This window comes from Heloderma suspectum, chromosome 8 (assembly GCF_057233095.1).
Source record: "Heloderma suspectum isolate Gila_16-S chromosome 8, 16-S_ref, whole genome shotgun sequence".
Taxonomy (NCBI): domain Eukaryota; kingdom Metazoa; phylum Chordata; class Lepidosauria; order Squamata; family Helodermatidae; genus Heloderma; species Heloderma suspectum.
In genome coordinates, this window is record NC_139465.1 from 738,991 (window position 1) to 877,935 (window position 138,945).

Here is a 138,945-nt window from a genome sequence, read left to right on the forward strand (position 1 = left end):
CACCTGGTCCATTGTGAGGGTGACCCTCACTACCAGTTACGGTCCTCAAGCAAAGGTAGGCTCACCCAGACTGCCAGCGGGGGCACCAGGGGCAGAACCTGCCCTCCAGGTTCAGAATTGGACTCAAAGAGTACTTATCAATGGGACCTTCTCAAACTGGGGAGAGGTAAAGAGTGGGGTACCGCAGGGCTCAGTCCTGGGCCCAGTGCTCTTCAACATTATTATTAATGACTTGGAGGAGGAGGTGCAGGGAATGCTGATCCAATCTGCAGATGACACAAAATTGGGCGGGATAGCTAATACTTTGGGAGACAGAAACACAATTCAAAGTGATCTGGATAGACTGGAGCGCTGGGCAGAAAACAACAGAATGGCATTGAACAGGGAGAAATGCCAAGTTCTGCACCTAGGAAAAAGAAACCAAATGCACAGTTACAAGATGGGGGATACGTGGCTCAACAACACGACAAGTGAGAAGGATCTTGGAATTGTTGTCCATCACGAGCTGAATATGAGCCAACAATGTGATGTGGCTGCAAAAAAGGCCAATGCCATTTTGGGCTGCATTAATAGAAGCATTGCTCCTTGGGAGGAAAGCTATGGCAAACCTAGACAGCATAGTAAGAAGCAGAGACATCACCTTGCCGACAAAGGTCCATCTAATCAAAGCTATGGTTTTCCCAGTAGTAACGTATGGCTGTGAGAGCTGGACTATAAGGAAGGCTGAGCGCCGAAGAATTGATGCTTTCAAACTGTGGTGCTGGAGAAGACTCTTACGAGTCCCCTGGACTGCAAGGAGGTCAAATCAGTCCATCCTAAAGGAAATCAACCCTGAGTGCTCATTGGAAGGACAGATACTGAAGCTGAAGCTCAAATATTTTGGCCACCTAATGCGAAGAGAAAACTCCCTGGAAAAGACCCTGATGCTGGGAAAGACTGAAGGCAAAAGGAGAAGGGGATGACAGAGGATGAGATGGCTAGATAGCATCACCGATGCAATGAATATGAACTTGAGCACACTCCAGGAGAGAGTGCAGGACAGGAAGGCCTGGCGTGCTATGGTCCATGGGGTCACGAAGAGTCGGACACGACTGAACGACAACAATAGAAGCATAGCTTCCAAATCCCGGGAAGTACTAGTTCCCCTCTGCTCAGCACTGGATAGGCCTCATCTGGAGTACTGTGTCCAGTTCTGAGGACCACATTTTAAGAAGGATGCAGACAGGCTGGAGCGGGTTCAGAGAAGGGCAACAAAGATGATCAGGGGACTGGAAACAAAGCCCTATGAAGAGAGATGGAAAGAACTGGGCATGTTTAGCCTTGAGAAGACTGAGGGGAGATAGGATAGCGCTCTTCAAGGCCTTGAAAGGTTATCACAGAGAGGAAGGCCAGGATCTCTTCTTGATCATCCCAGAGTGCAGGACACGGAATAACGGGCTCAAGTTGCAGGAAGCCAGATCCCATCTGAACATCAGGAAAAACTTCCTGTTAGAGCAATATGACAATGGAACCAATTACTGAGGGAGGTGGTGGGCTCTCCCACAGTGGAGGCATTCAAGACGAGGCTGGACAGCCATTTGTCAGGGATGCTCTGACTTGGATTCCTGCATTGAGCAGGGGGTTGGACTTGATGGCCTTGTAGGCCCCTTCCAACCCTACTAGTTTATGATTCCACCACCCCCTCCCCCCAGAAGGGGAAAAGGCCTTTACCTTGTGCTCTGCTTGGGGGCATCACTCCAGTGGCATGCTGCTGGCTGGAGAACGCTGGGCCACCTTGACGGAGCTTTGCATGCGTACACATGATGTGATGGGGGGGGGGTGCGTGCACACAGAGGGCCCCTCTGCACCATCCAGAGCACTTCATGTTCCCCAGAAGTCAATGCCCTCAGTCCTTGCCTTAGTCCAGGAGTGGCAGGCACACCAGTCTCAATGGAAAGGGGGCGGCCTTGTGAGGCCCATGGCCAAACTCTGGCTCTTTGCAACTGACAGTTGCCTTTGGCTTTCAAGAAGCACAGGCAAACATATGTAAGCAATACCGGATATCACGGTTTATATCAAAAGGAGCCCTTTCCCATTCTGCTCCATCTACCGTGAGCATACACGTTTTGAAGTTGCGTTCTCCAAGCCTCATTTTTCTTTCCCCCTCCTGCATCAGCAAAGGAAAAAGACTCCAAAGCCAGGTGGTATTGCATGAGGCATCCATTGTTTTGGCATCCAGAGTCTGCTCAGTGCTTCCCCATCTTGAATGAAACCCTGCTCTCCGCCCCTCCTCAGGGGTCCTACCAGTGCGACTGGCAGCTGCAGCTCTGGCTGAACAAAGCAGGAGAGCCAGAACTTCCCATCTGTGTGCCACGTGAGGGGGGGAAGCAGGCGTGCGGAGGGAGCTCTGATGCAGGGTGCTGACTCGCTTCAGGGCTCCTTGGCCAAGCACCGCCACTGCACCAAAGGCGTGCAGAATGGCCCCCACAGGCTGGAGCAGAATGGGCTCAAGCGGGAGGTCGGGGTGCTTGTGGCCTGCTGTTGGCCACAGAATGCTGGACTGCCAAGGCTGTTGGCCTCATCCTGCTCTCATGTTCTTACACTCCAGCTGGGGAATGCGAGCTCTGGGACCAGGCTGGGGGAGAACACTGCTGGCTCAGGGGTCAGCTGGAGGCGCTTCCTCTGTTGCTGCCACCTCTCAGGGCAGGGCTCCCATTCGTGGCTGTTGCTTCCCCCCCCCCCCCCCGGTGTGTGGGAGACCAAAATCACCGGCCAGCCCCCTGCAGCACTTCACTGGGAGAACCATGGATGCCAAAAACAGCTTTCCATGGCAAGCCAAGTTGCTGCTCTGACACAGTCGCACCATGGGTGCCACATCGATCAGCAACCGATGGCTCTGGACCGCAGTGCTGATGCCCTGCCAGAGGAGATCCCGCCCACCCTGCAGCTTTCCTCAGGCAATGGACAGGCGGCTGGCCCTGTGGAGCGCTTCGTCCTGCACCCTGGCTCCTTGGGGGAGGTGGACCTGGCACTACTGTGCCTTCAGCACAAAGTTTCTTTTGGGGAGGCTGTGATGCCCACCTGCCTGCTCTGGAAGGACTACGTCAAACCAGGGTGTGTGGGCTTTATCTCTGGCAATGTCTTCCTTGCCATCCTGATCGCCTGCGCTGTGTGCAGCTGCCAGTGGCACACATTGCAAACTGTACTGCGCACTACGCCGCCCATAGGACTTACGATGTTCGGCCACTGCTGAGCAAGTTCACGTTCTGCGTGGGCACGCGTGACCTGCGGGAGGATACCTGCTACAGGGATGCAGGCGGGGCCACTGTAGTGCAGGACCCCAGAGGACACCTTGTGTGCCATTGGCATCCTCAGCTTTGACAAGACCTGCACTACTTCCAAGTACGGGATCTCTGTGGGTTTGTTCAGCCTGGTGGAGGCCACAGCTGCACCCTGAGCCAAGCTCTCTCCCTCTCGCTGCCTTGTCTGTGCCCTGGCGGCACGCTCGGCCAAACGGCAAAGGCCTTGCCCCTCCTGGGCCTCACACTGAAACAGGCTTTCTCCTGTGGGGCTCAGATCCTTCTGCTGCATTTCTCATCCACTTTGGTTATCAGTATCTGCCTTCGCATGCACTGTCAAGCCATTCACAGTCTGTTGGGCCAGTGACCGTCTGCCTGGTGTGGCTGGGGAAACAAGTGAAGGCCAACAGGCTATGTTGCATTATTCAGCAGAAACAATAAGGGGTCTTGTGGCATCTTAAAGATGAACTGTTTTGACAGCTCTGTGAGCTTCCAGGCATGGCCAGTCCCCCCTCGGAGGCAGGAAGTGCCTTCTCCTGAGACGCAAGGCCCCGTGTTCGCTCAGGGAATTGTGACCGGCGAGGCCGGAGGGAAATGGAACGCAGGAAGCGCCGGTGGCGCCAGCAGCCCAAGGAGCGGCGGGCCACCTTCTGCCCAGCCCGGCGCAGGGCTCCGGGGCCGGGGCCCGAAGCCCGCCGCTGCGGCAACGCGAGCCTCCCGGCCTTGGCCCGCTGAGGAGCGGGGCCGGGGGCCGGAGCGGAGCCTGCCTGGCCCGCGGTCGGCGCGCGGGGAGGGAGCGCCGGCCCGGCGCCGCCCGCGCCCTTCCTCCCGCCCAGCGCAGCCCTCCCGCCGGCGGGGCGCCGCCGAGCGGGAAGGAGGCCCCGCGGGCGCTGCGAGGATCGCCCGCAGCCTGCGGGACCTCCCGCGGCCCCCCTCCCCCGTCGCCGTGGCAACCGCCGCGCGAACGGGCGACGCGGCGGCACTCGGCTGCCCGCGCCCGGACAGCGTCGGAGGCGCGCAGCTGCGGGGACCCGCAGGCAGCGAAGACTGCGGCCGCCTGATGACGCCACACGCATCTCTATGCGTCCTCTGTCGTCACAGCAACGGGCGCCGCCTCCGCGGTGGGGAAAAGGCACGTGACCCGGCGGCGCTCCTAGAGATAGGAGGGCAGAGTCGCCCACGCTGCCCGGCCTGCGGAAGGAGACCGGGCAGCCCCACCCCGCCGCTCAGCGCGCCTCCCACTAGTGCCAGGAGCGGCCTGCAGGAGGAGGAGGGCGGAGAGGACGTCACTTTAACGCGCCTCCACCGGCGCCAATCAGAGCTCTGCGGCCGGCATGCAGGGTCTCCTTCCAGGAGCGGCTGTCACTTTGAGGCTCCGGCGGCCAGAGCCAATAGCAACCAGGAAGTCCCGCCTCCCCGCAAGGAAGCGATCTGTCTAGGATAGCTGCTATTCAAACGTCTATGGCGGCTCTATGGTGCAGGGAGAGGCTGCGCAGCCGCTGGCGCGGGGCATTGTGGGGCGGGCAATGGCGGCGCCCGGCGAGCCTCGGAAGGCCAGGCCTTGAGGCGGCGGCGGCGGCGGCGGCGGCCGAGGACGGGGACGGGGACGACGGTCGTGGCGAGGGGAAGGGACGAAGGGCGCGCTCGACGGAGGGAGGTTGGTTGGCTGGTGGCCGGGCGGTCTGCCGAGGGCCGCCCCCGCCCGCCCCCCGGAAGCGGGCCCGGAAGCGCCAGCGAGAAGGCGAAGTGAGGCGGACTCGTCCCTGGAGGAGCCCGGTTGGAACTCCGCCCGTCTTCCGCCCTCCCGCGGCTCTCCGTGGAGGCCGGTGTGGGCCGCGGGGGCGGCGGGCGGTTGCCCAGCGGGCCGGGCCCGAGCGACCTCCGCCCCGCTCGCGCTCTCGCGCACAGGCAGCGCCCCCGGCCCGGCAAGGCGTAGTGGGGCGTCGGGTGGCGGCTGCGGGGCGCTTGTGAAGCCTGTGCCTTCCCCGCCCCCCTGGCAGATATCCCAGGATGGGGGACACGCCTGAAGAGGCCTCGCTGCACCGCCTGGAGGCCCTGGCCCCGGAGACGCAGGTGGGTGGACTGCTCATCAAGAAGAAGAGCGCCACGGACGAGCAGCACGTCTTCAAGATCCCAGCGCCCCGCACCTCCCTGCTGGGCCTCGACCTCCTGGCTGCGCAGAAGCGCCGCGAGCGGGAGGACAAAGACAATGGCGCCGAGGAGCGGAAGAGGTCTCGGGTCTCCTCCTACAAGGACTGGGCAGAGGGCAAGGACGATGGGGCAGGGGGCGATGAAGAGGACAGCGATGCGGTGGGGCACAGCAGCCGCAAGGACAGGTGACGGAGGGGCTGCGGGCCTGGCAGAGCCTCATCCCTGGTTGTGGGGCGGGGGCTGGCCTCAGGGCGCAGGCGCTGCTCTCATCTTCATAGCAACGTCTGCTGGGGGGGGAGCAAGCACTGGAAGACTAGAGGTGAGCCAGGAGACCTCTGGAGCTGCAGGGTGAGCCTGCTGCTTTCTCTTCTCTCCTCGAAGGCATTATCGCTCAGCTCGGGTGGAGACCCCATCCCACACCGGAGGAGTCAGCGAGGAGTTCTGGGAGCGGAGCCGGCAGCGTGAGCGCGAGCGCCGCGAACAGGGGGTCTATGCCTCTTCAAAGGAGGAGAAAGAACGCAAGAAGGACCACAGCCGGGAGCACGACCATGATCACAAACGGGACCGAGGTAACCCCCTTTGTGGCTGTCCTGCTCCGTTTCCCTTTCTGTCTTATTCCTGGGCTGGAACATGTCTGATCAGAGACTGTCTCTGCAGAAGAGCGGGACCGAAGCCGGCGCAGCAGCAGCAGCCGGTCAGAAAGGGAGGGCTCCTCAGAGAGGAGTGGCGGCGGCGGCAGTAGCACCCGGCAGATTGAACCGGAGAGCCCTCGCCACCGGCCCAAAGGTGCGTGAGCCCTCCCCGCCCCAAGTGGAGGGTGAGGAGCGCCTGTCGGCTGTTCCTGTGTATCTGCGTGCGGGGCTGTGTGGACCCCTGTGGGGAGCTGTGGTGTGCCTTCACGCAGCCTTGGCCATTGCACCACGCCCCACCGTACGAAGAGGGCTGCGGGGGAGTCTAGCCCAGCTCGAATGGTGGGCTGTCTCTTCCCTGTGCCTAGGTGCAGCGACGCCTTCTCGCTCCAGCTGGGAGGAAGAAGACAGTGGCTACAGCAGCTCCCGGCGCTCCCAGTGGGAGTCCCCCTCCCCAACCCCTTCGTGTCGGGATTCCGAGCGAAGTCACCGGGGATCTGCTTCCCGTGATGGCGACAGGCGCGGCCGTGACCGGTGTGGAGGCGCACTTTGGTGTGGGGTTGCAGCGGGAGGCCTGTGCATGAGGATGAGCGTCCTTGGGGCAGGCCTGGCTGGAGTGTGACCGGGGTGTGGGTGGGCTGAGGTGGTGGCGGCGGCGGCAGCTGCTCAAGCATCCTGAGGCAGCACAAGCTGTCGGTGCCCTTGGGAGGGGCCTTGTCCTCACCGTCTCTCTGTGGGTTACTCCTTGCAGGTCTGTGAGAAGCAAATACCCAGAGGAGAGTCCCTTGCCAACCCCTTCATACAAATACAACGACTGGGCCGACAATCAAAGGCACTTGGGCACGACGCCTTGGCTGTCCCGAGGCAGAGGTAGGGACTGGCCATGCCGGTGGGCAGGGGTGGCTGGGGCTAGAGCTGGCCTTTCACAGCACTTTCCATTCCTAGGGAGGCGCGAGGATGGGGCAGACGGCATTGCTTTTGAAACGGAGGAGGAGCGGCAGCAGTGGGAAGACGACCAGCGGGTAAGTGAAGGCAGGGACTGTGCCTTTGAATGGCAGTTCAGAGGTGAGGTGAGGGGCGAGCTGAAGATCTGGAGCCTCAGTGGGGAGGGGAGGGCATATTCTGGATGGACAGGATTCGGGCTGATTCTCTTCTTCAGGTGTTACAGTGAGAGGCCTCTAGAGAAGCAGCTGCAAGGGGGCAGTCTGACCTGGTTGGGCCACCATGGGGGCCGTCAGCATGAGGTGTTTCAGGTCTAGGATTGGCACTAGTGGAATGACCCCGCTCCCCAGCTCCAGAAATTACAAGCTTTTGAGCCTTCTCCTTGGGGGCCTCAGCTTTTTGTGTGAGATGTGGTGCTGGTGGTTGGGGGAGAATCCCGCAGTTGAGAGGATGTGGCGGGGGTGTTTCTGGGATCCGAGGGTTTGGCCACCACACTGGTGATGGCTGTATTCTGCGGCGATTTGTTTCTTTCGGCTGTTTTCCCATTCTTTACTGTCGCTGCTTCTGGCTTCCCTTGCTGATTCCTCTTCCTGTCCGTCTCCCCAGCAAGCTGACCGGGACTGGTACATGATGGACGAGGGCTACGATGAGTTCCACAACCCGCTGGCCTCCTCGTCGGAGGAGTACGTGCGGAAGCGGGAGCAGCACCTGCAGAAGCAGAAGCAGAAGCGCATCTCGGCTCAGCGCAGGCAAATTAATGAGGTCGGAGAGTGCTGGGGGTGGGGCAGTTGGAAACTGAGCAGCAGTGGCAGCAGCTTGCTTGTGTTGCCCCTGCGCTCTTTGGCCGGGGGTGTGTGGCTCCCTCTGCTCCCTGCTGCAGCTGCCTCTGCCAAGGTGGGGAGGGACAGCTGGGTGACGCAGCCTCGCTTTCTGCTCGGTAGGACAATGAGCGCTGGGAGACGAACCGCATGCTGACGAGCGGCGTGGTGCACCGGCTGGAGGTGGACGAGGACTTTGAGGAGGACAACGCTGCCAAAGTCCACCTCCTGGTCCACAACCTGGTGCCCCCCTTCCTGGACGGGCGCATCGTCTTCACCAAGCAGGTGGGGGGGGCTTTAAGAGGGTGTCATGGGGGGAGGCGCGCGCTCTAAGGGCATCACCGGGGGCGGGGAGGATCCCTGGTCAGCTCGCCTTGCCTATTTCCTTTTCTCCCTCCAGCCTGAGCCCGTCATCCCCGTCAAGGATGCCACTTCGGACCTGGCCATCATCTCTCGCAAAGGCAGCCAGCTGGTGCGCAAGCACCGCGAGCAGAAGGAGCGCAAGAAGGTGTGTACCGGGGCCGGGCTTGGCCTATGGGGCTGGGCTGGGCTAGGCTGGGCTGGGCTAGGCTGGGCTCTGGCGGGCTGCTGGCCTCCTTTTGCCTGGAAGGCCTCCCTGTCTTCCAGGGGCGAATCTGCTTGTGGAGCAGAAACGTGGCTCCGGCACAGCTTGCAGGTGTCAGTGAGCTGCAGTGTGGTGAGAGGGGAGAAGGCTGGATCGAGGCGGGCTGGGAGTATTGTGCTGTGTGCGCGGGGGGCGACTTCAGCCACGCAGGTTGCTGGGCAGGAGGCGGTGGGGAGGCCGGGCCCAGGGCAGGCGCGGTTCCTCTGGAGCGGAGCAGAGGTGTGAGGGAGCAGCGAGCAGGCGGGCAGGCGGGGCGCTCAGGCCACTGTTCTTCCAGGCTCAGCGCAAGCACTGGGAGCTGGCAGGCACCAAACTGGGAAACATCATGGGCATCGAGAAGGAGGCAGAGGAGGCGGCGCCACGCCAGATCCTAGCTGAGGACGGCACCGTGGATTACAGGTGGGGCGGGCCTGCGGGCGGTGGGGTGGGGCTGTGGAGGGAGAGGTCCCCGCCAGCACACGGTGACCCCGTATGTCCCTTCTCAGGACAGAACAGAAGTTCGCCGGTCACATGAAAGAGAAGAGCGAAGCCAGCAGCGAGTTTGCCAAGAAGAAGTCGATTGTGGAGCAGAGACAGTATTTGCCCATCTTTGCTGTGCAACAGGAGCTGCTGACTGTCATTCGGTAAGTATGCCCTGCTGCTTTGGCCTAGCCTCAGCAGAGACCTCCCTTCTCTCAGTGGGCATGGGATATAGGGTGCTCCCAGACAAGGCTTTCCTGGAATTTTACGGGGACCCAGACGTCAACATCTTCCACTCACAAGCCTCCTGTGTTTTTCACCACTGCGTCTGTTTTTTTCCTTACTGCAGAAAATCCATTAAAGAGGAAAAGATGTAACAGTCGCACAGCATGTTCTGATGGGTAGTGCTAGGAGCCCTCCATCTGGAAGTGCTCCCAGTGTGGGCTTATGAGCGGGGGGCAGGAGGGTGTAGGGGCAAAGCAGGGAGTTGTTTATTTACAAGAATAGCGTGCCACCTTTCATCTTAGAGATTCCAGGGTGGTGGACAGCAAGTATAAAGAATACATGTAGCAATGCATAATATGTAAAATATAATATTAAAATACAGAATAAAACCATAACTTTAACAATGAAATGAAGGACCAAGTAAAAATGTACAGAGATTAAGGTATTTCTCAGATTAAAATGCCTGGAAAAATAAAAACATCTGGACTTGGTTCCCCACAAATTTTACCGTAGAGTTGTCTTTGAGGCATCGGTGATTCCTGTTCTCACAGGGACAACAGCATTGTGATTGTGGTGGGGGAGACGGGCAGTGGCAAAACAACGCAGCTGACGCAGTACCTCCACGAGGACAGCTACACGGACTACGGCATGATTGGCTGCACGCAGCCCCGGCGGGTGGCGGCCATGTCTGTGGCCAAGCGTGTCAGTGAGGAGATGAGCGTGAGCCTCGGTGAGGAGGTGAGCGCAGTGGGGCGGCTCTTTGCGACCCGTTGGAGAGTGGAGCTGGAAGCGGGCAGGGGAGGGGACCAGCAGGAGGCCTCTGTGTGGGCAGTGCTGGGGCTGGGGGGAATGGCTCCTCTTGGCTGGACGGCGGGTGGGATGGGCCGGGATGGCATCATGGTGCGCTCTGTCCTGCATGCTGCGCCAAGCGACCCATCGCCAAACTCCCCTTCGCCAAACTCCCCTTCGCCTGTCTCGCCCCAGGTGGGCTACGCCATCCGCTTTGAGGACTGCACGTCGGAGAACACTGTGATCAAATACATGACCGATGGGATCTTGCTGCGTGAGTCTCTGCGTGAAGCTGACCTCGACCACTACAGTGCGATCATCATGGACGAGGCGCATGAGCGCTCGCTGAACACCGACGTGTTGTTCGGCCTTCTGCGTGAGGTCAGTGCTCGCTCGCTCGCTCGGCAGGGGGCGTCCATTGCTTGCCTGCACCCAGGAGGCAGTTCCTGGAGCAAGTGGAAGAAGGCAAGTTTAGAGGTCTCAAGCATAACCACTTGAAAGGACCCAGGCTTACCTCCGTTTGGGGTTGGGGGAGCGGACTGGCAAATGCCCTGCACTGCTTCGCCACTGAGAAGGTGTTCTGGGATGACTGCTGTGTCCAGCAGCCAGAAGGGTGACTTGTGTCAGTAAGGTGCTCAGCCTAAAACATTTTAAAACCATCAAAACGAGTGCTCAGACTGGACTGATTTAAATCAAGGCTATTTAAATTATTTAAATTGGCAAGAAAAGTGGTTGATTTCAGTCAAGTTCCCCATTGAAACTTTTCCATCTATTTCCTCAACAATGGTGCACACCTGACCAGTAAGCCATGTTAATTTGCAGCCAGAGTTCTGTTTACACCAGTTCATTCTCGCAAGCAGCTTTGCATCTCTTTGTCTCGCTGAGTGATTTCTGTATGCTTTCCTTTTTCTGTCTACGGAGGGAACGTCTTTAAAATATTCCCATATGGGATCTTCTTTCTGATCAGCACGCATGACAGTCTGAGGTTAACAGTTCAATCCTGGGCAAGAGGTTATAGGATTGTAGCCTCTCACCACTCCCCCCATCTTTCTTCCAGTGTTGCTCCTTTCTGCTTCTCACTAACCAGGTTTGCATGATCACGGAGGGAAAATAAGCCGCCGCCCTCGCCGGGAATGGGTTGTGATACCTGCACCCGGCGAAGATGGTTGGCTGGGGTGGTTTACAAACCTCCATGAACCCTATGGCTTATTTTAGGGGTTTAGGGTGGTTTGTAAACCACCCCAGCCAGGTTTGGACGTCACAACAACTCATGCCTGGTGAGGGGAATTATGCGAATTGGGTGACTTGTGACCAGCACGCATGGGGAGGGAAAATAAACCATCCTGGCTTCTTGTCCCTGCGTGGTTGTATGAACCTGCCCTCCATTTTTGGCCCACCTTTTTTTGTCTGACAGGGTGGCATACATGGTCCTTCTCTGTTTTATCCTAAAGCATCACTTTTCATCTGTCCCGTTGTATTCCCCTTCCATCTTCACTGTCTCCTTTGCCTTGCTTGGCCCCAGCTCCCAACGCCACATAAGCCCAGAAAAACAATCCTATCTAGCCTGTGTCTTTGCACATGCGACTTTAGTCAGAGAAACTGAAAGCCCAGAACTTCCAAGAAGCAAGAGCTGTGAGTCAGGCTGGAGAGAAGTTTGAAATAGCTTTGGGGTTTGGAAAGATGTGGCAGCTCCACGCTTGTGCAGCTGCTGTTTCCTTGCTGGGGACTGTGCTTCCCTTGTGCCCCTGTGACCCTGGTGTGCTCACCCTTCCCCAGGTGGTGGCGCGGCGCTCAGACCTGAAGCTGATTGTGACCTCTGCCACCATGGATGCAGAGAAGTTTGCTGCATTTTTTGGGAACGTGCCCGTTTTCCACATCCCGGGCCGCACCTTCCCTGTCGATGTCCTCTTCAGCAAGGTATGGGGAGAGTGGAGGGTGTGGCTGCCGCTGCCCTGCCTTCTGGAGGGTGGCGCTTGCGGCTGGGCAGCTGTGTCAGTCTGCCTTCCCCCTTGCAGACCCCGCAAGAGGACTACGTGGAGGCCGCAGTGAAGCAGGCCCTGCAGGTGCATCTGTCCAGTGCCCCAGGGGACATCCTGATCTTCATGCCTGGCCAGGAGGACATTGAGGTGAGCCCTGTTGGAGGAGCCCTGAGCCTCAGTCCCGCCCTCCCCCCCACTCACACCCCCCTCATTGCAGGTCACCTCGGAGCAAATTGTGGAGCACCTGGAGGAGCTGGAGAACGCGCCTGCCCTGGCTGTGCTGCCCATCTACTCTCAGCTGCCCTCCGATCTGCAGGCCAAGATTTTCCAGAAGGTAGAGGCGCCTGGCTCCCCCCTCCGCGTGGCATGCCTGGCCAGTGCTGGAGAGCAGTGCCCTGGGATGGGGGAGACGCCAGCTGTCGCTGTGCTTACTGCTTTGTGTTTTGACTTCTGTAGGAGGTGCATCTTGGGAGGATTGTTTGGGAGCCCATGCTGTTCCTTGCTGCGGGGCTCAGCTGGTGGGTCCTCTGAGGGGTAGGAGAGGGGAGCTGTCGCAGGCGTTCTGTGCGCTGTTCTGTGGGGGAGTGCCTCTCCCCCCACCGTTCAGCAAGCTGCTAGCCCAAGGACTTTGTTTCGCAGCGTCAAGACTGTTACTGATATTACTACTAGCAATGTTTCCATACCGCTTCTCATTTGAAACACATCCAGTTTGTGTCCAAATCAGCCCAAGCGCACGTAGAGAGTTGCAAGGCAGAACTGTTGGTTTTCCTGGAGCAACATCCGGAGCAACTCAGCGGGACAAACTGGAGCAGGCTCTGACAGCAGCCAGCCAGCATCATAAACCGGGGCCAAAGCACAGGGGGAACCGGCATGCTGGCAGGCACAGCCAGAACCAGGCTCAGGGGGGAGATCGGTGGGGTGGCTAGGGTCAGGGAGGAGCAGCTCAAGGGGAGCAAGGTGCTGGACACGGGCCTGGAGGGAGGAAGCGGCAGAAGCCCCAGGCCTGGCCTGGCCTGGCCTGGCCTGGCCTGGCCACTGTTTCCTGAGCAGGGGCCATCAGTATCCTGGGCGACGAGCTACAGGAGGCTTGGGCACGGGGAGCTCGGCCCAAAGGCCTTCCGGGGGGCGTGCGGGGATGTCTCCAGCCAGGGCGCTCTACTTGGGGGAGGAGGATGAGTGCTAGTGTGGCCAGGGGGATCTTGAGCCCTCCTCCGTTCCTGGCAGGCCCCTGATGGCATCCGGAAGTGCATCGTGGCCACCAACATTGCGGAGACCTCGCTGACTGTGGACGGGATCATGTTTGTGATAGATTCTGGCTACTGCAAGCTGAAGGTGAGAGGTGTGAGGGAAGCAGCCCCGTGGGGCGTGGGGTCATGGCAAGGGGGGCCGCTCCTCATCCTGCCTCTGTCTTCGGCCCAGGTCTTCAACCCACGTATTGGCATGGATGCCTTGCAGATCTATCCAATAAGCCAGGCCAATGCCAACCAGCGTTCGGGCCGAGCTGGAAGGACGGGCCCAGGTCAGTGTTTCAGGTAGGAGCTGTGCGCGTGTGAGACACCTCCGGCACAGGGTGGGGGCGGTTAGGGGTGTATCTTGCCACTGAAATTGTAAGGGCAGGGGGCGCCGAGGGAGGTATTTTGGTGGCGGCCTCTCCCCCGGCCCCCCTTGTTTCTGGTTGCTCCAGCAAGGACGCCAGCCTTGCAGGGCTGCTGCGCTGAGCAGTTCCTGTCTCCTTGGGACAGGTTGTACACCCAGAGTGCGTACAAGAATGAGCTGCTGACAACCACTGTGCCAGAGATCCAGCGCACCAACTTGGCCAACGTTGTGCTGCTGCTCAAGTCTCTGGGCGTGCAGGACCTGCTGCAGTTCCACTTCATGGACCCCCCTCCTGAGGATAACATGCTCAACTCCATGTACCAGTTGTGGATCCTTGGGGCGCTAGACAACACCGGTAGGCGGGCACGACCTGGCGCGCGCGCGTCGCTGTGGGGTGGAGAAGGGGCAGAGCCATCGGGTGGTGGGTCTGTGGGGACGGCGGGGCTGGGGGCGCCCTCTCATTGGGGTTGCTTTGCCCTCAGGCGGGCTGACGTCAACAGGGCGCCTGATGGTGGAGTTCCCCCTCGATCCGGCCCTCTCCAAGATGCTGATCGTTTCCTGTGACATGGGCTGCAGCTCCGAGATCCTGCTGATCGTCTCCATGCTCTCTGTGCCGGCCATTTTTTACCGGCCCAAGGTATGTCTGATCGTGGAGCAGAGAGAGGCTGGGCTTCTGGAGACCTTTGCTGCCACTGGGCGTTGTCTGCCTCTCCACAGGGCCGGGAGGAAGAGAGTGACCAGGTGCGAGAGAAGTTTGCTGTCCCAGAGAGCGATCACTTGACCTACCTGAACGTTTACCTGCAGTGGAAGAACAACAGTTACTCCACGCTGTGGTGCAATGAGCACTTCATCCATGCCAAGGCTATGCGCAAGGTGCTTCCGGGGGAGGCGGAGAAGGGGCCTCGGGGCAGGCCAGTCTGGGCAAGGGTGCCGGTGGTGCCTGGCCCCTGCCTGACAGCTGCTGCATCCCTTCCAGGTGCGGGAGGTGCGAGCGCAACTGAAGGACATCATGGTGCAACAGCGCATGAGCCTGGCGTCATGTGGCACAGACTGGGACGTCGTTCGCAAGTGCATCTGTGCAGCTTACTTCCACCAGGCTGCCAAACTGAAGGTGAGGGAGAGCTGCTCGGGGCGTGTGTGTGCGGAGTAGGTGCCCCTTCCAGACACAAGGCTGTTGACCAGGGTCCTTTTTTTGTGGGGCCCTCTGTCCCCCTCTTGTCTGTTTGACTAGTGGCCAGTCTTTATGCAGCTCCAACACAATGTCCTCTGAGTGGTCCCAATCCACTCCTCTTTTTGGAGCTGGGTTTTTTGCATTGTCTGCATGAGGCTTTACGTGGAATTAGGCTTCCAAGAGTCTGTGTCTACAAGACTTGCCCTGGCTAGAGATGTGAAGGCTGGAAAAATTAGGAGAAAAACAAGGTTTTCCCATCTCTCCCCCCCCCCCCCCGCGACCATTTTCCCCTCCATAAAATTGGAAAATCCAAAAAATCTTTGGATTATGAAATATTTTCTTTTAGAATTTAGGAGAAGGTATTTATACATCACTACCAAGTCTCTACTCCCCCCCATGATTTCTAAAAACTATGTAATAAGACTCTTACAAAAATAATTAGATGTAAAATGTCTGAAAATAATGAAGCCACGGGGAAAAAGTTTTTAAATCCTCTCTGTAAGATTCTTAGCATAGTTATGTCTTCCATTCCTTATTAAAATTATTGATCTATGTATACTTTACTGATAGACATTTTGGGATGCTCCAAGTCCTGCTGTTTCCCAACATGCGATAAGAGTCAGCATATCATAACATGGAAGACAATGCACATTCTTGCCAGTTTTGAGTTTTGTTTTATAGAGTGCTCTGACTTGTCTTCCTCTGCCTCCAGTTCTCCGTTTCTTCTGACTTCTAGGATGATTCAGATGTTTCACTGAGTACTTGCTAAAGTTCCCTTTGGTCAGACATAAACTAGGCACCTAAATTATGTTATGTATAACTTGGTTTGCTCGTGAAATTATCATGCTGGTATATTAAATTTTAAAAATATAGTTTATTCAGACATTAATTACAAATTTACTGAGTTCACTTTTTAAAGTTTTCAAATATAATGATGTTACAAGGAAACCAATTATACATAATATAACTTCAGGAATGTAAAGGCTGCTTTACGTTCCTAAAGCAGCCTTCTTCAACCTGGTGCCCTACAGATGGTTTGGATGACAATGCCCAGCATTCCTGACCATTGGCCATCCTGCTTGAGGCTGATGGGAGCTGAAGTCCACAATATCTGGAGGGCACCAGGTTGGCAAAAGCTGTCCTAAAGCAGCAGAAGAGTGCTGTTAAATCTGTAAGAAGTGCTTCAAAAAATCAGCATTGCTTACTTCTGGTTTCCCCCAAATTTCCATTTTTTCCCATGGCTTCAAACTTTCTGGAAATTTTACTTGTATCCCTTGTCCTGCTCCTGCCCCTCTCCTGGTGGTTCTATGTATTGCTGGCCGACAGTCCAGACATCCTGGGGGCTCCCTGCTTCTTGCTCCCTGCCCTACAGTGGTTCTTCCCCTTTGAAAGGCTGCTTCTCGAGGGCTGTGAGGGGGCAGGAGCGCCACTAGTGCCTGGATTCTGCCTGGCAAGTGAGCAGGACCCTTCGGAGGCTGCAACCATGCGCCCTCCACAAAAGGCCTTTGGATGCCCGCCCGCCCCCGCTCCTCCACCAGAGCCCCTTTGTCCCTCCCTCCTCCTGGCTAGTCTGTGACCACTGGCCTCTGATCCAAAGTGTGTAGAATGCCTGGTGGGGATTGTGGGACCGCGATGGAGCTGCCGCCGGGCCAGTGCTGACCCCCCCCCCCCCCCGTTTCTCTCTGTGCTGCAGGGCATCGGGGAGTATGTCAACATCCGCACAGGGATGCCCTGCCACCTCCACCCCACCAGCTCGCTATTTGGCATGGGCTACACGCCCGACTACATCGTCTACCATGAGCTTGTGATGACCACCAAGGTGAGCGTGTGTGGCGGAGGGAGGGTGGTGCCAGCTGCGCTGGGGGTGTCCATCCCGCTGTGCACTCACCAGCCCTCTGGTCTGCCCCCTGCAGGAGTACATGCAGTGTGTCACGGCTGTGGACGGCGAGTGGCTGGCTGAACTGGGGCCCATGTTCTACAGCATCAAGCACGCGGGCAAGTCTCGTCAGGTGAGGGGCTGCGGCGCACTGGTGGGCCCCCCCCCAGTGCCTGCACGCTGCTGAGCAGCAGCAGATGGCACTCGCTGCAGTGCCTTCACATTCTCCCTCGCTGCCCAGTGGAGCAGCAGCCCCGCCCGGGGCCAGCCTGAAGTTGCAGCGAAGAGCTCGGTATGCTGGGAGTCTGAGCGGAGCCCAAGTGGAGCATGCCTGGCCAGGCTCGGTGGGCCCCTGCCCACTGCTCTGGCGCAAAGGAGCATGTATCCTCATCCAAGTGGGAAGCACTTTTTGGCCTACTTCTGAGTAGGCAAGCCAGGCTAGCTGTGCTGCGAGCGTGGGCCGCGTATTAAGAGAATGAGGGTGAGCTCTGCTCATAGACAATTGCTGTGCCCCAGGAGAGCCGCCGGCGGGCCAAGGAGGAAGCCTCTGCCATGGAAGAGGAGATGGCGCTGGCAGAAGAGCAGCTGCGCGCCCGCCGAGAGGAGCAGGAGCGCCGCAACCCGGTGGGCAGCGTGAGGTAGGCAGGCCTCTTGCCCAGGAGGGAGCACTGGGCTCGGGTCAGGCCTGGGTGCATGGTCCTCACTCCTCCCCCCCTCTCCCTCCCTGCAGGTCCACCAAGATCTACACGCCAGGGCGCAAGGAGCAAGGCCAGCCTGCCACCCCCCGCCACACCCCAGCTCGCTTTGGCCTGTAGCGGCTGCCTCCTCCTCGGCTCTGTACATAGGCCCCTGCTGTGCTCAGTTGGGCAGGGCCCATCTTGGACAGACACTGAGAAATAATTTTATTGTTTATATAAATGTTGCTGCTTCCTGACCCTACTTTGAGCGCTTGCTTTGACTCGGTCTCTTCCTGACATCCGCCCCACAGGGGCAGAGGTGGCAGCAAAACGTGAGTGGAGGACTTGTGGCCAACGGATGGCGCATCTGCCGTGTGGGGCCAGAGCTGTTGTTTGCAGTGGAGGCAGCGCTGTGGACCTCTGGGATGGGCCCAGGGCAGGGCAGCCTGTCCCAGTCTCCCTGTCGCTTGCCAACCAGCCCCGCCTCCTGCCCCCCCCCCCCCACAGTGCTCCTGCTGTTTGGGTTCCCAGGAGAAGTGGTTGAGCACATCCCCTTTATTGGCTTAGGCTCTACACAAGTTTTCCTTCTCAGTAGAAGTCACATGATTATCGTTGCGCTGCAGCCTCTGGCCCAAGTACCCTCCGCTGGCGCATTCACAGCAGATGCCCTGGCATGGTCCCTGCTGCGGCGGCCAGCGTCTGGAGACAGGGCTTGTGAAGAACCGAGGCCAGCAGCCATGGGGGAGCTAGGAGAGGTTCCATCTTGCGGCAAGCACCTTGCTTCGTCTCCAGGCCAAGCACTGCGAGCTGTGAGCAATAAGAAATGCAGAATGGGTCGGGGGGGAGGGATTTCACTTCCTTTCTGCCAGACGCAAAGGCTCTCTTGCTGCTTTCCCTGAGGGTCAACTAGTGGCAGGGTGGGGGCGTGCTGGAAATCAAGCAGCACCTCTCTGAAAAGCATTCTTCCCTTCAGGCAGCTTAGGAAAGGAGGTGGGGGTGGGGGATGTTCCCTACGGAATAAAAAGGTAAAGGTAAAGGTGTCCCCAACCAGTCGTGTCCGACTCTAGGGTGCGGTGCTCATCCCCGTTTCTAAGCCGAAGAGCCAGCGCTGTCTGAAGACGCTTCCGTGGTCATGTGGCCGGCATGACTGAACACCGAGGTGCACGGAACAGTTACCTTTCCCGCCGAAGCGGTGCCTATTTATCTACTTGCAATTTCTTGCTTTCGAACTGCTAGGTTGGCAGAAGCTGGGACTGAAGACGGGAGCTCACTCCGTCACGCAGCACTCGGGTCTCGACCTGCCAACCCTCCAGTCTGTAGTTCAGCGTCTTAACCACTAAGCCACCGCGGCCCCTACGGAATACTGGGGCACAATTACTTCGGGGGACTAGCAGTAGGGTTAGGACAGGCGAAAGGAGGTCCTTTACAGCTGCCGTTACGATCTGCAGCGAGGCATGGTGCTGGCTTGAAGGGAAGAGCCAACCACGTCAGGAGGGCAAAAATGGGGAATGCCGGGCACGTTGGCCTGGCAGCAATGGATGTCTCTTGAACTGCTCCCCCACCCCCGGCATCGCCCTGCACGAGAGGGTCGTAGGAGGCCTGGCTGCATGGCACTCTGCAGCCATCGCTGGGGCTTCTGTGGTGCATCCTGCTGCCCCAGCCTGTGGGTAGAAGTCAGCCTCTTCCTTTCATGCAGAACTCAAAAGACGCGCCTTCCCAAAGCACTGTGGCCTGCAAGCATGTGACCCACCCTCAATTGGCCGGGCCAGGCTGGGCCGGGCAGCCCTGGATGGGATGCAGCCTGTCAAGCTGAAGAGCAGGAAGGCAGCTGCTGGAGACCTCCCTGCCTTCGCCGCAGCAGGGAGGGCTTCTTGCTACCTGGGGGAGGAGCAGAAGCACTTACTCGTCTCCTGGGAGTGTGGGCCAAGGCGGGCGCAGTACAGCACAGGGGTCCAGATCACTGCTGTGGAGAGCCTGCAAGAAAGAAGGGCGGGGGGGCAGTGCTATGAAGAAGCTGTCTGGCAGAGCCCACTGGCCCTGGTGCCCATCCAAGCCCTGCCTTGCAGGGGCCTTCCCTGGGCAGGGTGCCAGTGGGCTGCCGCCATTGCTGCCATTCTGGGCAGGGTGCCAGAATCCTCTCTCAGCCCCCACATCAGTGCTGTTGCTACAGTGCTTACGAAGGAGCACCCTGCCCTGCCTTACACGGCAGCGGCTTGCTGTGGACTGGACTGCCATGGTCCCTGCAGCCCTTGGAGACACCCCCCGCTGCCCAGCGGAGCCCCTCCAGGACTGCACTGGCCCAGGTGGTGCTGGTGTGCCTGTGCATCCCGCCATGCCCGGAGCTTGACAGAGTGCCTGCAAAGCAGGCGCTGTCTGCCTGCTGCGGCCACAGGCCTCTGGCTGAGGTTCGGAGGGGGTGGGCTGAAGGGCCACTGGGCTGCCGGGAGGGCAGTTTGCCCAAGGCCCTGCAAAGCCCAGGGGCCCGCCCCGTTGGGCACTGGAGCCCCACACCCGCATGGGTCCTCGGCGGGTGTTGGGGCAGGGCCCCCAACCTTGCATCAGCCCCAGGCCCCCTTGGGCTGCCGCTCTCCAGCAGTCCGTGGTGTCACTGGCTTTCCCTCCTCGAGCAGGTTTCAGCTGGCCTAAGGCTGCTGCTCCCGCACATGCATCACCGCAGTCCTTCTGGAAGCCAGGCGCCTCAGCACTGTCCGCAGCGGAGCCAGGAATGGCGGGCAGAGCCAAGAGCGCCGAGCTGGGCCGAGGGGGCCTGTCCAGCCACAGCCCCTGCCATGGGGCTGGCCCTCGCGTCGCAGCAGGGGGCCGCCCTGGCTGGCCCATCCTGCAAGAATCCATTCATGGGCGTCTCCCCAGACCTGCCCCCGTCACGCACAGCCCTCCCCACACTCGCCTCGAGGCGCTCACACTCAATGCGCCGCTCAGCCACTTCTGTTTTCAGCCGCTTGTTCTCTTGCTGGAGTCTCTCCATCAAGCCATGGAGGTGGCTGTGGAGAGAAGCCACAGCCCTTGAAGGGAGGGCACGAGCGACAGAGTGGCGGGCTTTGGGCTCCCATGGGGGATCGCGCTTTGGCCATGGAGAGGAGGACGAGCTCCTCTACCGTCAGAGGCTTCTGGCTGCTGCGGCTGCCAGGGACATTGGAAGCTCCTTCTGCGTCAGAGCCTTGGTCCCACTAGCTCAGCCAGGTTGACGGTGCCAGGAAGTGATGGCTCTTCCTCCAGGGTGTCCGGTCCACATGCAAGGAAGCTGCTCTGCTGTTAATAACTGGAGGTGGGGGCGGCGGGGGGGGGGAGAGAAACTCCCACGGCCCCCCCGAGGGGCAGCAGAAGTGTGGGAGGCAGGAGCTCAGCATCAGGGTGGCGGGGGAAGATCCTGGGTCTCTCAGATGGCACCCTAAGGGGGGGCTCCCAAAGGCCAGGCTGCCACACTTACTCCCTCTCGCCTGTCAGCTGAGCAATGTGCTTGACCTGGTCTCGGATCTTGTGGCCCAGCTTCTCGTTCACCTGCCTGCAAATAAGGGAGGCACGTGCAGAAGGGGCAGGGCAGAAAGGCACCTTCCCTCCCTCCTTCCCTCCCTCCCAGAAGGAACCCGTGGCAAGGCGAGGCAGCAAGTGGCAACTGTGGGAGGCAAGGTCCCCCCGCCAGATCCCCCGAGCTGGGGCTGGGGCCAGCGCTTGCGCCAGTCCAGCCAGGCTGCAGAAACAGCCTCAACTGGGCAAAGCTCACTCACTTCTGCTCCTTTACCCACTGGCCAACGTTGGCTACCACCAACTCACTCTCGTGGTGCAGCCGGTGGCTGTCAGAGCGTGCTGTCTCCAGGGAGGACTGCAGGGATTCCACCTGCCAGAGGAGAAGAGGGCAGCGTGGCTGGGGCACCCTGGCGTGGCCCAGAGGGAGGAAGCCACCTCGGCCCTTTCCAGCACCAAATGCTCTGGAGAAAGGGCCAAAGCCCAGCCCAGCCCAGCCCCGTACAACTAGACAGCAGAGAAGAGCAAGAGGGGCGTCAGCCTGCTAAGTGGCTGTTCCAGGGCAACACAACAGGGGAGCCCTGTACCTGGACCAGGCCGCAGGGCTGCCTTGCCCAGCTTTCCAGGGTCCAAACCAGATGCTGTTGGGAAACCCACAAGCAGGGCCTGGAGGCCTCTGTCCTGCCCAGTTGCTGGCTCCCCAGGGACTGAGACCTGATGACTGCTGCTCCTCCTCCATCTCAACAGCAGCCCACACATCTTGGGACAGTGAGTTCAAGACGTGACTTATTCATTGTGGGCTGAATAACATCCTTGGGTCCTTCCTGAGTCTGTGGCCCATCAATTTCAGCAGGTGACCTCACCACAGCACCAGCAAAATCACAGCAGATGGTCAGTTGTGGACAGGACAGGTCACAACACAACCATTTTTTGAGGGCCAGACTGAAAGAGGATGCAGACAAGCTGAAGCCAATGCAACGGAGATCAGAAATGCAAAAGAAAAGGAAATGACCCACCGTATGTTCCTGTTCTCCAGACTCCCAGAGGATTCTGACCCTTTGTGCAGTAGGCTCTTCCTCTTGAATGGGGGCAGAGCCAACCATTGGGTTCACAGAATCATACACTCATAGAATACTAGGGCTGGAAGGGGCCTACAAGGCCATCGAGTCCAACCCCCTGCTCAATGCAGGAATCCAAGTCAGAGCATCCCTGACAGATGGCTCTCCAGCCTCGTCTTGAAGGCCTCCAGTGAGGGAGAGCCCACCGCCTCCCCAGGTAATTGGTTCCATTGTCGTATTGCTCTAACAGTCAGGAAGTTTTTCCTGATGCTCAGCCGGAATCTGGCTTCCTGTCACTTGAGCCCATTATTCCGTGTCCTGTACTCTGGGATGATCGAGAAGAGATCCTGGCCTTCCTCTCTGTGACAACCTTTCAAGTACTTGAAGAGCGCTATCCTATCTCCCCTCAGTCTTCTCTTCTCAAGGCTAAACATGCCCAGTTCTTTCTGTCTCTCTTTATAAGGCTTTGTTTCCAGTCCCCTGATCATCTTCGGTGCCCTCCTCTGAACCCTCTCCATTTTGTCTGCATCCTTCTTAAAGTGTGGTGCCCAGAACAGGACACAGTACTCCAGATGAGGCCTAACCAGTGCTGAGTAGAGGGGAACTAGTACTTCCTGGGATTTGGAAGCTATGCTTCTGTTAATGCAGCCCAAAAAAGCATTGGCCTTTTTTGCAGCCACATCACATTGTTGGCTCATATTCCGCTTGTGATCAACAACAATTCCAAGATCCTTCTCGCTTGTCGTGTGGTTGAGTCACGTATCCCCCATCTTGTAACTGTGCATTTGGTTTCTTTTTCCTAGGTGCAGAACTTGGCATTTATCCCTATTGTCATCGCTGTTGGTTAGGAGCAAGTCAAGGATAGCCGATCCTCTAGTTCCTTCCTCTACTTTCTGTAGGAGGAAGTTATCCGCCACACAAGTCAGGAATTTCCTGGAGGGGCCACGTTTGCAGAATTTGTCTCCCAACAAATATCGGGGAAATTGAAGTCCCCCATTACTACTACATTGTGCTTCCTTGAAACATTGGCTATTTGCTTTTCAAAAGTTTCATCCTCATCTTCTCCTTGACTGGGTGGCTGGTAGTAGACCCCGACCACCAGGTTCCTTTTATTCTTTGCTCCAGTTATTTTAACCCAGATGCTCTGGATGGGGCCACCAAGCTCCTCCTCCTGTATTTCTGTGCAGAGATATGTATTTTTCACATACAGTGCAACCCCTCCTCCCTTTCTGTTCCTCCTGTTATTTTTGAAGAAGTTATATCCTTCCATTGCTGTATTCCAGTCATGAGAGTCGTCCCACCAAGTCTCAGGTACACCTCTCAAGTCATAATTTCCCTCCTGTATTAATAGGCCAAGTCGCTCCAAGGAGGCGGGGTCCTCTATCTCCATGCCCCCAGGCAAGACTGGAAGAGCCCCTCGGCTCCTCACACCGTGATGCACATTCAGGCAACTGAAAGGAAAATGGAGCAGAAGGAAGGGCTGGGTAGAATAGAATAGTAGTAGGGTTGGAAGGGGCCTACAAGGCCATCGAGTCCAACCCCCTGCTCAAAGGGTAACAAAAGAAGTCACAGATCGGGAGGGGGCTCCTCCCACCACCCGGAGACCCGCCTAGCTACCCCTCACGAAGAATGCTGGCGGAAGCCCTCGGGCAACGGCAGTTGGCGGAATGCCCTTGGAGCGGCACGTTGCAAACAGGACTATGTGGGAAGCAATTTCCTTTTCTCCCGACTCTGGAGGGCATCCAGATACTTCAGGATTATTTTTTACAAAAGTGGGGTGTAACATACACGAAGGAGCAGCAATATGATTATTAAACTAGGATGATCATGGGGCGGCAAGGTTTTCTCCACCTCTTCTGATGAAGACAACGCATGAGTCTGCCCAGAGGACAGAAAGGGCTTCCTCGACTCTTTTGAGTACTGGCTGCTCAAACGCCCACCTCTCAGGCCCAGTATTCTCAGCAGGAGTACTACCAAATGAGGTGCAATGCCGGATGCTGCAGGAGCAGGTCCCTGCAACTGAGCCACCTCTACCAACTCTGTGCGGACGTGCTGATCGAGTCCGGGAACCAGGCCGCTTTGTGGTACTATTAGGATGACACCTGAAGCCAGTTCATCCTGTTTGCGAACAGCTGGGATCAGTTCAATGGGTGGGAATGCATACAAGAGCCCCCCTGGAGCAGCACTGCCAGGGGTGGGCAGAAGGTAGATCTCCAGATGTTTTGGATTTCATCTCCCACAAGCCTCTGCCAGCATGCCAATGGCCAGGAATGCTGGGAGGTGAAGTCAAAAACATGTATTTATTTATATTTATTACATTTCTATACTGCCCAATTGCTGAACCTCTCTGGGCAGTTCCCAACCTCTGGAGATCTAGTTTCTGTCCATCCCTGGTGTATGCTCCTCACCCCTGGGCGTGGGCATCTTGTCAAGGACCTGAGCATTTTCTGTGCTGGTGGAGAGATCCACCTCCAGGATCCCAGAGCGTTGTGTCACTGGCGGGAAGGTCTTCGGCTTGTGGGTCCACCCTGATTCCTGATGAGCCACTTTGCCGGGGGGTCAGTTACCTTCGTGGAGCAAAAGTGGCGGCGTACCCCGTCCATTACCAGCTGGATGCTGTGTGGAGCAGCGTCAGACACATTCCCCCTCGCCTGTTCACATACACTTTTGCTGACAGATTGTCTGTCCCGGTGAGGACATGGCAACCACTGCTAAGATCCTGGAATGCCAGCAATGCCTCTGAGTTCCAGCCAGTGGATGCTTCTCAGGGCTTCTTCCACCATCCATTGCCCTTGGACATGGTGGCTGTCTAGATGCCCCCCCCCCTTCCAAAAAGATTCACACCTGTGGAGATCAGGGCCCTGTCCAGAACTGTGAAGCTCACCCACCATGACAGACACTGTGGGTTCAACCACCAGTCCAGAGGGATGCACACATACTGTGGGATGCCTGGTGGTGGAGGTGCGCATGCTGCAGCCTGGTCCTGCGGTAGCCTTTAGAGGGCCCTTGAGTGAAGACTTGCCCACTCCATCAGATCCTGACATGATACCATCACTCCCAGAAGCTTTACAAAGGTAATTATGCGTCTTCTGCATGCAGCAGGCCATGTCCCACAGCTTCCACTGCCTGTCCAACAAGAGCAAAACTTGAAATGGGGTGGTGTCCAAGATGACCTTTCATGTTCCATATGAGACATGCAACGAACACACTCTTGGCAGTGCCAACCACAAAACCACCATGCTCCTCGAGACCCTCCCGAGTCATCTCCGTGTCCTTGACACCTGAGTCGGGAGGGTGTCTGAATTAGTAGGTGATCTGATATGGGGACAGATTAAAGCCCCTGTTGCCTCACATGATTCACCAATGCTAGGGGATCTTGGGGGGGACCCCGAGTGCCAACATTAAGACTGAGTGGGAGTGCCGTTTGAACAGAAACGAAGAAACATTTGTGGGATGTACAGACCCAGCGTGTGGCTGCTGAGAAAAAGGCAAATTCTATGTTGCGGGTTACTGAGAAAGGAATAAAAAATAAAACTGCCAAGATCATCCTGCCCTTACACAAATCTATGCTGTGACCACAGTTGGAATACTGTGTACAGCTCAGGTCACTGCACCTCAAAAAGGATATTGTAGATCAGGGAAAGGTACAGAAAAGGGCAACCAAAATGCTCAAGAGGCTGGAGCAACTCCCCTATGAGGAAAGGTTACAATATGTGGGGCTGTTTAGGTTGGGGGGAAAAGGCAAGGGGGGGACACATGATAGAGGTGTACAAAAGTATGCATAGCGTGGAGAAAATGGAGGGAAAGTTTTTCTCCACCTCTCATAACAGTAGCACCCAGGATCATCCTGTGAAGCTGAATGGTGGGTGATTCCGAACAGATAAAAGGAAGGACCTTTTCACAGTGCAGTTAAATTACAAAATTCGCCAACGCAAGATGTAGTGATGGCCATCAATTTACATAGCTTTAAAAGGGGATTGGGCAAATTCAGGGAGAATAAGACTATGAGGGATTTTCCCCTAAAAAGCAGCTTATACATGTTTAAATAAATTACCTACAGGATCAGAGGCAACTATGCCTCTGTCTGCCAGTTGTTGGGGAACACAACAGGGAGGGTGCTGTTGCAGTCATGTCCTGCTTATCAGCTTCTCATGAGCCATTTTGTTGGCCATTGTGGGAACAGAACGCTGGATTAGAGGTCTGTGGTCCAATTTGGTCCACTGCTCTTATGTTTATGCTTCTGTTTGGTCAATGGATGCCAGGAAGTCATCCCTCAAGATGGCTACCACAAGTGACCTCCCAAATTTCCATCAGCAACCTATTCAGCCACTTTAGATCTAGAATGGCCTAGGACTCCCCATTTTTCTCGGGAACCAAGAAAAAAATGGAAAGAACACCCATCTGCCTCTGGCCCCAAGGTACTGCCTCCAGTGCCCAAATGTTCAGGGGATGCTGGACAGCCTATAACAGGCTGTGTGTTTCTTGGGGTCCTTGGACTTTGACGGTGATACAAATTTGTCCCAAAGCCCATGGGCAAATTCCAGAACATAACCCTGTGAGACAATCTCCTGAACCCAGGCGTCTGGTATTGTGTCTTCTCAGATGCAAAATGATGGAAACACCCCATGATAAGGATGTGGCGTTGAGCCTATTGGCATCGATGGAGGCCCTCAGCATCTTTGGTCCCTTGAGAAATGATGAGGAAGACTGCTGTGCTCCACTCCCGGAAGGTTTTGGTCTGGACCACTTGGACTTGTGGGTCCCATACAATGTCTGTCCAGGACAAAAGGAGTGCTGTGCCTTTTGTTGGCCACCTGTCTCCAAAGGCAGTGCCACCTTTTCGCCCCTAGTTCTCACCAGGAGAGCCTCTGGTGGGTTTCCAAAAGGGGCGGGTGCTGGATGGGAAGCAGGCGGCACCTGCCAGGTGCTGAGGCAGGTGTTTCACCAGGCCACTGTGCTGGCAGCCGTCGCACGCTCCGGAGTTCAATGCTGAATTGCCAGGACTGCTGCTGGGGGGCTCTCTTCTGAAGCCCAGCCGACAGCGGCTGGCGCGATCCCATCTCGGTGGATTCCTGCACCACGTTCTGTGGCCCCTCTCTCAGGCAAGATCTGATGTGTGACGGGGAGCAGACCTCGGGGGGGGGGAGGAGCCACAGCCCACATTCGAGGAGCCACTGGTGTCAGGTCCGAGCCCACGGTAGCCCAGGCCTGCTCTTGGGCCTCCTTGGCAATGCCGGGTCTCCCCGTCTTCCTGCAAGACTTTTTTGATGAGGGAAGCAGATGGGAAGCAGCTTCCTCTGGGGCTCCCTCTCCCGTGTGCACAAAGCCCCTGCAACGTTGATCCAGTACCAGCTCTAACCCTTGGAAAAGGGTGACACTTAGGAGAAGAAGAACTAGACGCCACTCTGCACCAGTGGAAACGGAACCGATTCCAGGTACATGCGGATGAGACTGGAGGACAGCCTGCAGAGGAAGAATCACAGGGGAACCTGCATGAGAGCGAGCAAGAGGCTGAAGGTCAGTCAAACAGAGGCGATGAAACCCAGGCCTACAACAAGAAGAAGAGTGGTATCAGTGGGAGACTCCTTGCTGCGTGGGATCGAGACCCAAGTATGTCACAAAGACCCGTGGACTCGCCAGGTATGTTGTCTCCCGGGAGGATGGATTAGAGGCATGACTGAAAGGTTGCCTGTGCTCATAAAGCCCACTGACAGGTATCACTTTCTTCTCAGCCATGTGGGAACAAATGATACCGCCAAGCATAGCTACGAAGAAATCACATCAGGCTTTGAAGCTTTGGGAGGAAACTCAAAAACCTTGGGGCCCAAATAGTTTTCTCATCCATCCTTCCAGTAGTTAGAAGAGGGATAGAAAGGGGGGGGGGAATACTCCGGGTGAATGACTGGCTACAAAGGTGGTGCCGGCGTGAGAGATTTGGATTCTGGGACCACGGGCTATACTTCCTGGAAGATGGGCTGTTGGCAAGGGACGGGTTGCACCTCACAAAGGATGGGAAGAATGTGTTTGGCCACAGCATGAAGAACTTCATCAGGAGGGCTTTAAACTGAATCCTACGGGGAAGGGAGATGTAAAGTTGGGGTAACAATGGACGTAGGCGCATGCACTGCAACGGAGAGAACAGCTCTGATAGCGCCCAATAATAGTCTTCAGACACATGTAGGAAGGAAGCGAGACTATGAAGCACATGGTCTTCGATGTCTATATACTAATGCCCAGAGTATGGGGAACAAACAGAACGAACTTGAACTCTTAATACAGGAGGGAAATTAGGACTTGATAGGTGTACCTGAAACTTGGTGGGACGACTCTCATGACTGGAATACAGCAATGGAAGGATATAACTTGTTCAAAAAAAACAGGAGGAACAGAAAGGGAAGTGGGGTTGCACTGTATGTGAAAAATACGTATCTCTGCACAGAAATACAGGAGGAGGAGCTTGGTGGCCCCATCCAGAGCATCTGGATCAAAATAAATGGAGCAAAGAATAAAAGGAACCTGATGGTCAGAGTCTACTACCGGCCACCCAGTCAAGGAGAACACGAGGATGAAACTTTCAAAAAGCAAACAGTCAATGTTTCAAGGAAGCATGATGTAGTAGTAAAGGGGGACTTCAATTTCCCTGATATTTGTTGGGAGACAAATTCTGCAAACATGGCCCCTCCAGGAAATTCTTGGCTTGTGTGGTAGATAACTTCCTCCTACAGAAAGTAGAGGAAGGAACTAGAGGATCGGCTATCCTTGACTTGATCCTAACCAACAGAGATGACTCAGTGGATAAAGTAGCAGTTATAGGAACTCTGGAGGAAAGCGACCATGTTATACTTGAGTTCTTGGCTCTAAGGGAAGCAAAAGCCGAGGGTAGTCAAATGCGTACCCTGGATTTTTGGAAAGCTGATTTTAATAAACTCAGAACAATGATCTGTCAGGTCCCATGGCAAGCGACGCTAACGAGAAAAGGAGTCCAAGATGGGTGGGAGCCTTTAAAAAAGGAAATTCTCAAGGCACAATTACAAATCATTCCAACAAGAAAAAAAAATGGAAGACAACAGAAGAAGTCAATGTGGTTCACAAAAAGCTTAGAGATGACCTGAATACAAAAAAGGACACATATAGGAAGTGGAAGGAAGGCCAAGCAACAAAGGAAGAGTACAGGCAGGTAGCACAGAATTGCAGGGATGGCGTCAGGAAGGCTAAAGCTGAGAACGAGCTGAGGTTAGTGAGGGAGGCTAAAAGCAACAAAAAGGCTTTCTTCAGCTACATGCATAGTAAAAGACAGAGGAAAGAAAAGGTGGTTCAGCTTTTAAATAAGGATGGCAAAATGATAACAGATGACAAAGAAAAGGCAGAGGTGCTCAATTCCTACTTTGGCTCAGTCTTCTCCCAAAAGAGGGTCTATGACCCCCTGGCAAAGGCGAAGTACAGGCTGAAGGGGCAGGATTGCAGCTTGATCGATAGGCACATGGTCAAGGAACACCTCATTACTTTGAATGAGTTCAAATCTCTAGGGCCAGATGAACTGTATCCTAGAGTAATAAAGGAACTGGCAGAAGAACTCTCAGAGCCACTGTCTATTCTCTTTGAGAAATCATGGAGGACGGGGAAAGTGCCAGATGACTGGAGGAGGGCTAATGTTGTCCCTCTCTTCAAAAGGGTCAAAAGGAAGAACCTGGGAACTACAGCCCAGTCAGTCTGACATCAATCCCTGGGAAAATTCTGGAGCAGATGATAAAGCAATCCATCTGGAAGCACTTTGAAAACAATGCAGTGATTACTTGAAGCCAACATGGATTTGTCAAGAACAAATCCTGCCAGACAAATCTGATCTCATTTTTTGATCAGGTCACCTCCCTTGTGGACTGTGGGAATGCTGTGGACATAATATACCTCGACTTTAGCAAAGCTTTCGACAAAGTGCCCCATGATATCCTGATGAACAACCTAGCTCAAAGTGGGCTAGATGAAAGAATGCTCTGGTGGAGCCACAATTGGCTACAGAATGGACTCAAAGAGTGCTTATCAATGGGACCTTCTTGAACTGGGGAAAGGTAACGAGCAGGGTACCACAGGGCTCAGTTGTGCGCCCACTGCTCTTCAACATTGTTATTAATGACTTGGAGGAGGAGGTGCAAGGAATGCTGATCAAATTTGCAGATGACACAAAATTGGGTGGGATAGCTAATACTTTGGAAGACAGAAACAAAATTCAAAGTGATCTGGATAGACTGGAGTGCTGGGCAGAAAACAACAGAATGACATTGAATAGGGATAAATGCCAAGTTCTGCACCTAGAAAAAAGAAACCAAATGCACAGTTACAAGATGGGGGATACGTGGCTCAACCACACTACGAGCGAGAAGGATCTTGGAATTGTTGTCGATCACAAGCGGAATATGAGCCAACCATGTGATGTGGCCAATGCTCTTTTGGGCTGCATTAATAGAAGCATAGCTTCCAAATCCCGGGAAGTATTAGCTCCTCTCTACTCAGCACTGGTTAGGCCTCATCTGGAGTACTGTGTCCAGTTCTGGGCACCACACTTGAAGAAGGATGCAGACAAAATGGAGAGGGTTCAGAGATGGGCAACAAAGATGATCAGGGGACTGGAAACAAAGCCCTATGAAGAGAGATGGAAAGAACTGGGCATGTTTAGCCTTGAGAAGAGAAGAATGAGGGAAGATATGATAGCACTATTCAAGGATTTGAGAGGTTGTCACAGAGAGGAAGGCCAGGATCTCTTCTGGATCATCCCAGAGTGCAGGACACGGAATAATGGGCTCAAGTGACAGGAAGCCAGATTCCGGCTGAACATCAGGAAAAACTTCCTGACTGTTAGAGCAATACGACAATGGAACCAATTACCTGGGGAGGTGGTGGGCTCTCCCACACTGGAGGCGTTCAAGACGAGGCTGGACAGCCATCTGTCAGGGATGCTCTGACTTGGATTCCTGCATTGAGCAGGGGGTTGGACTCGATGGCCTTGTAGGCCCCTTCCAACCCTACTATTCTATGATTCTATGTGGGGAGGAGAGGAAAGGTGAAGGAAGAAAGACCGACTAAAACGCAAGCATGTTTTGAACGCCCGAGATCTCCGGTGCTCCACCGTGAAGCGGGGCTGGGCTGGGGCCATGGAGGGAGCCCCCTTCTGTAGCAAGTGAAGCTGATGGGCCTCACCGTTGCTCAAGAGGAGGCGCCTGCGCTGCAAAGGGCCGGAATGCCCTCTTGGCAAGTGGGGCTTCCGGAAAGGCTGGAGAGAGCAGCAGAAAGACAAGGGGGATGCACAGAGCGCGTGGGCAGCTAGAAGCAGCAGCCACAGGAAGAGAGATCGGCGGAGGCTCGGGCGAGCTGGGAGGCAGTCCGGGCATCTCTGTCTGGAGAGAGGAGCACTCCAGGGCTGGGGGCTGTTGGAGTCTCCACTGGCATTCTCGGGGTGCTGGGGAGGGGAGCAGAGGCTTGCACAACCTCTGGCAGAACTGCGGCAAGCCCGTGTCTTTGTGGGCTTGCTGCACCAGAACCTGGGGTCCTCCCACGAAGGTAATTGGTGGGAGATTCAGGACAGATAAAGGGAAGGGCCTCTTCACACAGCGCTTGTTAAACCACAAGACGCAGCGATGGCCACCCGTTTGGATGGCTTTAAAAGGGGGTTGGACAAATTTCTGGAGAAGGCTCTCGATGGCGACTAGTCCTGACGGCTACCTCCAGTACCCGAGGCAGGATGCCTACGTACGCCAGTTGCTGGGGAACATGGCCGGGGGGTGCTCTTCCGTTCGTCTCCTGCTTGTGGGTCCCTGGTCAGCAGCTCGTTCGCTGCTGTGTGAACAGAATGCTGGACTAGATGGACCATGGTCTGAGCCAGCAGGGCATATTGTGACAAAGGGGAGGCCAAGCCGGCATGTGGAAACTCTTCCGGTTCCTCAGCTCGGGTTGCTGGAGTTACTGCTGGCCACGGGGCGCCATCCGAACGCCAGAGGAGGCCCGCCGCACCCCTGATGTGGGGTTTGCCACCTTCCCCGGGGGCATCAGAGGCCGTCCCACCGGGAAGGGGAACCGTGCCCAGCAGTGTGTCCCACGGGGCGACTAGCGGGGAGCCTCTTTGCGCTGGAGGGCGCGGCTTTGCAGCATGCTCTGCAGCTTCCTTCAGCGCTGTGCTGAGGGGGGGTGCTGCGCGTGTGGGGAGGGCTTCTGAGCCAGGGCAGTGTCTAGGCTGGAGGCAGCTGCAGGCCCGGCCTGGCCCTGCCATCCCCACCTTGGCTGCACACAGCAGGGCCAGCCAGCCCAGCCGGGTGCGAGGGAGGTCCTACCTCCTGCCTGGAGACAACGAATTGCTGCCGGAGAAGGTTGGCCTCGTTCTGCAGCTCTTCCCTCTGCCGAAGGAAGCCCCAGGAAGAGCATCAGCCACCCGAGGAGGACCGCCCATCCCAAGGGGGCCCACCGCCCTCGCCCTGCAGGGAGCCCCTTGCCGCCTCCACCTCCTCTGCTGTGCTGCGGCACTTCTCCTCCAGCGAGGCCAGCTCCACCTTCGCCACCACCAGCTCTTCCTCCTTCTCCGCCAGGGCCTGTTTAGCGGCCTGGTGCTCTTTCTGCCAGCGCTGCACTTGGCTGCCCAGCTCAGCCAGCTGTTCCCGAGTGGTGCAGGCCTGCGGAAGAGGGCCAGGTGAGCCTGGGCCGGACTTCCTGGGTGGGGCGGGAGGCTGCCGCTCCCCAGGGCCAGGAACACTCACCTCCTGCTCCCGCTCCCGCTGCAGGCCCTGGAGCTCTTGCAGCTGCCCTCGGCAGTCGGCAAGCTCTTCCTCCAGCTGGGCCGCCCGGTGCTGGGCCAGCTGGCCCTCTGCCTGCAGGCAGCACACCTCCCGCGCCCTCTGCTCCAGCTACCAAGAGAGAGGGCGGTGGGACAGGAGGAGAGGCAGCCCCTCCAGAAACCCCCGGGCTGCGTGGCCCTGCCTTCCCTGCTCCACCAGCTCCCTCTGGCTGGCCCGGCAGGAGGCCGCCTGCCCTCTGAGGCCCTGGGCCAGCCTCGTGGCTGCCACCAGGGCCTGGCCGCTCCCTCGCGCGCGCAGCCGGGAGAGGGCCGCCTCCTGCCGCAGCGCCTGAGAGGGGATCATAGCCGGCAGGGCGGGGTCCCTCACCTCTGCCGTCTGCTGCTGCAGCTGCAGCTGGGCGTGCTCGAGGCTGCCGCGGGCACCCTGCAGCTCAGCCGCCTGCGCCCTCCGCCCCTCTCGGAGCACCCGGCGCTCCGCCTCGCACTCTGCCACGCAGGCTCGCAGGCCTTGGCTTCTCCACTCTTCCTCCTGCAGCTGCAGAGGTGGGCTCCGTCAGGCCCAGGGAATGGCCCCAGCAGCTCTGCCAGGAGGGGCGGCTGCATCGGGTCTGTGTGCGCCCGCGCCAGGTGGCTGCCCCACTCCATGGCCCTGGCAGCTGCCTCCACAGGCCTTCCTCCCGCTGCTGCTGCTGGCCCAGTGTCGCTGGCAGCTCCTCCGGCGTGGACGCGCGCTCCTGTGCCTGAGGGCACAGGTGTCCCTGAAGGCCTCGCCGAGCCAGGGGCTCTGCGCAGCCCGCTGTCTGGAACGCACCCCGCCCGCCTGGCCACTGCAGCCTGCCTACCCGCCGCTGCAGGCCTCTCAGCCCCTCCCGGCTGCTCTCCAGGGCCAACTCCAGCCGGGCCGCCGCCTGCCGGTGCTGCTGAGCCTCTTGCAGGGCTCCCTGGTGCTGCTGCTTGGCTTGGCTCAGCTCTTCTGCCAGCTGCTCCAGCAGTTCTCTGCAGGAGAATGGCACCGCGAGGAGGAGGAGATGGTGGTGGTGGAAGAGGCGCACCTGGGAGAGGGCCGCCCTCCCCTGCCCAGAGGCTCTGGCTGGGTAGAGGGAGACCTGCCCCCCGCCCCGCCCCTGGCGAGGCCCCGCAGCTGCTACCTGTTCTGCTCCAGCTCTGCTCCAGCACCGGACAGCCTTTCGTGGAGCAGCCCGAGCTCTGCCTCCAGCTGGCGGCCGGCCTGCGCGTGGCGCGTCACCTCAGCCAGCTGCTCCTGGGCGCTGCGCAGGCTGCTCTGGGACAGCAATGCCTGCTCTTCCCGCTGCGCCAATGCCTGGGCTGTGGGGCAGATGGGGCTGAGTGGCTGGCAGGAGCAGGCCGGGGCTGGCAAGGCCCTGGGGGGGCTGGGGCTGGGCTTCCCCGTTCCCATTCCCATCTTTGCTGCAGCTTCGCTCCGGCAGCGTCGTGGCCGAGTGAGATTTCCTTCTTGGTACGGAGAGGCCCCCCCGGAGCTGCCGCTTATTATCGTTGGGTAAGGCGACCGAGGGGCGAGGGGCGAGGGGCAAGGGGCGGGATGCAGATGCAGGTGCTGGATACGAGGCAGGGCTCGCTTGCTCCCACATCTGCTGGGTACATGGGGCGGACAGAGCCCCGGCGGGGCAGAGGGGGAGGCGCAGGCCAACGGGGGCGGGACTAGCTCCAGGGGAACAGCCCCACCTCGCCTCCAGATCGCGCGGGGCTTTGAGCAGCTGCCCGATGCCGCAGAAACCAGAGGGCCTGCTTGCTGCTGCAGAGCAAGCCCAGCTGCCCACTCCAGACCTCGCAGGCCTTGCAGCCAGCCCACGCCCAGGAGGCGGCCCTTGAAAAGCTTAGGCTGGCAGCCGCCCACAGGCCAGGTACTGCCACACCACGCTGCGGGGTGGAGGTCAGCGGGGGCCTGCTGCCCGGGGGAAGGCGCAAGCGCCACTCTGCCCAGGGCTTGCTCACCCGCTTGCTGGTGCTGCTGCTGGCTCTCGTGCAAGCACTGCCGCAGCGCTTGCCCCTCGGCACGCAAGGTGCCGCACTCGGCCCTGCTGTGCTCCAGCTCCTGCTGGGCGCGCTGCAGGCTGGCCTCCAGGTCCTGGGCCCGGGCGCGCTGCCGCTCCACCTCCTGCCCCTTCTCCTGCAGGGCGCTGCGGGCGCGCAGCATCTCCGCCTGGGACTGGCGCAGGAGCTCCTCCCACTTCCGGAGGGCCTGCGGGAGGCGAGAGTGCAGCAGGAGAGCCCGGCCCCGCCCGCCCCGCCTGCCCCCTGCGCGGGGCGGGCGGGCGCCTCACCTGCGCCTTCTGCCCACACAGCTGGTGGCTCTGCAGGAGCTCCAGCTCCAGCCGCTGGGCCCGCTGCTCCAGCACCGCCCCCTCCAGCTGCTGCTGCTCCCTCTCGGCCGCCGCCTCCTGGCACAGGCTCCACACACGCCGCTCCAGGCGAGCCATGTCTGAAAGGAGGCCTGATCAGCGCCCGCTTGGCGGCGGGGGGCCGCCCAGCCTGGGCCCGCCCGCCTGCCCCGTTGGGCTGCCCGGGCTGGGCGGGGTGCAGGGGGCTGGGCGGCGCCCGGGGCGCTACCTTCCAGGGTGCTGTCCTCCTGCGCGGCCCCTCTCGCCAGCGCCAGCTTCGCGTCCCGCACCAAGGCCTGGTACTCCGCAGCCCGCTGCTGGTGCTCGGAGCACTCCTCTTCTGCTTGCAGCAGCTTCTGGGCAGGCCAGAGAGAGCCACAGCTCAGCCAGGCCCGGCCGGCTGCCGCCCGCGGCGTCCCCAGCACGCCCACGCCTCGCGTGCCCAGGAGAGCCGCAGCGTGGCAGGGCCCACCTACCTGCCGGAAGGTCTCCGACTGGGCGGCCTGGCTCTCATAGCTGCCGTTGGAGCAGCTGTGTGTGGCCCTGTAGGAGGCGAAGTCCCCGTGCACCGCGGCTAGCGCTTCCTCTTGCTCTAGGAGCTGAAGAGCAGTGGTCAGTCTGGTCCCGGGGGGGGGGGGGGGGGGCGCAGGCGCACCGCCGCTGCCTGGCCGGCCCCGGCGCGCTCACCTTGGCGTGACTGGCCGCCAGCTGCCCCTGCAGCTCCCGGAGGGTCTCCTCACAGCGGCAGGCAAGGCGCCGGCCCTGGCTCAGCTCCCCCTGGGCCTCCTGCAGCTCCCGGCTCAGCTGCGCGACAGCATCTCCCGCTCGGCTCGCTTGCCGGCACCTGCCCCTCAGCTCCTCCTGCAGGATCAGCTGCTCCGTGCGCAGCTTCCGCTCGGCCTCCTCCCGCTCCTTGGCCTGCAGCGGGAAAGGGGGGGCAGCGACTCCAGAGCGGGGGGGCGGGGGGGCGGGGGGGCGCTCTGTGGGGCCACGCAGCCCAGAGTCCCCCACCTGGCTGGCGAGCTCCTCCTGCAGGCCCTGCAGCCGGCTCTCCAGCTCCCCGGCCCGGCCCAGCAAGGCCTGGTACTTCTTTTTGTAGAGGTCCAGGCTGCTCTCCAGGGCGCTGGCACTGCTCTCCGCCTGGCCCAGCTGCCCCTGCAGGTGCCGCTCCCGCTCGGACTGGTGTGAGAGCTCCAGCTCCTGCTTCTGGGTCACTTCCTCGTAGTAGAAGAGCTGCAGGCACAGAAGGGCGCGCAAGAGACGGGGTGGAGGCAGCTCGGGGCTCGGGGCCCTCCAGGCCCAGCCTGCCCGCCTGCCCGGCTCACCTGGTCCTTGAGGACCTGGCACTGCTGCAGCAGCAGATCCCGCTCCAGGCTCTGCTTCTCCAGGGCGCGCTCGCGGGCCTGCAGTGTGCTGAGGTTGTCCTGGTTGCGGCCCTTGCAGACGTCCAGCTCCTGTTGCAGGCGCTGCAGCTTCCCCTGCAGCTGCTCCATGTCGGCCTGGTGGGCCTGCTGGCGGGAGCAGAGCTCGCCCTGCAGCTGCTCCAGCAGGGCTGCCGTAGCCTGGCTCTGCAAGCGGCACAGCCGAGCGATCAAGCCAGGCAGGTGGGGGCGGCTCACGGAGCGGGGGCCACCCTGGCCGCCGCCTCGGCCTGGCCTGCGCCCCCCCGCCAGGCCTTCGCGGCTGCGCGAGAGAGGGGCCTTGGCGGTGGGGGCAGACCCGTCTGGAGCTGAGGCTCTGCAGCGGGCAGGAAACAGCCCCCGGCTGCTGGAGAGGAGGGCGGCAGGGCAGGGCAGGGCAGGGCAGGGCAGGGCAGGGCAGGGCAGGGCCAGCCGAGAGCGCCGCACTCAGCCCAGCTGCCCGCGGAGAAGGGCTCTGACCTGCCTGAGGGAGGCCTCCTCCTCCTGCCGGAGGGGGCGGATGGTGCGCGTCTGCTCCACCATGGTCCTCTCCTGCGCCCCGCAAGCGTCCCGTGGGCCCCTCAGCTCGTCCTGCAGGCGGCGGAGCGCCCCCCGGAGGCTGCTTGCTTCGGCCTCCTTCCCTACAAGCTGGTGGCACCAGAGGAGAAGCGCTGTCCTCGCAAGGCCGCCTTGCGCCCTCCGGCCACCTCCCCGGCCCCTCGCCCCCTCCTCCCGCTGCAGGGCTCTGCTGCTCAGCACCCCAGCTACAGCCGCTTGGCACTGTGGCCCGCCCTGGCGGCCCATCACCGAGGCAGACCCAGAGCGCTGACGTGGAGCAGCCCGGCTCCTAGGACGGAGGACGGGCGGGCCCAGGGCCCCTTTGCACCCCTGCCTTCGCCCCTGCCCAAGCACCAGTGTGCTGGGGAGAGGACAGGGGAGCGGCCCAAGCGGTGGCGAAGGGCTCGCCTCCCCCAAGGAGATGCTCCTGGGGCCCATGCAAAAGCTGGGCGTGCAGGGGAGGGGCGCCCCCTCCGCCCTGGCCTGGCCCTTCGGAGGACTAAGCCCGACAGGGGCAGGCCGCCCAGGGATCACCCCCCGCCGCTCGCAGAGCCCAGGAGGCTTCTGCTGGGGACAGGAGCAGCCATGGCCAGGAGGCTCCCCTGCCCGCCTGCCACCGCATCCTCACTCGCGTCTGCTCCTCCTCGGGTGTCGCTGGAGCACCACGACAGCCTGGAGCAGGTGCCCGCCTGGGGAGGCCTTGACTGGATGGGCCTGGCGGCAGCGGCAGCACCAACACAGGTGGCAGCGGCAGCACCACCAGAGGTTCCGGAGATAATGCCTAGAACTTGGAACTCGGCTGGGCTGCCGCATTCTCTCTCTCTCGCGAGCCTTCTGCAGGGAGGCCTCCAGGGCCAGCTGCTGGGGCTGCACGAGTGCCTCGCCAGCCGCGCTGGGCACCGGACGAGCTCGTCCTGCGCTGCCTGGACCTCGGATCACTTCTGCTCTCCTCCAACTGCTCCACGGCCAGACAAGCCCCCGTGAAAGCCCTGAAAGGGGGGAGTGGCCCCACGGAGGCGAGGGCGCTGGAGGGAGAGGAGCAGCCATGCCCGCGGGAGCCAGACGGGGCAGCCGAGGCAGCTGGGGCCAGCCTGGGCCAGGGTCTCTCCCACTAGGGACGGAAGCCCCATGAGCAAGGGGAGGGGGAGGGGAGCTCACCTGATCTTGGCAGCTGGAAAGCTGCTCCTGCAAGGAGACTGGCTGCTCCTTGGCCCGCGAGGCCTAGCAAGGGAAAGGAAAACCAGGCCTGAGAAGAGCTCCCATACCTCTGGTGCGTTCAGGGCCTTCTGCAGGGTGCTGAGCTCCTGGCCTCTCCTCTGCAGCTCCTCCTGGAGTATGTGGGATTCATGCTGCTCTTTGCTCAGCAGTTCCCTCTGCCGATCCACCTGGCCCCAAGAGAAGAGGGCAGAACAGAACGTGAGGACCAGAATGTGGGGGCCAGATGGTGGGCTTCCTGGGTGCCCCCCATTCCCCACAAGCAGGACTCTCCGATCCCACCTCTGGGGAGCAACACATAAGCATCCAGAGCAGCCGGCCCCAACAGCTCCACACTGGGGGCCAGGGACGAAGCCCCCCCAAGACCGGGCAGAGGCTGTGCTCCTGGAGAGCCCCCTTCCAGCACGCTGCGTGTCGGCCCAGCCCGTGGTGCACACGCCCCGCTTCACAACATCTTCAGCTGCCGATGTGCAAAACGCTCTTTCCGCTGCAATGCCTGGATCTCGGCCTCTTTGGTGCGGGCACCGGCCTTGGCCGCTTCCTGGGCAGCCTGAGACGTCGCCAAGTCTTCCCGTAGCTGCCAGATGGTGTCCTTGCCACGCGGCACCTGTCGTGGCCTCAGCATTTTAAACAGGGCCAGGCCTGGGCCTGAGCCGCCCCGCCGGGCAAGAGATGACCCCCAACGCGCCCACCGAGTGGACCCGGGATGAGGCCCTGGCAGTGGCGGCACAGAGCAGGCTCCCCGCTTGTCATGTCCATCTGCAGGCTCTGGATGGAGATGGCTTTGTTCCAGAGGGCATCTGGGAGCCACAAAACTGGGTCTTGGCCGAAGTGCCACGGCTTCAGGGTGGAAAGGCTGTCTTGGGTTTTTATCACTGGTCGGGACTGTCCTCGTTATGAGCCGCGCGGGGAGCGGGGGTCCCAGCTGGGCCAGAACATGGAGGGGAAGGTCCAGCCGAGGGCGGGAGCAGGTCCTCAGGGGCCAGGCCTTCCCTCAGGCCCTCGCAGTGTCACTGCCCAGGAGGGGACACCCAGTACCTGCTCTTCTGCGGCTCGGGCGTCAGCCGAGGCTCTCGCCAGGGTGGCCGTCTGCTGCTTTTGCTGCCGGATCTGGAACAGAAACAGGGGCATCGCCAGGCCGGCAAGAGCAGCTCTCTCGCCCAGCAGCCCAGGCGCTTCTGGGGCCGGGCTGTGGCTGCAGAGGGCAGAGCGCCCAGCCCCAGAAGGGGGCCGCCAGCTCAGGAGGCCTTCCAGCAGGCGGAGGCACGCTAAGGCCAGGCTGCCCGCCCCACCCGGGCTCGGCTCCGGGTGCTGCCAGACCCTTGGGGGAGAAGCGCCAGCCCATGAGGGACACCTTGGGGATGCCCTGCCCGCCCCAAGAGTGCCACCCTGGCCAGGGTCCCCGCCTCCGGGAGAAAGGCTTGCTGCCTTCCCACATGCCTCCCTTGCTGCTCCTGGGCGTGGTGGGCCAGGGGGTGCTCCCACAGCCTCCCACGTGGCCACATGCTGCTGCAGGGCGCGCCTGGCCCCTGCAGCCTGTGCAGGGCCTCGGTCTCCTCTGCGGCCTGGAAAGCAAGGCGAGCGCCGCCACCTCCTTTCGTTAGGACGCCCCAGACAACACTTCCCCGTGCATCCAGTCCAGTGGACAGCATGCGCTGAGAAAACCTGGCCGGGAGAGGGGGGGGGCGCTGCACTGCTCGCGAGGGGGGGACCCACACGGAAGCGAGTATGGACTGATGCCATTCAGCCATGGTGGCCTACGAGGGATGCGGTGTGTTTGTTTTCCTGCCTGAAGGGAGCACGGCGCACGTCTGCAGCCAGTGCATGCTGGTCTCATCGCTGGGGGGGGGGGAGATGAGAGCTCTGGAGCAGTGAGCGGCCCCCTCCGAGGCGCAAGAGAGGGCGAGGAGTCCTGGCACAGAGCACAACTGCAGGGGCGGCTCGGCAGGAAGAGCAGGAGGACCGGGAGGAGGCGCAACCGGCGCGGGTGACGGGCCCGGCAGAGGAGGGGACAGCGCGCGAGGCTCTTGCTGCAGGGAGTGGCTCAGAGCCTGTGGGAGGAGGTCTACAGCAGACCTCGCAGGACAGGACGCAAGGTGCCGGAGCCCTACTGGGCAGAGGACAGGGAGCCACTCCCTGCGGCAAGGGCCAGAGAAGCGGGGGCAGAAGCGCTGCAGGTTAGAATTGTGCAACCACAGAAGCCCAAGGGGATGAACGTGGCGGCCGCTGAAAGCGTCTGAGTCAAAGCAGATGGAGGAAGGAATAAAGACAGCGACCCAGGGAGACGAAGTGGCCCATGAGTTCCAAAAGTGAACTGCGGATATGTCAGGGAAGCATGAAGTAGTAGTAATGGGGGACATTAACAGGAGCTTTGGGAGAAAGTGACCACGTAATGCTCATGTCCTTGATTTTAAAGAAACCTTTAGCTGGGTGTGCTCAGACGAGTACCTTGGACTTCAGGAAAGATGATTTTAATAAATTCAGAGCAACAATAAGTAGGATTTCATGGCAGGAAAGCCTAACAGGAAGAGAAGATGGAGAGGAATGGGAGGCCTAAAAAAGGAGGCGCTTAAGGCTCAGTCAGAAACAATCCCACCGAGCGGGGAAAATGGAAGAAACAGAATAGACCAGTGTGGCTACACACGAAGCTTGGTGAGGGTCTGAAAAGCACAAGGGACACCAATAAGAGGCGAAAGGAGGACAGGTCGCCAAGGAAGCGCACAGGCAGGTAGCCCGCAGTGGAGGGATGGCGTCAGGAAGGCTAAAGCGTGGATGAGCGGTGGTCGGTGAGGGATGCGAAGACTAACGAAAAGGGCTTCTTCAGCGACGCCCGAAGAAAAAGGAGAGCAAAGTAACAGTTTTGAAGCTTGCGATTGCTGACAGGTGACAAAGAAAAAGTGGAACTGCTCAACTCCTAGCTTGGCTCATCTTCTCCCAGCGGAGGATCTGTGTCCCACCTGGCATATGTGATGAAGAGGCGGAAGGGGTGGGAGTACAGCTTGGGCACGACAGAGAGATGGTCAGGGAATGTCTGAGCAACTGAAATGCGTTCAAGTCCCAGGTCCAGATGAGCTGCACCCCTGGGTGTTGAAGGAGCCAGCGGGCGGACTCTCGGAACCTCTGTCTATTCTCCTTGAGAAATCTTGGTGTGAAGTACCAGAGGGCTGGAGGAGGGCAATGTCGTCCCCATCTTCAAAGAGGGCCAAAGGGAAGATCCGGGGAATTATAGCAAGACATCAACACCTGGGAAGATTCCAGAGCACTCCATCTGTGGGCACCTTGATACCAATGCAGCAATTGCTGGAAGCCAGCACGGATTTAGTGAAAAGGCAGTGTGGAGGAGCGGTGGAGGCCACGATCGCCTCTGCTGCTCCTCCCACTCCACAGGGGATGCGTGCAAGCATCGGAGTGCGGAGGCTAATGAGCACTGAGGGTGGAAGCCATAGGACTGCGCCGTAAGTGGACTGGATGGCGCTTTCCCCAGGTGCGGGTCCACAGCTGTCAGGAGAACCGCACTCAAAGAGTGCTTGTCAGGGCTTCCTCGTCAAGCCGGAGGGAGGCACTGAGTGGGGCGGCCCAGGACTCTTCAGCATTTCTGTTAACCATTTGGAGGAAGAGGCGAGGGGAGCGCGCGTCAAATTTGCAGATGACCCAAAACTGGGTGGGATAGCTCATCCCTTGGAAGACAGAAAATTCAAAACTATCTTGATCGGTTGGAAAACTGGGCAGAAAGTAACAGAATGACATTTAACAGAGACAAGAGCGAAGTTCTTCATTTAGGAAAGAGAAATCAAACACACAGGGGTGAGATGGGGGACACCTGGCTTGACAATAGTAAGTAAGAAAAGGATCTTGGAGTTGTACTCGATCATAAGCGTAAAAAAGGCAAATGCAATTTTGGGTTGCATCGATAGAGGTACAGTTTCTAAATCACAGAAAATAAGTTTCGCTCTATTCTGTGCTGGGCAGACCTCACCTCAAATACCGTGTCCCGTTCAGGACACCACACTTTAAGAACTCAGATAAATTGGAATGAGTTCAGAGAAGGGCAGCAAAGATAATGATATTCAGGGGACTAGAAACTAAAGTCCCAAGAGGAAAGCTGTTAGGAGCTGGGTAGGTTTAGCCTGGAGAAGATTACTGTGGGACATGAGAGCACGGTGCCAGTACCTCAAGGGGTGTCTTGCGGGGAATAGGCTGCAGCCCTCTTCCATCACTTCAGACTGCAGGACACAGAATAACGGGCTTCAGTTACAGGAAGGCAGAGTTTGGTTGAACATCAGGAAAAACTCCCCGATGGCCAGACAATGGAACCCAGTGGTGATGGAGGTGGTGGGCTCTCCGTCGCTGGGTCTTCAAGCAGAGACGGGGCAGCCATCTCTCAGGTATCCCTTCCACCGGACTCCTGCACTGGGCTGAGGGTTGGGCTCCATGGCCCTGGTCTTGCCATTGCTGCGGGTTCCTATGCCGCAGCCTGGGGTGAGCTTGGGGACCGGAAGAGCCAGGGCCGCCACTTCCCCCACACACTTTGCCTGCCAGTTAAGATGGTCTCTGGAGCCTTCCTCTGGACTCCTCTTCCGGCCGGAGCTGGAGCAGTGGGCTGGAGAGAAGGCCTTCTCTGCCATGGCAGCCCAGGCAGGCTCGTGGGGGCCCAACCCGACGTCTTTCTGGTGCCAAGCACGCTCCCTTTCTTCTTTGCTCTGCTCCTCCAATGTGTCAAGACGGTTTTAAGCCACTATTGCTGACAGATTCGACTATCTCTACTGCAGACCTGTTCTTGTTGTTTTTCCAATGTAATGTATTGCCGGTTTTTACCCAGTGGTCACCCTGCGGGGGGTTGCAAATGGAAGGGTGGTACATACATTTAAAAACTAAACTTCTGGCCGGCCCCCAGAGTTCTTAAAGAACGACTCCCCGCCCCTGCAGGCTCATCCTTGGCACCAGAGCCAGGCTGGCTCCTCCTCCCGCCAAAAGGCAGCTGGCATCACCAGCCCGGCAGCGCACGCCTCACTGCCGGAGGGACCGGGTCCCCGGCCTGCGGGTTTCCCCACGCCCAGCTCTCCTTTGGAACACCCCGAATGCCTCAAGGTGAGAGGGATGACAGCCGAGTAGCCATGGCGCAAGACTGGAGTACAGCCGGCACGGGCCAGAGAGCCCAGAGGGGCCACACTTCAAGGGAAGACCACCGGGGGCCCAGCATGCCACTTGGCCTGGCCTCTGCCTGGGCATCTGCACCGTCAGATCCGGGGCAGCTACTTCATTCCTCCTGGGGCCACGTCCTTGTGGCCCTCGCTGGGTGGCTGCCTGGCAACTCGGGGAGCTCCAGCCTGCTTCTGAGCTCAGGCAGGGGAGGCAGGGCCTTCCAGAGCCTGGCCAAGCGCCTGCCGGGAAGACCACGCGACCCCCTACACGGAGGCTGCTGCTGAGGCCAGGCGTCCCGCCCCACCCACGGAGCACGTTGCTGGTGGGAGGGCGTGGATCTTGCAGACATAGGATGCAAAACAGATCCACAGCTGTTTTGACGCGTGCTGCTCCCTGCTCTGAGGCGGATGGATGGATGAGCCCAGGTTTCAGGGGAGCTCTGGCCCCTCTTCTTGCATAGAGATCAGGGGCTAGTCCGGCTGGCGTGCTGGATGGCTTCTCTGCCTGTCCGGCTCTGGAAACCCCAAGGCCAGTAGCAGGTGCTGCAGGGCTTGGATCTGGAGCTTCCCTCAGAGGGGGGCGGCCCCCGAGGTGAGCTTCTGCCCCCCCACAGCAGGGCCCGGCGGCAAAGCCGAAGTGGCACCCAGGATGCTGGGCGGCACTTGAAAGCACGCAGCATGAGGCACGAGCACAGGCCTCATTAACACCCGCCTCCAACATCATTAAGATGTTTCCAAGAAAATTAATTGAGAGGCTCATTAAAAATAAATTAAGAAAAATGTGTTGCAGAGTGCTTGCTCGGAGCTCGTAAATCACCGCTTGAAGCTCCGGGCTGCTGTGCAGACAATTAACGCTGGCCAATTTGTTTTATCCCGACTGCGAAAATTAGAAAGCAGACGTAGAGATTAGATTAGGGGTGTCTGCTGAGCGGAACTTGGCGTGCATATTTTAGGATACAAGATGGAAATGAGGAGAACAGCAAAGGCCGCTGAGATGCCCCTCTGAGGTGCTGATGAGCAAGATGGGGCAGGGGCAGCCCCACACCTCTGCAGGGCGGGATGCGCATGCCCCCAGCCTATGGGCGGGGGACAGGGCTCGACTGAGAGCTGGGGCCACCGGCAGGCTCAGCCTGCCCACCTCCAATCGCCATGGAATGCGGAGCCCCCCGGCACTCAGACCGCTCCCTCCTCCGCGCCCCAAGCCAAGGCCTGCGAAGCACGGCAGGCGCAAGAGGGTGCAGCAGCCCTGGCTCAACGTCCGAGGGTGCAGCTGGAGCTGCTCGGGAGGCAGTTAGGAGCAGCCAGAGCTGCCGAGCCGCATGGCCCCTTTGAAGGTCTTGGGCACGGCTGCGACTGTGGGGACCCACTGACCCCTTAGGCTGAAGGAGGCGGCAGTGACCCTTCCTGGAGCCCAGCTTTCCTCCTCCCAGCCAAGTGCTTCTCCTGAAGATGCCTTGCCTGCAAGCAGGCCAACAAAGACCCCTCCCTTCCTTGCCGTACTGGGACCAGCAGAGAACATCCAGGCGTGCCACCCATCTCTGAGCTCTGGTGGGGGGGCATCCAGTGCAGGCAACTCCAGGGATCTGGAGGGGCCGATGGAGGGCCCTCTCATCGTCCCGCGCCCCTGCGCTGACTGACCAGTGGCCACCTCAGCATCACACCAGACTGCTGAGTGACTGTGTGCAGAGTGACAGGAAGAGCCATGGCTGGCTGGAGACACAGGAGCTTCTCCCCTGGCCTAAAACGTTCTTCAGGGGCTCCTCCTGCAAAGTCCCAAGAGCTCAGAGAACAGCACCGCAAGGAGGGACCCTGCCCTCTTCCCGCTCGAGAGCCCCCTCCAAGCACCCGACGCAAGCCCCATCGCTGGGGCAAAAGCGCGTTGTGAGACAGAGAGAGAAAGTACTCACAGAATTCTTCCCACGCCTCCAAAGCCGGAAAGAGCAGAGAGCTGTGGAGGACAATAGTGCAACGGAGGGCTGGAGGAATGGCAGGGAAGCCACAGGAACCCACTCTTGCTGCAGAAGGCACTGGGGAGAAAGCCGACCGGGAGGGCGGCTGAAGGACGGTGTCAAATAGAGGCAACAAAACACAACAATGAATGAGAACTAATGATCTAATTAAAGAACAGATCACTGGAGCCAGACGGCATTCAGCCAAGTGTGAGGACCGGAAGGCAGGCAAAAGTTGCACCCGTATGTAAAAAAGATATTGAGGAGGCATCTACGAAGCGACAGACTCATCAGCCTAACTTCTGCCCAGGTAAACTCATGGGGAACAGAATTAAAGTACCAGAGGGATCCCTTCTCAGGGAGAAAGGATCCGCTCGGTTTCTGCCCATCAACCCTTGCAAATCAGCTTGCAGGTGTCAGCATGCAGGCGAGCCCTTGGCAAAATCTGCCAACCAAAGCTCCAAAGGAAGCTGTCCCTGGGGTAGAATCACAGAATAGTAGGGCTGGAAGGGGCCTACGAGGCCATCGAGTCCAACCCCGGCTCAGTGCAGGAATCCAAGTCAGAGCATCCCTGACAGGTGGCTGCCCAGCCTTGTCTTGAGGTGTTAACTGGTGACGAGAAAGAAGCGGAGGGTAGGAATAAACAGGGGACATGCAGGGGTGAGTTTCAGAGCCCTGACGAAGGCCTGCTGCCCTTTGCTGTAACAACAGCCCAAAGCGCTGGCAGATCCCGTCGCCAAATTTAATGCTCGCATCCACACTTGGCGTGTGAGGCTGTAGCCACAATTTGGGGAAGGGCAGCAGGGTAGAATCCTGTGGTACGAGCAAGAAGCTTTGTGGACTGTGAGTGCAGGGGCCTTCACGCACACACACACACACACAGCCCCCCAGGGCCGCAGCAACTTCAGGGCACAGCTGGAGCCATCGAGGGCAGGCGGCCTTCCGCGAGGGAGCGCCGGGGATCAACCGGAGCGAAGACCTCCTCAGCAAGCTCCCCCGACGGATGCGGACCCCCCGCCTTGCGCCCCACCCAAGGGGCGTGGGCCACAGGTTCTGCGCGGGGGCTGTGGCACAGCTGCCCCCGCCGCCCGCAATTCGCGCGGGGCCAGGCGGAGCGCACCTGGCCCCTCCCCCGCACGCGGCGAAGCTCGGGGGCTGGCGCCAAGGCCTGCCGCTCGGGAAGGGGGCGGCAGGGGGCTCCCTCGGCCTTCGCATGGCGCCGCGCCGGATCCCAAAATGGCGGCCTTCTGAAAATTCGCCTCGGCCTCCAGACGCGAGGGGCGGCTCGCCCTCCGCGGCGGCCTGGGGCGGGCGGGCGGGCGCGCGGGCAGCGCCTGCTGCGGGGCCCTCGGAAGCGCCTTTGTCCCGCCGAAGGCCGCGCCCTCCGCTCGCGCCGTGCAGCGCGCGCGCGGACCCCGACGCGCCCGCTGCCGGGGACGCGCAGTTGCGGCTCTCGAGAGCCAGCAAGCGGCCCGCGCGAAGCCGTGCGCCAGCGGGCGGGGGCCCGGCCCGGCCCGGCGGCTCCTCGCCTGCCTCCGGCACCGCCTCCCGCAGGCAGGGCCGCGGCCCGGCGCGCGCCGCACGGGGCTCCCGCGCCCGCTGGCCCGGCCCGCGCTGCCGGCAGACGGCGGCGGCCCCTCGGCGTCGCCGCCCGGCGGGGCTTCGGGCGCTCCTGCGCCACGCCGGCCGGGCGCCCGCTCGGGGCGGCGCGGCCCCGCGGCGGGCCCAGCGCGACGCCCGGCTCCCGGGGCGCTTCTGCGGCTCGAGAGGCCCTGCCGCCCGAGGCGGCGCGCGGGCGGGAGCGGGGCCCGGAGGCGCGCCCTTCGCCCCGAGCGGCGGAGCCACAGGAGCGGCGGGGGGCCGCCTCCCAGAGCGGGCGAGAGCCAGCGGCCGGCAAGAACGCAAGGGGCGGCCGAGGGAGCTGCCGTGGCTCTGCGGCGCGAAACCCCGCACAGGACGCCGCGCCCGGCCCGCGCCCAACGCCGCCGTGGCGGGCGCCCTCCCGGCCCTGCACTTCCGGCCCACGGAAAGGAACGAATGTCCCCGTGGCGCTCGCGCACGTCGGTCACTCGCACAAGGCCGCCCCTGCCCCAGGGCGCCCCGGCCCCGGCCCCGGCTCAGCGAGCCGCCCCCCCCGGCCCCGCCGCGCTCCGCGCTTGAACGTTCGGGGCTTTGTTCGTTTCTGTTTCTCTGACTGAGCCACATGAGCAGAAAAGCCGCAGGCGAGATGTGGCGGCGCAGCTGCGCAAAGTTGGGGAAGACGGGGACCGCGCCGCAGGGTGGGTAGAAGGACCCACGGTTTTTAAAAACGAGACTTCAAAAAACATGAAATCGGCTTTAAAAAAATGTACATACTATGTTTCTCTGAAATAATAGCTAGGTGGACAGTTATATAATCTGAATGTAAGCATGTTAGCTGTACAGTTAATCTCTAAACCAAATCAGTGCCTCTACCAGATACGTTGAGTTGAAGGAGGCTTTTCTAATGAAATGAAGAACCACCCCAATTATTTCTCAGATATCTTTACACTCGACCTACCAAACAGAAGCATTTTCTTTTCACCTAATGAAAATAAACCATCCAGTTCTAGTCCGCCCAGTAACTATCAAACCATGCTTTGACCTATCCGTTGCGGGCATTTCTTTTTTGTTTCCTACTTTGTTTTTGTGAGCCTGGGCCAAGACAGAGTGAAGCATAAAGGAGCAACACTGGAAAGAAAAAGACAAAATTGTCCAGTGTGCATCTTCCTATATTCCCACATTCAGCCTGCAATCTGATAACAGCTTGCCTGGGAGTAAGCCCCACTGAACTCAGTGGAAGTGATTTCTGAGTAGACCTGTATAGGATTGCACTGTTAACCTTGTAACTCTCTATAGAGTGCTATTCATAAGAAAGACCCTATATTTTAAAGCCGTTCCCTCCACAGACAGAAAAAGGAAAGCACGCAATGCACACACAGCGAGACAAAGAGATGCAAAGCTGCTTGCGAGAATGAACTGGTGTAAACAGAACTCTGGCTGCAAATTAACATGGCTTACTGGTCAGATGTGCACCATTGTTGAGGAAACAGATGGAAAAGTTTCAATGGGGAACTTGACTGAAATCAGTGATTGAAATGAACTTTTTCTCTTGCTGATTTAAATGGCCTTGATTTAAAGCCCTCCCACCCCTGCCCCCTGGCTGCCTTCTGTGGGCTTTAAACTGAACCCTACAGGGGAGGGAGACATAAAGTTGGGGTAACAATGGATGAAGGCGCATGCACTGCAACGGAGAGAACAGCTCTGATAGCGCCCAATAATAGTCTTCAGACACATGTAGGAAGAAAGCCAGACTATGGAGCACATGGTCTTCGATGTCTATGTACTAATGCCCAGAGTATGGGAAACAAACAGAACAAACTTGAACTCTTAATACAGGAGGGAAATTATGACCTGATAGGTATAACTGAGACTTGGTGGGATGACTCCCATGACTGGAATACAGCAATTGAAGGATATAACTTCTTCAAAAAGAACAGGAGGAACAGAAAGGGAGGTGGGGTTGCACTGTATGTGAAAAATACATATCTCTGCACAGAAATACAGGAGGATGAGCTTGGTGGCCCCATCCAGAGCATCTGGGTTAAAATAACTGGAGCAAAGAATAAAAGGAACCTGGTGGTCGGAGTCTACTACCAGCCACCCAACCAAGGAGAAGACGAGGATTAAACTTTTGAAAAGCAAATTGCTAAAGTTTCAAGGAAGCATGATGTAGTAGTAATGGGGGTCTTCAATGTCCCTGATATTTGTTAGGAGACAAATTCTGCAAAACATGGCCCCTCCAAGAGATGCCTGACTTGTGCTGCTGATAATTTCCTCCTACAGAAAGTAGAGGAAGGAATTTGAGGATTGGCTATCCTTGACTTGCTCCTAACCAACAGAGATGACTTAGTGGATAAAGTAGCAGTTACAGGAACTCTGGGGGAAAGTGACCATGTCATATTTGAGTTCTTGGTTCTAAAGGAAGCAAAAGCCAAGAGGATCCAAACGCGTACCCTGGATTTTAGGAAAGCCGATTTTAATAAACTCAGAACAATGATCAGTAAGGCCCCATAGCGAGCGACTCTAATGAGAAAAGGAGTCCCAAGATGGGTGGGAGTTTTTAAAAAAGGAAATTCTGAAGCCACAATTACAAACAATTACAACAAGAAAAAAAGGCGGAAATCACAGAAGAAGCCAATGTGGCTTTACAAAAGCTTAGGGATGACCTGAAAACAAAAAAGGACACATATAAGAAGTGGAAGGAAGGCCAAACTACAAAGGAAGAGTACAGGCAGGTAGCACAGAATTGCAGGGATGGCGTCAGGCAGGCTAAAGCTGAGAACGAGCTGAGGTTAGCGAGGGAGGCTAAAAGCAACGAAAAGGCTTTCTTCAGCTACATGCAAAGTAAGAGACAGGGGAAAGAAATGGTGGTTCAGCTAATAAATAAGGATGGCAAAATGATAACAGATGACAAGGAAAAGGCAGAAGTGTTCGATTCCTACTTTGGTTCAGTCTTCTCCGGAAAGGTGGTCTATGAGCCCCCTGGCAAAGGCGAAGTACAGGCTGAAGGGGTAGGATTGCAGCTTGAGATCGATAGGCATATGGTCAAGGAACACCTAATTCCTTTGAATGAGTTCAAATCTCCAGGGCCAGATGAACTGCATCCTAGAGTAATAAAGGAACTGGCAGAAGAACTCTCAGAGCCACTGTCTATTCTCTTTGAGAAATCATGGAGGACGGGGGAAGTGCCTGATGACTGGAGGAGGGCTAATGTGGTCCCTATCTTCAAAAAGGGTCAAAAGGAGGAACCTGGGAACTACAGACCAGTCAGTCTGACATCAATCCCTGGGAAAATTCTGGAGCAGATGATAAAGCAATCAGTCTGTAAGCACCTTGAAAACAATGCAGTCATGACTCGAAGCCAATGTGGATTTGTCAAGAACAAGTCCTGCCAGATGAATCTGATCTTTTTTGATCAGGTCACCTCCCTTGTGGACTGTGGGAATGCTGTGGACATCATATACCTCGACTTCAGCAAAGCTTTTGACAAGGTCTCCCATGACAGTCTGATTAGTGAACTAGCTCAAAGTGGGCTAGATGCAGACCCCTGGCTGGGAAAAGGGCAGCCCACAAAGGCTGGCATGAAGGAGAGTGCCCTCGTGCTTGCGCCGCCTTCCTCTCCGTTGTACCTCTGAGAGCGCCAGGCTGTACTTGCTCCTCAAGGCCGCCGCCTCCATCTCTACCACAGCCAGCTGAGCCGTTGCTCCTTCTGCCTGAAAGACAAGGCCAGACACACAGCTGCGGGGAAAGGTGCCCACCTGCCCATGGGGGCTGGAGGAGGGGGCGTGGGGAGAGCTGAACCTCTGCACAAGCTTGGCGGCAGCTCACGGTGCCCAACATCCTCCCTCACTGGCTCCCACTTGTGGTTCTCACGGTCGACATGGCTATCGTTACTGCTTTCTCAGCTTCGTATCCTGCCATTCATTTCAAAGAAATTGTCCAAGCTGCCTGCTGGTGTGCCAGCAAAGCGGGGGAAGGTGGTGTGAAGAACGGGGGTAGCACCGCTGCAGAACTCTTCCCTAAGCTACGTGATCTGGCCTCCTGACCCGGGGGCGGGGGGCGTGGAGGACAGCCAAGGGAGCTCCTCTCGAAAGGGCTCTAGGCACGTGTGGAGCGGTGAGCTTAGCGGGTGGAAAACATGAGTGAGGCAGGCGCTCAAGGCTTCGCGGAGGGAGACCGGCCCTTTTTGCTTCCCCAGGCATTCCAGAGGGCAGGCAGGGGGTGACACAACCCACTGCACACCGGGCACTTGGGAAAGGCGCGCACCACCATGGGCACAACCTCCTGCTTGGGTCAGGCAGCAGCTGGAAGCCAAGGGGAGGAATCCCGGACACGCGGGTAGGGTCTGAACTGCTGCCCAGGAAAGTGGCCTGGAGGCCCCGGGGAGTGTCCCGAAAGCACCGGCTCAGTGTGCGGTGCCGGGAAAGAGCCTCTCCATGACAGGCATGATTAGGACAAACCCAGGGCAGCCCTTGTGAGCACAGGCCTCCAGCCACCTCATCTCAGAAAGGCACTGCAACTCATGCTGTCGGGGCGGGAGCGCCTCGCCTAGAGGAAAGGCAGAGATGCGAGAAGCTTTTGCTCAAGAAACAAAGGGGGGGAGTCAGTGGTGGCGTGCTAACATCATGAATGACGTTGCAGAGTGAGGAAGAGAAGTCCTTTCCCCTCTCAGGCACTTGCCCTTGGAGGACCTAAGGGGACGGATGAGCAGGAGGGTCCGGGCACCCAAAAGGCAGGCAGGCGGGCCGCCTTTCACCAGAAGTATCCCTGCCCGATGGGGCTCGCTGCCACAAGCCTGGGGAGCAGTGGCGAGGGCCCTGCCCTTGGAAGCACAGGGCCCCTGGTGCCCCCCCATTAAAGGGCGAGCGGCTCTCTTTCCCAGGCCACGTCTGAAGCAGCCTGTGCGACACCTGCCTCCTCTCCTGGGCCCCGGGGGAGCTTGCCCATGAGCTTGCCCCCTCTGCTAACACGCCCTTTCAGAACATAGCCAGGCACGCCTGGCCATCACGGGAGATGACTGAAGAAGGAACGGCCCAGCTAAGGAAGCAGCCCGGAGCTCTGCCCCAAGCGGAGGAGAGCGCTGTGCCTGGTGCTGGCCGGACTCTCGCTTCCTCCGGAGGCTCCCCTGTGCTGTGCTGGGTGGAAGGCCAGCACAGCAGAAGGGTAAATGTCCCCTGGAATCCCGGCCCATTTCCCCAAGTCTCTTGGGGCTCTGCAGCTTTGCGAACACATCTGGCTCACTACCTGGAGGCAGCTGCCCGCCCGCCTGCCCCTCCTCTGGTGCAGGGCCAGGGAGACGGCTTTAGAGAGCAGCCACCGTGCCCTTCTTGGTCTTCCTCTCTTGGCCCCTGCCCAGCCTGTGGGTCTCTGCCGCTGGACCTGTTGTCTCGGCAGAGGGGCGCTGCAAGTACAGCAGCCAGCACAGGGGAGGCCAAGTCGCATGGGGAGCCCCCGCCATGTGAATCTGCCCTGGGAAGCCCATCGTGCGGAGAGAGAGACACGCGCGTGAGAGGGAATCGGGACACACCTTGGCTGGCACAGCAGCGCTGCTCCTGCCCACGGCTGCTTCAAAGTGGAGGCAGGGCACAGACCCCCCAAGCCCCCCCTCCCAGAAATGGTGGCGGGGCGTATACCAAGCCTAGGCTGCCCCAAGACAGCCCATGGGGCCAGTGGCCCACTCATCCAAAGCGGCCCGAGAAGGGGGTTGTGGGGAGAGAAAGGCTGGCCCCTGCATGCAAAGGAGAGAGGGAACCGGGGCACTGGCCAAGGGCGGCCTCTGGGCCTTCTGGCCTGCCCAAGCCACCCGCTCCCGGAGGCGGCACCAGCAGTAGGCAGTTCCCTTACCAAGACGCGGGTGTCCTGGGGCTCTGCCCGCGGGGCCTCTGCCTCCGCCCGCAGGAGCCCCGCCTGTGTGCTCCACGGCTTGGCAGGCTCCTCAGCCCTCTATGGCTGCTTCCGCCGCCAGGCCCGGACTCCATCTGCGCTCCTTCCAGGTGGAGGCCACCTTCTCTCTCTGGTGGGGACGTAGCTGACGGCTCCCCTGAGGGGCCCTCAGCCAGCCAAGCGGCTTGGGGGGGGTGCAAATCAGCAAGACAGGCCGGTCGGCCGCCCCAGCAGAACAGGCCATGGCCTCAGAGGAGGAGGGCTCGTCCGGTTGCTGCTGCTCCCAGCCTCCGGTCTCCCTGCGGGGCGGGGCGGGGCGGGGGGCTCGGCCTCGCTAGCCGGCTGGCACCCAGGCCGACAGTCACTTACCCCACCCCCTGCCCTTGCGTATGGGCTCTCCCTGCCTGGCTGCCCGACTCAGCCAGAGCCACTGCCCTCTGAGCCCTGCGTGGGCCATGTACTGCGCACAGCCCCGGAGAGCCAGAAGGACAGCAGCTGGCTCGTGACGCCGGGGGCTTCTTCAGAGGCCGCTCCCAGGTTCCTCCCTTTAGCAACCGAGGAAAGTGGCTCAGCGCAAAGGCTCCTGTGGGGAAGGCAAAGGAGCCGACGCCTGGCTCCCCATGCACACGCCGCCAGGGCGGTCGCCGCAGCCAGGCCTACCTGCCGCACGCCCTGGAGCAGGGTACCGCTCCATTGTAGCAAGGGTGCAGCCGCAAGAGGAGCCGAGCAGCTGAAACCGCCCAGGAGAAGCAGCTGGCCGCCAACAGGCTCCCTGGCCCAGAGCCGAGAGATGGCGTGGGTCTGCCGCATGCTGGGGGCCCCGGGCCTTTGCGGCAGAGGGGTCCCCCAGACGTACCACCCGCCTGTGCCACTGGTCACCATGGAGGGATTGCCACAGCTCCACTCCAGGCGCCTGGAGAGTCTGCACAAACTGTGGCCATGGCGGGGGCTCCTCTGGAGGCATCCTCCACGCACACCCAGGCTGTAGCACCTCTGCCTGGCAGAAGGCAGTGGCAGGCTGGGCGCCAGGCACTTTGGGGCCAGCACCAAGGCTGCCTGCAGCTCTCCGCAGCCTCCAAGAGGCTTGCAATGTAGCGGCTTGTGGCCAACCTGCTTGGGCAACCAGGTGGAGCAGCCCGCCCTCTCCGCTCGCACACCGTGTGCTCCTTCTCTTCCAGAGACCCCTTGGGAGAAAGCGAGATCCAAGCGCACCAGGGCCAGCAGACCCAGCCCAGCGGCTGCGCTCTGCCGGCCTCCGGCCGCTCCCCAATTTCTGCTCTGCCCGCCTCCGGCCGCTCCCCCCTTTCCGCTGGCTGCCCTCGTCCCCCTTGGCACCCCCATACCTGCCGGTGGGATTCCTCCCCCTGCCGCTGGCTGGCCTCCAGCTCTCGCTCTGGCCGTAGGACTCGGCTGCCTCTCTGCTCCTGCTCTGCCTGGGCTTCCCTCTGCCTGGTCTGCAGCTCACAGACCCTCTGCTCCTGAGCCCAAGGAAAGGAAGGAAGGAGGCGGGGGCGGGGGGAGAAAGCAATTAGCACTACAGGGGCCTAACCAAACTCCAGAGCGCCCAGACCGGATGCTGCAGGTTAGGGCTGGCGCTCTGAGGACAGGAAGCCAACGTGCCAAGTGCGATCTGGCACGTGGGGGCGGGGGCGGCACGGCAACACCTCCACCAAGGGCACATGCACCTCGCCCTCCTTCAGGAGGCCTGGGGCGAGCCCCAAGACACACGTGCCCATGCCTTGCCCCGGGGCTGCCGCTCTGTTGCCCCAGCGCAGCTGCCTGCACTGGCCCCGGGAGGTCTGGGTCCCTTGTCGGCCGGGCCGTCTCTCTCCTGCCCAAGCGGGAGGGGAGCCTGCTGGGGGCCTGCCTGGAGGCATCTCCTGGACCACTGTGGGAAGCAAGGGAGGGCTGGATGAGAGGGGCCTTGGCTTGGAGCTGGCAGGGCGATTCTCATAGTTTGAAGGGGGCCGGGGAGAGAGGAGCCTCCCATCCAGCACCCCCCTCATTCCCCACCTGCAGCTGAGACCCAGCATGGTGTTGTGGGGCAGAGGTGGAGAACAGCCATTGTTCCCTCCGCTCCTTTTGTCCTTTTGCAGGGAAGGGGAGAGGCCCTCCGAGCCTGGGCAGCCCAGGGAGGCGCAGCACCAGGGGAAAGAGGCCTCCTCTTCCTCCGGCTAGCACCTCACCCCAGACCCGCCCTGCCCACCCACGCAGGACCCCCGCCTCCGCTGCAGAGACGACAGTGGCATTTTTAGGGTGAACCCCCTCCTTCTGTAAGTGGGATCGACGCTGCCACGTCTTTCCCTTTCTTTTCAGAAGCAATTACTTCCATGTCATTTCTGGAGATATTTGCAGGGAGAGCGAGTGCCGGATTATCCGCCCGCGCCCCCACCCAGTGGCTCCTGCAGGGAGGCGAAGTATTAAATCAAATGCGGTGTCTATGGAGCTGCCGTGGTTTCAGGTCAAAGACACGACAGAAAGCCGTGTGCTCCGCTCTGAGCCTGTATGCAAATGGCGGCATTAAAACCACGGATGTCAACTTGCAGCCCATTTCTTCTTCTCCTGGATGATCAAAGCTGATTGCTGAGGCAATTACTGCAAAAGAAAAGAAAACCACGGGCCGCCTGCTCATCCCTGGGCTGCTCTCGGAGCTTCATTGTTTAGTGGCGCTGAACCTGCAGCTCCGTCTCCTTTGTGCGCAGGCCTGCTCCCCTCCCCCGGCAGCATGCGCCCCACCCCCGGCCCCAGGAGGCTCAAGCAGGAGCGACGGCCCTGCGGACGGCACAGGCCCCGGGAGGCCCACAGAGCCGGGCCCTCGCGGGTGGGCGCTCTGCCAGCACCTTCCCCCCGGAGTGCGCGGGAACACACAGCCCTGGAAGAGGGCGGCCCATCCCCAGTTGAGGGGGCAGCCCCCCGGTGCGTTGCTTGTCCCAAGGGCCCTGGAGGCAGGCGAGGAGGAGTGCCTTGGGGGGCCCCACGGCACCAGCTCGTGAGAGCGCTGCACCTGCTGCGAACGCACTGCCAGCCCGGGTGCGCTGGCCTCTGGAGCTCTGCCCCGGCCAAGGGCCCTTGCCCAGCGTTCCCCCGGCCCCGACGAGGGCCCTGACAGGCTGCGCCAGGCTGGCTTTGCCAACTGCCAGCCTCAGGGCCAGCTGCACACCTCCAGCCCCTCGCGGCTGGTCTGTTTCTCCTCTGTGGGACAAGCGTGGGCACCTCTCTTTGGCCACATGCCCATGGAAAGGGAAGGCAGGAGCAGTGCCCCCCGGAAGGGCAGCGAGAGCCAGTGTCTGCTTCACAGGCTCAGCACAAAGAGCTCAGAGGCCGGTGGCGGTGGGCGGCTGCCCTCCACACAGGGAGTGGGCCAGCAGCCACCGTCATCGTGGCATGGCTGGGTTTCCAGAAGGCGGGTGGGCGGGCGGAGGCGGCTCCTGCTTCTGGCTGCCTCGTGCACGGAGAGGCCGCTCCGGCCCTCCCGCTCCGGCTGGCCTACCATCCCCCTGGGCCCATGCGGACACCCGGATCACGCACCAATGTCTCGAGCCGAGAGTCAGCCCCGTGGCTGGGCAGGAGGTGGAGTCTGGCGGCTTCATTCGGAGCCTCCCCGCCCCCACCCCCGTCTCTGGAGGGAAAATGGCCGACGCCTGGGCTGCGGTGGCGCAAGGAGGTGGCGCGAAGTGGCCTGCTCCCCCTGCCTTTCCTGGAGGCTCCATCCACACTCTGGCTTGGCCTCGGAGCCCTTTGTTCGTGAAGCAGCCCAGCCCTGCTGCTGCCCTCTGACCGGCATTTGATTTTGCCCAGTTCGGTGTTTGCCGACGAGAAGCTTTGATTAAGCCTCCCGATCCTTTGGCTACCCTTTCTCTTGGACAGGGCAGGCCCTTGACCCAGGAGCAGAGCAGAATGGTCAAAAGGAAAACAAAGAGAGGGGAGGAGAGGGGAGGAGGAGCTGCTGTGTGGGCCCAGGAGGCGCTGTGGTGCTCGAGGCGCCTGCAGCCAGCGACCAGCCAGCCCATCTTCTGCGGCCCTCCCGCTGCTGGCAGCAGCCCGCCGCCCCAGCCAGGATGCCAGCCCCGCGGGCCTCATCCGTGCAACCTGCTCATGCGCTCCCTGCAGGGCCTGCTTGGGTCTCTCAGGAGCCGTCAGGGTGGGCACGTGGGCATCCTCGCTCCGCGCGGCCCGCTCAGGAGGGGCCTCCCTGGCCATCGTGCACCGAGCGCACGGGCAAGAGCGCTGGAAGAGCGGGCTGCGGAAAGCCGGGGCTGCTGCCCTGCCAGGGGCTCGGGGGGACCCAGCCTTCTGCTGGCTGGGCTCGAGCTGGCTCCTGCGCTTCCTGCAGCCTGCTCCCTGCCCCCAGCCCAATTCCTCACCAGAGCTGCCAGGAAGCCTCCTCCGCTCGCCTCTGCTGACGTGGCCCCGGCTGCCTTCCCCAGCAACCGGGGCGGACCAAGAGGTGCTGCCACTGCTCCAGCAAAGGGGCTCTGGGGCAGCCGCCCACTCGGTGGCCCCGAGCAGCTCTGCCTGGAAGACGTCAACTCAGAAGCAAGTCTCGCTGCTTCCAGTGGGCAGCCCTTTGGGGTATGCATGCTCAAACTGGCAGCCCACATGCTGCAGAGGAGAGGCCAGTGCGTGGCCCAGGGCAAGCCCTCAGATGGCACGGCTGCAGAGAGAGCAGCCCAAGCAGACACTGGAGCCCTTGGGGATCTGCGTGGCACTTGGCCAAGAGGGAAGGGCCCCCGGGAGCCCCCACACACTCCAAGGTGAAGGCTCGCCACGTGCCCCTTCTGCCACCGCTCAGATTTCAGGGCAGGTCCTGCGCCGGCACACAAGGCTGCATTCCTGTGGGCCTAGGACTGAAAAGCCAGCCCACGAGAACAGCTCCAGCCCAGCTAGCAGCATCTCTCCGGTTCAAACCAGAGGAAGGTGGTTCGGCCTCCTTGCCCTCATATCCTCTTGCCTTGCCTGCCCGCCCCCCTCGGAGGGCAGGCCAGGGCCTCACATGGAACCTGGCACCAGAACCAAGGGCCCCGGGCTCAGAGCCGTGCGCAGAGCAGCCCTGAGTTACCATGTGCTGCAGGGAACTCAGCTGTGTCTCCAGGAGATGTTTCCCCTGTGGCTGGCACACCAGCTCCAAGTCCTTCAGGGAGATGTCATGGTGAAGAGCTGTGACAGCCTCTTGCAGCGCCTGGACTTTCTCTTCCTTCTCCAGAACCTGCAGTGCAGGAACACAGAGACACACATGGTCAGCCCAGCTGCTGGGAAGCAGAAGCTGCACTCTGTGTGTGAGTGTGAGTGTGTGTGTGAGAGAGAGAGAGAGAGGGGCATCAGTGAGATGCCAGCTTTTGATACCAAAAGGGAAGGGCACAGCAAAATATTCTGGAAATAGCACAGTGCAGTGGGTCCTGGGCTTTTGTCACCCATAGATTGCCCACCTCCAACAGAATGACATTTAATAGGGATAAATACCAAGTTCTGCACCTAGGAAAAAGGAAACAAACACACGGTTGCAAGACGGGGGATACGTGGCTCAGCAACACTACAAGTGAGAAGGATCTTGGAATTGTAGGCCACAAACTGAATATGAGCCAACAACGTGATGTGGCTGCAAAAAAGGCCAATGCTCTTATGGGCTGCATTAATAGAAGCACAGCTTCTGGGACGGGGCTCAAGGCCTCTGTGAGGCAGCCGTGGCTGGATGCCTTTGGCCTGGCTAGGGAGGGCGCAGCCTCCAGGGGACCCTGTTCGCTGCAAAGGCTCAGCAGGAAACGCCCCTGGGGAGCCCCCCTGCTCCCCGGTCTCACCACAGGCAGGGCCAGTGTCCCTCCGCAAGGGTCTCCAAGGAAAGGAGCAGGAGCGACACCAGCCTCCTGTGTCCCACCCTCCTGCAGGCTCAGGGCGGACAGCGCTGCCTCGCCTGCAGGGAGAAGTCAGGGCCAGGCCCCTCTGCTCCACGTGCCCAGCAGGGTCTCGCCCATCAACGCTCCGGGACGCCCTGGCTGCGCTTGCCCTGCCTGCGAGGGGCGCGGCTCGGGGGGCTGCGCATGGGCCATGATCGGGGGTGGCTCCTCGTGGGGAAAGCACCCTGCAGTGACAGGGGCCTTCAAAGTGGGCTCCGCCCGCCTCCGCTCAACCTGGACGAGCCAGCCAGCCCACGCCTCTCTGTGCAGAGAACCAGGCTCTCCCGTGACATCTCCAGCAGGGCGGGCGGTGCTGGGAGGCCCGCCATCTGCTGGGGAGCGCGGGCCGCACCCCCGGGGCCTGGCCCAACTCCTCCACATAGCCCCTTCAGCCCTGGCTGCACTGCGGCATCTTTTGGGCCGCCTGCCTTGCTGCGTTCCAAAAAGCCCGCCCCCCGCAAGCCGGCGGGGCATGGCCAAGGCAAACCTGGGACAAAGCTTTGCAGGGCAGCCGCCGGAGCCCCTTGCCTGGGCGGACCCGAGACGGGCAGCCCAGTCCAGGCAAGGGACCTGCCTGGCAGCACGCAGGGCCCACCCAGGCACTCACGCGCAGAGCCCCCTCCAGCACACAGCGCCCCTCCCCCTGAAGCCAGCAGCCCCGCAGCCCTCTGCCACCCAGCCTCCAAAGGGCAGGGCCCTTCCGGCACTTGCATGCTGTGGGCCCAGACGCGGCGCCCGGCCATGATGGCCAGGGCAAGAGGGAGGCAATCCGCTCCACGTCCCACTGCCGGCGCCCTTCTGCCTCTCCTCCCACCTTCAGGCGGGTGAATCCAGAGAGCGCTGGGGGTGGGGCAGCGACAGAGACGCCACTGGGCGGAGCTGCGAGGTGGCCAGAAACAGGGAAGCCCCCGCAAGATGCCAGGGCGTCTGGAAGGGGCAGAATTCACACTGACCTGCCCAGGAGAGGCCTCCACCCAAGCCGCTGCTGGGGTGCAATTCGGCTCCCTCCGTCCAGCAAAGCTGCATCTTCCAAGAGACAGCATCATCCATACTGCTGAACGTGTGGGACCCAAAGACAAAGGACGAGAGCGGCTGGCGTCCCCCCGACCCTGGCCCAGGCTGAGCCCCTCCGTGAGGACCGGCGGGGTCTCTGCAGCGCTGCCTAGCTGGGGCTGGCGGGGAGAGGGGCTCCTCAACTTCCGGTGGCAAGGGGCAGCCGACCAGCCTTCCAAGGGCCTCGCGTGGCCGGCTGGCCAGGGCCAGCGTGCTCAGCAGGACTGCAGGTTTCAGATGCTGCAGAAGCAACGTGAACGCCACGGAAAGGGCCCCGCCAGCAGAATCAGGCATGGGATGGGCTGGGACGGGAGGGAAAGGCGCAGCGGAAACCTCCAGGGACATCCGGGTACATTCAGAGCCCACTCACCAGAAGAGCTCCGCAAGACCCCCACTTGGAAACTCAGGCAGGCCTCTTTTCTGGGGAGGGCTCCAGGCGCAGATGGGTCTCACTGCAGAGCCCGGCCCGGCCGGATCCGTCTGCCGAAGAGTCATCCCAGGGGGCAGCCACTCCAGGCACAAGCCCAAGGGTTGCCCTTCCCGCCCTCGCCGCACTGGTGTGGACCACCCCCCTGCCTTCCTGCAGACCCCGCAAAGGCTTCCGCCCAAGCTGGGCCAGGCAAGCCAGCTCCATCACCGTGTGAGCCGCCGCGGCACGTCCTGCTCCTACCTCTGCGTTCTCCTCCTCCCGGCCGCAACCAGCCTCCCCTCTCTGCTGAAGAGCTGCTTCCGTGGGAAGGTGCTCCGTGGGCGCCGCCAGAGGCCTCTGCTCCATCCTCTGCTCTGGCCAAGGAGACCTGCATAAAAATGGAGGGAGGGCCAGTCAGAAAGGGCAAAAAGCTGCCAAAAAGGGTGGGGAGGGGATGAGCCACATGCCGGGGCAGCCCGGTGGCCGTGCCCTGCTCGGCACCCAGAAGGTCCCTGCGTCAATCCCCCTTAGCATCTCCACGGCGAAGGGCAAAGGCCTGGAGCGCCTTGCCAGTCGGGGTGCCAGCCAGGTCAAGTGGCCAAGTGGGGCAGCCTGGTCCAAGGCCGCTTCCCTGCTGCTCTTGGGTGCTTCCAGACCGGGGGGGGGGGGTGCGCAGGTCTTGGTGCTAACAGTCAGAAGGCCATTCCATCCTCCTTCTGTCAAGGATTCTCCACAGGAACAAACAGGCCAGCAGAAGCCATGAGAAAACACAGGAGAGCAACAAAGGGGAGATGGCGACGACATAGGAGCCCAGGAAGCTGCCTTATCCCGAGCCAGTCTCCACCAGGGGCGGCGGGGGTGCAGGTGGGGAGAAAGCCTCTGGGCCCCACCTCGAGGACGGCCAGCCCTCCCACCGCTGAAGGCAGCTCCTTGCACGCCCCTGCCACGCGTTTGCCTTGCACTCCCCTGCACACGGGCCGCAGCGTGAGCTGCCACTGGAGCAGCCAAGGACACGGCAGGGACAGAGGCTCAGGCTTGGTGGGCGGGCCCAGCAGGCCGTCTGGTGGAGCGGCACCCCCCACCTGGCGGCCTCTCACAGGGCCACGTTTGGGCCCAGAGCGGCTCGTTGCCCCCTGCTGTAATCAACACAGAGCCGCTGGGGGCGGCCTGGGGGTGTGTGTGCGGGGGGAGACCCTTTTCCTCAAAGCACTCGCTGGCTGGGGGTGCAAGGAACTTTTGCAAGGTAGGTCACCTCACCTGCCAGTGGTGGCGAGGGGCTGCATTTTAATGGCCTGCGTGCCTAGGACTCTGTCTGGGATTGGGGCGGAGGTCCCCCACCCCTTCCTGAGCAAGAGGCAGGTATCTGATCGGATGACAGTCCTGCCTCTCAAGTCCTACAGGGAGGGATCCGCAGCCTCTGGAAAGACGCGCAAGAGAGCTCCCCAGGTTGCCCTGGGCCGCCCCGCTCCGGAGGAGGAGCTGCGGCGTTCTGCACACTGCCTCCAAGCCCTGGACGGGGGGAAAGGCTCCCCACGTGAAGCTGCTGCTTCGGAAGCAGGCGGAACATGGGCAGGAGCACTCCGGGCAGGGTGGTTGGGGGACAGCCTCCCGTGAAGGCCTCTGTGTCCACAAGCCAGCTGGGCGCGTCCCTCTTGCGCGTATGCAGAGGCCCACTCGCGCACACTTTCCACAGAGGACGGAGGCCTGCCCATCGGGGCCTCTCACCCACGGGCTACCCTAAAGCAAGGGCTGACCTTCTCATGGGAGCCTTTGGAAGTGCAGAGGAGCAGGAAGATCTGCGCTGGGGGGGAGAAGGAAGAACCAGAGGGCAGCATTTCCTCCCAGGCTGCAATCACCAGAGGAAGGCAAGTGCAGCGACTGAGCCTGGGAAGGAAGGCCAGCCGGCCGGCCATCTGCAGGCAGACGTCTGCATGGGCCAGAATGGCGGACACACGAGCGCTGGTGAGTTGCATCCCACCAGCACAGCAGCCCTGCCAAGCTACCGGACTGTCTTTGCAGCACTCGAGAGACAAGGAGAGCACCAAGTCGGTGGTCTGCAAGCAGGGGGCGGGGAGAGGGGAGGAGGCTCCAGGTGAGGCCCGAGATCTAACCGACTGGCACAGATGGACGGAACCCATGAAAAAGGGGGGGGTGGCTGGGCGGGTAACCCGAGACGTCTCCATCCAACTGAAACTGGTCAAACATTATTTTGGGGCCCCTTGGGAGAGGGTCACGCCCGGGATGCTGCAGGACAGCAGGATGGCCGGAAGGTGTCCCGGAGGAACCCTGCCAGAAGGCCGGCACTTGAGAATGCAATCCGCTGCAGAATGGCGGGGGGGGGGGAGGCTCATCTCTCCTCCCCTGGAGCTGCCCAGAAGAAGGCTGGAACAGCCACGGGGGAGAATGGCAGACTGGAGCCTCATCAGTAGCACCTAAGGTGCCGTCACGGAGCCACGCACGGGGCTCTGCAGAGGGAGGCCTGGGCCCCGAGTAGCTCCATTGGGCCCGAGGGCACTGCGCCCAACGGACAATTTACAGCACTGCTGGCTGCGCAGATTGGGGTGGACGGACTGCGCTTTACAGAGTAAGCCTAGAATGACAAAGCGATCCTGGAGTGGAGAGCAGGGCTGACGACGAACGGAGGGGGAAATAAGTGTTAGCGCATGGGGAGCGCAAAAGAAAACCTAAGCACACGGGAGGCGAGAGCAGGCAAGCCAGGCAGGGAAGGATGGAACGCGGGGGGCAGTCTGGCCTCCTGCTGCTGCACATGTGGAACCCGGCGAGCAGCACAGGATGTGGCCACGGCTGCAGCCTCCTGCGAATCTCGGCTCCCATTTATAGGAGGGAAAAACAAGCACCCCACATGGCTGGGCAAAGGCAGCAAGCCGGGGGCAGGAACGATGTGAGCTGCGGGGCGACATCTGCATGCACTGCGGGCCTCTGCGACAGGCTCTAGCCACGGAAGGCCCAGTGGTGGACTGCCCTTCACTTGCTGATGCTGCTTCGCAGCCACGGGATCATAACACGCAAATAATTAAAAGCCCAGATATCTGGTGAAATTCTACAATATGCAAACATTCAGCTGAAAGGAAGAACAGAGAAAGTCGCAACATTTGTGCAAACTAAGCCCATCGGCCCATTCTCTATCCATCTGCATAATGCATTTCTTGAAGAGTCATGCAACAATCGCATTTCCCTGACATGGAATTTTCCTCTGCTTCAACAGAAGTCAGATGCATGGTGTGTCTGCAGCAGGGCTCACGGGGAGGCCGGGAGCAGCGATTCTCACCTCAAGCTTTTTCTCAGTCTCCGCTTACACAAGGTCTCCTTCAAGGGCTTCAGTTTCACTCCACTGCGACAGCTAGGGCCATCCGGAGCGCTGCTGACATTCCGCCCTGGGCAGTGACAGAGGGGCCCCTCAAGGGCGGGGTGTCTCCTGGGCCAGCCCAGAAGCGCCCTGGCGGAAGTGGGGCTGGAACCTGCCCGCTCCCCGCTCCCCTGCCCCACGCCATGCCTCGAGCCCCGCTCTCCTGCTGACATGACCACAGCTGTGTCTGTTGGGCTGGGAAGAGCCACTGGGCCCAGGGAGGGCCGAGGCAAGGGGCCGCAGGGGAGGGCGGTGCTCCCTGGCGTTTGCAGAGTGAGCCTGTGCACACGACAAGTCGGAAGACGGAGCCTGGCACTCATAAATTATACAGCTCGTTTGCATATTCCAGTCATAAGACTCCATGCAAATGCTACCTGATTTGCATAATGGATTCCACTCATCGCTTCAGTTGCTTCGTGTTTTTAAAGAACAAAATGAAATAAAATCAAAGTTGGAAAAGGTGGCAGGCCGGCTCCAGGTGCCCCCTCCACTCCCTGCCTGCCTTGGTCTTCACCTCTGGGGATGGGGAGCCCCCCAGGAGCTGCCCAAGCCTGGCGTGGGAAAGGTCGCTCCTGGTTGCGGCCCTCGCCCTAGTGGCGCTTTGGGGCGGGGGGAGCAGCAGTGCCAGGCCAGCGAGGGCGGGGGGAGAGGCAGGGCACCCCGGGCCTCTCCCAGCAAGCACAGCCAGGGCGGGGAAAGCCTTTCTGTCATCACCGCTTCGTTAAATACCGTAGAGAGTCGCTGGTGATAATCAGCCGAGCCGGGCATCGGTGGGGGCGGGGGGCGGGGTGCTTCTCGCCTCCCAGACGCTCAGAGAAGCTTCCATTTTTAGGAGGAGGGGCTCCTTCGACCATTTATCACGAACTGTGATGGCAACAGATTGCGAGCGATGAGGCAGGGGATGCCGCCTTCCTGCCAGCCTTCCATCAGCGGGCGGGCAGGCGGGCAGGCTTCCCCCTCCCGCAGGGGCTGCCTTGGCTTTGCTGCTCAGCTGTGGGCGCCCCCCACCCCCCGCCTACGTAAGGCAGAACTGGGCCAAGCGGCTGGCGCAGGCACCCTGTGGGAAAAGTTGACTGTAATTCTTCAGCTTTTAAAATCAATTAATCCATGTGTTAATTAACGTCAAGTCTACGGAAGGAGGAGGGGAGAGTGAACGGGAGGGAGGGAGGGAGGGAGGGAGGGAAGAAAGAAAGAGAGCTGCAAGGGCGGATGGATGGCAGACTAGTTGGCACAGTGCCATCCATTCAGTGGCAACGCCACCGTTTCGTGTGATAGCAGCAGCAGGCAGATGTTCCGGGGATCCTGAACATGGGCCAGACAGAGCGGAGGAGTGAAGGGAGATGAGCCAGAGCCCAGGAGCAGAGCGCAAGCGGCAGCCAAGGGCACGGGTGCCAGGAGGACGCACAGGCGTCTCCCTTGGACTCCAGGGATAAGCCAGGCAGCCTCCCACGCAGGCAAGGCGCCAACTGGACCTCCAACGTCACCCCCCCCGTCTCAGTGTCATTGCAGTGGCGCCAGACGGAAGACAAAGGCTGCCACCTCCGCCATGATGCCTCTCCCAAGCCCAGCCTGGCATCCAGAGCCTTCAAACGATGAAGGGAGAAGAACGAGATGTCAAGAGCGAGAGCAGCCCCTGCCCGCTTGCCTCTCTCACTGCGCCGGGCCAGGCCGGCCATGGGCATCTGTCGCAGCCGCGGCAGCAGGTACACGTTTATTCTCCCCAAAGCCACGGGTTTGCTTGCTGTGCGGGCTCAGTCGCAGCTGGCACCGGAGAGAGAGGAGGGAGCAGGGAGAACAACTCCAGCCAAGTCAAGCACCACCGACTGGGGGTAGCCAAGACCGGGAAAGAGGTGCCGCAGGGGGTCTGGGGATGGCAGGCTCTGCCTGATGCCCGCTGCCAGTCGGGAGGGCTGAACAGAGGGATGCCAGGTCTGCAGCGAGAGGGTGGGTGGGGGGATGAGCCAGGAGGTCTCCCGGAAGACTTCTGAAGGCAGACAGAAAAGCGGCTTTGGGTGTCCCAGTCCGGAGAGGGAACATCTGGTGATGCTTCTCTGCGGACGCAGGGCGGCTGAGGGCAGACAGGTGCTGCCACAGAGAGGAGTATGCGTGAGCTGGGTGTGCTGCATGCCCCCTCGGCCACACCTGCCAACAACCCTTTGTCCCAGAGCCTGTGCTTGCACACACACATTGACCCCTGCACAAACACACGTCTGTGTCAATGGGAAAGCAGGAGTGCCACACAGAGGGAGACGGGAGGACGCCTGTGGAAGCACCTTTGCTGCTTTGGATCCAAACAGAAGCAAACCCCCAGATGGACGCCCAGGACCTGCCGTCACCAGGGAGATGTGCGGGCCGATGGGCAGCCCTCTGCAAGGTCCGTGTTGAGTGTCGGGAGGGGGAAAGAGGCCCCTGCGCCAGCATCCTGGAGGCTGAGTGGGCTGGAGGGCGCTCCTCCTGACGCCCAGGTGACAGGCAGGGGACAGCTCCAGAGCCCAGCTGCCAGGGACTGCTTTGCAGAAAGACAGAGCTTACTTACGCTGTCTGTGCTGCTGTGGATCCTGAAAGGCGTTCAGCTGGCATTGGGTGCTGAGCCAGGGACGGGCGCTGGAGACAAAAGGGAGAAGACACAAACATAAAGTCCTGCCACGGGAATATTAATTGGCTTCTCACTTAACAGGAATTTACAAAACATGCTAATTGGGGGGTTGTTTCCCCTCTTTGTCTGAAAAGAAGAAGAAAAAAGCGGGGAATGGCGCATGCATCTCGGTCTTCACATGGAAAATACTGGCATGGGATTTACTGCCAAGCGGCAGACCTCAGGATTAACAGCGCTGGCATCTTTGGGGCATCTTTTTTCTTCAAATGAACCCGCTTTTGCAGTTAATAGGGAATAATGGTTTTGTTAATGAGCTCTGAAACACTGAGAGAGAAGAGGGGTGTTCTGTTCATCGCCCTGGTGCGACTGCATGGCTGGATTACAAAAGGCAGCCGGAGGAACGCAGGACAAAGGAGAGGCATTCTCCAGAGATGGGTGCTGGGTCCCCTGCACTGCCCACTTACTCCTCCGCGCTGGCTGCCAACCACTTGGGTCTCCCAAACTCTGCGAGGTGGATGTTTGGGGAGGACTGCCACCGCCACGCCAAACAGCGAGGCACGGCTGTTCACGTCTCCAGCGTTTAGTCATCACACGGCAGAATGGTGTTTTGCATATTTCATTTGCATAACATTAAAGCAAGCTGGGGGGGCTGGGGGCAACGAGATGCCTGGCCAGGTGCATGAGATGCCAGGAGCCGGAGCTCGGGGGCCTTGGGAAGTGGGATGTAGCCCGGGGTGCCTTCACTTTCAGCAGCGCAGCCGTAGACGGGGGGGGGGGGGAGCCAAGCACAGCTCACGAGGAGCACCGGGGCTCCGGCGGCACAGCACGGGCGGCTGCAGGGATGCCCTGGCGGAGCGCGACACCTTCGCCGCCGCCCCCTTGGGGGCCCAGATGAATTACGGAGCCCCTGCGCTGGCCAGCAGGAGGAGGGGAGAGGCGAGACGAGGGCGCCGCCGCTGCGGCCCGGCCCGGCCCCTCCGCTCCTCCCCCCGCTTGGCAGGCCGCGGGCTCCCTCCGCCGTTCCTGCGCTGGCGCTCGAGGGGCCGTCGGGGCCTCGCCCGCGGAGGCCTTCCTGCGCTGGCGCTGGCCGGGGGCGGCGGCAGGGATGGCTGCACGCGGCGGGCGGTTCGCGGCTCTTGGGCGCCCGGCGCCCTCGCCGGGCCTCCACCGCGCCCCTCGCCGGAGGCGCGCAGCCCCTCGGGCGGCGGCTGGGCGGCGGAGCTCGGCTGCAGAGGGCCCACGGAGCCGGGCAAGGGCCTCCCGGGCGCGGCGCTGCGGCGCGCGCAGACCCGCCGCCGCCCTGATGACGCGCCACCGCCCCGCCCCGCCCCGCCCCGCCCCCGGGGCGCGGGCGCCCGGGAAAGGGCCGCGGGGGGCGGCCGGCCTCTCTTCGCAGGCGGCGGGAGCGGGGCGCCCCGGGAGGCCGGCGCCGCAGAGGAAGCCAGCGGGGGCGCCGGGGGCGCGGGGCTGCTGCCCCGGCCGGCGGGCCACCGTCCTGAGGGCGCGAGCCCGTTCGCCCCGGGCACGCAGCCAGCGGGTGAGGCGCTGCTGTCCGCAGCCACCGGGCGCGGGCCCCGCTCCTCAAGCGCCCGGCCTGTTGCACCACGGCACGGGTCTCCGCAGCCGGCTGGGCAGGCGCCTCCCGGCAGGGCGGCCTGGTGCAGCGGGGCGGCGAGCCCCGCTCAGCCCAGAGGCTCGCGTGGGGGCCGGCCGCTGCCCCCTGCGCGGGGCCGGGAGCGAGGCTCGAGCGGCGGTCCCTCCTCGGGCGGGACGGAGCGCCAGGGAGCCTCCCGCTGGCTCAGTCCAGCAGCAGCCGAGCTCCCCTGGGCCAAAGTGCTGCGCCCCCCACCCGCCCCCGCAGCAGGCCTGGCTCGCCTGGGTGCGCCCGGTCCGGGGTTCTTTCCAGAGCACGAAACGTGGCCCAGCCAGCCAGACGCGAAAGGCGGCGGGGGGAGCAGCTGCTCAGAGCTGGAGGCGCAGGCCGCCCGCCACGCAGGCAGGCCGGCAGGCCGGCGGGGTATCCGTTCATGGGGATTTCACCTCCACCGTCCCATACATAGAACCCACAAGCCTGCTTAGAGTAAAAATAAATACAACTCAGCAGAGAAACAAATGATTAAAAATAACCTTCAGTGACAGCGATTAACAAGGCCTTGAGAAGACAAGGCTGAGGGGAGACAGGATCGCGCTCTTCAAGGACTTGAGGGGTTGTCCCAGAGAGGAAGGCCAGGGTCTCTCCTCGATCTTCCCAGAGTGCAGGACACGGAATCATGGGCTCAAGCGACAGGAAGCCAGATTCCGGCTGAACATCAGGAGAAACGTCCTGACTGTTAGAGCAATACGACAATGGAACCAATTACCTGGGGAGGTGGTGGGCTCTCCCACACTGGAGGCCTTCAAGACGAGGCTGGACAGCCACCTGTCAGGGGTGCTCTGACCTGGATTCCTGCACTGAGCCGGGGGTTGGGCTCGATGGCCTTGTAGGCCCCTTCCAACCCTGTTGTTGTTGTTCAGTCGTTCAGTCGTGTCCGACTCTTCGTGACCCCACGGACCATAGCACGCCAGGCCTTCCTGTCCTGCGCTCTCTCCCGGAGCGTGCTCAAGTTCATATTCATTGCATCGGTGATGCTATCTAGCCATCTCATCCTCTGCCGTCCCCTTCTCCTTTTGCCTTCAGTCTTTCCCAGCATCAGGGTCTTTTCCAGGGAGTTTTCTCTTCGCATTAGGTGGCCAAAATATTGGAGCTTCAGCTTCATTATCTGTCCTTCCAATGAGCACTCAGGGTTGATTTCCTTTAGGATGGACTGATTTGACCTCCTTGCAGTCCAGGGGACTCGTAAGAGTCTTCTCCAGCACCACAGTTCAAACGCATCAATTCTTCGGCGCTCAGCCTTCCTTATAGTCCAGCTCTCACAGCCATACATTAGTACTGGGAAAACCATAGCTTTGATTAGACGAACCTTTGTCGGCAAGGTGATGTCTCTGCTTCTTACTATGCTGTCTAGGTTGGCCATAGCTTTCCTCCCAAGGAGCAAGCGTCTTTTAATTTCATGGCTACAGTCACCGTCTGCGGTGATCTTGGAGCCCAAGAAAGTAAAATCTGTCACTGCTTCCATTTCTTCCCCTTCTATATGCCAGGAAGTGATGGGGCCAGATGCCATGATCTTAGTTTTTTTAATGTTGAGTTTCAAACCAGCTTTTGCACTCTCCTCTTTCACCCTCAACAAGAGGCTCTTTAGATCCTCTTCGCTTTCTGCCATGAGGGTGGTATCGTCTGCATATCGGAGGTTGTTGATAATTCTCCCGGCAATCTTAATTCCGACCTGTGATTCATCCAACCCGGCATTTCTCATGATGTACTCTGCATATAAGTTAAATAAGCAGGGTGACAATATGCAGCCTTGTCGTACTCCTTTCCCAATTTTGAACCAATCGGTTGTTCCATGTCTGGTTCTGACTGTTGCTTCTTGACCCTCGTACAGGTTTCTCAGGAGACAGGTAAGGTGGTCTGGTACTCCCATCACTTTAAGAATTTGCCACAGTTTGTTGTGATCCACACAATCAAAGGCTTTAGCGTAGTCAATGAAGCAGAAATAGACGTTTTTCTGGAATTCTCTTGCTTTCTCCATGATGCAGCGAATGTTGGCGATTGGATCTCTAGTTCCTCTGCCTCTTCTAAACCCAGCTTGTACTTCCGGTAGTTCTCGGTTCACATACTGCTGAAGCCTAGCTTGTAGGATTTTGAGCATCACCTTGCTGGCATGTGAAATGAGCGCAATGGTGCGGTAGTTTGAACACTCTTTGGCGTTGCCCTTCTTTGGAATTGGAATGTAAACTGACCTTTTCCAGTCTTGTGGCCACTGTTGAGTGTTCCAGATTTGTTGGCATATTGAATGCAGCACTTTAACAGCATCATCTTTTAGGATTTTAAATAGCTCGGCTGGAATACTGTCATCTCCGCTAGCTTTGTTGTTACTAATGCTTCCTAAGGCCCACTTGACTTCACTCTCTAGGATGTCCGGCTCAAGTTCAGTGACCGCACTATCATGGCTATCAGGGACATTCAGATCTTTCCTGTATAGTTCTTCTGTGTATTCTTGCCACCTCTTCTTAATCTCATCTGCTTCTGTCAGGTCCCTGCCTTCTTTGTCCTTTATCATGCCCATCTTTGCACAAAACGTTCCCTTGAGATCTCCAATTTTCTTGAAGAGATCTCTAGTCTTTCCCATTCTGTTGTTTTCCTCGATTTCTTTGCATTGTTCACTTAAGAAGGCCTTCTTGTCTCTCCTTGCTATTCTCTGGAACTCTGCATTCAGTTGGGTATATCTTCCCCTTTCTCCCTTGCTTTTCGCTTCCCTTCTTTCGTGAGCTACTTGTAAAGCCTCATCAGACAGCCACTTGGCTTTCTTGCATTTCTTTTCCTTTGGGACGGATTTCGTTGCTGCCTCCTGAACAATGTTACGGACCTCCGTCCATAGTTCCTCAGGCACTCTGTCTATCAGGTCTAATCCCTGAAATCTATTCCTCACCTCCACTGTATATTCATAAGGGATACGATTGAGGTCATACCTGAACGGTTTAGTGGTTTTCCCGACGTTCTTCAATTTAAGCCGAAATTTTGCAAGAAGCAGCTCATGATCTGAGCCACAGTCAGCACCAGGTCTTGTTTTTACTGACTGTATGGAGCTTCTCCATCTTTGGCTGCAAAGGACATAATCAATCTGATTTCGATATTGACCATCTGGTGACGTCCATGTGTAGAGTCGCCTCTTGTGCTGTTGGAAAAGAGTGTTTGCTATGATCAGCATGTTCTCTTGGCAAAACTCTATTAGCTTTTGTCCTGCTTCATTTTGTACACCAAGGCCATGCCTGCCTGTTATCCCGGTGATTTCTTGACTTCCTACTTTAGCATTCCAATCCCCTATGATGAAGAGGACGTCTTTTTTTGGTGTTAGTTCTAGAAGGTTTTGTAGGTCTTCATAGAACTGATCAACCTCAGCTTCTTCGGCCTCAGTGGTTGGGGCATAGACTTGAATTACTGTGATGTTGAATGGTTTGCCTTGGATTCGTACTGAGATCATTCTATCATTTTTAAGATTGTACCCCAGTACTGCTTTTCCCACCCTTTTGTTGACTATGAGTGCTACTCCATTTCTTCTAAGGGATTCTTGCCCACAGTAGTAGATATGATGGTCACCTGAATTAAATTCGCCCATGCCTGTCCATTTGAGTTCGCTGATTCCCAAGATGTCGATGTTCAGTCTTGCCATCTCATGTTTGACCACCTCCAGCTTACCTTGATTCATTGATCTGACATTCCAGGTTCCTAAACAATATTGTTCTTTACAGCATCGGATTTTCTTTTCACCACCAGACACATCCACATCCAACCCTACCAGTCCATGATTCTAAGGGGGCACAGACGGACGGCAAGGCAAGGCAAAGCAAAGCAGGGAAATGGTGGAGCAGCGCAACAAACCCTACACTGCAGAGGATGCTGGGGAGGGACGAGGCTCCGCGGCAGAGCCCCCACCTTGCAGGCAGAGCGTCCCAGGTCTGATCCCTGGCAGCCTCTCCAGGTGGGGCTGGGAAAGACCCCCACCAAATCCCTGGAGGAGAGCGCTGCTGCCAGTTGGTGTCGGCAGCACTAGACTAGAGGGACCAATGGGGGCTTGGGCTCAGGCTAAGGCAGCTCCCCATGCTCCTGCACCCCCCCCCCCCAGTCTGCAGATAATGCACATCAAGCCAAGCCCCACAGATGGGAGGCAGGGGCTGTGACGGAACTGGTCACCCTAGAAGCCTCTGGTCACCGAGGCTGAAGGCCCCCTCCCCAACAGCTGGAAGGGCTGGTCAGCCACCCACAGAGCAACCTCAGCCAGGATCCTTCTCCCGACAAGCCTTGCTGTGCTCAGAAGCCCCGCAAACTTCGCAGGCCGCTCTCTCTGCAGCCCAGCCAGGAAGGGCTAGCTGGAGCTCAGCCGCAGGCAGGCAGGCGGCCTCTCCCTCCGGGGATGCCCAGCACGGCCCCCCACCAGGCATCGAGCAGCAGGGGCCACAGTAGTGCCCTGTGCATGGGGGGAGGGGGGACAGCGGGGGGAGGGTGGAAGCGGCAGGCCCAGGCAAGGGTCCCCAGCATCTGAGCCGGGTTCGCAGATGCCGCCCCCCTTCACCCTGCTGTGCTGGATAGGACACTGAAGCGCCTGGCCCTTGGGTGGCTTCTGAGCCTGGAGAAAGATGCTGCCTCAGACACCCCCACCTCTCTCTTCCCACGCAGGCCCCGGAAGCAAATTAAAAAGCAACGTTTAGGACAGAAATTCCCAGGATCGGGACGGGGGGGACGGGACTCCAGCTGGTGCCTCCGGGGAATTCAAGGGCTCCATGCGAGTATGAGCGTGTGTGGGGCATATTGAACCTGCAAGGTGACCAGCTAGCAGCCCAGGCAGGGCAGCATGCAGAGAAGCTGAAGAGGGACACAGTCTCAAGAAGAAGCGACCTGCCTTGCAGGACCACGGGTGCCCCGGAAGCTGCCTCATACTGAGCCAGGCCCCTGGTCCCTCTAGCCCAGTGCTGCCAACACAGCTCTCCCTCTCTCCAGGGTCGCGGGCTGCGGTCTTTTCCAGCCCTATGTGCGGATGCTGCTGAGGATTGAGCCCAGAACCTTCTGCGGGCAAGACGGGGGCTCTACCGCGGCGCTATGGCCGTTCCCCTCAGCAATGTCCTTTGAGTCTAGGATGCCGTTTCCAGAAGGCCCCGAGACGCCCACAAGCAGGCCGCGGAGGCAAGGACCCTCTCCCACCATGGCCCCCCACGCAACTGGGTGTGCGATTCCACAGAGCCATCACCACCGCCACCACAGAGACTAATGCCGATCTGTGTCTTCCATGCAGAGCTGGACCCAAAACTGCACCACCCATGCATGGGAGAGGCAACCCCACGGTCTGCCGGGACACACCAGAATCTTCAGGAAGCCCCCAAAGAGCCCCATAACAACTCAGTGGCACACAGTGTTGAAAGAAGTGGGGGAAATACCCTGGCAACTGGATGGGAGTGGGAATGGAATGGAGAGGCTGAACAAGGCAAATGGAAGGAGGGAGACAGAGATAAAAAGGGATGAGCTAGACAGAACCATTGCCTTGTCTGGCCACACTGAGGTTATTTGAAAACGTCCCTAGGAAGGGAAGAGAGAGCTGCCCACAGACATCAACGGAGCAAAGAGTTTAACGCAGCTGGGCTTGGACACAAGTGTGCCCGCCGCCCCCACAAGAAAAAACACCCTAATGGGGAAAAAGGCTGGCTGGAGTCCTGAGCAGCAGCACTCCACACAGAAATGTTTTGCGCAGGGCCCCCCTTGCAATGAAGAGCCCTCTTCATCACGCATTGGTCTAACACAAAGGAGAGCCCCACGCAGGTTTATCGACTTCTCTCATGTCCTCCCTGTCTCGCACAGCATCCAGCTGCACACAAGAGGCAAAGGCATGCACTTCCAGCTACCAGCTGCGTGTTACAGATGTACATTGCCTGCATACAGAAGTTGGCAAATGACCCAGGAGACACACTCTCACATACCTAGATAAGATCCACTGAGGCCAATGTGGCTACTTCTGCATAAATTAGCATAATAGTATCTTTATGCTAAAAGACGGATCAAAAGTGGGATATTCATCAAACCTCTCTCTGCCACACAGGCTAGACAGATCCCAGCATAGCCTCTCAGCCAAATGTAGCTGCACAAAGACCCAGGAGGAATGCAAGAAGTTATTGTTGCAGGCTGGTTCTGCCAATGTGCACATCTCCAAATCCACATCTGTGTGGAGACACATGCCAAGGACAGACTAGTGTGTGTGTCAACACTGAGGACGGGTCCAAGAGCATGTAGCATTTTCACATTCCTTCAAGGAGGGTCCACAACACACAGGGTGGCTGTGAAAATAAGGCCATCTCTCTAGCCTGTGTAGCCAAGATCTGGGGGAGAGAGGTTTGAAGGGTCGTAGGAATACACGAAGAGTACTGCTGGATCAAACCAAAGGCCTGTCTACTTCTGGTTCCCACACTAGCGAACCAGATAGCTTTGGGAGATCTCAAGCAGGACATGAAAGCAAGAGCCCCTCCCCCAGTGACTGGCTTTCAGAGACATGCATCAGATCCTGGAGGAGGCATGTAGCTCTTATGACCAGTAGCCATTTCCTTCTCTCCTCCATGAACTGGCTCCAAGTTCCTGTCATGCTCACCACCACAAACCTATTTCTTTCTTAGTCACCACCAGCTCAGAGCCCATCCGTGTATACATGAAATTGGGAATTTGCCACGTTTTTGCCCTCCTGAATAATTTGGTGTCACCTGCAAACATGGCCACCTCACTGCTCATCTCAAACTCCAGATCAGCTCTTCTAGCATTAAGATGCAACTGAGCTAATTACTCACAAGTAGTCCCATTGTCCTCAGTGTTATCCAGGCTGTAGAAACATGAGTCTCGTAGCATCTTAAATTTACTATAACATATTTCCATGGTCAGAGTCCACTCCACTAGTCTTGAAAGTGCTTCAATCCACTTCCTTGCTTGTACTGGAACAGAGTAACACTGCGTCACACTGGAAGTTGGTTCTCCAGGCGATTTGCAAGTGTCCATATAGATACAACTTGCATCTGCACAAATTTTAGTTTGTTTTAAAGTTGAATTTACTATTTTCTTGTTTTTGAATTGTTTAATGGTGCACACTCCCCTGGAATCTGATATGATGATGAAGGGTGATCATAAAGTTTTAAATAAAGGAGCAAGAGCCTACACTTGAAACATGCAGCTGGTAGCCTGAACCGCTTTCCAGAGAGACACTCCGCCACCCTTTATTTGTATTTTATTTCATTTCTATACTGCCCAATAGCTGACCCTCCTTCCCTGGCGTCCTCTCTCTAAACCAAGGCAGCCTGGTCTCTTCGGCCTCCCTTCTTATGGCAAGTAATCCAACTGTGACGCAGGATGGTTGCCCTTTGCTGGGCCTGTTCCAGTTCTACACTATACTTTTGGGGATGGGTTGACCAGAACTGGGCATGCTGTGCCCCAGGTGGCCACACCATCACTTTACAGAACAGTGCCAGGACACCCGGCGCCGGCTGCTCCCAACGGCACCAGCAGCAGCGAGGGCAGGATGACGAAGTGGGCCAAGGCGTCTGGGTCTGCTGCCCAGCTCCTCTGGCACCACCCAGGTGGGATCCCGACCCGACACACTGGGTCTCAGGATCCTCTTTTAATGGGGAAAACTTCCAGAGTCCCAAATACTTGTGAGGAGTACCCAGGCCCTTAAAAAGGAACTCCTTTAAAGTAAGGCAGGTTCAAACCTCTTCATAACCGAAACTTGCACTTGCATGGTAAAGAGAGGGTATTACATGCCCCAGTACAGATGGTCGTGGAGAAAGTAAAGATGAGGCAGTTTATTAAAGGCAATTATGAAGATACCTTCTATTTATCTCCACTGAATCTCACCTTGTTGATTTTGGCGCTGTCTCCCAGGCTGTCAAGATAGTTTTGAATCTCAATTTTGTCTTCAGTGGTGTAGCTACCCCACCCTGCTTTCTGGCATCTGCAAATTGTGTAGGCATCTCCGCTACATCCTTTCTAAAAATGGTGAACAGCACAAAGCCAGGGACACCCGCCGGCGCGCGCGCGGTGACCCTCCTGCGGCCATGAAAGAGGGGAGGGGCTTTTGCCTCCTCCATCGCCGACCCCCCATCCTCAATTCAGGCCAAACTTACAGCAACCAGAAAGGTTGCTCCAGTCTTACTAAAATCATGCACACAAATGGCAGTGTGTGGCTGTTTTCAGTGAGGCCTTGGGCCTCCACATGGGCGTCTCTCGCCAAACTTTTTGAAGATCCACCCTGGGTTCTCCACACCCCCACTTTTGCCTCGTTTCTGCACTGGGAGCCTCCTTGAAGGCTGAGGGGGGCGGGGCAGGGCAGGGCAGGGCGATCGGAGAAACGCAAGCGCCTGCACCGCCCGCCCTGGGTGCTCTGAGCCCGAGGCGTGGATTCTGGCCCATAGAGCTGCCCGTGCTGGCTGGAGAGACTCTTGCACGGCTCAGGGATGTCTGGTCTGGCCTGGCCTGTCAGGGGCCCCGATTTCAGAACCAAGGGAATGGCTGCCACAGAGGCCTCGCACCACCCCTCCCTGGCCTTCCCCCCAGTGCAGAAAGACAAAACGGTGGCGAGGGGTGCGCATAAAGCCCTGTTGCCAACAGAGGCAGAGTCGCTGACACGGAGGGGATGGGCAGGAAAACGGCGCTGTGTGGGGCGCGTCCCAATGCCATTCCTTGCAAAGTGCGTGGATGGGAGAAGGACCCTCCTTCAGCAGCACGACCCACTGCCCCTGCCAAAGCGTGCGCCAGACCTCCCTCACTCAAGAACAAAGCTGTAACTGGCCAGGAGATACTGTGGCTCCTCCAAGAGAGCAAAATTGTCTTGCAAATAGATGCACAATGGAAAAGTGGAATGATGTGCCTCCGTGACTGGGCATTACACGTAAGCAGTTTATTAAAGAATTAAATATTTATGGACTATAAAGCAAGCAGGGTGATGGGTTGAAACAGTGTGCTGAGAGGGGCATTATAAAACAATGAGGCTGTCAGTGATTGATCAAGGCTGGAGAACACAAATGTGCAAGAGAACCCCTGCGCTAGCGAGAGCCCCCGCTCCACAAGGGAGCCTGTCTGGCTTGTGCAGGGAGCCTGTGCAGGGAGCCCTTGGAGCTGCTGGAGGACCAGGGCGCAAGGCTGGCTGCTGAGCCCTCTGCAGCTGCTGCACAGCCTCGGCAACCCCCACCCCTCCAAGCAAGGGCTCCCTCCCACGGCTGCGCTTGTTGCAGGCAGAGGGGCTGGAAGCCAACCCTGTTTCATGGCTGCAGACCTGAGGACAGTGCCGTCCAGCACATTCAGGCCAACTCTCCTGGTGACCTGTGGGCAGCAGCCACGCCAAGGAGACGGGCCAGAGCAGGCAGGGGCTTGACCGGAATGCCACTGCCTGCATGAACGCCAATGCTGCAGCAGCCCCCAGAGCCCAGCATGGCCACGTCTGCTGAGAGCATGGTGCTGGGCACTGCTTGGGCCCTCTTCAGAGGCCTTTTATGGCCAGGAGGCATGGGGACACCGTAGAGGCTCCGCCAAGGACCACCAAGGCACTGCCTTTCCTCCAGCCAGCTGCTGTCTTGCCATTGGGCTAGCTGCAGCTGCACCACAGAGCACCGGAACCCTGGCTGCCTGGCCTCGGAATCGGGGGGAGCTGCCGCATCCCGACCAACGCAGCAGCTTTGCTCATCGTCTGGGGACGCCCCCCTTGTCCGCAGGACAGGTGGCTCAAACAGAACCTGGCCTGGGCCTCAGCAGGGAGTCACCTCCAAGGAGCAGGCCAGGAAGCCAGCAAAGAGGTGCCCATTCCCTTTAGGATCAGGCCCTGGATTTGTGGCAAACGAGGCGGGCCAGGTGGGAACATTGGGAGAGGCCAGATCACGCCAGAGCCCCGTTTGCAACAGCGTCCAGCTTCCTACATGGCTAGCAAGATGCCGCTGGGAAGCCCACTGGCAGGACAGAAAGGCCACGGGCTCTCCTGTGGCTGTTCTCCAGCAACGGGCAACGCGAAGGCACCCTGCCTCTGACCCTGGAGGAGAGAGCGCCCTCGTGACCAGCCTTGCTGCTTGTGAATGTGTCCATCCCCCTCTGAAGGCATCTTAAGTCGGCAGCTGCCCCTGTATCCCGTGGAAGCGAGCCCCACAGTTTCGCTCACGCAGTGTGAAGGAGGGCTCCCTTTTGCCTGGACTGGTTCTCCACCAATCTGCTTCATGCGGTGACTAGCAACCTTTTTGGGCTTGTTTGCAAGGCTGAAGAACCAGCAGGCACATGCTGGGCCACGTTCCTCGCTGCGCAGGCAGCTCTTGGGCCTATCCAGAGCGGGGCCCTGGCACGACGCGTCCGCGCTCACGCGGTGCGGGCTGGCGCTGGCCTTGCCGCCAGGACGCCCCAAGCGCAGCTCCCTGCAAGCGCCACTGCCTCTGCCGTCGGGACCCTCTGCTTGCTCCCCGGGCACCCAGATGGTGCCCTGCCCAGACCCTTCCCTGCAAGCCATGCTTGGGGGCTCTGCCAAGATGCCCCCCCCCCCCGCTCCCAGCCCGAGGAACCTGCAGCAGAGCCCATGACCGCGAGGCCAGCAGAGCCGCCGAGGAGCCCCCCCCCCATGAGCTCTTTACTCCCTGGCAATTCTGCTTCTGAGCTGGTTTAGCATTTTTATTGGAATGTGAAAGCTCTTAAAAGAAGGGGGGGGGAATCTAATCAGGCAGAAGAGATAGAAAACTTGCTGAATTTTTGCTCCCCCCCACGCCCCCCTCAGTCCTATCAAAAGCACATCTTCCATTCATTGCTTCCCGATGTCATTATGACAAGCGGCTACAAATCAATGGCAGAAGGTAAGGCAGGGCCAGCCGGCATCGGCCAGGATAAAGACTCCCTCCTCCCTCCTCTCAGCCCCGCTTTGCTAATAGCACATAATAGCAGCCATTGGTGCCCACATTAAATCATACATTTCACTTGGCCTTTATTATGGGAATTTTAAAACTCCTCACCAAATTGGATTTTCTCGATGGTCTCTAATTTCGACATTTGTCATTTAAAATTAAACTCCTCTGTGGGGACAGCGAATGCAGGGCAGAGGGAGGCGGGAGAAAGTGGGGGAGGAAAAAGTGTTGTATTTCTCTTCTTTTTAAAATGAAAACCCATAAATATCCAGGGCCACAAGCGCCAAATGTTTATGTATCTAACATGTTAGCAGTGGGGCAGGAACTGCTTTGGGAGCTTTGCTGCAAAGCAGTGAGAGGGGAGAGGGGCTCTCTGGAAACCTCACCAGCTCCTCTGTATTCAGAGGTGCCTCTGGCTGCGCCCAAAGGCCTCTGGGGCCTGCTCCTGGCAACCCTTGTCCAGAAGGCTGGTTCTCGCTGGCACAGCGTGCAGGACTCCCATGGAGGCGGTGGCCCAGGGAAGGCACTTTGTGCAGCCCAGCCCCCCTTGCAGATGGGAGAAGCGAGGGAGAGCCCTGCCCTCCACGCTCCAAAGAACATGCGTGCGCACGCGCATGCACGGCAGTGGTGGGGGGTCCATAACTACCACATAAACAGGAGCTGCTGGGTGGCCAGCCCTGTGTGAGATGCCCCCAGAGGTGATCATGAGGAGGGGCCAGTGAAAGGAAGGCAGTGATGGAGCAAGGCTCAAGGCCAGATTGGGGCATGGGGGAGAATGGGGCTAAAGACCCCAAACCACACACAGTCTGCCACTTGCTTTGCGCTCAGCATTCTGACCGGCTGGACCAAGACGCCTTGGAAAGCCTGGCCCGTTGCTGCCTTCCCTCTAGAACAGGGGCAGGGATTCCCACCCCCGCCCGAGGGCTGCATTTCGAGATGCTCTTATTTAAATTTTAGACGGTTTCATATTGTTTGCTATGTTACCTTTTGGCTGTGGATTTTACTGGTGTTAGCAACCTTGGGCTTCTTCTATGTGAAGGTGGGGTACAAATATAATGTGGAAGGTGAAAGGTGTCCCCAGCCAGTCGTGTCCGACTCTAGGGTGTGGTGCTCATCTCCATTTTTAAGCCAAAGAGCCAGCGCTGTCCGAAGACGCTTCCGTGGTCATGTGGCCGGCATGACTGAACACCGAGGTGCACGGAACGCTGTTACCTTTCCCGCCGAAGCGGTACCTGTTTACTTGCAATTTCTTGCTTTCGAACTGCTAGGTTGGCAGAAGCTGGGACTGAAGACAGGAGCTCACTCCGTCACGGGTCTCGAACTGCTGCCCTGCCGACCTTCCGGTCTGCAATTCAGCGTCTTAACCGCTAAGCCACCGCAGCCCTACAAATATAATACATAAATACAATACCAGCAGTAGTAATTTGAGGAGAGGGACTGCAGAGAACTCCCCCCCCCCCTTGCTCGGCTGTTGACCGCCAATCAGCTGAGCACAGCGGGGGGCGGGGAGGAACCCGCTCGGCTGAGCGGTGTGGGGAGGGGAGGGGGCCGGAGGCCTTGCACACCTCCTCCAGCCTTCAGGTTGCCCAGCCCTGCTCTCCCCGCTGCAGTGGCTTTTCTGCATGGCTCCCGTCTCCACAGGCAGTTTTCATTGAGGTCGGAGCAGTTCCCAGGGGAGCAGAGACAGCAGGCCTTCCCAGGTCTAGGAAGAGCTCCACTCACCAGCCTGGATGGACCAGCGCCAAAGGGAAAAGGGCACAGCCACGTTGTGCCACTTCACTGCCCCAGAAAGGGCAGGGCAGCAGGCACAACAAGATCCCCCCCGTCAGCAGCAGCCTCTGGCTCCAGGCTGCCAGATGAGACAGCAGCCCGGCACGGCACTCTCAGCCGCTCAGGTGCCCAGCTAGAGACCCACCAAGGTGGCTCCTCGCAGCAGCTCCATCTCCATCGTCCCGCTGCACGGTGGGGATGGGAAGCGCCTTGCTGCCATGCCCCAGCCTGGAGGACATGGGTGACTGTCCCCCCGGGGAGGCCTCGCCTCGGCACAGCCTAGGGCGGGAAGAGAGGGCCAGCTGTGCTCGCCCACCCCCCTCGTGCAACCTCACCGCTTCCTACAGCTCCAGAATCCAAAACATCCTGGGGCTTACTGATCCTGGTAATAGCACTCAGCAGCTGAGGAGAATTGCTCAACCCTTCCCTGCTGGAAGCGTGTGTCAGACACCATGGACGGCAATTTGCTGGCTGGCCGGGATTAAATACCACACCGGGAGGGAGGCCTCTGTGAACACAGCTTCCCTGTTGTGGGATCCCACCACTAGGCCTGCCCAAGAAGGCTGCTGGCAGGATCCCCTCTGCATGGGTGCCTGCCCTCGGGAGAGGCGAGCAGCCCGGCCCCCTCCTGGCCCAGAGGCTGCCCCTCCGAAAGGCAACAAGCAGCCAGGATCCTGACAAAGCCACCCGCCAACTAGCCCGGCCCACGTCCCGGTTCCCAAGGGGGAAAGCAGAAAGGGAACGCCACAGCTGACCTCCCCAGCCCAGGGTGCCCAGATCATGGCGGGCTCTCCTGGCCAGTGTGCTCCACAGCCCACAACCCAGCTCAGCAGATTCACGGGGGCTCCGGCCAGGCTTCCACTCCAAGGGGGGCAAGGGACCACCGCACTGGAGGCATCGAGGAGGGAGCCTGGAGAGGCCTCCCGGATGCCTGAAGGGCCACCACAGCCCTGACTAAGCACGAGCTGTGAGGTGTGGCAAGCTCCACAGCTGCCCGAATGGACACCAGGCTTCTCCCGGGGAACGGTCCTGCCTCGAAGGAGTGTCGCCCTCCCAAAGGGGAGTGGCCACCTTTGGGAACCTCTCATAGAATCACAGAATAGCAGGGTTGGAAGGGGCCTACAAGGCCATCAAGTCCACCCCCTTGCTCAGTGGAGCAATCCAAGTCAGCGCATCCCTGACAGATGGCTGTCCAGCCTCATCTTGAACGCCTCCAGTGTGGGAGAGCCCACCACCTCCCTGGGTCATCGGTTCCATTGTCATATTCCTCCAACAGTCAGGAAGTTTTTCCTGATGTTCAGCCGGAATCTGGCTTGTCACTTGAGCCCATGATTCCATGTCCTGCACTCTGGGATGATCGAGAAGAGATCCTGGCCTTGTCTTCTCTTCTCAAGGCTAAACATGCCTAGTTCTTTCCATCTCTCTTCATAGGGCTGTTTCCAGTCCCTTGATCATCTTTGTTGCCCTCCTCTGAACCCTCTCCAGTTTGTCTGCATCCTTCTTAAAATGTGGTGCCCAGAACTGGTCACAGTACTCCAGATGAGGCCTAACCGGTGCTGAGTAGAGGGGAACTAGTACTTCCTGGGATTTGGAAGCTATGCTTCTATTAATGCAGCCCAAAAGAGCATTTGCCTTTTTTGCAGCCGCATCACATTGTTGGCTCATATTCAGCTTGTGATCGACAACAATTCCAAGATCCTTCTCGCTTGTCGTGCTGTTGAGCTACGTATCCCCCATCTTGTAACTGTGCATTTGGTTTCTGTTTCCTAGGTGCAGAACTGGGCATTTATCCCTATTCAATGTCATTCTGTTGTGTTCTGCCCAGCGCTCCAGTCTATCCAGATCACTTTGAATTTTGTCTTCCAAAATATTAGCTATCCCGCCCCATTTTGTGTCATCTGCAAATTTGATCAGCATTCCTTGCACCTCCTCCTCCAAGTCATTAATAAAAATGTTGAAGAGCACTGGGCCCAGGACTGAGCCCTGCGGTACCCCTCACGTTACCTCTCCCCAGTTTGAGAAGGTCCCATTGAGAAGCACTCTTGGAGCCCAATTCTGTAGCCAACTGTGGATCCACCGGATCGTTGTTTCATCTAGCCCACTTTGAGCTAGTCTGCTCATCAGGATCTCATGGGGCACTTTGTCGAAAGCTTTGCTGAGGTCAAGGTATATTATGTCTACAGCATTCCCACAGTCCACAAGGGAGGTGATTTGATCCATGAATGAGATCAAATTCGTCTGGCAGGATTTGTTCTCTGAGGCTTGGGGTGAGCAACAGAGAACAATGGTCCAGGTGGGGTGCAGGCGAGGCAGCCCCGAGGCTGGGAAGGTGTTGCCCATTCTCTGCTGGGGATCCCTGGACGTCGAGCACAACGTGCTGAACAGCAGGCCAAGAACCTATGGCTCGTGCGCCATGTTGACTGTTTCAGAGCCTCTTCCTCTTAAAACAGTGCCCCTGTCCATTTCTCTCTCCCCACCCTGCCCAATGAAGAGATCTGGAGGTCTTGAAAGCTTCCCCACAATTCTGTGCACTTTGGGCTGTTCCCAATGAAGCTGTTGCCTCGCTGTGGATTTGCAAAGCTTCTATTCTGTAGCTTCCGAGAGCACCCAGAGGTTGACGACACAGGCCAGTGAGCCAGGAAATGCCAAGTTCCGGCAAAAAGAGCTTGCTGCCCATACCATGGTCCACTTGAGCGATGTCCTCTGTTCCAGCTCCTTCATGTCCAGGAGGAGGCCATTCTATGCTTTCCACCATGTGGATCCACTGGGCCCTTGAGATGAATGGCAAGGACTAGGACAGTATTGAAATGTTTTTAAATGTTTTAATTACTTATTATTTTATCTGGGCTGTTATAGTGTTATGTTGTATGTTAATGCGAACCACTTAGGGATCTTAATATATTAGGTGGTATATATTTTAATCAATCAACCAACCAACTGCCAGTGGGCAGAAGAGCAGCCAGAACCGGGACTCAACTCCTGACCTCTCCCTCTCCCACCCTATCCTGACAGCCCATGGTGCAGAGGACGCCAGCGGTCTTAACCAAGCGGCTGACCTGGGAGGAGGGCCTAGTTTCAATTAGCCACCAGAGCAAGAAACATTTTTAGCGTGGACGTTCGACATGGAATGGCACAGGTGTCCCAGGGCAGTCGGAGCAAGGTGACTTGCCAACTCCACTCTCCGTTTCACTCTTGCCCACGTTCATTCGAGCAAAGATGACCACGAGCGCAATGGATAGAGAGACGTGGAGAGTTCTGCTCTGGATGAACGCGCAATTATGGCCTGGAAGGCTTCCATGTGGGGTTCTCACCAAAGGCCTGGGGGGACGGACACAGACTGGTAGGGCTCCGCCACGGGGACAGAAACGTGGCCCAGAGCGCACCACAGTGCTTGGCCCCATGCAACTGCAGTGGAGGCTCTCAAGTGGCAGATTTTAGGGGCAACGGCTGACTGCACCCTGCTGCACAAGCTACAGAGACAGCCTGCTCCTTGCTCAAGGGGCTCTGGGAACAGCCCCTTGTCTCACTGGCACGGCTCTGACTGGACAGGGCCTAGCCGACGGGGGGGCTGCGATCTCAGCACCTCTCCCCTCTGCCCCATGGCCTCACCATGCTTTTCTCCTCTCCCCACACCTTGACAAACAAGAACATCCGAAAATATTCAAAAGCAGAATCACACAGAATGCCGCCTGTGTGGAAATACCCTCTGCAAGCATCCTTTCTTTTGATCACATCTAGCCAGAGCCTGCTCAGCCCCAGCTGGGACGCGGCGGCCCCCCCCCACCCGCACTCACATCCCATCGCTGGCCTGGCTTGGCCCTCTCTGCTTTCCTCCCTCTGCTCCACTGACCCTCCTGGCTGTGTTTGAACTGCTGCTGCTGCAAGATGTTTTACCAGCCACCGTTTCCATGAGTTCCTGCCCGCGCACCGACTTCCATGGTCTTCGTCTGGGGCCCCTGCTGCCAGCTTGCTCCATGTCCGAGACAGATCATGGCAATTCTCCTTTGAGCCCTAAAATATTATGCCCTCTCCCTTCATTTGCTTCCCTCCCACCGCCCCTGCACTGGAGTCCCCAGCCCAGCACAGCAACCTTCACCAACAGAAAGGGGAGGAGGAAGCCCCCTCAGCTGCTCCTGGCAGGCAGGTCGAAGCAGAGGAAAAAGAGCTTCCACCTTCCTGCCTGAAAGGAGAAAAAAAAGCTACCGTGCCAGCCTACACCATGCCCAGCCGCCCACCCACTGAAGCCGCTGGCCAGATCCCATGATGGCAGACCAGAAATGAATCCCCCCCCCAGGGCTTGAGCCAGCTCCCTCGTGCTGCTGGGGGTTGCGGGGCGTTGCCCCTTGCCGCCGTAGCAGGTCTGACACGCCCAGATCCAAGCGCTGCTCCCTCCCTGGCTGAGTCTGCACCTCCCACCCAGCCCCTGCTGCTCAGCACGTGGCACATGGTGCCCTCCCAGTCTGCGTCTCCACAGCTCAACAAGGGACCGTGTGACCAGATGCGGCGCCCTTGTCCTCAGGCCAGGAGGGCTCCAGCCAGGCCCCTGCTTCCTGGGCCTGGCGTCCCCGGGGCGGGGGGAGGCACAATGCATGCAGCCCCCCCACCAGCCAGGAAAAGGCCAAGAGCAGCCTTTCCATTACAGGGGTCTTTGGAAACGCCTTGCTTCCCGCTACCGCGACACCGGAAGCAGCAGGCCAAAGATGCGAAGCCGCCACGGTGGCCTCCTGCCAGCTTCAACGAGAGACTGGGGCGGAGACTGGCATTTGCAGCTCATCAAGCCACTCCGGTCTGGGCAGGGGCAACGCCACCTTTCCAGCAAGGGAGCAGAATCCATGATGATGAACACTCTGGAAGGGGCGGCTGTCCTTAGCACAGCAAGCAGCCTGGGGGCCTCATTATTCTCCCTGTGTTTCAATTGGCCCTCCTGTAAAGACCCCTCCCCACCACCCAACATGCCAAATGTGCACCTAGCCCATAATTTCCAATTAATGCAACCAGTTCCTGACCTCTCCCTGACCCGCTGGAGCAAGCAAAGGGCAAGCTGCCCTGAAAAGGGAAGCAAGACTGCCTCTTGGGGCCCCTCCGCTCACCATGCCCCAGCCCACAGCTTACTAGCTCCCCACCCCCCACCGGGCTCGGGTGCTTGTAGTCACCTGCCACGGCCCGTCCGCAGACATACATCAAGGAAAGGGGAAAGGGGCCCTTCCACGCGACAATGAAAAACAAGCGCCATCAGTACCCTGCGAGGGAGGAACAGGGAGAGGAAGGCAGCGCACGGCGTTCTGCGGATTTGCCTTTGAGATCGGCAAGGTGCCGTTCTGCTGCTTACATTCAGTTGCCCTGGCAACATACTCCTGTAAAATAAAGATTATTAAAGCACATATGATTATTTGGCTGCCGAGTGAACGAGGCAGCGGCGGCGCCTTCTGAATTCCTTAACAGAGGAATCCCATTTTAGGCTGAACGGTGTTTCCACGCTCCACGCCTTGGCCCTGTGCAGCACGCCATGCAAACCCTCCCGGGCCTCCCCAGGCCCGCTGCAGGCAGGCACAGCTGTCCAGACACGCAAGCTGGGCTGGGACCCTCACCCCGGTGCCCCACTGGAGAGGACTCTGCCAAGCCAAGCCACACGTGGGGGAGGGGGGCACTGTCTGGGCAGCTGGGGAGAGGAGGGGGCACGTTGCAGGGGCCTTCCTTCTCTGGCGCAGATCGGAGCAGCGCCATCCATCCAAAGGGCCTTTCCTGCCCCAGTCTTGGAGCTGGGAGAGGGAAAGGAGACGGCCCCCTTCCGCGGTGGCACCGCTGGAAGAGCGAGGAGCAGGAAAACCTGCGGGGTAGCAGAGTGATGGGGGAACAAACAGTGGCGGGTGGCACATGCGGGCGAGGGGCCTGCGCCCCCGCCGGCCTCTGTGGGCCACACAGGGCTGGGGAGGGCCTGTCCACACCCTGGGTGGCTGACGGAACCTGCTGGCCTGGCGGGGTCAGGCTGACGGGCCACCTGGGACGACCCCAGCCTCCAACAATGGCCGGCCGGGGCCTCCCCTGAGCTTTGTCCTCCGCTCCCGGTCACAAGGGCAAGAGGGAGCTTCCAGCCCCAGCTCGGATGAGCCTTCGCCCCTGCTGCCTTGCAGGGAGCAGCCAGCCACGCTCGGCTCAGCCCAAGCCTGCGAGGGAGGCCAGAGGCGGCTACGGAGGCCCGAGCAGCAGCCAGCCAGGCAGACCGTTCGGGCCGGTTGCTGACGCTTCCGGCACTGCCCAGCAGGGGTCTCCGTCGGCCCACCTACTCTCGGGGTCCAGGGTAGGGATGTCAGAGAATTCCGCCATGGATCTCGGAGAGGGCAAATGCCAGTGCATTCGGCCCCCCGAAATCCGTGGCAGAATGTAGCCCCCGCCCCCCCAACCCACGAAAGGCGCACGAAACGGAGCACTTACCTGCTGCTGTCTGCGCTGACTTGCGAATGGCGGCCGCCCTTCATCATAGCCGTGATAGGCTACGTAAATACTTTTGCACCTTTTTTTACGCCTTTTGCGTCCCTGCAGAGGCCATGATAGGCTAGGTAAGTATTTACGTAGCCTATCATGGCAAGCCAACAAAAAACAAAAAACAGCGTACGCAAATGGCGGCAGCTATGGTAAATACGTATGTATTTACGCAAGTAAATACTTAAATAGGCTACGTAAATACTTACGTAGCCTATCACGGCGGCTTCGCAGGACGCAAATGGCAGCCGCTATGGCGGTCGCCATTTGCGTCCACAGCAGCCCGTCCGCGGCCGGAACTCCAGGTGCGGATGGCCCTGGCTGGCAGCTCCACAAAGCCGCCACGGAGCGGAGCCGGCCCAGGGAGGATTCCAGGGGTAGGGACGGAGCGCCTCCCCCACCCCATGAATCCAAGCTTCGCAATGGTAAGTGACTTTCGTACATCCCTAGTCCAGGGTAGCCTAACCTGGACCCAGAGGATGTTAACAATTATAGGCCAGTGGCCAACATCCCCTTCCTGGGCAAGGTGCTTGAGCGGGTGGTTGTAGGACAGCTCCAAGCACTCTTGAATGAAACGGATTATCTAGATCCATTTCAATCGGGCTTCAGGCCTGGTTTTGGAACGGAAACTGCCTTGGTCGCCCTGTGGGATGACCTCTGCCGGGAGAAGGACAGGGGGAGTGCGACCCTGTTGATTCTCCTGGACCTCTCAGCGGCTTTCGATACCATCGACCATGGTATCCTTCTGGATAGGTTGTCTGGCTTGGGAGTAGGAGGCACTGCACTACAGTGGTTCCGCTCCTACTTGGATGGCCGATTCCAGAAGGTGGTGCTGGGGGATTACTGCTCTGTGCCATGGCAATTGTGCCATGGGGTTCCACAGGGTTCTATTTTATCCCCCATGCTGTTTAACATCTACATGAAACCGCTGGGGGAGGTTATCCGGAGGTGTGGGCTGAGGTGCCATCAATATGTGGATGACACCCAGCTCTACCTCTCTTTCTCATCAAAACCAGGTGAGGCAGTGGCTGTTCTGAACCAGTGCCTGGGCACGGTAATGGACTGGATGAGGGCTAATAAACCGAAACTCAGTCCAGACAAGACGGAGGTACTGTTAGTGGGTGGTTCGTCTGCCCGGCTAGGTGATATTCAACCTGTTCTGGAGGGGGTTGCGCTCCCCCTAAAGGATCAGGTTCGTAGTTTGGGGGTGCTCTTGGATCCAGAACTGTCACTTGAGGCACAGGTGAACTCAGTGGCACGGAGCACTTTTTATCAGCTTAGGCTAGTATACCAACTACGCCCTTATCTGGACAGAGAGAGCCTAGCTACAGTTATCCATGCTCTGATAACTTCTCGTCTGGATTACTGCAATGCGTTATACGTGGGGCTGCCTTTGAAAACGGTCCGGAAACTTCAGCTGGTCCAAAATAGGGCAGCAAGATTGTTAACAGGGACTGGCCTGCGAACTCATATTACGCCAGTACTTTTCCAGCTGCACTGGCTGCCAGTCCATTTCCGGGCCCGATTCAAAGTGCTGGTGTTGACATTCAAAGCCCTTACCGGCTTGGGGCCAGGTTACCTGAAGGATCGCCTCCTCCCATATGTGCCTGCCCAGACCTTAAGATCATCATCAGCGGCCCTTCTCCATGAGCCCCTGCCGAAGGAAGTGAGGCGGGTGTCTACTAGGAGGAGGGCTTTTTCTGTTGTGGCACCCCGGCTCTGGAATGAGCTCCCTAGTGAGGTTCGCCTGGTGCCTACATTGTACTCCTTTCGGCGCCAGGTGAAGACCTTTTTATTTTCCCAGGCATTTTAGCTTTCTAAATTTTTACCTTTGCTGTTTTAAATCTGTATTTTAAACTCCTGTACTGCTGCTAGGTTTTATTGTGGTTGTATTGTTATATTGTGGTTTTAATGTTCTATATATTTTAAATTGTTTTATTGTGTGTTGTTTGGTTTTAATTTTTGTGAACTGCCAAGAGAGCTTCGGCTATTGGGCGGTATAGAAATAAATAAATAAATAAGGGTAGGGAGGGCAGAGAATTCCGCCACGGATTTCAGTGAGGCCGAATGCACTGGCATTCGGCTCCCCGAAACCTGTGGCGGAACAGCCTCCCACCCCCTGGCACCCCGCGGAATCCCCCCCAGGACGAAGCTTACCTGGGGCAGATGTTCCGGCGGCGGCAGCTTCAGCGGCAGCTCCAGCAGCAGCTGGTCTCTCGGCTGGCTGCTGCGGCCGCCATTTGCATCCTGCCAGGCTGCCGTGAAAGGCTATGTAAATACTTACGTAGCCTATCACGGAAAGAACAGTGGCGCAAACAGCGTAGCGGCCGCCGTTTGCACCCCTGCTCTTTGCCGTGATAGGCTATGTAAATACTTGCGTAGCTTATCACGGCAGCCTGGCAGGACGCAAATGGTGGCTGCCATTTGTGGCCGCAGCAGCCGGCCATGACCAGAACTCCGGCTGTGGACGGCCATGGCCGGCGGCTCCGTGGAGCTGCCGCAGAGCAGAGCTGGCCAGGGAGGATTCCGGGGGGAGGGACGGAGCGCCTCCCCCCCACCTTGAATCAAAGCTGCAAAAAGGTGACTTTCGTACATCCCTAGTCCAGGGAGCTCCGCGGCAGGCAAAGGACGTGGTGCCGGTGCCAGGGCGGTGTAGCCGGGAGCAAAGCACTGTCCTGGCCCTGGGGAGAGAGGGGGCGACCCAACGCCTCGCCTGCAGGGGAAGCACAGCTCAGTCTCCCCTCCGTGCAAGTGGAGATGCCAGGCCACGCTCCACCTGGCTCCCTGGGGGTCTCTGCAGGCAGCGCAGCGGCTACGCCCGCCCCACCCCTGTCCCAGCTCTACTGCTTTTAATCACCCCAACAGTTTAGCTAGAAGACAATGAGCCATTTAAAGGACTTAAAAGGAAAAGCCTGGGGAGCGGTCCTTGTCACTCAGAGAACAAGCCTTCCCGTCTTCCCCACCCTGCTTCTCTCCAATTCACCAAGCCGTGGAAATTCTGCTGCTTCGGGCCAAATTTTAAAACGCACAGACAACAAGAAAAGGCGGCATGAAGTGGAGGCACCCAAAAATACCAAGCTACTCCTGCTGCGCCCCATCTTCTTCCAGGTGACCCAACTGGATTCAGTTTAGGCTCAGGCTTTAGGCCTAAAAGAGCAGTTCACTAAATAAAGCAAATTTAAGAGTTCAGCATATCATTTAAGTTTTAAAAAAGACACAGAAAAAGTGTCTTTTTCTTGCAAGCCACAGCCTTCCCGAACCACCCACCCTTTGTCTGCTGTCCCCTCCAACGACCCACTGAATGCCGCGTCTTGCCTCAACAGGTCTCCCATTCACTATCGTTCATGGTCCTCCTTCCTAAATAGGAACCACCATTCCTTAGGGGGCCAACTGACCTACATTCCCAGACACGGAAAGCCAGTGCTGATCAGGAGTTCACACACAGCCTCCGTTGTTTTTCAAACGAGGCCCTCCAATCAGATTCACTGCAGCAGCAGTTGGGCCCATCTATATACGGAGGCACGCCTGCGAGGGAGCCAGCTCTCCAAGCGCGAGGAGCCCCAGTGACAAAGCATCTCAGCCCCAGTGACAAAGCGTCAGCAAACAAGCGAGCTAAACAACTGTGCAAGTTTAGCAGCGGGGCGAGGAAGCCAGGGTGGTGAACCCTTCCTTTCCTATTCCGTACTCATAGTAAATAACTGCAAAGAAAGAACTATAAATAATGTCACCACTTTCTCCTAGTAACAACTAAGTTTTCCAGGGAAACGACAACCAAATAAAAAACATGTTATGAAAAAGGAAAGCCAACGGGGGGATGGTGTCAGGAATGAATCTCAGCACGTGGAGATGTCTGGCAGCTCAGATTCAGAATAGGAACAGCCAGAACAGAGGGAGACAACCTCCTCAGTGAGCCCAGATATGGCAAGGCTTTCTTCCCAGGACCTTGACACACAGATGGCACAGGCTGAACGGCTCCCCCATGAGAACACAAGTTGAGGTTGGGGGGGGAGGGTGTGACTTGAGGGATGCGAGAGTCCGTCGCAGAGCGAAGCGGGAAAAGTTAGGGGCAGAGCTAAGATGCTCTGCCAGGTTGGCCACTCGTGATAGCCAATGTAGGAGGGAACCACCCTAAGGGAGGGGCACGCCGGAGAAGCAAGTCTGGCCATGATGTTCTTGCCCAGACTGCTGGAAACTATCCTAACTTCCACTTCATATCTTCTATTGATATTCGTAGATTCGTGGATCACCTGGTTCACTGCAGTCTGAGTTTCCTAGAATTTGCATTTGTGACGAAGCTAGTCGTTAACCAATAAAGTAGTCTTAGCCTGGAGCTTTGTTTCCTAGAGTGGGTTGATAGCGAGGAAGAGGATGGAGGAATGTGACAGGCGGGGGCTATCCAGTGTGTTGCAGTGAGCGCCACATGCACAAGCCGTGGGCGGTGCTCGGTGTAATGAGCTCCTGGCCCTCAGGGAACAAGTGCGTTCCCTTGAGGCCAAGGCTGCTGACTTGGAGAAACTAAGAGAGGCAGAGAGGTTGGTGGATGAGACCTTCAGGGACCCATTAGCTGTGTCCCATTCCCAGGGCGACAGCTCCTCCGCTGTCATGGAGAATGTGGGTCTCGGGGAAGGAGGGCGTCATTCTGAGGAAGAGGGAAATGATCCCTTAGAAGGGACCCATTCCTCGGAAGGCGAATAAATAGTCTCTCACACCGAGGATGTGCCTCCGGGGGAGGGGGGCTTGCGCTAGTGGGAGACTCGATCATTAGACTCACGGACAGCTGGGTTTGTGCTGGGCGTGTAGACTGCAGGGTGAACTGCCTGCCTGGTGCGACGGTTGCAGATATGACACGCCGTCTAGATAGCCTAGGAGATAGTGCTGGGGTGGAGTCAGCGGTCGTGGCCCATGTTGGTACCAACGATATGGGGAAATGTAGTCATGAGGTCCTGGAAGCCAAATGTGGGCTGCTAAGTAAAAGGCTGAAATCCAGGACCACCAAGGTGGCTTTCTCGGAAATGCTACCTGCTCCACATGCAGGGCCAGCTAGACGGGTGAAGCTGAGGAGTCTAAGTGCATGGATGAGACGGTGGTGCCGGGAGGAGGAGTTCAATTTGAAAATGTTTTTGATTGCCCAAATAAATGTAGAAGGGGTGGAAATAGACCAGGAGTGCATGGTAAAACGTAAGAGCCAGTCAAAGAGGCCAACGTCCCAAAGCAAAAGATGCACACGCCAGAGGCATCTGGGGGGAGGGGGGACACCGTGTATAGGTGTTTTTATGCAAATGCTAGAAGCCTCTGAGCCAAAATGGGAGAGTTGGAGTGCTTGATTTTAAAGGAAAACCTGGATATAGTGGGCATTACAGAAACCTGGTGGAGCAAAGAGAACCCATGGGACATGGTTATCTCTGGATATAAACTCTATAGAAAGGACAGGGAAGGGTGTACTGGGGGCGCTGTTGCCCTGTATGTCAAAGAGCGCATAGTGTCGAGCGGACTAGAACTCCTAAAAGGGGTAGGCTCTTCCACAGAAGCACTGTGGGTGGCAATACCAGGCTCCAAAACTAATTTAGTGCAAGGAATGTCCTATCGTCCCAAAGGTTAGAATGCTCAGAGTGACCTTGAGATGGAAAACAAAATCAGGGTGGCCGCCAAACAAGGAGGTGCTGTAATACTGGGCGACTTCAATTACCTCCACACTGACAGGATACATGCATGTTCCAGTCAGGAAAGTCAGGAAGACTAAAGCTGAGAACGAACCGAGGTTAGCGAGGGAGGCTAAAAACAACAAAAAGGCTTTCTTCAGCTACGTGCATAGTAAAAGGCAGAGGAAAGAAATGGTGGTTCAGCTATTAAATAAGGATGGCAAAACGATAACAGATGACAAAGGAAAGGCAGAGGTGCTCAATTCCTCTCAGTCTTCTTCCAAAAGAGGGTCTATGACCCCACTGCCAAAGGCGAAGTGCAGGCTGAAGGGGCAGGATTGCAGCTTGAGATCCATCGGCATATGGTCAAGGAACACCTAATGACTTTGAATGAGTTCAAATCTCCAGGGCCAGATGAACTGCATCCTAGAGTAATAAAGGAAATGGCGGAAGAGCCCTCAGAACCGCTGTCTATTCTCTTTGAGCAATCATGGAGGATGGGGGAAGTGCCAGATGACTGGAGGAGGGCTAATGTTGTCCCTATCTTCAAAAAGGGTAAAAAGGAGGAACCTGGGAACTACAGACCAGTCAGTTTGACACCAATCCCTGGGAAAATTCTGGAGCAGATGATCAAGCAATCCATCTGGAAGCACCTTGACAACAATGCCGTGATTACTCGAAGCCAACATGGATTTGTCAAAAACAAGTCCTGCCAGATGAATTTGATCTCATTTTTGGATCAAGTCACCTCCCTTGTGGACCGTGGGAATGCTGTAGACATCATATACCTCGACTTCAGCAAAGCTTTCGACAAAGTGCCCCATGATCTCCTGATGAGCAAACTAGCTCGAAGTGGGCTAGATGAAACAACGATCCGGTGGATCCACAGTTGGCTATAGAATCGGACTCAAAGAGTGCTTATTAATGGGACCTTCTCAAACTGGGGAGAGTTAATGAGTGGGGCACCCAGGGCTCAGTCCTGGGCCCAGCACTCTTCAACATTGTTATTAATGACTTGGAGGAAGAGGTGCAGGGAATGCTGATCAAAGATGACACAAAATTGGGCGGGATAGCTAAGACTTTGGAAGACACAAACAAAATTCAAAGTGATCTGGATAGACTGGAGCGCTGGGCAGAAAACAACAGAATGACATTGAATAGGGATAAACGCCCAGTTCTGCACCTAGGAAAAAGAAACCAAATGCACAATTACAAGATGGGAGATACGTGGCTCAACGACACTACGAGCGAGAAGGATCTTGGAATTGTTGTCGATCACAAGCTGAATATGATCCAACAATGTGATGTGGCTGCAAAAAAGGCAAATGCTATTTTGGGCTGCATTCATAGAAGCATCGCTTCCAAATCCCGGGAAGTACTACTTCCCCTCTACTCAGCACTGGTTAGGCCTCATCTGGAGTATTGTGTCCAGTTCTGGGCACCACACTTTAAGAAGGATGCAGACAAACTGGAGAGGGTTCAGAGGAGGGCAACAAAGATGATCAGGGGACTGGAAACAAAGCCCTATGAGGGGAGACGGAAAGAACTGGGCATGTGTAGCCTTGAGAAGAGAAGACTGAGGGGAGACATGGTAGCGCTCTTCAAGTACTTGAAAGGCTGTCACAGAGAGAAAGGCCAGGATCTCTTCTCCATCATCCCAGAGTGCAGGACACGGAATCATGGGCTCAAGTGACAGGAAGCCAGATTCCGGCTGAACACCAGGAGAAACTTCCTGACTGTTAGAGCAATACAACAATGGAACCAATGACCTAGGGAGGTGGTGGGCTCTCCCACGCTGGAGGCATTCAAGACGAGGCTGGACAGCCATCTGTCAGGGATGCTCTGACTTGGATTCCTGCACTGAGCAGGGGGTTGGACTTGATGGCCTTGTAGGCCCCTTCCAACCCTACTATTCTATGATTCTATGATTCTCGGATCACCACTGCCTCTCATGCCTCGATGTGCGCCATCCTCTCCTCCTCAGACCAAGTAGTGCAGATCCCGAGCCCTCCATGTCCCATCCTGGATGTGCCTGTGGCAAGGATGCTTCTTCAGCAAGAGCCCTTCCCGAGAGGAGCCTTCAAGGCCAGAAGCCCTGAGGTGAGAAGGGAGTGCCAGAAGGCAGAACACAACGCGAAGAAAAATCAAGATGCAGAATGGCAAAGGAACAAACAAGACTGGGAAGAGAAGAGAAAAGTATCAACAAAAAAGGAAGGAGGGAAAAAGCAGCCCTGCTCGATCTCCTCAGAAAAAGGGGGTAAACATGTGCTCTGTGAGGCTGTGGCCAAAGAGGCTCTGAGCAAGGAAGGCCGGAGCTGCCCCCCTGAACATGCACAGCAGGAGGTCCACCGAGGGCAGGCTCCGCACCCAAACCTCCCTCGGCTCTGGCGTGCTCCAAAGAGAGCCCTGTGCAGGCACAGCGTCCTTCTGGGAGACACGCGGAGGCAGAAGAGGTGGCCTGAGACTGGATCAGGCCAACGGCCGCCCCGGTCCAGCATCCTGTCTCCCACAGCGGCTGGCCAGGCGCCCCAGTGGGAAGCCCCTCCTGCTCCCAGCAGCTGGTCTCACAAGACGCTACACAAGTGCCCGGAGAGCTGGGGGGGGGGACTCCCCGAGACGGGCCATGGTGTCAGCCAGCTGCCATTTACGATGGACCAGAACACAGAAGCACTGGAGCAGCAAGGACTCGTACGTGGCCGCTGCCCCCCCCCCCCGCCCTCTGGACTGGCCTTTGTCCCAAACTCAGCACTGGAGAACGGGCGCTCAGCGTGTGGGATCGGCGCACTTCTGCCAGCCAAGCCTGGGGAAAGCATGTCTGGAGCCCAGAGGGGAAGGGCGGGCGGGCTGGAAGCAAGCACTGCAGCCCCTGCCCTCCCTGGGCTGCCCCAGAGTGGGTCGACAAGCCCTGACTTTCTGAGCTGCTGCTGGGCTCAGCAAGGAGGAAGAAGAGCAGGAGCAGGGGCGACAAGGGGGGGCGGAAAACAGAGCAAAGGGGCGGGGGCGGGGAGGAATCAAGAGCTATGGTCAGGAGGTGCAGCCTGAACAGCCGCCGGATGGGCGGGGGACCCTCGTACTCTGTGTGGGACGAAAACCTGCCCTGCTCACACCGAGGCACCAAGCTGCCTTCCAGCCCCAGGACAAGCAGGGGAGCAGGCCAGCAGAAGACCTGCAGATCAGGTGAAGTTAGAAAGGGAGTGCTAACAGAGATGGCGGTGCAGGGAGTGCAACGGGGCCCTGTGAAGTGGAGAAGCAGGGAAAGTGTGGACAAAATGGGAGGAAACAGCACTGGAACCTGTGGGGCAGGAGAGTAGAAATGGGGCCACAAAGTGGGTGCTCGGGGGAAGGGAAGGACTACCGAAGGGTGGGGAGGGGCTGGACTGTTTGCAGAAACGGTGGTGGGGGACACGGAGTGAGGAAGGGGGGAGCAGAGGTGGGAGTCCCAGACTCCCTGCCCCGTGAGGACACCAGGCACAGCCACTGCTGGGGCGCGGCGAGACAAGAGCGCATGCTACGCGCTGAAGAGGCAGAGAGGAGCAGCGTAGCCCGCTGGACCTGGCCAGGGCAGCCCCTGGTCCCGCAGCCTGCTCCCCCGCCCCCGTGGCCAGCCAGATGCCTCCAGGAGCCCCCGGGCAGGCAGGAGGGCAGCAGCCCCTCCAGCTGCTCTGCAGCAAGAAAAGCCAAAGGCGTGCCCACTCTGCTGCTCCCAACACTGGTTGCGCTCCAGTGCCTCGGCCCAGGATTGGAGGCAGACCTGAAGCCCATTGCGCAGAGTGGCCCCCCGTCTAGCGCTCTGGGCCGGTGGCCGCCACATCTCACGGCAGCGCACACCACAGGCTGATCGACCCCCGGCTGCCCCAACCCCCGCTAAGCCACTCCATCCCTTGACTTCCATCACCAGCGCTAGGAGAAAGAGGACTTCCCTCCCGACTTACTTCCCCTAAGCCATGCATCATCTCGGAGAGCTCTCTCATGCCCTGCTCCCTCGTCTGCCATCTCTCCCCCAAAACTTAAACCCCAAAGACTTATAGAATCATAGAATAGTAGGGTTGGAAGGGGCCTACAAGGCCATCGAGTCCAACCCCCTCCTCAATGCAGGAATCTGAGTCAGAGCATCCCTGACAGATGGCTGTCCAGCCTCGTCTTGAACGCCTCCAGTGTGGGAGAGCCCACCACCTCCCCAGGTAATTGGTTCCATTGTCGTATTGCTCTGACACTCAGGAAGTTTTTCCTGATGTTCAGCCGGAATCTGGCTTCCTGCAACTTGAGCCCATTATTCTGTGTCCTGCACTCTGGGATGATCAAGAAGAGATCCTGGCCTTCCTCTCTGTGACAACCTTTCAAGTACTTGAAGACTGCTATCATATCTCCCCTCAGTCTTCTCTTCTCAAGGCTAAACATGCCTAGTTCTTTCAGTCTCTCTTCATAGGGCTTTGTTTCCAGTCCCCTGATCATCTTTGTTGCCCTCCTCTGAACCCTCTCCAGTTTGTCTGCATCCTTCTTAAAGCGTGGTGCCCAGAACGGGACACAGTACTCCAGATGAGGCCTAACCAGTGCTGAGTAGATGGGAACTAGTACTTCCCGGGATTTGGAAGCGATGCTTCTATGAATGCAGCCCAAAAGAGCATTTGCCTTTTTTGCAGCCACATCACATTGTTGGCTCATATTCAGCTTGTGATCGACAACAATTCCAAGATCCTTCTCGCTCGTAGTGTGGTTGAGCCACGTATCCCCCATCTTGTAACTGTGCATTTGGTTTCTTTTTCCTAGGTGCAGAACTTGGCATTTGTCCCTATTAAATGCCATTCTGTTGTTTTCTGCCCAGCGCTCCAATCTATCAAGATTGCTTTGAATTTAGTTTCTGTCTTCCCAAGTCTTAGCTATCCTGCCCCATTTTGTGTCATCTGCAAATCTGATCAGCATTCCCTGCACCTCCTCCTCCAAGTCATTAATAACAATGTTGAAGAGCACTGGGCCCAGGACTGAGCCCTGCGGTACCCCACTCGTTACCTCTCCCCAGCTCGAGAAGGTCCCATTGATAAGCACTCTTTGAGTCCGATTCTGTAGCCAACTGTGGATCCACCGGATCGTTGTTTCATCTAGCCCACTTCGAGCTAGTTTGCTCATCAGGAGATCATGGGGCACTTTGTCGAAAGCTTTGCTGAAGTCGAGGTATATGATGTCTACAGCATTCCCACGGTCTACAAGGGAGGTGACTTGATCCAAAAATGAGATCAGATTTGTCTGGCAGGACTTGTTTTTGACAAATCCATGTTGGCTTCGAGTAATCACGGCATTGTTGTCAAGGTGCTTCCAGATGGATTGCTTTATGATCTGCTCCAGAATTTTCCCAGGGAGTGATGTCAGACTGACTGGTCTGTAGTTCCCAGGTTCCTCCTTTTTACCCTTTTTGAAGACAGGAACAACGTTAGCCCTCCTCCAGTCATCTGGCACTTCACCCGTCCTCCATGATTTCTCAAAGAGAATAGACAGCGGTTCTGAGAGTTCTTCTGCCATTTCCTTTATTACTCTAGGATGCAGTTCATCTGGCCCTGGAGATTTGAACTCATTCAAAGTAATGAGGTGTTCCTTGACCATATGCCTGTCCATCTCAAGCTGCAATCCTGCCCCTTCAGCCTGGACTTCGCCTTTGCCAGGGGGGGTCATAGACCCTCTTTTGGGAGAAGACTGAGCCAAAGTAGGAATTGAGCACCTCTGCCTTTTCTTTGTCATCTGTTATCATTTTGCCATCCTTATTTAATAGCTGAACCACCATTTCTTTCCTCTGCCTTTTACTATGCACGTAGCTGAAGAAAGCCTTTTTGTTGTTTTTAGCATCCCTCACTAACCTGAGCTCATTCTCAGCTTTAGCCTTCCTGACACCATCCCTGCAATTCTGTGCTATCTGCCTGTACTCTTCCTTTGTTATTTGGCCTTCCTTCCACTTCCTATATGTGTCCTTTTTTGTTTTCAGGTCATCCCTAAGCTTTTTGTGAAGCCACATTGGCTTCTTCTGTTGTCTTCCACCTTTTCTTCTTGTGGGAATTGTTTGTGATTGTGCCTTGAGAATTTCCTTTTTTAAAAGCTCCCCCCCATCTTGGACTCCTTTTCTCGCTAGCATCGCTTGCCATGGGACCTTACTGATCATTGTTCTGAGTTTATTAAAATCTGCTTTCCTAAAATCCAGGGTACTCATTTGGCTACACTCGGCTTTTGCTTCCCTTAGAACCAAGAACTCAAGTACAACATGGTCGCTTTCCCCCAGAGTTCCTGTAACTGCTACTTTATCCACTAAGTCATCTCTGTTGGTTAGGAGCAAGTCAAGGATAGCCGATCCTCTAGTTCCTTCCTCTCCTTTCTGTAGGAGGAAGTTATCCGCCACACAAGTCAGGAATTTCCTGGCGGGGCCATGTTTTGCAGAATTTGTCTCCCAACAAATATCGGGGAAACTGAAGTCCCCCATTACTACTACATCATGCTTCCTTAAAACATTGGCTATTTGCTTTTCAAAAGTTTCATCCTTGTCTTCTCCTTGATTGGGTGGCCGGTAGTAGACTCCGACCACCAGGTTCCTTTTATTCTTTGCTCCATTTATTTCAACCCAGATGCTCTCGAAGGGGCTACCAAGCTCCTCCTCCTGTATTTCTGTGCAGAGATACGTATTTTTCACATACAGTGCAACCCCACCTCCCTTTCTGTTCCTCCTGTTCTTTTTGAACAAGTTATATCCTTCCATTGCTGTATTCCAGTCATGAGAGTCATCCCACCAAGTCTCAGTTATACCTATCAGGTCATAATTTCCCTCTTGTATTAAGAGTTCAAGTTCGTTCTGTTTGTTTCCCATACTCTGGGCATTAGTAGATAGACATCGAAGACCATGTGCTTCATAGTCTGGCTTTCTTCCTACATGTGTCTGACGACTATTATTGGGCGCTATCAGAGCTGTTCTCTCCATTGCAGTGCATGCGCCTATGTCCATTGCTACCCCCAACATTACATCTCCCTTCCCCGTAGGATTCAGTTTAAAGCCCTCCTGATGAAGTTCTTCATGCTGTGGCCAAACACATTCTTCCCAGCCTTTGTGAGGTGCAACCCATCCCTAGCCAACAGCCCATCTTCCAGGAAGTATAGCCCGTGGTCCCAGAATCCAAATCTCTCTCGTCGGCACCACCTTCGTAGCCAGTCATTCACCCGGAGTATTTTTCGTTCCCTTTCTATCCCTCTTCTAACTACTGGAAGGATGGATGAGAAAACTATCTGGGCCCCAAAGTTCTTGAGTTTCCTTCCCAGAGCTTCAAAGTCTGACGTGATCTCTTCGTAGCTCCGCTTGGCGGTATCCTTTGTTCCCACATGGATGAGAAGAAAGAGATACCTGTCAGTGGGCTTTATGAGTGCAGGCAACCTTTCAGTCACGTCTCTAATCTGTCCTCCCGGGAGACAACATACCTGGCGAGTCCATGGGTCTTCGCGACATACTTGGGTCTCGATCCCACGCAGCAAGGAGTCTCCCACTACTACCACTCTTCTCTTCTTCTTGTTGTAGGCCTGGGTTTCATCGCCTCTGTTTGACTGACCTTTAGCCTCTTGCTCACTCTCATGCAGGTTCCCCTGTGATTCTTCCTCTGCAGGCTGTCCTCCAGTCTCATCTGCAAGTACCTGGAATCGGTTCCACAGCTCCACTGCTTCCACTGGTGCAGAGTGGCGTCTAGTTCTTCTTCTCCTAACTGTCACCCTTTTCCAAGGAGTATCCTCTACTCCATTTTTCTTCACCTCAGCATTTCCCACTGCCTCATCTTGCTGTTGCTCTTCAAGCTTCTGGTCTGCCCTTTGCTGCTGTAGTTCCCCCATTCTGTCCAAGAACTCTTCGTGTTCTCTTATTCCCCGGAGGGTCGACAGTCGCCGCTCCAGTCCACTTACTTTTTCCTCCAGCAGCGTGATAAACTTGCACTTGTTGCAGGTGTAGGCCATGTTGTTCTCAGGCAAGAAAACAAACATTGCACACACCTTGCAGGTCTCCACCACTGGAGAGTCTTGTCCTTCCATAGCCTCTTTTCCCTTTTTGTGTCTAGCTTTGTGATTGTTCTAGACTAGCCTGTGCCTGCTCCTCTACTCAGTAGAGGTTAAAAGCAGAGTCCCACTGGTGTGAAAGTGTGTGTTACAAGACAAATAAATGAAAAAAAGTTAGTAAAAAAATAAAAGGTGGTCTCTGATGTGCGTGTACAGTCCCCTAACTTACTGGTGTTGGGGGACTTCAACGTACATTCGGAGGCCATCCTCACAGGAGCACCTCGGGACTTCATGGAGACCATGGCCTCCTGGGAGCTGCACCATATTCTAACTGGGCCCACCCATGTAGCCGGTCATGCACTAGACCTTGTGTTTGTTTCTGGAGAAGTGGGGAGTGATCTGGAAGTCGGGGGTATATCCACCACCCCCTTGTCATGGTCAGATCACTATCTGGTGATGTTGGACTTCTCAGTTCCACAACCCCTCCGCAGGGGTGGAGGACCCATTAAAATGGTCCGCCCCAGGCGTCTTATGGATCCAAATGGATTCCTGAACGCGCTTGGGGATTCTCTGGGGCATGCCAACGGCCACTCGGTCGAGACCCTGGTGGGTGGCTGGAATGCCGCAATCACTGGGGCATTAGATCAGGTGGCTCCGAAACGCCCTCTCCCCCTGAACAGGGCTCGGACTGCACCATGGTTCAATCCGCGGTTACGAGCTCTGAAACAGGAGGTGAGACGGCTAGAGCGCCGGTGGCGGAAGTCTCGCTCCAAAGACGATCAGACACGGGCTAGAGCTATATCTTCAGCCTATCACGTGGCGGTGAAGGCAGAAAAAAAGGAATATTATGCTGCCTCCATCGCGTCTGCAGAGTGCTGCCCCAGGAGGCTGTTCCAAGTGGTCCGGAGCCTGGTCGGTCCTGTGGCTCCGGAACCACTGGAGCATTCTAAGGCCTCCTGTGAGGCTTTGGCAAGGCACTTTGCAGATAAAATTGATCAGATTAGGTGTGTTACTCTGCACACTGTGGATACAGTTAGTGAGCAAGAGGCAGCCTGTGGCAAACCGGTTTTGTGGGATCGGTTCCAGCTTCTTCCTCCTGATGAAGTGGACAAGGTGCTTTCATCTGTAAGGCCGACCACCTGCTTACTTGATCCTTGCCCATCTTGGCTCATTATGAGCTGCAGAGAGAGACTGGGTGAGGGGATCAAGGCGGTGGTGAACGCCTCCCTTGAGGAGGGAGTGATGCCATCAGCCCTCAAGGAGGAAGTGATAAGACCGCTCTTAAAGAAGCCCTCCTTGGATCCTCAAGTTCTGAACAACTTTCGCCCAGTCTCAAATCTGCCATTTTTGGGCAAGGTGATTGAGCGGGTGGTGGCGGTGCAGTTGAAGGCACACTTGGAAGAAACTGATTATCTAGACCCATTTCAGTCGGGCTTCAGGCCTGGGCATGGGACAGAAATGGCCTTGGTCGCCTTGGTGGATGATATGAGGAGGGCTCTGGATAGGGGTGAATGCTCCTTCCTTGTTCTCCTCGATCTCTCAGCGGCTTTTGATACCGTTGACCACGGTATCCTCCTGGACCGCCTGGAGGGGTTGGGCATTGGAAACACTGTATTGCGGTGGTTCCGGTCCTTCCTCTCTGGCAGGTACCAGAGGGTAGCACTGGGAGAGGAGGTTTCGGACCCGTGGCCACTTACTTGTGGGGTGCCACAGGGTTCCATCCTCTCCCCGATGCTATTTAACATCTATGTGAAGCCACTGGGGGCTATCATCAGGAGGTTTGGGGTGCAGTGTCATCAATATGCGGATGACACTCAGCTCTACCTCTCATTCAAATCTTCACCAAGGTTGGCCGTAGAATCCCTGTCCAAATGTCTGGAGACGGTGAGTGGCTGGATGGGGAGGAATAAGCTGAAGCTCAACCCTGACAAGACCGAGGTACTTTTGGTGGGAGACAAGAGGAAGCTGGGGGATGTTGACCTGGTGTTGAATGGGGTACAGCTACCCTTGAAAGACCAGGTCTGCAGCCTGGGGGTCATTTTGGACTCCCAGCTGTCCATGGAGGCTCAGGTGTCAGCTGTGAGCCGGACAGCGCTGTATCAACTCCATCTGATACGGCGGCTGCGCCCCTACCTTCCCGACCATCTGCTCCCATCGGTAGTACATGCCCTGGTCTCCTCTCGTTTAGACTACTGTAATGCGCTCTACGTGGGGTTACCCTTGAAGACGGTTTGGAAACTGCAGCTGGTACAGAACGCGGCGGCTCGCCTGATTAAAGGCAGCCGCCGGCGAGATCACATCACTCCAGTGCTGAAGGAGTTGCACTGGTTACCAGTTGTTTTCCGGGCCAAATTCAAGGTGTTGGTTTTGACCTTTAAAACCCTATATGGTTCCGGCCCAGCCTATCTTAAGGAGCGCCTCCAGCAACACCAGACAGGCCGCTTAACAAGATCAGCCTCGGATGGCCTTCTCTCTGTCCCATCAGCCAGGACAGCTAGACTGGTGGGGACGAGGGAGAGGGCCTTCTCTGTGGTGGCCCCCACTCTGTGGAACTCCCTCCCTAGGGAACTCCGTCATGCCCCCTCTTTAATGAGCTTCCGTCGTGCATTAAAAACGTGGTTGTTCAGGCAGGCATTTGGGGTGGGTTAGGGTATTTTTTTAAAAAAAAAATTATGGTAAAATTTTACTGTTTTAAATTGTTTATGGTGGGTTGTACATCGCCCAGAGTGGCTGGGTGACCAGTCAGATGGGCGATTAATAAATTTAATAAATAAATAAAATAAATAAATAATAAATAAATAAAAAATTAGTGAAAAAATAAAAAAAATGTTAGGGGCCTCCCCCTTGACCTCCCCTGCCGAACTCCCCTGGCCAACTCCTGTTTGCTCCCCCTGTTCGCTCACTCTCTGGGAGCTTGCCTGCTTCTGTAGTCCCTAGACCAGCTGGAGCAACTTGCTCTGCTCTGCTCTGCTCAGCTGGGAGGCAGGAAACAGACTGAAGCTTCCCGCCCAGTCAGCTGCTGGGAGTACTCAGGCCACACCCCTCCAATTCAGTTGGAGCTCTCAGAAGCTCCTGGTGAGCTCACAGCCACTCAGAAGGATAAAGGGCAGCGCCCTGGGCTTCCTGCAGCCCACTTACCTCTTAGCCTCTGTCTCCTTTGTCTCCTTTGTCTCTTCAACCACTGCAACTCCCCTGGCCAACTCCTGTTTGCTCCCCCTGTTCGCTCGCTCTGTTCGCTCGCTCTCTGGGAGCTTGCCTGCTTCTGTAGTCCCTGGACCAGCTGGAGCAGCTTGCTCTGCTCTGCTCAGCTGGGAGGCGGGAAACTTAAGCCTTTCCTCCTGCGACAGGAGCACCAACAGCCATTTTGGTCACCTTTTCCCGCACCTTTCCCAGCTCTACCGTATGCTCCTTTGTAGAAGGGGTGGCCAGAACCGGATGTGGCGTTCCAACGCGGCAGCACCACAGATGCATGTGAAGGCATCAAGGCACCAGCAGCAGGGTTCTCCCTCCCTTTCCTGGCAATTCCCCAAACAGAATGGGCCTTCTTTGCCACAGCTGCTGCACACACACATTCTCACTGAACTCTATATTGCAGCCCCAAGGCTGCCATAGAACATCACTGCCAAGCCAATCTCCGTCAGCGGACGGGGTCACTTTGCCCCTGCGCGCATGCCTGTGCACTTACTTTGCCCTTTGGCCCTCCTCTGAGCCTGGAGAGTTCCCTTGGGAGTTCCTCGCAGTCTGCATGGGTTTATCTGTCAAACCGGCTACCTTGCTGCTCACCCTAACTCCAGATCATTAGAGAATCAGCTAAATAGCCTTGTTCCCATATAGATTCTCAGGGGACCTAGGCTCCATTGTAAAAAAATGTCCACTTATTCCTATCCTCTGCCTCTTGCTTTCTAAACAGTTACTGGTCCCTAACAGGACATGTGCTCTTATCCTACATTGCTATATTTACTCAGAAGCCCCTGGTATGTCAAAAGCTCTTTGGAAGTCCAAATATACAACATTCACTGGACTTCCCCATCTTCAAATTTGCTGACATTTTCAAAGGACCCCCCTTTGCAAAAGGCAGGATTCTTCCTCTGCAAGCCTTGTTCTTCTATATGTTTAATAATTTAAGTTTAAGCCATGCTTTCCCCTAGTGTACATGTTGGGCTAAGGAGCCGTCTTGGATTTGGTTTGAGAAGCATGGCGGGCAGTCAGGTGTGAATTTGCCCAGAATCATATGCAGCATTTATTGCAGTGTTTAATAGCAGAAGTACACTAATTTGCTAGAGAGTTGGCAATTTTCATGATTTTACAGTGGGTTCTCATACCTGTATTCACAAACACTAAAGGCCATGCTTTTTGCTATTAACAGAAGCTAAATCAATGTACAGTAGCTGGTCTTCACGCTGTGTACCTTCCAGCTGATTAAGGATGCTTCTTTCTGTACTGTAAGAAACTTACTTTGCTGCCAAGAGAGGGAGGGAGGGGTGTGTGAGTTCTGATGAGACAGGCCCTATAAAATCCTGAGCAGATTGGCCTGCTCCCTGTTCTTGCCTGAGAGGGGGAAGGCGCACCATGCACTCAGATAACCAGCCCAGAAGGACAGCACCCGTCACTCCCCTGGGATCCAGGGCAGCTGAACTGAAAGTTAAGGGTGCATGTAAGCTTTCTTTGCATTTGCTTTCTCTGCATCCATTTTCCATCACTAAACTGTCATTCTTTCACACAAGTGGAGTTGAGACATATTGGTATCCTTGAATCTGGTTAGTGTGGGTCCTGAGTGCGCCAGGCCCCAGTTTAAGACAGGAGCCTGTGATTTCCAGGCTCCTCCATGAATCCCTTTTTCAAGTAAGTGTCCTGCTGGCTAAGGAGGAGGATGTGAGAGACCGTGCCTATTTCTGTTAGAAGAACAAGAATTTTGAGAGAGAAAGAAGAGCAGCTAGCAGAGGCGGGGTGGAAAAAGGCCTGCAACAGTGGAGAGAGAGGAGGCTACCTGGTGTGCAGAGAGAGAAAGCAAGTTACATAGCAGACGGAGTTAATATAAGACACAAATAGTTTTCTGTGGTTAACACAGTTTTGCAAGCACGTAAAAGCATCTCACACAGAGCAGTTCTATGAGATGTTCTGTTGAGCAAAAGAACTCCCACCCTGCCACCAAGGACTGTGTAACCTCCCCCCCGCCCCCAGACACACACACCTGAAATTTAGCCTCCACTGCAGTCATTTTCAGGTTCTCCAGCTCTTCCACTGTCTGAATCAAGATGTCATTCTGGTTGCTCAGATCTATTACATAGGCCTGCAGAAGCCTCACCTTCATCTGCAAAAGGAGAGAAGATGAGAGAGACAGAAAATGTGTTAACTTCTTTTAAAAAATAAGAAGTGGGAGAGATAGGACTTGTTTGTTGTTTATTTGGTCAGTTGCTTCCGACTCTTCGTGACTTCATGGACCAGCCCACGCCAGAGCTTCCTGTCGGCCGTCGCCACCCCCAGCTCCCCGGAGATAGGACTAGAGATGTAAAATTTCCAGAAATTTTTAAGCCATGGAAAAAAACGGAAATATGGGGGAATACTGAGAAATAAGCAATACTTCTCTTTTTTGACACTCTTTGTAGATCTAAAGTCACTTTGCGCTTTAGGACAGCCTTCCCCATACTGGTGCCCTCCAGATATTTTGGACTTCAGCTCCCATCAGCCTCAGGCAACATAGCCAATGGTCAACGATGATGGGCACTGTAGTCCAAAACACGTAGAGGGCACCAAGTTGGGGAGGTCCAATTGAGAACTGTATTAAAAACTGTGGCAGTGAGTTCTATAGACCTAAGCCTCAAAGTTGATTTTCAAAACAAGGGGACATAGGTGGGATAATAACCCACATGCTGGTCCGTTGCATCTGGTGACAGTGGGGGCTAATCTGCGGGGCTTCTTTCACACGTGGTTTTTAGACTACAGCTACATTCATTGACTGCTGCAGCATCTAACCAGAACAAGCCCAGAAACACAGGACTCTAGAGGACAAAATCCAGACAGTCAATGATGGAACATTTTCTTACATATTATGATATGGTGATTCTACTCACATGTTGGGAAACTGGGCATGACCTGGAGCATCCCTAAATGTCTTTCAATAAAAGATACATTACATTTATTTATATTTATTTATTTATTGCATTTATACCCCGCCTTTCTCCCTCTCGCAAGGAACTCAAGGCGGCTTACATTATCCTCCTCCTCACCGTTGTATCCTCACAACAACAACCCTGTGAGGTAGGTTGGGCTGAGAGTCTGTGACTGGCCCAAAGTCACCCAGTGAGCTTCCATGGCCAAGTGGGGACTAGAACCCGGATCTCCCGGCTCCCAGTCCGTCACTCTCACCACTACACTACACTGGCTCAATAATCTTAATAATTTTAATAAGGAATGGAAGGAATAACTGTTAGGCATCTTACAGAATAGATCAAAAAAACATTTCCTTCCACATCATCATTATTTCCAGATATTTTGCATCTCCAATCTGTCTACAGAAGGCTTCTTATTACATAGTTATTACATAGTTTTTAGAAATCATGTGTGTGTGTGTGTGGAGGAGTTATAAAAGCTGAATAACAACATGTAAACGCCTTGTCTTAAATTCTAAAAGGCAGTATTTCATAGTCCAAAGCTGTTCAATTGTTCCAACTTTTCAGATAAAAACAAAACGGTCCTTGGGGAAAAAAGGGGGGGGAGGGGGTCCGAATTTTCCCCTTCCCGTTCCCCCCGCGGCCTTCACATCACTGGACAGGGCGCCCGGCGAGCGCCAAGGAGGATGCCCGGGCGCACGGGCTCCCGCGGGCGCTGCGCTGCGCTGCCCACCCGACCCGCGCTCGGCGCAGCCACGGCCGGGGCACCCCACCGAGGACGCGCTCGCGCGCGTTGCCGCCGCCAGGCCCCTGGAGGCAGCGGGGCGCGCGCGGCCGGGGACGCGGCTGAGCCCGAGGGGCGGCCGGGCTCCCTCGGGCGGCCGGCCCCGGCCGCGCAGCGGCGCCAGCGCCCGAGATCGCGCCCTCTTCGCAGCCGGAGGCGCGCAGGCGGAGCCCTCGCCCCGGCCCCCCGGACACGGGCGCCAGCGGGGCGCGCGGCACGGGCAGGCGCGCGCACCCGGCCGCGGGAACCAGCCGCCCGCGCTCCCGCCTCGCGCGAGGAGGGCGCAGCCCGCCCCCGAACGGCGCCAGGCTCGCCGGCCTCCTGCCCGCCCGGGCCCCTTCCGCGCCGCCGGAGAGCCGCTTTGCGCGGCCGCCCTGCGCCGCCGGCCTCGCCCCGCTCTTCCCCCGGCGCGGCGCGGCGCGGGGGCGGGACGCCCGCGGGCCAGAGCGGCCGGGAGGCGCGCGCCCGGGCTGGCGGCGCCGAAGCCCCTCCGCGCGGCGCCGCCCTCGGCGAGGGAGGGCGAAGGGCAGCCGCGAAAGCGCGGGGCTCGCGGAGCGGAGGAGCCGCTCGCCGGCCGCCCGGGCAGCCGGCCGCCGCGCCCGAGACGGCTCCCGGTCGCTTCGCTTGACTCGCGAAGGGCGCGCCCGCAGCCGCCCCCCTGCCCCAGCGCGGACCGAGCCGGCACCCTCACGGGCCTGGCGGGCGCAGGCGCCGCCGCTGCGCCGGAGCGGGGATCCTCGGAAGTCGTGTCGCGCGCGCTTCGAAGGGGCCGCCGCTAAACCGCAACCAACTCGCTCAGCACATCCGCCGCCGAGGGCGGAGCCACCGGAGACACGGACCCGCCGCCCGCCGGCACCATCGCGGCGCAAAACCATGCATCCGAGGCAGATCCTCGGGATTTTATATGATTTCCAAAGGGAACACCACCCTTAGCCACAATACAATCACAGAACGCATCTGCCTCCCTGGAATGAACCAGAAGAACCATGGATCGGCTACTCATGAGCACCGCCACAGCACAAACGTGTGGATCTTTAAAAAGGAGGAACCTGGGAACTACAGACCAGTCAGTCGACATCAATCCCTGGGAAAATTCTGGAGCAGATGACAAAGGAATCCATCTGGAAGCACCTTGACAACAATGCCGTGATTACTCGAAGCCAACATGGATTTGTCAAAAACAAGTCCTGCCAGACGAATCTGGTCTCATTTTTGGATCAAGTCACCTCCCTTGTGGACCGTGGGAATGCTGTAGACATCATATACCTCGACTTCAGCAAAGCTTTTAGATGAAACAACAACCCGGTGGTTCCACAGTTGGCTACAGAATCGGACTCAAAGAGTGCTTATCAATGGGACCTTCTCAAGCTGGGGAGAGGGAACGAGTGGGGTACCGCAGGGCTCAGTCCTGGGCCCAGTGCTCTTCAGCATTGTTATGAATGACTTGGAGGAGGAGGTGCAGGGAATGCTGACCCAATTTGCAGATGACACAAAATTGGGCGGGATAGCTAATACTTTGGAAGACAGAAACAAAATTCAAAGTGATCTGGATAGACTGGAGCACTGGGCAGAAAACAACAGAATGACATTGAATAGGGATAAATGCCCAGTTCTGCACTAGGAAAAAGAAACCAAAGGCACAGTTACAAGATGGGGGATACGTGGCTCAACCACATTACAAGCAAGAAGGGTCTTGGAATTGTTGTCGATCACAAGCTGAATATGAGACGACAATGTGATGCGGCTGCAAAAAAGGCCAATGCTCTTTTGGGCTGCATTAACAGAAGCACAGCTTCCAAATCCCGGGAAGTACTAGTTCCCCTCTACTCAGCACTGGTGAGGCCTCATCTGGAGTACTGTGTCCAGTTCTGGGCACCACACTTTAAGAAGGATGCAGACAAGCTGGGGAGGGTTCCGAGGAAGGCAACCAAGATGATCAGGGGACTGGAAACAAAGCCCTATAAAGAGAGACGGAAAGAACTGGGCATGTTTAGCCTTGAGAAGAGAAGACCGAGGGGAGATAGGATAGCGCTCTTCAAGGACTTGAGAGGTTGTCACAGAGAGGAAGGCCAAGATCTCTTCTCCATCATCCCAGAGTGCAGGACACGGAATAATGTGACAGGAAGCCAGATTCCAGCTGAACGTCGGGAGAAACTTCCTGACTGTTAGAGCAATACGACAATGGAACCAGTGATCTAGGGAGGTGGTGGGCTCTCCCACACTGGAGGTGTTCAAGACGAGGCTGGAAAGCCATCTGTCAGGGATGCTCTGACTTGGATTCCTGCATTGAGCAGGCGGTTGGACTCAATGGCTTTGTAGGCCCCTTCCAACCCTACTATTCTATGATTCTATAATCCAAGGCACAGATCCTCATGGTTTTTACAGGGAAAATCCCCCAAACCACCAACACATCACAGAGCACATCTGCCTCCACAGACTGAACCATAAAAATCACGGATCTGGCACTCATAGGCAACACGATGGTACAAAAACATGGATCCTTTGCATTTTGCCAGGGAAAATCACCCAAACCACCAGTCACAGAGCACATCTGCTTCCACAGACTGAACCATGAAAATCACAGATGCGGTGCTTTTTGTTGCTGACACGGGAAAACCTGGATCCAATTGATGGCTCCTCGTACTCATTATCGTTGCAGGACAAATCCCCCAAACCACAGTCTTATCACAAATATCTGCCTCCATGGACTAACCACAAATATCACATCCTGCGGTTTTTCACATGCCATGGCACAAACATATGGATCCAAGAAATGAATCCTCATGAATTTTAGATGAGATCTACATGAAACCATGGCCAAATCATAGGTCACATGGATGTTCATGTACTGAGCCAAACTACAGATCCTGTACTTCACCATTCCACCACTGTACAAAAGCATAGATTCAAGGCAAGTATCCTCAGAACTGAACCTTAAAAATCATGGATCCTGTTGTCATTTTTTTAACACCCTGGGTTTTTAGGAATGGGTGAGCAGGCTAGTGCACGCTGCCTGATCTTTCCTGCTGGGAGTGTGAGCAGCTCAACAATCCAGGATTGTTTGGTCCTTGGGTTGTTCTTCATGATGGGCGAGCAAGGAAGTCTGGCTTGTCTCTTTCTCAACAAGCCAAATAACCCCCAAACAAACCATGGCTTATTTCTCTGGCTTGTTGGGGAAGAGTCAAACCAGAGTTCCTGGTTTGCATGTCATAACAGACTAGCAAGGTGATTTGTGATCCGATAATCATGTGAGCCCATGCTTTTGTGCCACAAGGGGCCATGAAACAAAAGAGCCAAGGTTTTTATGGTGACGTTCACAGACATAGATGTAATCTGTGATTTGATGGTGGTTTGGGGGGGGGGGGGATCCCACATAAAAATCCAGAATATCCATGAGGATCTCTAACTCATCATAGTTGCACCATGAAATTCTGGATCAGTGATTTCTATGGTCCAGTCCCTAGACACAGACATGATCTGTGATTTGATAGTGATTTTGGAGGCATCCCCATAAAAATACAGGGAAATTATGAGTATGCCTCAAATCCATGTTTTGTGCCATGGCAGCACCACAAATCAGTGGATCCATGATTTTTATAATGCAATTCATGGAGACTGACATGATCTGTGATTTGCTGGCTATTTTGGGGTCATCTTCTGCAGAAAAAAAAGATCGGACCCATGCCCCAAATCCATGTTTTTTAATTAATTACATTTCTATACCTCCTAAAAACCACAGAATACATCATAAAATACAATATAAAGTGGCTTTTTGCCATGGTGGTCCTGTGAAGCATGGGAGTGTCACGTTCCCTTGGCCCCCTCCTTCCTCATGCACACACACGAGTGGCTTCAGTCTCACGCCTTTAATTCACTATCAACAGGTTCACTACAGATGCAAATCCTTGAAGACTCTCAGGCTACAAAGGAATACAGCTGCTTCATACATTTATGAATGGCAACAGGGGATCCAAATGGGAACAGTTTGAAACAAGAACTTGCTGGCTAGAATAATTTAGGGAGGGATGGCCCTCCCTTCCAGGGATGCTCCCCTATGTTAACCCTCACGCATAGCCAACTGGGTTGAACGTCTGAGCTCTGCCCTCCTTGCTCTGCGCTGCAGTCTAGCACCCCTCAGGTCATGCCCCCATGCTCTCCTCCTCCTCCTCCTGGGTTCTCATGGAGGAGGGTGGGGTTTCAGGCCCAGCCATCTGTGTGTTAGCATCCTGAGAAGCACGCCGATCCATATCTGAACTTGCTCGGGAAGATGTCTCCCCTGGTTCTGGCTGTTCCCCTTCTGAGTCTGAACTGCCAATTATGTCCGTACACTCAGAATCAATCCTGACACTGAGCATGGTTGTTACGGATTCATGTTTGTGTACCATGCTTGCTCCATGAATTACAGGTTCCATAATTCTACTACTTTGCTCTGTGGCCATGGAAGTGATCTGTGATTTAATGGTGCATTTTTGGGGATGCTCAGTTAAAATCCAGAGGACACATAAGAATCTGTGTCTTGAATCCATGGGTTTGGTTTTTTTTTCCATCCTAGCTCTGAGAAGTATAGGATCCATGCCACTGACATGGATGTGCTCTGTGATTCAGCTGTGATTTTGGATCCACTACCTGTAAAATCCAAATGATCTGTCAGGATTTATGCCTTGCATAAATGGTTCACACCATAATGTGAAGCAGCAGATGTGGGATTCTTAGTGTGCATACTTGGACACAGGTGAGTTCTGTGCTTTGACTGGGGGGGAGGGATCTAATGTAAAAATTCAGAGAATCCATGTTGAATTGTGCCTCATAGCCATGTTTTCATACTATGACAGTTCCATGAAGCCCCAAATCTATTATTTTTATGCTTTATTCCTTGGGCATGGATGCGTTCTGTGATTTTATTATAGCTTTGGGGATATCGCCTGTAAAAATCCATAAGATCCATGAGGATCCATGTTCCAGTTGCATGTTTTTGTACCGTGCCAGCTCCATGAAGTGCTGGTACTATATTTTTTATGGTTCATTCTGTTGGCACAGATGTCATCTGTGATTTAATGGTGGTTATCATGGGATTGGAATGTGTGAGCAGAATGCTGGACTAGATGGGACCCTTGGTCTGATCCAGCATGGCTCTTCTTATGATCTCCTGCAAAAATCCAGAGGATCCAAGATTACCTATGCCTGAAATCCATAAATGTGTTTCATAGTGGCACCATGAACATGGGATCTCTGATTTTATGTTTTGATCCATGGCCATGGATGTGATACGAGCAATGAGAGTGGTTTTTGATGCAGCCCATATAAAAATCATGAGGATCCATGAAGGTCTATACAACACATCCATGATATTGCGCCATGAATGTTTTTGTGCCCTCATGGTGCTGTGAGGTGGTGGACCTGTGAATTTTATTTATTTACTACATAGCCAATAGCCAAAGCTCTCTGGGTGGTTTTATTGTGCAATCCATGGAGAAGGATGTGTTCTGTGATTTGATGGTGGTTTGGGACAGATCCCGTGTAAGAACCAAGAGGTGCCCTAGAAACATGGTTTTGTGCATTGGCAGCATGAGGAAGCACAGTTAAGTCTGTGGATGTCAATGTGATCTTTGATTTTATTGTAGTTTCTGTGGGAACATGTGTAAAAATAATGGGAATTAAAGGGGATTCTCACCTTGATTTTTATGGTTCAGTCCATGGGCACAAACATGATCTATGGTTTGATCACGATTTTAGGTGGATTCCATGTAAAATTCATGGGGATCCATGGTTTTGCACCATGGTGCTACCAAAAGATATTTATAGTTCCGTCTGTAGAGGCAAATGTGATCTGTGATATGAGCATGGTTTGGGGGTTTGCCCTGTAAAAATCATAAAAATTGACAAGGATCCATACCATGGATTCATGTTTTTGCATGGTAATCACTCAGTGAACCAGAAGATCTGTGCTTTTTCTTATAAAATCCATGGGCACAAACAGATTTTGTGATTTCATTGTGATCTACTTACTGTAAAACTCCAGAGGAGCCATAAGGATCCATGCCATACATCCAGTTTTTTGCACCATGGCAGTACAGTGAAATCTTTGAGCACAGGTATGTTCTCTGATTTGGCCATGGTTTGCAGGGTGATCCTCTATAAAAATGTAGAGGATCTATGAGGATCTTTGCTTTCAGCTTTCAATCCATATTTTTGAGACAGGATGGCGCTGTAATAAGGGATACATGAATTTTAGGGTTCAGTCCATGGTCACAGATGTGTTGTATGATTCGATTGTGGTTTTGTGGGATCCTTTGTAAAAATGCAGAGGATCTGTGCCTCAGATCCACGTTTTGTGCTGTGGTGGCATGGTGAATCACTAGATCCATGGTTTTTCTACTGCAATCCTGGCCACAGATATGATTTGTGATTTGATGGTAAGTAGTGTGGTATCACTGTACCACACTGCACACTGTAAAAGCCATGAGGATCCATGCCTCAGATCCATGTTTTTGCACCGTGGCAGCACCAGAGAGTGCCAGATCCGTTTTTTTATGGCTCAGTCTGTGTAAGCAGATGTACTATAGGATTCGATTGTGGTTTGGGGATGCTCCCTGTAAAAATCATGAGGATTTATACCTCGGATCCATGTTTTTGCATTGTGGCAGCACCAACAAGTGGCAGATCCATGATTTTTGTGCATCAGTCCATGGTTCTCTGTGATTGGATTGTGATTTGGGGGTTATGAGAGAGCTTCGGCTATTGGGCGGTATAGAAATAAATAAATAAATAAATATGCCCTGTAAAAATCATATGAAATCAAGGGGATCCATTTTTGATTTCATGGATCTGATTTTCACTTCCTTCCTGTTTTTGTTCTGTGGCAGTGCCAATGAGTGCAAGATCCATAATTTTTAGGGTTCATTCCGTGGAGGCAGATTTGCACTGTGATGTGATGGTGGTTTGGGGGATGCTCCCTGTAAAAGTCATAGGATCCATGAGGATCCCTACCTTGGATCCGTGTTGTTACATTGTGGCAGCACCAACGAGTGGCAGATCCATGATTTTTGTGCTTCAGTTCATGGAGGCAGAAAATATGCTCTGTGATTTGACTGTGGTTTGGGGGATTTGCTCTGTAAAAACCATATGAAATCAAGAGGATCCAGGTTTTTTTCTTGGATCAGGCTTTTACCATCTTCCTGTTTTTGCTCCATGATGACACCAATGAGTACCAGACCCGTGTTTTTCTGGTTCACTCTGTGGAGGCAGATGTGCCCTGTGATGTGATGGTGGTTTGGGGGATTTTCCCTTTAAAACTCATGAGGATCCATGCCTCAGATCCCTGTTTTTACAGTGTGGCGACACCCATGAGTGGTGAATCCGTAATTTTTCTGGTTCAGTCCATAGAGGAAGATGTTCTATGTGATTCAATTGTGGTTTAGGGGATTTGTTCTGTAAAAATCTATGAAATCCAGAAGATCCCTGCCTCAGTTCCATGTTTTTGTGCTGTGGCAGCACCTACGAGTGCTGGATCCATGATTTTTATGGTTCAGTCTTGGAGGCAGATGTGCTGTGTGACTGGATGGTGGTTTTGGGGGTGTCACCTTTAAAAATCATATAACATCATCAGGATCTGTTTTTGATTTCATGGATATGACTTTTACCCAGTCCTTAATATTACTGTAGTATCACTGTGGGATTGTACAGTGTGGTGCAGTAGTTAGAGAGTGTAACTCGGCCTCCGGAGACACAGTCCAGCCCTTCCTCAGCAATCAAGCTCACCGGGTATCTTGCAGCCTCACCGATTTCAAATATTTCTTGTGAGGATTAAATAGGGAGGAGGGAGTAACTAGGTATGTCGCCTAGAGCTCCTTGGAGGAGGGTAGAATAGACATGTAAATAAATCAGTACTTGACAGTCAGCTGGTAAAAATAAGGGTGGGCAACGAAGGCAGCCAGACCACTGAGAAGATGCTACCACCTCGCTGCTGCTCCCCGCTTACATTCCAGGGGACAAATATTGCTGCCATCTTCTGATTTTAGCAAAACCCTCCATCCGTCCAATTGATGTCTCCTAACAGAAGCAATATCTTTTTCAAAAAATTGCAGGGGCGTTTCTGAAGCCCCTGAACACAGGTTCGCACGTTTATGTTTTGAGGCACCTGAAAGCATCTGGCTGTGGGGGAATCTACACCTCCACTGTGCTGCAGGCTTGGCTTAACCAGGGAGGGAATCCTGACCTTTCCCACACCGTTTAAAGCCCGGGCTGCAAGGAAGCAATGCAGCTTCTCCCTCGGTCTGCCTGCGCCAATGGCTCCCTATTCTCACAAGCCACTACCGCGAGGAAGAGGCAGGGGATCATTTCAACGTCACTTGAACTCTGTGGGAGAAAAACCATGCAGATGTTGCAGATCTGCCTCTGCCAATGGTCAAAACACAGCAGGCTGGAAGGAGTAACGGATCTATTTTCATCTCAGTGCAGAAAAAAATCATTTCTGGGAATCTGTTCTATGATCCATGCAAAGCAAATCTTACCTTTACTTCAGCAGAAACCCAACAGTGTTAGATGGTGGAGAGGCTCCTGTTTGGAGGACAAGCATCACAAGAAGAGGGCCTTCAGGGTTTCTGGCCTCAGGCTCTCCCTGGCATAATCACAGAGACTGGGGGGGGGGGGGGGCTCCCAGCAGTTTGGAACTTTGGAGCCAAGAAAACCAGCTGGGAAAGAGAAGGGGCACAATGCACAGAGAGCACCCACCCCCCCGAGCCCACCTGTTCCCACATTGGAGCTGTCCTTGCCGGGACATCAGCCTGACATGCAAACAAATGAGGAGAGCCTGGATTCCAAGAAGCTGACTAATGTTTAATTGCAATGTTAAGAGTGTTTTATTCTTTTACCATGTTGTTCACCGCTCCGAAATCTTCTGATGTGGAGCGGGTATATAAATATTGTAAGTAAATAAATGTGGTTATATTCTGATGTTACTCTGAGTTTTGTTTTCTGTTACTGAATTTATGCTGCTTTTATTTTATGGGTTAACGTCTGATCTGGTATTTAAATTGTTTTTAGTACTTATTTATTGAAAGCTTAATGTGATGGGGCAGTATACGAATGTCATTCGTAAGAGATTAAAAATTGGCAGGCATTGAATCCCTAGAGCAGGAGGAGGTAACCTGGTGCCCTCGGATTCGAAGCCCCAGCAGCCCCACCCAGAATGACGAATGCCAGGGACTGTGGAAGTTGTAGCCCAAACCCTCCAGACAACACCAGGTCGCCCCCTGACTTTGGACCAGGCCGGCCAGGCAGTGTTGGTGGCCAGGCGGTGCTGTCCGTCAAGGGAGCAAGAGACCTGGTCTGAGCGCCCACCCGCACCATGGGACGTTCAGCACCGCTGTACCCACTTTTGTTGCTCTGCTCTCCTGGGAAGAGGAAGAGAGGGGGACAAAAAGGCATCTCCAGCCACAAAGGGCATGGCCGAGACATTGCAGACCCAGCATTACTCCTCCCTCCTTCTCGTCTGTTGTTCTGTTTCCCTATCACTCACTGAAATGGCTTTGCTTGCACAGGGGTCAGCCTGGGTGGCTCTGAACTCTGCACATGTGCAAAGGCGCATTCCCAAGCTGTCCAGAGAATGGCCAGCTCCTGCATGACAGCAGCCACCTCTGCCCTCTTTGGACAAGGGTCTGATCCACACAGCCAAGCCCCCTTGTTCTACAGACAGAAGGAAGAAGCAGCCCGGCCCAAGAGTCCTCTTTTTGCTCACAGAGAACACCAACATGTCAGTCCAGGCCGCACCAGTCGGCGAGGCTGTGTCAGCAAACTGCTTCCAGCAACAGCGAAAACAACCCCCCGGAGTTTTAACTTGGAGATCACAAAACAGGCTGCAGTCTCCTCTCCCTCCCCAGCCCCCACCCTCTGAGGACTCCGCCTGGCCCCGAAAAGCAAGACGTTGCCTGGGGGCAGAGCGCACTTTTCTGATCAGGAGCTGAAGAGCAGGGCCAAGGAAGGCCAGCCCCCCACCACAGGGCACTGGGGCAAGTCCCGCCCCAGGCCCCCCGCTAAGCAAACCTAGCACAGGCTCCCCACGGTGACTGGGCCGGCTTGGTGGTAGGGCTCCCCCCCCCCATCTGCTACAAGCAACCTGCTGAGAGCATGTCAGACGCAGCTCCAGCTCATCATCCCAGAAGCAGGAAAACCTGTGACAGCCCCGGAGGGGGGCAGGCTGGGAAACTCTCTCACCCCCTCCGTTGCTATAGCCAGCTACAGGAACAGTCAGACATCACCCCCCCACCCCCCAAGCCACCCTGTTCACAAGAGAATCCTCGGGACGACCTGCTGATCTGCTCTTTTCAATTTGCCAGCACTATTTTCCTCACTTCTTCAGACTCCCTTCCTGAGGAAGTCAGTTCTGGCACAGGTCTGCCTGAGTTGACAGAAGTCTACAACCGAGTAGGGTTACTTCCACGCAAACATTAGCCAAATCCTTGGATGGCACATTCTGCGCCACGCTTTGGAGAAACTTTGCCAGGACTCAGTGCCTGGAAACTGACCGTGGTGTGGAGGCCATTGAAAAGTGGGCCGGCCCTCAGTGGACGTGGGGGTGCATGGCACATATTATTCAGCTTCACCCCACATGAGGGGCACCGCCTGCATGGGAAGCAGGTACCCGGGGGCTGTGGTGGCGAGGCTTGGGGGAGAGCCACGCCCGCTGCCAGGGACATCCGTTCGGGTGCCAGCCTGAGCCCGCCCGTACCCCAGGGCCCCCTTTGGAGGCCATCCTCCAGGCACCCCTGCCCTCCGCAGTGGTGTGGCTGGTGACGGGGCAGAGCTCTGCCTGCAGAAGGTTCTCCTGGCCCCTCCTGCAAAGCCCTGTTGGCCCCAGACAGAGACCCTTGGGCTTCCCCTGGCCTTTAAATGACTCCTCACTGTGCTACCTTCTTCTTCCGCTTATATTGGATGCCCCTTCATTGCACTGTTGTGCTATTCATTTTTATCTTTTTATTTGCAAGCCACTCTGGAAATACTTATAATGAAGGGGAGCATATCAAATCTTACAATACATTCAGGATTGGGGGAGAGGAAAAAAGTCCGATGGGTGTCGGACGGGTGTCCAGACAGCCAAGACCTCAGGGGAGCATGGGGTGGGGAGAGGGGAAATCTCAGCTGAGACAGCCAATCCAGAAGGATCCCTTGGCTCAAGACATCAAAAGCCAGAGAATGAGCAGGGGTCACATTTTGCCCTTGTCCTTCGCCTGGCACAGATCAATCAACATGCCAGCCCAGATTGTTTCAGTGCTAAAACTTGAAGTTTGGATGGTCCCCTGGTTTACCAAAGAGCTCTGAATGATGAATGAGGCTAGAAGACAGCTGGAATGCAGGTGGTGTAAGACTTGTCATGAAGGCGACCAAACATGCATGAGAACATATAATCACATCTACAGCATGGCAGTGAAGGTGGCAATAAAGGCCTACTTTGCAGCTTCCCTTGCAGCCTCCAGCAGCTGTCTAGCTGTGCTTTTCCAAGTGGTCCAGGGGCTGCTTTCTTCTACCCCTGTGAATCCAGCACTGGAAACCTCGGAAAGCTCACTGTGACAGGTTCTCCAAACATTTTGAGGACAAAATTGCTCACCTTCATGCCGATCTGAATGCCACTGTTGATAGTGTCTATCAAGGTGTCCAGTGCACTGCCTTGTGCTGTTTTGTGGGACCAGTTCCAGTTTTTGGAGCCTGAGGATGTGGACAAACCCCTTGCATCTGTGCGACCCAGCACTAGGGATGGGGGAGAATTTCTCTCCGAAACTTCGGGGGGCCGAGTGCCAACGTGTTCGGCCCCCCGAAGTAGTTTCGGGGAGAAATTCTCTGCACCCCCCGCCCCCCCCCCCGGGATGGGACTTACCTTTCCCGAATGTCCCTCCCGGCGGCAGGTCCCGGCGGCGGTTCGGCAGGTCTTCGACAGGGGCAGAGGCGGCAGCTGGTCTTTCGACCGGCCGCCACCGCCGCCATTCCAATAAAAGTAAAAAAAAAAACACGCCCCCGTGATAGGCTACGTGACGATTAACGTAGCCTATCACGGCTAGATTTGCAAAGTCAGCCATGATAGGCTACGTAAATCGTCACGTAGCCTATCATGGGTGACTTAAAAAAAAAAAAAAAGCGCGTACGGCTAATGGCGGCCCCCATAGGGAGCCGCCATTCACGTTCCTAATTTGGTCGCTGTAGTCTACGTAAAGATTTACGTAGACTACGGCGAAAATAAGGGCAACGCTATTTGCTCACCTTCATGCCGATCTGAATGCCACTGTTGATAGTGTCTATCAAGGTGTCCAGTGCACTGCCTTGTGCTGTTTTGTGGGACCAGTTCCAGTTTTTGGAGCCTGAGGATGTGGACAAACCCCTTGCATCTGTGCGACCCACCACATGCGCTCTTGACCCTTTCCCTCCAAGGCTTCTTCAACCTAGTCACAAAGGACTGACTGGATGGATCAGGGAGTGGTGCTGCTGTCCCTGTGTGATAGCGGGGTACCTGCTGCCTTGGAGGTGGCAGTGCGGCCACTCCTGAAAAACCCCTACCTGGACTCAGAGATTCATGCCGACTATCACCCAGCCACAAATACCCTTTCTAGGTAAGGTGTTTAAGAGAGTTGGTGGTGCACCAGCTGAATGAAACTGATCATCTTGATCCATTCTGGTCTGGATTTAGGCCCAGTTTGGGGATGGAATCAGCCTTGGTTGCTCTGATGGATTATCTTCTTCAGGAGAAGCTCAGGGGTGTGCACCCCTATTCATTCTTCTTGATCTCTCATTGTCTTTTGATACTCTTGGCCACAGTATCCTCCTGGACTGCCTTCATGAGTTGGGGGCCTGTTTTACAGTGGTTCAGCTCTTACTTACGGGTTCAGTTCCAGAGAATAACTCTGGATGACTTTGCCTCGTCCCCCAGGCAGTCGAACTGTGGGGTGCCGCAGGGCACAGTTTTCTCCCCAGTGTTATTTAATATATCTCTGAGGCTCTTGGGAGTGGTTATTAGGACATCTGGGGCAAAGAGTACCCTGCACACTGATGAGACCCTGCTCCATTTCTCTGTGACATCTGCATCAGGAGAGGCCGTGCACATTCCGAACCAGGGCCTGGATGCAGCTACAGCTTGGATGAGAGCTAATAAACTGAAGCTGAATCCTGATGAGACAGAGACTCTACGGGTAGGCGGTTCCCAGGTAGGGGAATTGGGGTGTTTGCCTGTTCTGGATGGGGCTGCACTCCCCCTAAAGGAGCAGGTATGTAGTTTGGAGTGCTCTGGACCCATTCTTGTCACTGGAGGCCCAGGTGACCTCAGTGGTCCAGAGCGCCCATTACCATCTTTGGTTGGTGCGCCCACCACGCCCATTCCTGGATAGGAAGAGCTAGGGATCTGGCAGTAGCCCCCAGCACCACCTCCTGGAATATGCCAGCTCTATGGGGTATTGGCACCACATGAAAGAGAAATAAGCTAAGTGTGTGGGGAGTGTTTGCTAGCCCTGTCATTGGCTGAGCTGCTGCAAGGCCATAGAATGTTCTGGAACATTCTAACTACTGAGGTGAAAGATTTATTCTAATACCGCTAAAAGACAGCACAGATTCTTCCAAAGAAACGGCAGGTGAGTGGAGAGGACAGGCCACAAGGCAGGAGGCAATTTGCAGAGGAAAGAAGGCCAAAAGGAAGGCGGCCCAAGGAGGCCGAAGAGCTCACGGAGGGAGCCAAAGATGCCAGGTCAGCATCAGGAAGCGCAGCAACCTCATTACCACCAAAGACGCAGATCTCCACGTGGTAGCACTCTCTCTCTCGCTCGCACTGTCTGGAAATCCCTTTCAGCAACCAAAAGCAGCATGTTCCAACCAACACTCTGCAGCTCATTAGGCCTGTGACGGACCGTGACAGCCACTTGCCAATACTGTCTACAGACTATTGCTTATTTCAGTCCCCCCCCACTAGAACGGGGAGTTCTTGCTGACAGCACTTCGACCGAGTGGACCACCTTTGGGGCTGTGACCAGCTGTGCTAGTTCAAAATGACACCAATGATAGCCTCGCTCCCAGAGGTCCCAATCTGGGGGTGCATTCATGCACATGGAAGAGACAACGCGCAACCAACAACTCCATGGCAATGCAATGCGTGTGCGTGCAGCATTCTGGCCAATCACACCTCCAGCAGGTCAGCACACCACAAGGGATGTGACACCGGCAGCCAGGCCCCGAAGGCCTTACAGCAAAGCACCAGCAGCTCGCACTGAGATCAGAAATGAACCAGCAGGGCTGGTTTAGCACTGGTGAGGTCTACTCTCACTCCCTGGTGTTCTGCCCGGCTGTAGTTCTGTGTGCCAGGCCCACTGAAGAGCACCGGCCCGCAGGTGAGCGGAGAGCCAGCTCCCTCATGGCTCGCCTTGAGTTTGCCAAAGTTCAGCGGTTGAAGAGGATATTCAGCCAGATCCACGCCTGTCTGGCCATGACTCAAGTCCTCAGCAAGCAAGCTGCTGTTAGGCAGGGCCGGGCTAGTCAGGCCAATTTCTTCAAGGGAGCTAGAGTGTCACTGACTCTCTCCCTCTCTCAGGCACAGCTCCTGTTCTCACATGCTCCTCTCTAGAAAGCACACACCGAGGGGTGCATCCCTGGCCAGGCAGCCACACTCCAGTTTTGGCCCGGTAACCGATCTCCAGCCCCTCCTACCTTGAGAACTCCAGCAATTTATATCATTGTATCTGACACACACATACGCCCAAGCCAGGGTGTCCCCAAATGCTTGTACTCCAGATGTACCAGAGGCACCTGTTTCAAACATTATGGCACCCACCCGTCCGCTCTCTCCAAACCTCAATTCTCCTGTCCCCTCTGGAATTGCTGCCCCATCATCCAGACAGCAGTATTTTCCTTATTTGGTACGTCAAGTGTCTTGTCCTCACTGAAACTGAATACCTAGTACTCAATGCCTGTAGCTAAGCCAAAGTCCACGTGCCATTGGAAGTGATCCTACGTTCCTCCCTGGCTGACCCGTGCCCCTCTCCCGCCCTCCTTTCCCCAGGGCCATTTTAGGCGGGAGGCCCTTTGAGGCAGGGACCGGCCACACCAGTTCTCAGCGAAGCACCCAGTGCATAGATGGTGCTTTGCAGAGACGTCCTCATCGCCGCCGCCTCAGCACTGTCAGGCAGAGCCAGCTCTACTGCTAAGCGGGAGGAGGCTGCCTCAGGCAGTGGATTTCAGATGTCTCTAAGGGTAGCGAGTCTGTGTGTTTTTTATTACATTTCTTTCCCCCATATTCTCCCATCGTGGAAATCAAGGTGGCTACACGTGGCTCGCAGGCAGTCTCCTCCAAGCGCTGCCCAGACCCAGACCTGCTTGGCTTCAGCAAGGTGGCTGCCTCAGGACCGTGCGCTGGATGACTGCACCAGTACTGCCGGCGAGGAAGACAGGAATGTGTCGGATGTTCTGCCTCAGGGGCCAAAATAACTTGACTGGCCTTGGGTACTATGCACCTTGCCCTGGGGTGGGGAAACCGTGGGCATGGGAGTGGCCAGCTGAAACCACGGCACGCGCTGAGCCGGCCACTGCAACAGCCAGGCCTTCAGCGAAGAAGGCTCCAGCGCCATGGAACCCCTGCCGTTAAACCGCTGGAGGAGGACCGGAGAGGTGCGCAAGGGGCCCGGCCCAGGCACCTCAGCACGGGCAGCACCGTCAGAGGCACCAGCGTGGGGGTGGGGGGACCAGTGCAAACAAACAGAACTGCTAGTAATGAGTCTGTGTTTTTTCTAAAAGAAACAGAAATGGGGGCGCGGGGGAGAAGAAAGGTGGTGTTTTTTAGGGCAGGTGCTAAAGGAGTTTTCAATCTTGCCTCCCAGAAAGCAATTAAGCACGCCTACGTTCTTTCCAATAATAAACAGAAGCTTTGCAGCCAAGCTACACCAAGGAGCACTTCAGAGCAACCTCACACCAAAACAGCAGATTTCTCAGGGATGCAAAGGTATTCAATAAAAAGCTTTTAAGGGCGTATTTTTAAACTTGCAGCAGGAAAGCTTTTCTGTGTCAAGACAGTAATTCTGATAACAGCATTGATCAAAATGTCATTCTTTTATGAGTGTACAATACCTTTTAATGGCATACAACAAGCCATTAGGGTTATACACCTCCACACAGCAGAGATCTTACTGGAAAGATGAAGTCCTGGCCAAGAGGCAAGCAATCCAAGTGTAGCTTTTTCACTGCATGTCCCTAAATCTCACCACTAAATGATTCTCCAATAGCCAAACTGGGGGGCGGGGGAGGAAAAGGTTGCTCCTGACACCCAGGAACACAGCAGGTTCGAAACACGGCAGAGCCTTGGCTTTTGCTGGGGGCAGATCCACTTTCGCTCTGCCTCCCTCTCTCCGTTCCCCAGGTACTGCCCCCCCCCCCCCGGCACACACACACTCTTTCTCATCCAGTCTGGCAGGAGATGAAACGGCGGCAAAGATGGAAACTACGCGTCTAACGAGCTGCTTCTGCTCTGCAGCTCATCTGAAGCCCTCCAGCGCGCCTGCTCCTCAGAGATTTTGGGAGCAGCACTGACGACTGCATTTGCTCTGCCTGAATGAAGGGTCAGGAGGGACCCTGGGCAGGCACGCGCCAGCACTTCAGTCCTCTCAACCAGCTGAAAATGCCCGCGGGAGGGCATGGGCGGACTCCCCTCGTCCAAGGCCCTTCAGGCATGCTATCTGCAGAACCCCGCACAGGCCAACGGCTGTCCTGCGGGCCTGGCGCAAAGCCTCCCCGTATCTCATGCCCCATGACAGCCAGTCAGCACCAAGATCACGGCCCCCTCTGTGGTTCCGCACTAGAACACATCTAGCCAGGAACACAAGCAAGACGGAAGGAAAAGTCTTACACTTCGAACAGGAAGAGAGAACAGGGAGGCCAGCGAGCGTGAAGCGCAAGAGGCGCAGCATGCCGGGGTCGGCGGCTGCCCGGCCAGAGCCATTGAGCTCCCTGCCTTGCAGCTGCTCAGGGCTCCAGAAACCACTTCCAGCCAAGATCTTCAAGGAGCACCCTGGCAGCAACCGAGGGCCACAGTCTCCTGTGGCGAAGTCTGGCCCTGCCTCCATTTTGTGAGGCACAGTTACGCCGCATGAAGGCATTTCAGAGCCACGAGCAGGGCGGGGGCAGAAGAAGACCAGCAGTCATTTCCAAGGGGTCTGCAGGCCCACGCTGCCCTCGAGGCCCTCTGCCAATCGCCCGGACCACAGTCCTCCATACCAGCTCCTGTCCCCCCACTGGCCCCCACCGACGCAGGCAGGCAGGAGACTGGGCCTACTGGCAGAGAGAACCCCCAACCTTTGCTTTTGCCAGTAGCACCACGCCAGTCCACACCGAGCATTTCTTGGTTCGGCAGAGAGTCCTTGAGGGTAGGCAGATGTCTGCAAATCCTGGCAGGCCCCAGAGGGCAGCACCCCTGTCAACCTGCAATGTGGTCAGCACTCCTGCTAGGGGCTTACATGCTGACCATGGCGCATGGATCATGCAGAATGACTAATACCCTGTCGCAGGGAACAGAAGAATCATCAGTGTGCCCTGAGCAGAAAAGTGCTAAAGAGGTTTCCCCAGTCAAAGGAGACTCAATGAGCTTGTAAGCAGAACTGGGCACTAATCCCAAAATCCTTTTTACTTCTAATGTAATTCATATCTCTTACTACTGCCATAATCCTAAAATGGTAATGGAGCATTAGAACATAAGAAGAGCCCTGCTGGATCAGACCAACAGACCATCTAGTCCAGCATTCTGTTCACACAGCGGCCACATGTCCCACCAATCAGCTTCATGGGATGACCCCAGGCTCTGGTACTATGAGAGAGGGAGAAAAATGTCCCCCTATCCACTTTCTCTACACCAGGCATTGTTTTGTGCACCTCTATCATATCCCTCCTTACTTGCCTTTTTTCCAAGCTAAACAATCAGAGCTGCTGTAACCTTTCCTCATAAGGGCGTTCTTCCAGCCCCTTGATCATTTTAATTGCCCCTTTCTGCCCTTTTTCTAACTCTACAATATTGTGTGTGGGTTTTTTAGGTGCGGTAACCAGAACTATCCCCTTCACGGATCACTGCCTTGTTGTGGCGAAGGGGCTTGCGTAACTCAGTGAAGCCATAAGCTATGCCGTGCAGGGCCACCCAAGACGGACAGGTCATGGCAGAGAGTTCTGACAAAATGTGGTCCACTGGAGAAGGAAATGGCAACCCACTCCAGTATTCTTGCCCAGAAAACCCCATGGAACATATCACAAGGCTAAAAGAGATGACGCCGGAAGATGAGCCCCTCAGGTCGGAAGGTGTCCAATATACTACTGGGGAAGAGCAGAGGGTATTTCCAAGTAGCGCCAGAAAGAGTGAAGCGGCTGGGCCAAAGCCGAAAGGACACTCAGCTGTGGATGTGTCTGGTGGTGAAAATGAACATTGACATCTTGGGAATCAGCGAACTAAAATGGACAAGCATGGGTGAATTTAATTCAGGTGACCATCATATCTACTACTGTGGGCAAGAATCCCTTAGAAGAAATGGAGTAGCACTCATAGTCAACAAAAGGGTGGGAAAAGCAGTACTGGGGTACAATCTCAAAAACGATAGAATGATCTCCGTACGAATCCAAGGCAAACCATTCAACATCACAGTAATTCAAGTCTATGCCCCAACCACTGAGGCCGAAGAAGCTGAGGTTGATCGGTTCTATGAAGACCTACAACACCTTCTAGAACTAACACCAAAAAAAGATGTCCTCTTCATCATAGGGGATTGGAATGCTAAAGTAGGAAGTCAAGAAATCACCGGGATAACAGGCAAGCATGGCCTTGGTGTACAAAATGAAGCAGGACAAAGGCTAACAGAGTTCTGCCAGGAGAACACACTGATCATAACAAACACTCTTTTCCAACAGCACAAGAGGCGACTGTACACATGGACATCACCAGATGGTCAATATCGAAATCAGATTGATTATGTCCTTTTCAGCCAAAGATGGAGACGCTCTATACAGTCAGTCAAAACAAGACCTGGAGCTGACTGTGGCTCAGATCATGAGCTTCTTATCGCAAAATTTTGGCTTAAATTGAAGAACACAGGGAAAACCAATAAAGCATTCAGGTATGACCTAAATCATATCCCTGATGAATATACAGTGGGGGTGAGGAATAGATTTCAGGGATTAGACCTGATAGACAGAGCGCCTGAGGAACTATGGACAGAGGTCCGTAACATTGTTCAGGAGGCAGCAACGAAATCCATCCCAAAGAAAAAGAAATGCAAGAAAGCAAAGTGGCTGTCTGATGAGGCTTTACAAGTAGCTCACGAAAGAAGGGAAGCGAAAAGCAAGGGAGAAAGGGGAAGATATATCCAACTGAATGCAGAGTTCCAGAGAATAGCAAGGAGAGACAAGAAGGCCTTCTTAAATGAACAATGCAAAGAAATCGAGGAAAACAACAGAATGGGAAAGATTAGAGATCTCTTCAAGAAAATTGGAGATATCAAGGGAATGTTTTGTGCAAAGACGGGCATGATAAAGGACAAAGAAGGCAGGGACATAACAGAAGTAGATGAGATTAAGAAGAGGTGGAAAGAATACACAGAAGAACTATACAGGAAAGATCTTAATTCCCTGATAGCCATGATAGTACAGTCACAGGACTTGAGCCGGACAGAGTGAAGTCAAGTGGGCCTTAGAAAGCATTACTAGCAACAAAGCTAGCGGAGATGACAGTATTCCAGCTGAGCTATTTAAAATCCTAAAAGATGATGCTGTGAAACTGCTGCACTCAATATGCCAACAAATTTGGAACACTCAACAGTGGCCACAAGACTGGAAAACGTCAGTTTACATTCCAGTTCCAAAGAAGGGCAGTGCCAAAGAGTATTCGAACTACCGTACAACTGCGCTCATTTCACATGGCAGCAAGGTGATGCTCAAAATCCTACAAGCTAGGCTTCAGCAGTATGTGAACCGAGAACTACCGGAAGTACAAGCTGGGTTTTGAAGAGGCAGAGGAACTAGAGATCAAATCGCCAACATTCGCTGCATCATGGAGAAAGCAAGAGAATTCCAGAAAAACGTCTATTTCTGCTTCATTGACGACGCTAAAGCCTTTGATTGTGTGGATCACAACAAACTCCGGCAAATTCTGAAAGAGATGGGAGTACCAGACCACCTTACCTGTCTCCTGAGAAACCCGTACGAGGGTCAAGAGGCAACAGTAAGAACTGGACATGGAACAACCGATTGGTTCAAAATTGGGAAAAGAGTACGACAAGGCTCTTGTCGCCCTGCTTATTTAAATTATATGCAGAGCACATCATGAGAAACGCCGGTCGGAATTAAGACTGCCGGGAGAATTATCAACAACCTCAGATATGCAGACGATACCACCCTAATGGCAGAAAGCGAAGAGGATCTAAAGTGCCTCTTGTTGAGGGTGAAAGAGGAGAGCGCAAAAGCTGGTTTGAAACTTGACATTAAAAAAACGAAGATCATGGCATCTGGCCCCATCACTTCCTGGCATATAGAAGGGGAAGAAATGGAAGCAGTGACAGATTTTATTTTCTTGGGCTCCAAGATCACCACAGACGGTGACTGTAGCCATGAAATTAAAAGACGCCTGCTCCTTGGGAGGAAAGCTATGGCAAACCTAGACAGCGTAGTAAGAAGCAGAGACATCACCTTGCCGACAAAGGTTCGTATAATCAAAGCTATGGTTTTCCCAGTAGTAACGGATGGCTGTGAGAGCTGGACTGTAAGGAAGGGCTCAACGTATGGCTGTGAGAGCTGGACTATAATCGGCTCAAGTTACAGGAAGCCAGATTCCGGCTGAACATCAGGAAAAACTTCCTGTTAGAGCAATACGACAATGGAACCAATGACCTAGGGAGGTGGTGGGCTCTCCTACACTGGAGGCATTCAAGACGAGGCTGGACAGCCCTCTGTCAGGGATGCTCTGACTTGGATTCCTGCACTGAGCAGGGGGTTGGACTCGATGGCCTTGTAGGCCCCTTCCAACCCTACTATTCTATGATTCTAAGGCTGAGCGCTGAAGAATTGATGCTTTCGAACTGTGGTGCTGGAGAAGACTTTTACGAGTCCCTTGGACTGCAAGGAGGTCCAGTCAGTCAATCCTAAAGGAAATCAACCCTGACTGCTCATTGGAAGGACAGATGCTGAAGCTCAAATATTTCGGCCACCTAATGTGAAGAGAAAACTCACTGGAAAAGACCCTGATGCTGGGAAAGATTGAAGGCAAAAGGAGAAGGGGACGGCAGAGGATGAGATGGCTAGATAGCATCACCGATGCAATGAATATGAACTTGAGCACGCTCCGGGAGAGAGCGGAGGACAGGAAGGCCTGGCGTGCTATGGTCCATGGGGTCACAAAGAGTCGGACATGACTTAACGACTGAACAACAACCAGAACTATACACAGTATTCTAAGTGTGGTTGCACCATAGATTTGTATAAGGGGAGTATAATATTGGCAGTTTTATTCTCAATTCCTTTCCTAATTATAACTGACATGGAATTTGCCTTTTTCACAGCTGCCACACACTGGGTTGTCATTTTCATTGAACTGTTCAACACAACCCCAAAATCTCTTTCTTGGTCAGTCACCGCTTGCTCAGATCCCATCAGCTTATAGTTGAAGTTGGGATTTTTTCCCCCAATGTGCATCACTTTACACTTGCTTACACTGAACCGCATTTGCCATTTAGATGCCCATTCTCCCAGTTTGGAGAGATCACAGAATCATAGAATAGTAGGGTTGGAAGGGGCCTACAAGACCATGGAGTCCAACCTCCTGCTCAATGCAGGAATCCAAGTCAGAGCATCCCCGACAGATGGCTGTCCAGCCTCATCTTGAATGCCTCCATTCTGGGAGAGCCCACCGCCTCCCTGGGTCATGGGTTCCATTGTCGTATTGCTGATAGTAATTGTTTCCAATTTGTTGTACAACACTGACAAATCATACTAGGTCCTAGGTGACACCTAGGTTGTTTCTGTGATGTCTGAATCCAGGCACCTGGGTTTGTTCGTGGATGAAACAACCCCAAGTTAACTCAAGAACAACCTATGCTTTAACTTGGGGTTGTTTAACAACCCTGAGTACATGGGTTCACATGTCACAGAAACAACCTACAAATGCCACATTCATAGCTTGCTGGAAACTGGAAATGTGTAAGTTAATTAACCCACAAACTGCTGCGAAATACCACAGTTACATCTGAACAGGGCCAAGGTGTTTTTATACTGCCAACCAGCCATTACTCCCACAAACTCCCACAAAATTACCAACTATGTAATTTTATAGAAAGACCGGAGGTGCAAGTTTTCTGCAAATATTGGGCAGTATTTAATACTGCCACTGTGCTCCCATCATTTCTGTTCCACTAGTGGGACCCACCACTTGTGCAACAGGAACTTGCGCTTCCAGCAGTAACCCCAGAAATGAGCGGGCAGACTCATTTCTAGAGCAGTCCCGGTGAGCAGACTTCCCTTCAGCAAGCTCCAGTAATTTGCCCCATTCTGGAAATGAGTGTTTTGCTCATTTCTGGTAGCTGCAGGATGCCAGCTTCCCATTGCGTTGGTTGTGGGACCTGCTAGCACATAGGCAGCATTGGATACTGCCCATTAAAGCTATGGGAGAAAAAAAAAGTTTTTTTTAAATCCTCTCTGTAAGATTCCCTGCAAAGTTATTTGTGCCATTCCTTATTAAAATTCTGGATCTAATGTATCTGTTACAGATAGACATTTAGGAATGCTCCAAGTCATACTCAGTTTCCCAACATATGACTAGAATCATTATATGATACAGTGTGAAGAAAATGTGCATTCTGGAGTTTGGGTTTTGCTTATAGAGCTTCTGGGCTTGTGCTCATTCAGTGCTGTAGCAGTCAATGAATGCAGTTCCAAAACCCACATGTGAGAGAAAACATGTAGGTTATCCCGCCACTGCCAGTACATGTGACAGAACAACATGCGGATTATCCCACCTCTCTTAAAAAAAGCAAGCACACACATGTGGAGGCTTGGGTCTATGGAACTCACTGACACATTTTTTAATCAAGTTCCCAATTGGACCTCACGTCTAGAAAATGCTGCCTCCGCTACAAAACTTCTCCCAGCTAAATAAAAACTCAACAGCTTTTCTTTCAGACTAGATTTCCCCAATCCCCACAAGCCAGAACAGATTTAGGAGGTTCCGTGAATTTCCTCACAAACTGGAACAGATGCTGCACAACAGTCTTCCTCTGCCTCCCATTCCTCCTACACCTTCTGGATTTTAGAATGATCAGACATAAAACAGGAACCTAAAATATATGATGTATAACTTGGCTTGCTCATAAAATGATCATTTTTAGTATATTAAACTGAAAAGGATAGCATAGTCAGATGATAACTACAACTTTACTAAGCAAGTGTACTTTTCAGTATTTTTAATTTTAATAATAATTTTATGAAAAGCCAAGCTAACGATAGGGAGGCAGAGAAACACTGGTGCTCTTCACCCTGTGGCATTTATGTGCTAAGGTCTCACAAGGTTCCACCATATCCCCCCATTTAACATTCACACGGAACCACTGGGGGGGATCATTTGGAGAATCAGGGGGCAGCGCTGTCTGTACGCTGGTGACACACAGCTCTGTCGTTTCATCAGATCCAGGCGAGGCAGTGGAAGTGCTGAATCGGCGCCTGCAGCAACGGGCTGCATAGGGGCCCATAAGCCGAAGCACAATTCAGACAAGATGGGGGCACCGATAGTGGGCGGCTCGTATATCTGGGCAAGTTGTGTTCAACCTGTTCTGGGAGGGGTTGCGCTCCCCGTGAAGGATCAAGTTCGGAGCTCGGGATGTTTGTTACAAACAAGCTTGGGGGTGTTACTTGGGGATCCACATTTACTACTTTTTAACTGTATAAGTTTTAGCGTTGTAAAGCCACTGTGAGTCCCGGTATTGGGGAAAAGGCGGGACATAAATAAATATAATAATAAAGGCACGGTGTGCACTGTACCAGCTCAGACTGGAATACCACCTGCCACCTTATCCGGATAGAGACTTCAGTGAGCCATGCCGGGGAACCTCCCGGTTCAGGGGATCACAATGCACCGCACGCGGAACAGCCCCTGAACACAACACAAAATATGGCAGATGCGGCACTGGCTGAAGCTGGGGGTTACGATCGTATTTCGCCACTATGCGCTCATCCCCGCGGCTCCTCAGTCCAGCTGAATCCAAGGCGCAGGTGTCAGACGACGCAGCCCGTCACAGCTCGGGACCACAGTAGCTGAAGGAGCGACTTGCCCTGTTTAGCCCCGCCTGAGCCGTGAGCCATTCGTCTGATTCCTACCCCACCTCTCTGTCAAAAAAGGCACTCGCGGCAGCTTACAGGCACAATCGGAATTGACGAACACGCTGAAAACAAGAAAAACAGGACCGCAGAATGTACACGGCGCGCCTCACGGCGCAGGGAGCGCCCCGCGGGACCCGGCCGCCCCGCGGCAGCCTTCGGCTCGCCGTCAGCCGGCCGGCCGCTCGCGGGAGGCCCACGCGCGGGGCGCGCGACGGCACAGCCCCGCCCACGCCCCGCCCCCGGCGGGCCCCGGCTCGCCGCCCCCGCAGCGGCGGGGCCGCGGAGCCGTCAGGGCCGCCCGCGGGAGCGCGCCCGCCCCTTCGCGGCCGGAGGCGGCGGCCGGGAGCCGCGCCGAGCCCCGCCCCGTCCTGGGCCGCCCTCCCCGGAGCCGGCGCAGGCCGGCCGAGGCCCCCGCCGCTGCCCCCGGCAGGCGGCGGCCGCGGCGAGCCTCTTCCGGCCCGGCTGGCGCTCCGGCGCGGCGCTGGCGCCTTTCGCCCCCGCGGGCCCCGCGGCCGTCACTGCGCCCGGCTCGTTCTTTCCGCGACGCCCCGCTTGGCCTCCGCTGCTCTTCGCGCTGATCGGGGATTTCATGGCCGCCGGCCGCGGGAGAAAGCGGCGCGCGGGCAAGGCCGCTCCTCGCCGGCCCCGCTGCCGCGGCGGGCGGGCCGGGGGCGGCCGCAGGGCTGCCAGCCGCGGGCCCCGCCCGCCCCTTCGAGCGCGCGCGACGCCCGGGCCGGGGCGGCTTCCCGCCGGGCCGGGCCGGCCGGGGCGCGCAGCCCGCCTGCGCCCAGGCTCCCGGGAGAAGGGGCGGGCAGCTACCTCGCGGGCGGCCTCCGGGTCCTCCGCCGCCGCGGCGTCCACGCGGCGCAGGCGCTCCCGGTGCAGGGCGCGGAGCTCCGCGGAGAGCAGCTGCAGCGCGGAAGGCGCCTCCGCGGGGCGCGCGGCCCGGGGGGCGCCGCGCGAAGGCGCGCAGAGGGGGCCGCGGGAGCGCGCGCCGCGCCGGCCTCCGGCCGCCTCCATCCTCGCCCCTCGCGGCGCTTCGGACGAGGCCGCCGCCCGGCGGCCCTCGGGCCAGGCAGGGGCCCGCCTCGGCCGCCCGCCCGCCGGCGAGCTCGGCGGGCCGGGGCGCGGGCGCCGGTCGCCATGGCGGCCGCCCTGGCGCGGCGGGAGCGGCGGCACTGCCCGCGGGAGGCGCGCCCTGGCCGGCCCTGGGCCGCTCCGCGCCCCGCCCGCCCTCGGAGCAGGCGGCTGCCGTCAGGCCCGCCGGGCTGAGCGGCGCCTAGTCACGCCGGGACCCGTCCGGCGCCGTCGGGTAGGGATGCTGCGCCCCGCGGGACGGAAAAGGGCAAGATGTCCCCAGCGTCACCCGACCTCCCAGAGGCACGGGCTAGTGGGGCTGGGAGGGCCGTCGAGGCCGCCCCCGGCTCAGGGCAGGGAGCCGAGCCAGAGCTCCCGGCCAGGCGGCTGCCCGGCCTCGTCCTGCGGCCTCCGGCGTGGGGGAGCCCCCCCCCCCCCGGGAATGGCAGTCCGGCAGTTGCTCCTGCTGTGATTCCGTGGCCGGCGCCCTGGGAGGACCGACAGCAGACCCTGGCCTTCCTCTCCGCGGCAGCTTTCAAGGCCTTGAAGAGCGCCGTCCTATCTCCCCGCAGTCTTCTCTTCCCGAGGCTACACGTGCCCAGTTCTTTCAGTCTCTCTTCGTAGGGCTTTGTTTCCAGTCCCCTGATCACCTTTGTTGCCCTCCTCCGAACCCTCTCCAGCTTGTCTGCATCCTTCTTCAAGTGCAGTGCCCAGAACTGGACACAGTACTCCAGATGAGGCCTCACCAGAGCTGAGTAGAGGGGAACTAGTACTTCCCGGGATTTGGAAGCTGTGCTTCTGTTAACGCAGCCCCAAATAGCATTTGCCTTTTTTGCATCCACATCACATTGTTGCCTCATATTCAGCTTGTGATCGACAACAATTCCAAGATCCTTCTCGCTTGTCTTGTTGAGCCACATATCCCCCATCTTGTAACTGTGCATTTGGTTTCTTCTCCTAGGAGCAGAACTTGGCATTTCTCCCCATTAAATGTCATTCTGTTGCTTTCTGCCCATCGCTCCAGCCTACCAAGACCACTTTGAATTTCGTTTCTATCTTCCAAAGTATTAGCTATCCCGCCCAATTTTGTGTCATCGCAGTGGCTTAGTGGTTAAGACGCTGAATTGCAGACCAGAAGGGCGGCAGGACAGCAGTCCAAGACCCGAGTGCTGCGTGACCGAGTGAGCTCCTGTCTTCAGTCCCAGCTTCTGCCAACCTAGCAGTTTGAAAGCAAGAAATTGCAAGTAAACAGGTACCGCTTCGGTGGGAAAGGTAACAGCGTTCCATGCACCTCGGTGTTCAGTCATTCCGGCCACATGACCACGGAAGCGTCTTCGGACAGCGCTGGCTCTTCGGCTTAGAAATGGAGATGAGCACCACACCCTAGAGTCGGACACGACTGGATGGGGACACCTTTACTTTTACCTTTTTGCAGATCTGATCAGCATTCCCTGCACCTCCTCCCCCAAGTCATTAATACAATGTTGAAGAGCACTGGGCCCAGGACTGAGCCCTGCGCTACCCACTCATTACCTCTCCTCAGCCTAGGCCTGCCCTTGGAGGTGGGGATGGCATGGTTCACCAGGGCCAGGTAGCTAGCCTGGGGCCGCCCCGGTCCTGCCCCCAAATGGGCTCCTCTGGCCAGGCTTGTGTTGCCCACTCCTCCCTCTCCAGCCAGGTGCCGCGACGGAGGGAGATGGCAGGCCGGGCTCAAGCTCGACCTGCAGGGAGCCTCCTGAGGGCAGCAGGCCCAAGGGCTGCGCATGAGGTTGGCCAGGTGCAAACGAAGGCCTCTCAGCCCTTCCCTTGCAAGGGGCACAAGACAGCCTGGAGCTGGAAGGCCTTTCTCAGAGCAGGGTTCCGAGCGGTCCTGGGGTTCTGGCAGTCTTGCTCTGCTCAGAACCCAGGGGGGAGGAGCAGGTGGCAGCACCCAAAGGAGGAGGAAGGCAGCGCTGGCAGAGAAGCTGCTCTCGGAGTTAATCCAGAGCCCTGTAAACAAAACAGCATATAGTTAAGACATTGGGGGGTGGGGGGAGCATTTAAATTCCTACCTCGCGGTGGTGTGTGTGGGGAGAAAGCAGGATCTGATATCGCCTTTCCTCTCTACATTATTTCTGCAGATCTTATTACAGGAGAGAAAGGGCCGCAGAACCCCCAGGAATTCTTGCAGCCACTTGCCTGGCAGACCTGCTCTGAGGCCTTCTGGAGGCAATGGAGAGAGAATGCCTTTGCCTCCCATCCGTTGTCCAGTCCATCGCTGGTCTACTTGTTAGCAGAGCTTAGACACTCCAGGGCAAATTAACCCATGCAACTCCCCCCACCTCAATTCCTCGCTAGGGAGGCTTATTCCACTTTGGCTGCTCCTGCCTCCTTCCTTCTGGGCCTCATTCCCTGATTGCTAAAAGCAACTCGGAGCAGATGAAACCTGCAGGATGAGAAAGGGAGAATGTCTCCCCTAAGAGTGCACAGCAGTGGAGCTGGATTCCTTCAGTGCCAGGGGGCCTAGAGTTGTTAGGAACTGTGGCAGTGTGACCGCAGCCCACCCCAGATCTGCTTAATGGTGCGAGCGCTTCCTTCTGGAGGAGTCCTAGCCAGCAAGGACGGGCAATGGCAGCCCAGCAGAGCCTGTTCCTCAGTTATGTGAACAGCCCTACAGAAACATGGGGTCACAAGCACCCCTAGGGTGGGGGCCCTGGTGCTCATGCAGAGTTCCATCAGCCATGTGGAAACGGTGCCTCATGATTTTCCATCTCAGGGGTGAGCAACCTGTAGCCCTCAAGGTGTTTTGGCCTACAACTCCCATCATCCCTCATCACTGACTGTGCTGGGTAGGGCTGATGGGAGTCATAGGCCAAAACATCTGGAGGGCACCAGTTGCCCACTCCTGATTTAGAGGCTCCCCCTCCCATCAGTGGATGCAAGCCATGTCTCGACCTCGCAGTGGACTTGATATGAGGGGCTTCACCCCGACACCCTTTGCAAGGCCTCCATCCAATGCCCAGCAGCGCCCATGAGCTCCAGCCCTAAGCCAATGGTGACCACTCAGCCTTGTAAACCCATCCGTGCTCAAGACCTGCAGGGCACTGCTCACACCCTGGAGATTATGTGGTCACATGGCATCTCATCTGTGAACTGTTAAATCCACTGCTGTCCAATATAAACAGCTTGAACACATGCAAAGATATCCAGCCCTCAGCTGCATGGTGCATGTATCTGCCTAGAACATGGGAACTAATCTTGCTGGATTAAGGCAAATTCAGGCTTTAATGCCCAGGTTTGCTGCAGAGTCCTAGAGTTCAAGGGTCAGTATAGTAGATTGCAAGAAAGGTATAGGTGAGCCAGGTCTCGACATTTTATCATAATAAACCAGATGTGAACAGTACGCCAAGTTGCAACCCATAAATCTATTACAGTGAACTGTCATGTCCCCCGTAGCAAGGTAATTTGTTGATTCAGAGCTAGGTCTCTTTTTTCAGCAGACCTTGTAAACTCTTTTCTGAAACATCAATAAACCATCTGCTTTGACTAGTTAATCAAACGACTTTATTCAGTCCAAAGCCATTTTTTCCTAATAAAAACAGAGTATTTATCTCCATGGCTATAAAAGAGGATTGTTTTCAACTGTTCACTTATAGTTAAGAAGCGCATTTAGTCTGGATTGATTTCCAATGCCTTGGTCATATCCTGTCACTTTCCATTTCTTACACACAGCATCTCCGTTTAGCTACTTAGCAGAGGAAAAAAGAACCCGACTTGGGCCTGGGGACCAGTGCAGGGAGGCAGAGAACTTTCATTTGGAGGGGTGGTGGTGGTGAAAACCTACAATCTGCCTTGGCAAATTGCAGAGCGTCTCCAGCCTCCACATCTCTGCTGATGTGTTTTTTCACACCCACGGCATCCTCTGGCAGCAGATGCTCCTCTTAGGACTGGCGTTTTGAGGAAGGATTTGTACCCAAGCCCTGCCCTTTCCCTCCAAACTCAGTGGCAAAGCTGCCAAACCTCTCCCAATCACTGCCCGGGTCCACCTGCCTTTGACTGGGCCAGGCAGGGAGAACCAAGGTCCTGGAGCCAAATGCCATTGGGAAAGAAACCATGGCCTGTTGTTGGCAGCATGGCTCAAAGTGAGGAGCAACCCTGGCTCAGCTGAGAAACTCCCTTGAGCCAATCTGGACTCGGCCTGAGCAACCTCAAATTGAACGAGGGGTCTGTCCCCTGAGCTCCTTGGAGACAATGCAAGAAATGCAAACCACTGTCGCCTGGATCAGCCTGCCGGGGATCCCTTGCCCTAGGTCTGGGTCTGTTGCCACAAAGCAGGCAACAGTCACCATCCAGCCCGTTTAAGCATGTTTGGGGGCTGGGTGTCTTCCGGCATGGACTGGCCACACCTGGCAGCTCTGCCTTGGGCTCAGGCCTTGGGCAGCCATCCACCTGCAGCCCCATCAAGCCATCAGCAAGTTGAATGGAGGCCTCCCAGGTACGAGCATTTCATGAGGAAGAGGCTTGCAAGTGCCCCAGACCCAGTGATCCAGGCAGAGTCTCATGTGGCCCCGCTGGCTCGGCCTTGAAAGCTGACATCTCCAGCAGTGCCTGGGGCAGGGGAGGGAGAGCTGCTCAGATCCCGTGCCTCCCTGCTGCGGAGCCTCTCCGGCCCAGAGCTTTCATTCTGCTCTTGCCGGCTGCCCACAACAAGCTGCTCCTCCCCAGTTCCAGAGCCTGAGATCCATCGTAGAAATCAAATGGGCGCGCTGCAGTCCCCTCGCCAACAGCAGCTTTGTGTTTTCGCCTCGGTTTATTCTAAGCCAGGCGGGAGGCTGGTAGCAGATGGTGGCCACCTCATGTTTGGTGCTCCATGGAACACTGAGGGTTTCCTCTGTGTTGCTAGGAAGTGGCTGGGCGGGGCGGGGGGGGCCTTGGGAGAAGGCACGGCAGCTTCCGCTGGGGACAGGCTCCTCTGCCTTCATGGAGGAGAAGAGGGCCCTGAGAGAGGCATCCTTGCCATGAAATGGCAGCTTGGGCCCTCAGGGCTGCTCAGAAGCAACTCTCTGGCCTCCAAGGATTTTCCACCTTGCCTGGCATGAGTGCCCCACATCACCCAAGAGCCGCAGCCTGGATTCCACCTGGGACAGAAAAGTTCAGCCATGCAGAGGCAGCTCCCTGGCCTTCTCTGAAGGATCCTGGTGCACAGGGAGCATTGGCCACCCTGTCATTGCTAGGTCCATGCTCCCAGTGGAAGCGTTTGCAAGGTGAGATGAGCAGCTCCTCGAGAGGATCCATAGCACTACAAGCTGCAGAGGGTTGTCTGCTCAGCATCCCCAAGAACACACAGGGAGGAAGGATTCCCCCCCCCGCCCCCGCTGAATGGCACTCTGCTCACAGTGCTGTGCCCCTTGGAGCCATTTGCCTCTGGATAACTCTCCACATGGTGCTCAGTCAGGGAGGTCTCTGTCCAGACCCTTGCCAAAGTGGGGCAGTGGCTCTTTTAATCTGTGACAGCTTTTAGAGGCTAGGGTGAAATTTATATGAATAATCTCTGTTTCAGCACCTTTCGGTAGTTTAAACCAGAGGCTCAGCAAACCAGCCACACTGGATCCACACAGAACGGCTTGCTCCTTTCAGCCCCCACAGAGAAACAGGTGAACCCAGGCATGTAAGCCTGAAGGACGCCAGGGCAGACACTGACTCAGTCCTGCTCACCTGGCAAAGACACCTCCAATGTGTCAACATGTCCCCGGGCCTTTCGGCAGCCATGCATATTCCCAGGGGAGCCAGGGGGCTGAGCCGGGACATGCTTGGCTCCTGGGCGTCCTGAATTGGTGGCAAAGGCTAACCTCTTGGCCTCCTTGCTCCACGGACGCTGCACAAAAAGAATCAGAGGACCCCTGTCTCCGTGGCAACGGAATGAACTCCACAGAACACACTTCCTTACAAACAAGGAGAGATGCAGGTTTAAAAAAGGGTGCTGAGATGATAACCCCCCCCCCGCCCCGAACACACACATTGCATGCAATGTTTTCTTTCCCAATAACCGCTCGTCCTGCTCCTTCCCTGCCACAGTCAGAGACTGGTAGTGAGTGAACAGCTGTGCAAAGCAGAACAAAAGGCAAAATAGGGGAAGCCTCGGCAACAGAAGATGGAGGCCTGCGGAATAGCAGAACTCACAGATTTGTTGAGTTTTCATGTGCCAGAACCCACTTCATTAGATGCATGCAACTTCAGTTCACGGAGAGTTATTTCTGGAGAATCCCCTGGCCAAGAAAAAAGCAGCCAAGGCCTCCTGATGCGGAGACTGGAGTGGGTGGGTC

The 138,945-nt window shown here is 56.5% G+C and overlaps 3 protein-coding genes and 1 pseudogene across 43 annotated transcripts; 3 read left to right on the forward strand and 1 right to left on the reverse strand.

Moving 5' to 3' along the window:
• The first annotated feature begins 2,783 nt into the window (after window positions 1–2,783).
• On the forward strand, window positions 2,784–3,506 carry LOC146338714 (haptoglobin-like; annotated as a pseudogene).
• Window positions 3,507–4,789: 1,283 nt separating this feature from the next.
• On the forward strand, window positions 4,790–17,456 carry DHX38 (DEAH-box helicase 38). Its single transcript, XM_084812552.1, has 27 exons — window positions 4,790–4,935; window positions 5,279–5,614; window positions 5,811–5,998; window positions 6,087–6,215; window positions 6,427–6,592; window positions 6,810–6,928; window positions 7,004–7,080; window positions 7,607–7,762; window positions 7,942–8,103; window positions 8,219–8,326; window positions 8,721–8,842; window positions 8,929–9,066; window positions 9,679–9,865; window positions 10,112–10,297; window positions 11,693–11,833; window positions 11,932–12,042; window positions 12,113–12,229; window positions 13,120–13,227; window positions 13,315–13,427; window positions 13,638–13,846; window positions 13,974–14,128; window positions 14,209–14,364; window positions 14,468–14,602; window positions 16,356–16,481; window positions 16,576–16,671; window positions 17,055–17,176; window positions 17,269–17,456. The coding sequence occupies exons 2-27, from the start codon at window positions 5,289–5,291 to the stop codon at window positions 17,351–17,353; spliced, it is 3,738 nt and encodes a 1,245-aa protein (XP_084668678.1). The 5' UTR covers window positions 4,790–4,935; window positions 5,279–5,288; the 3' UTR covers window positions 17,354–17,456.
• Window positions 17,450–66,637, reverse strand: PMFBP1 (polyamine modulated factor 1 binding protein 1). Of its 41 annotated transcripts, none has more exons than XM_084812547.1 (26): window positions 63,263–63,744; window positions 60,235–60,361; window positions 57,680–57,826; window positions 53,964–54,098; window positions 50,367–50,450; window positions 39,105–39,176; window positions 38,010–38,072; window positions 36,774–36,941; window positions 36,219–36,461; window positions 35,905–36,126; window positions 35,581–35,811; window positions 35,370–35,492; window positions 35,123–35,249; window positions 34,837–34,994; window positions 34,508–34,754; window positions 33,682–33,859; window positions 33,376–33,529; window positions 32,901–33,068; window positions 32,496–32,642; window positions 32,244–32,411; window positions 32,076–32,138; window positions 20,962–21,071; window positions 20,664–20,738; window positions 20,124–20,217; window positions 19,119–19,189; window positions 17,450–18,022 (listed from the first exon to the last, which is right to left on the reverse strand). In XM_084812547.1, the coding sequence occupies exons 1-26, from the start codon at window positions 63,658–63,660 to the stop codon at window positions 17,962–17,964; spliced, it is 3,834 nt and encodes a 1,277-aa protein (XP_084668673.1). In that variant the 5' UTR covers window positions 63,661–63,744; the 3' UTR covers window positions 17,450–17,961. The 41 variants fall into 41 exon arrangements, 33 of the variants coding, with proteins under 33 accessions (XP_084668673.1, XP_084668669.1, XP_084668676.1 ...); XM_084812543.1 differs by lacking the exon at window positions 38,010–38,072 and adding an exon at window positions 38,117–38,236 and having other exon boundaries at window positions 63,263–63,743; XR_014784683.1 differs by lacking the exon at window positions 38,010–38,072 and adding an exon at window positions 38,117–38,236 and having other exon boundaries at window positions 17,736–18,022; window positions 20,138–20,217; window positions 35,123–35,246.
• Window positions 66,638–131,410: 64,773 nt separating this feature from the next.
• On the forward strand, window positions 131,411–136,243 carry LOC146338717 (uncharacterized). Its single transcript, XM_084812427.1, has 3 exons — window positions 131,411–131,496; window positions 131,585–133,895; window positions 134,764–136,243. The coding sequence occupies exons 1-2, from the start codon at window positions 131,411–131,413 to the stop codon at window positions 133,113–133,115; spliced, it is 1,617 nt and encodes a 538-aa protein (XP_084668553.1). The 3' UTR covers window positions 133,116–133,895; window positions 134,764–136,243.
• Window positions 136,244–138,945: the final 2,702 nt, after the last annotated feature.

Excerpts from the sequence above, each read along its gene's own strand:
- DHX38 (XM_084812552.1), top strand. The coding sequence starts at position 5,289 with ATGGGGGACACGCCTGAAGAGGCCTCGCTGCACCGCCTGGAGGCCCTG. Across the intron at positions 6,216-6,426 it reads CCCTCGCCACCGGCCCAAAG|GTGCAGCGACGCCTTCTCGC; the intron begins GTGCGTGAGCCC and ends CCCTGTGCCTAG. Across the intron at positions 7,763-7,941 it reads AGCGCAGGCAAATTAATGAG|GACAATGAGCGCTGGGAGAC; the intron begins GTCGGAGAGTGC and ends TCTGCTCGGTAG.
- PMFBP1 (XM_084812516.1), bottom strand. The coding sequence starts at position 63,660 with ATGAGTGCCAGGCTCCGTCTTCCGACTTGTCGTGTGCACAGGCTCACT. Across the intron at positions 36,127-36,218 it reads GCCAGGTCCTCAAGGACCAG|CTCTTCTACTACGAGGAAGT; the intron begins GTGAGCCGGGCA and ends CTGTGCCTGCAG. Across the intron at positions 34,755-34,836 it reads TGTGTGGGCAGAAGGCGCAG|GCCCTCCGGAAGTGGGAGGA; the intron begins GTGAGGCGCCCG and ends CGCCTCCCGCAG.
- LOC146338717 (XM_084812427.1), top strand. The coding sequence starts at position 131,411 with ATGCGCTCATCCCCGCGGCTCCTCAGTCCAGCTGAATCCAAGGCGCAG. Across the intron at positions 131,497-131,584 it reads CGTCACAGCTCGGGACCACA|GCACTCGCGGCAGCTTACAG; the intron begins GTAGCTGAAGGA and ends CTGTCAAAAAAG.